General features: G+C 37.2%; 2 protein-coding genes across 7 annotated transcripts; both read left to right on the forward strand.

Annotated features, from left to right (window-relative positions):
* The first annotated feature begins 4,776 nt into the window (after positions 1 to 4,776).
* Positions 4,777 to 47,232, forward strand: MGAT4D (MGAT4 family member D). Of its 5 annotated transcripts, none has more exons than XM_032870001.1 (11): positions 4,777 to 4,925; positions 20,692 to 20,850; positions 22,972 to 23,109; positions 25,988 to 26,121; positions 27,522 to 27,568; positions 33,995 to 34,108; positions 35,816 to 35,891; positions 37,210 to 37,324; positions 40,150 to 40,280; positions 45,595 to 45,702; positions 47,085 to 47,232. In XM_032870001.1, the coding sequence occupies exons 1-11, from the start codon at positions 4,832 to 4,834 to the stop codon at positions 47,148 to 47,150; spliced, it is 1,182 nt and encodes a 393-aa protein (XP_032725892.1). In that variant the 5' UTR covers positions 4,777 to 4,831; the 3' UTR covers positions 47,151 to 47,232. The 5 variants fall into 5 exon arrangements, with proteins under 5 accessions (XP_032725892.1, XP_032726145.1, XP_032725967.1 ...); XM_032870254.1 differs by having other exon boundaries at positions 45,655 to 45,702; XM_032870076.1 differs by having other exon boundaries at positions 40,150 to 40,250.
* A 14,410-nt stretch (positions 47,233 to 61,642) lies between these two features.
* CLGN (calmegin) lies at positions 61,643 to 121,412 on the forward strand. Of its 2 annotated transcripts, none has more exons than XM_032857268.1 (15): positions 61,643 to 61,818; positions 78,389 to 78,474; positions 80,846 to 80,919; positions 81,586 to 81,644; positions 87,593 to 87,734; positions 91,386 to 91,467; positions 92,922 to 93,114; positions 96,456 to 96,645; positions 109,314 to 109,427; positions 109,603 to 109,753; positions 111,562 to 111,777; positions 112,862 to 112,987; positions 118,092 to 118,260; positions 119,306 to 119,406; positions 121,179 to 121,412. In XM_032857268.1, the coding sequence occupies exons 2-15, from the start codon at positions 78,394 to 78,396 to the stop codon at positions 121,257 to 121,259; spliced, it is 1,779 nt and encodes a 592-aa protein (XP_032713159.1). In that variant the 5' UTR covers positions 61,643 to 61,818; positions 78,389 to 78,393; the 3' UTR covers positions 121,260 to 121,412. The 2 variants fall into 2 exon arrangements, with proteins under 2 accessions (XP_032713159.1, XP_032713149.1); XM_032857258.1 differs by having other exon boundaries at positions 61,673 to 61,818; positions 78,322 to 78,474.
* Positions 121,413 to 127,867: the final 6,455 nt, after the last annotated feature.

The following is a 127,867-nucleotide window of genomic DNA, read 5'->3' on the forward strand; positions in this document are numbered from 1 at the left end:
CAGGACATGATCCCAGTGTCCTGGGATCAAGCCCCACGTCGAACTCCCTGCTCAGCTGGGGGCCTGCTTCTCCCTCTCCCCTTACTTGTGCTCTCTCTTTCTCTCTCTCAAATAAATAAATAAAATCTTAAAAGAGAGAGAGTGTCTGATAATAAGAGAATAACACTTATTATAGTGATTTCTCATACAAGCCACATCATGGTTGATGACAGGATCAGGCCTCATATCTGTTGTCCCTGAAAACTAGATTGAAGCAGATTCACATGTTTGGCCTGTAAACTCTGCCAGGAGTTTCTGGAGAAAACCGCGACCCAGGACCCCTGAGCTCCTGCCCCAACGGTAGAAGACTGGTACTATCATCTGGGGTGTGACGTATGAGCCGTGCTGGTTTTTCTGCTGCTTTTCTAGGCACCTGATGTGGTCATCTAGGTGGCCTCCTTGCCCCTTTTGGGGTCACAGCCTTACCCCACTGAATCAAAACTGAACGTGGGCCCAGAACTGTCTAACAAGGTTTCCAGGTGATTCCTTTTTTTTTTTTTTAAGAGTTTATTTATTTGTCAGAGAGAGGGAGAGGGAGAACCCGCACACACAAGCAAGGGGAGCAGCAGGCAGAGGAAGAGGGAGAGGGAAAAGCAGGCTCCCCACTGAGCAGAGAGCCCTAAGGGGGACTCAATCACAAGATCCTGGGATCCTGACCTGAGCCAAAGGCAGACGCTTAACTGACTGAGCTGCCCAGGCATCCCTCCAGGTGATTGTTATTGAAGAGGAATGGCTGTCATAGATGATCTTTGAAAGTTCCTTTCAGTACTGTCATTTTCCATGATGGCACTCAGGTGGGTACAGATGACTTATTTCTAAATAACATGAAACAGACAACAGGGCCAGGACAACTGGCATTTTATCAAGTTATTATCTTTCAGATTCTTTCCACCAGTATATCCCATATATATACAGAACTAGAAACATCCGTCCCCACTGAGTTTATTTTTCTTTGCTCCTAACAGTCGTGAGACCACCATTCAGACCGAAGTTAACTCAAGAAGCCCTGATGGCTCTAAGGCTGGTCATACACCCAGAGAATACTCTCCCCATTCCCATTGTTATTCCCATAAATATTCCTATACATATTGAGCATTATTTGCCCTGGCAATTCTCTACTTCCCATGGTCTGAATGTGCCACTAATTTTAGAAAGCAAATCGCAAAAGGGCAGTCTGACGGTCCTTGAGAACGCTACTGCATTCTTTATCCATTGGATTTCCTGGAGTGGTGTTTATTGTCGGCATGAACCATAAGGAGCTAGCAACTGCGGGTAGTTTGTTAAGAAGATCGCTCAGTTGTACTACAGGCTTGTTTTTCAATCACTACTTTTGATCTGTAAGACACCCTGGAATCCACAAGGGGGAGTAGGATATGGAAATATGTGAGGTACAATATGGAGTAGGATATGGAAATATGTAAGACACAAACTTTCTCTTGTAAGGACTCAAAGCGTGGTAAAAGAAAGAAAATATGTGCATAACAAATAAATATGGTGCACGTCGAGTGTCCTGAGAGAGGACCTAAGTGCTACAAGTTTTCAAAGAGGATAGAGATTTCTGTACACACGGATAGTCAATGAAGTCTTCAGGTAGTGTCCTTTCAGCTGAGTCTTGAACACTTTTGGAAGGTAGGGACATGAACGTGTGCGGTGCATCCATGTTTGAGCAAGAAGGCAGAGCCCAGAACCAGCAGGGGACCATTTGTATCTCCAGTACCTAGTTCAGTGACTGGCACAGAGGAGATATTGAGTGATAATCATGTGTTCTGACTCAAGACAAACCATTGACTGATTATCGTGGGTTTTTTTTAACTTTTTTTTTTTTAATTTCTTTTCAGCGTAACAGAATTCATTGTTTTTGCACCACACCTAGTGCTCCATGCTATGCGTGCCCTCCATAATACCCACCACCTGGCTCCCCCAACCTCCCACCCCCGCCCCTTCAAAACCCTCAGGTTGTTTTTCAGAGTCCATAGTCTCTCATGGTTCACCTCCCCTTCCAATTTCCCTCAACTCCCTTCTCCTCTCCATCTCCCCATGTCCTCCATGTTATTTGTTATGCTCCACAAATAAGTGAAACCATATGATAATTGACTCTCTCTGCTTGACTTATTTCACTCAGCATAATCTCTTCCAGTTATCATGGGTTTTTTAAAAAAAAGATTTGATTTTATTTATTTGACAGACAGAGATCACAAGTAGGCAGAGAGGCAGGCAGAGAGAGAGGGGGAAGCAGGCTCCCTGCTGAGCAGAGATTCCAATGTGGGGCTCAATCCCAGGACTCTGAGATCATGACCTGAGCTGAAGGCAAAGGCTTAACCCACTGAGCCACCCAGGCGCCCCATATCATGGGGTTTTTAAAAGATTTTATTTATTTATTTATTTATTTGAGCTAGAGAGAGCAGGGGGGAAAGGGCAGAGGGAGAGGGAGAATCGGACTTCCCGCTGAGGGGACGCAGGACTCTATCCCAGGACCCCAGGATCATGACCTGAGCCAAAGGCAGATGCTTAACTGACTGAGCCACCCAGGCACCCCTGATTATCAAGATTTTGGTTTTTCCTTTCTTTGGAAAAGAGACAAAAGAAAAAAAATAATTATACAAAATGGAAAAATTAGAAGGCACATGCTGATTTCAAAAACATTAAGATGTGACAGCAAAGTGCTTTTCTGAATCTTGAAAACATGGTATTTGGTGAGTTTGAGTGGAGTAGACCTTGTGAGTACTACATTAGAGGCAAGTACATAGCTGGAATAGGGAGGATAGCTGGAAAGGTAGATGGAATCAGACTATGCAAGGGTCTGGACTTCCCGCCAACACTTTTCACTTTTAACAGAGTTGCTGGAGGATTTTTGAGCAGGCGGTCTGCTCAAAATAATAATAGAGAAAAAATAATTAATGGTAGTTAAATGCCATAAACTATGGGACAGCTCTCCACTGCTTTGTGGGGGGAAAATAATTAGAATTAGTGAGAAAATTAATACTGTTCCTGACGAGAAACAGCAGAGAACTAAAATGTATTGAGTGTTACATAATGACAAGGAATATGCGAATTGGCTTTGAACGCTATTTAACTCAGCAACCTAGAACAGGTATTATTCATGTCATCTTTCTGTTGAAGACCCCTACTTTAAAAAGGATTAAAAACTTTCCCTGTCTACAGCTAGTGGATTCTGACGTTGTTTTTCAACACAAAGCTAAAAGTGTGAAACTGGAGACCAAGTAAAAGGACTGTGAGATACTGAATTTGGAGATTCCTGTGCCAAAGAGCTTCTTCCCCAGGTCAGTCTTTCTCCACCCAGCTCCACGCTCCCCTTCCCCCCAGCACGTCGGAAGGTCTAGTACACTACAGAGAACTTCCTGGCCCTGTGGCTTCCAGAGGAGCTTAGTCAATGGGATGAGGGAGAATAGAGTTGAGGATTGGCTCCCAATCCTGGGATCCGGCCGGGTGACTGCTCAATGGAAGGTCACAACTCCTGCCATCAGCACAGGAGAAAATACAGCTTATAAAGGCATCTTCAGGTTGGCATGTGTTCAAATCTTTTTTCCCTTTCGAGGAGCCAGAAACTAACTCAGCCAGTGGTGTAGTGCTGGTTTGAAGAACACTTTTTACCAGACCCGGCCAGTAAGAAGATTGATCAGTGGGGAGAACCTAAATAGCAAAACACAGTTCAAGGACCCCAAAGAGAGTCTCAATCTACTGATTTTCTTCCTTTCTTTCTTCCTTCCTTTCTTTCTTTCTTTTTTTTTTTTTTAAGATTTTATTTGACAGAGAGATATCGCAAGTAGGCAGAAAGGCAAGGAGAGAAAGGGGGAAGCAGGCTCCCTGCTGAGCAGAGAGCCAGATGCACAGGACTCTGAGATCATGACCTGAGCCAAAGGCAGAGGATTAACCCACTGAGCCACCCATGCACCCCCTGATTTTCTCCTAGTATTTCCCAGGCTTAGTTTTTAAGGGGCTGAGAAATGGATACCTTGAACTTGGCATAGCTTATCAAGTCTCCCTTGCACTACGCATCTTATATATAATTTCTTTCCTTCACAAACGTTGATTCCCCTCTCCTTTCCTGGGGGAGGATGTCTTAAGTATAAAAGATAAAGGGATTAAGCTGAATGATATTGGTCATTTCCCACACAAAAATCTAAGCCCCCTAAGTTATTTGGGCATTTGATGGTTTTCATTTAAAGCTAAAGATACATATTTTTTTTTAGGATCTTTTTACCATATTTTATTTATAGACTTCTCTATGTACACGATTTGTGGAGGAACCACGTCCAGCTCTTTGTCCTGTAGCCAACTGCTCCATTTCACAGTAGCTCTTATTTTTTCAAGATAAAATGAAGAGAACAATAGCAAATTAGAACTACTGTTATCTTGCCTTTAAAAAATTGGGATGCTGGAGGATTTACCGAGATAGTATGTACAAACTGCTTAGCCTAGGGTCTGGCACGGAAGTCACAGCTACAGGAAAATAAAGCAAGCTCCTGAGCATCCACCAGCCACAGGTTAGGCAGTGGAGAGTTTTCCCAAAGTTCATGGCAATGAACTACCAGTGGTCCTAGCAAGAGGTTCGAGATGCTAAGTGCTGAGCCACGGAAGGGGGCACTAAAAAGTCGGCGGTGCCGGGACCCCCAGCGATAGGGGCGGGATGCGGGCAGGGGGCAGGGGGCAGGGGGCGCGGGGGCGCGCGTCCAGAGGCGCAGGCGCGGTGCGCGCGGCTCCTCCGTCGCGGGGGCGCTGCGCGTCGCCTCCACTCGCCCGGCTGCGAGCCGCGGGCAGTCAGGCCAGCTCCATGAGGACCAAGCAGGTGAACGTGCTGATCGCGCTGGCCGCCGTCATGCTCTTCAGCTTCTCCTGCTTCTGCATCTCCAGGATGACTCAAACCAGTAAGCCGCGGGTGGCCTCTCCACCACCGTTGCCGCCCGGAAACTCTGGCTTCGGGTCTGCCGGGTTGCCAGGGCGCTCGGGGCCGGGGGGAGAAAGGGGGGGCGACGTGAGAGCCCGGCGCGGCCGCCCGCTCTCGTAGGAGGTGTTTTGCAGATGCAGCCCCGGCGCCCCGTCAGACCGGCGGTTAGACTGTAACGCGCGTCCTTAGTCTGCTCCGGTGGCCGCGACCCCCGCCGGGCGCACGCGCTAACGGATCGGCCCCCCGGGGCTGGGGGCTCCCGGCGCTGTCCCGCCTCCGCGCGTCCTTTCCCCCCGAAGGTCCGAGGGTCCACTTTGCGCCCAACTTCCCGCCGTCCGCGTCTTGTTCTTCCCCATCCTTTCCAGAAACGTGCCTGTCTGAGTCAAGAGCTCTTTTTACAAAGCCAACACCTTCCCACCTTGGGGTTTCGAGTTCTGTTACTGAGCCACATTTCAAGGCTCCCGAGAGTATTTTTTGCGAGGCCAGAAAGGGGTGCGATGATGGAGACCCATTTAGAGCACGGGTGTGGCTCCTGAACTTTCTCAGAAGAGCCATGCGGCTTGTGTTACTACTTCGTAATACACCGACCTTTTAATTCATCTTGTTTTAGGGTTCCCAGTGTAGCAAACAAACGTAGAGATTGCCCAGGGAAATTTGAACTTTGGAAAAGCAGTGAGTAAACGTTTAGTATAAAAATTGCACAGGCTATATTTGTACCAAAAGACTTACTGTTTATCTGAGTTTCAAATTTAACTAGATTTGCTACATTCTGTCTTTTCAGTTCTACTTGTCCAAGGTCCAGTGTAACATTTTAGCGTCCATGTAGTTGGATTTTGAATTTAAGCTAATTTTAAGTTAATATATTTTAAGCCAGATTTCCAGGATTGTCCTTAGGTTGTTTTAGGTTCAATTTTCATTTTTATTAAACACATTTATGACCCAGGGTTCACACAAAGTGCCCTTGGTGGTAGTGTCCAGGATCGAGTTTGGAAGTGGCTTTAGTCCTCTAATTAATACGAAATTTTGTCGTGTATACACAATATCAACATTCTACTCCATTTGTTTCAAAGGATTAGAAATATATAATAATTTATCTCATTTATACTATTGTTTTTTAATCATTTTATACACTTTCCTCTTCCTGATTTTCTGTAAGAACATTATCCAAATGTGTTTTTATGTATTTTAGGACAACAAACTATTACTATTTTTATAACAAAAAATAAATCGTTACTCAGAATTAGAAAGTAAAATGTAAACTCCCTCCCCCCACCCTTTTTTGGTGCAAAATGGTGGTTTACTAAAGCACGGGAACAGGACCCATGGGTAGAAAGAGCTGCTGCTGTAAACTCCCTTTTAAAGTAACTTTGGAAGGCAGTTTGGATTGGTAATGTCAGAAGGTGTTTTAATAAAACTAATATTATTATATTATTTATTATAAACTGTGGACTTTGTGCTATGACCAGAAAGGAGAAGTTTTGTCCCTTGAAGCATTTATATTCCCATCATTCATATGTTCAAATTGAGAATATGAGATATTGTACTTGAAAATGCACCACTCTTGGAATAACTGATAAAACAGTGTTTTGTGTTTATGTTTCTGTGTAAGCCAGCTCTAAAATAGTTACAAAATCAATCCTGAGATGTTCTTATGTCAACAAAACAGACTTCATTTAGTTTTGGAAGCAGCGATTTTTAGAAGACACCAAAGATAGTTCGAATGGTTTTTAAAATTTGATCCATAACTGTAATTCTTACCAATGAAAACTTGGTTATATTTATTAGAAAGATGGCCAGGGGGTGCCTGGGTGGCTCAGTTGATTAAGTGCCCAGCTCTTGATCTCAGCTCAGATTTTGATCTCAGCCTGGTGAGTTCAAGCCCCATTCTGGGCTCCATGCTGGGCAAGGAGCCTACTTATTAAAAAACAACAACAACAACAAAAACTTGGCCACAACCTAGTGGGCATCTTTCCCCTTTTAAATTTATGTGTGCGTGTAACCTTTTGTTTCTATAAGCTCATAGCGCTAACAGTTCATTAATTTGCTCCATTTGTACATAAGCTCCATGCATAGAATTTTTTTCTTTCTGTTTTTGCCTGCTTGGTTCACTGCTGTGTCCCACATCTGGAAAAATGCCTGATATAATAGGTATGTTAAATATTTGTTGCATGGTTGGATGAATGAGTGAATTAATGATTTTGATAAATACTTCTTCATGTTGTAGGAACTAGGCAACAAAAAATTTTTAAAGCCTTTCAGGGAGCTTACATTCTGATTAAGGGAAATAAACAACAAACATGAATGATATTACTCTATGATGTCAGGTGTTGACAGGGGAGAGAAAGTGCTATTTTAGATAGGATGGTTAAGGAAAGTCATATTAATGCCTATTCCTGAATGAAGTAAGGGAGACTATGGTATGGCTATCTGGGGGAAGAGTTTTCTAGGCAATGAGAAAAGCAGGTGCAAAAGCCCTGTGGTGCAGTCAGCTTGATATGTTTGAGAAAACAGCTAGGAGGCTAATGTGAACAAGGAAGAGTTGTAGAGGGATAAGATCATGGAGACCATAGTAAGAACTATGACTTTTATTCTGAAGAAGATAGGAAGCCATCTACATGATAAGACGGTCAACATCACTAATCATCAGGGAAACATAAATCAAAACCACAGTGAGATACCACCTCACACCTGTTAGGTTGGCTATTTTTGAAAAGACAAGAAATAATGCGTGTTGGTGAAGATGTGGAGAAAAAGAGAAACTTCATGCATTGTTGGTGGGAATGTAAATTGGTGCAGCCACTGGAAAACAGCGTGGAGTTTCCTCAAAAAATTAAAGATGGAACTACTCATATGACTCAGTGATTCCACTTCTGGGTATTTATATGAAGGAAGTGAAAACACTAACTTGAAAAGGCATCTGTACTCCCATGTTTATTGCAGCATTATTTATAATAGCCAAACTGTGGAAGCAACCTATGTGTCCCTCAATGGATGAATGGATAAAGAAGTTATATATATTCTATTATAATAGAATATTATTCTTTTAGTCCCAGGCGTAGCTCTAAGTCAGCAGCGTCCAGAATGCATGTGTGGGCCTTTGAGACAATAATGGAAAGGTCTGGTGGAATTTAAAGTATATCTAGAACAACAATGCATGACAACGATTACAAGATAAGATAGAAGAGGGGTAAATGGGGTTAACTGGTATTAAACCTCTAGCACTGTTGAAAAATGAGAATGTGAGAAATTGTATTAGACTGTAGTAAGTCAAGGATTCACAATGAAATCTCCGGTCTAACTATTAAAATGATGCTAAAATAATGTATAACAATATCACTCATTATAGTTAATACTCCAAAAAGGAAATTAATGTTTTTTTCTGATTGGATATAAAAACAAAACCAAACGTGATGATATTTACAAGAGATACATTTAAATTTTAAAGGTAGAGAAATGTTGGAGGAAGGATGGAAAAGTGTACACCGACAACCTAATCCAAAAGGAAGTTGGTGTAACTATATTAATATCAGCAAAATAGATTCTAAGGCCAAGTGCAACATAAATGTTAGCTTCATTAGCAATCAAAGAAATGCAAATTAAAACATTTCTTTTATAACATTTCATACCATTCAGATTTTTAAATTTAGGAGATAAGACATTTGGTGAGGATGCGGAAGTGCAGGAATTTGCACACACTCCCCTTGGGAATGGGGATTATGCATACATTCAGTAACTTCCATTGTGTGACCTGCACTTCCTATGTCCTAGCAGTTCTGCCGGTCAGGACTGAAACTGGTGTGCAGTGTCACCCAGTGGTTTATGGCCAACTCTTCTTGTCACTGATCAGTACCCACATCATACAGGTTGTTCAATATTTTAGACAACATCCCTACCACCAGATATATACAAGGGAAACTCTTGAATATATTGACCTGGTATGTTCTTGGTAGCATTTTGTATAATTGTTCATCAACAGTAGAAGAGCTAAATGTGTTACCGTATATTCAAACAGTGGAACATTTAACAGTAGTGGAAATGATTGGACTAGAGCTTCACCTATCAGTATGGATAGATTGCAAAAACATACATTAAGAAAAAGAAGCAAGTACAAAAGAATAGATGTAAGTATTACTTATTAATATCTTAAAACAAATATCAATCAGTTTGCACAAGTGGTGAAACTTGAAAGAAAAACAATGGAAGATTAATACAAAATTCAGAATTCTGCTTATCTGGGAGTAAGGAGGAAAGGGAACATGATCTTGGAAGGAAACAGATGGAATATTTAAGGCTAAGGTAGTAGTGGATTCATGGATGTTAATTTTTATTATTGTCTTTCAAACTATTTTATATATGGTTTTCAAAGTCTGAAATATTTCATCATAAGACCTAACGCATAGAGGGATCAATCCAAGGGAATTCAAAGGGTGTTGTTCATAGTGGGATTTGATTATTGCAAAGCATATGTGGAGTGGAATAATCCAAAATATATTGTCTTTTTACCTTCATCTCCTACCAGCTGCCTCAGATAGTCTTTCTATCTGGGTACAAATAAATGAATAATAGATCTGAAGTGGTCTGCCCATTCTTCAACTTCATGCCACTCATTTCCTTCCTTTTGACCCCCCCAGTGAATTACTTGCTTTCCCCTCCATATGCCGTACCATTTCATACTTACGCACTTATGTTGTCATTTTCTTAGTTTGGAATGCCCTTCCCTGCCCTCTGCTGTAGGGCAACATTCTGCACATTCTTCAAGTTCTCAAATATTCCCTCTTCTCTGAAACCTTTTCCCTCGTCCCTCCCCCACTGCTCAGTCTTCCTTACTAGGTAAGCATTTCTGCCTCTCTCTGCCTATAGCACTTGAGGATAACTCCATTTTCACAATTATATTAATTGGTTGTTTAAATACATGCTCCTTCCTCCATCTCTTGTCAGATAATTTAGAGCAGCAACTTGACTATCCATGTTTAGCTGTCATATAGTTCAGTGAAAAACACATGGTGAGTATTAAGTGGCAGAAAGAATGCATACCCCGTGATGCTTCTCATTGCTGGAGGGGTTTGGTGAATGAAATAGTGTGGAAGAGTCAGGTCATGGCCCTATGGATGAGACCTTGTATGTTAAAGCACGTAGTTTGGACTTAATTCAGTAAGCATTCAGGAAATCATTTAAAGTCTTTGAGCAGTGTTTCCAGAAGATTAATTGTAGATTGGAGGTGAGAGACTAATTAAGAGACAATTATAATAGTGCAGCTAGAGGCAGTAATGACCTGAACTATGGTAAAGTCAATGATGAGAAAGATAAAACAATTAAAGAGATCTAGAACAGTGCTTCTCAAATTTTAACGTGTATACCAATCTCCTGTGAATCTTACGAAAGCCCAGATTGTTACTCAGTAGATCTGGGGAGAGGTCTGCGATACTGCATTTCTCTCTTTCTTTCTTTCTTTTTTCTTTTCTTTTCTTTCCTTTTTTTTTTTTTTTTTTGAGAGAGAAAGAAAGCATGCGCACATGTGTGAGCGAGTGGGGAGGAGCAGAGGGAGAGGGAGAGAAAGAATCTCAAGCAGGCTCCATGCTCTGCTTGGAGCCCAATGCAGGGCTTGATTTCACAGCCCTGAGATCATGACGTGAGTCGAAATCAAGAGTCCATGCTTAACCGACTAAGCCACACAGGTGCCCCAAGAGATACTGCATTTCTAATAAGTTCACAGCTACTGCCAAGAGCCTGCTGTCCAATATGGCTGTCCAATATGGTCAGTGCAACTGAGAAAATGAATTTTAACTTTAAATTTTGTTTTAACTAATTTAAACTTAAATTTAAATCTAAAGACAGAAGCAGTGCAAAATATTTCTCCAGTAAGCAAAATTTTATTCTTTGGTAAGAATGCACTGTAATATAAAACATACACGAGATTTAGCATACATAGTATAAAAAAGAATGCAAGCTATTCCATTAGTTATTTTTTATGTTGATTACATGTTGAAAAATATTTCAGATATATTGAATTAAATATTAAATATTAAATATATTCTCCACAATTATTTGATCCTTTTTTACTTTTTTTAAAATGTACTTACTAGAAAATTTAAAATTACAAACGTGGTTTAGATTTTATTTCTACTGGATAGCAGTGCGTTGGACTCCTGCTATGAGAAACAAAGGTCAGTAGTAATTAGGATCTTACCTGACCCCTTGCTATGGGCGGAATTCATATTGGCCCATTGCACACATGGACTGGTGTTTGTTTTCACAATTCCACCACACTTGGCTCAAAACATTAAATTATTGTTTATTTCAAGCCTTTGCAAATAGTTTTATAACATTTCACCCTCACAAAATACCTGAGTGACTATGAAAGTAATGTAAATATTTTAAATAGAATATCATTGAATGGCATAATCAAGTAAAAATGGGTAAGAAGCAGATCTAAGACTAGGGAATATATGCTTTAACTTTTTTGCATGGTTGTTTCTGCAAATACTACTTCCTCTAGAGAAAACTCTTTCTTTCATGTTTACCAAATTGCTCCCTGAGGGACTGACTTAACACAGTGGAAGTGTAGCCATGTTGCATCACCCATGATGTATCAACTTCATGATTCAGTTTGCTGAGAGAGTGTTACCTGAGGAACCTCAATAACATAGGGTTATACTGGTTAAACTATGTCTACTTCTAAAGTTTGTCGACACCTTCAAACAGTATCCACCTTATGAATATTCAAGATTTATCTGGGATAGTGGCAGTTATTTGATTAAAGCACAGTTCAGTTTAAAATTCACTTGGGGCATCTGGTGGCTCAGTGGGTTAAGCATTTGACTCTTGGTTTCCGCTCAGGTCATGATCTCAGGGTTGTGAGATTGAGCCCCGCATGGGCCTCTGTGCTGGGTGTGGAGCCTGCTTGGGATTCTCTCTCTCTCCCTCTTCCTCTGCCCCCGCCCCCACCCCACTTTCACTCTCAAAAAAAGAGTTGTCTCCCTACCCTGTCTCTAAGCCCTGTAGTCCTGCTTTCTCCTGAACCCGCTCCAGCTGGGCTTTCACTTCGCTGACCCCCAGAACCTCTGTCATCAAAGCCCCCAGGGACTGCACACTGCTGTCTCATGGCCTGCACCCTGTCCTCATCCTCCTTGCCCTGTCGGACAGCACTTGACAGTTGATGCCTTTCATCTCCTTGACACATTTTTCTCACTTGGTTTCCAAGGACTTGACACACACCCCAGTGTCCTCCTGCCTTACCAGCTAATCTGTCTTAGCTTCGTTACTGACTTCTTCAACTTATAACTTGGGGTGCCCCAGGATTTAGTCCTTGGGCCTCAACTCTTCTGTGCTCATCCTCATTCTCTTAGTGATCTCCAGCATCTTACCGCAGGTCTCTCTAAATGTCTCTGTCCAGGCCAGGCCAGTTCTCCCCTGAGGCCCACACATGGAGCTGCCTACTGAAATGTGTGATAAACATGTCAAAACTAACATGTCTCAAACCTGACTCCTAATATTCACACCAAAACTTGCTCCCTTCCTCTTCTCCATCTTAGTAAATGGTACTCCTTTCTTCTAGTTGTTCAGAATATCATTGCCTCCTTTTTTTTCATATCCCACATTTGATGTCCGCAAATCCTATCTTCTTTATCTTCAAAATATATCCAGAATTAAACCATTCCTTAGCCACTATCCCACCCACAATCTTTTCTAAGCCACAGACATCTCTTTCTTGTCCCCCTTTCTTCAGTCTTAGTTTCCCCAACTCTGTTTTTCACACAGGAGATAGAAAGATCCTGTTCTGGTAAATCAGATTATGTGATACTACACTTACAGACTTACATTGGTTTCCCATTTTGCTTAAAGTAAAAGCTACAGTACTTATACAAAGGTGGCCTCATAATTTCATCACCTTCTGTTCTCCCTGTCATTCATTTTGCTTCAGCCACACTGGTCTCCATGCTGTTTCTGGAGATAATGGGCACCCTCCTGCCTCAGGACTTTTGCACATGCTCTTCTCTCTGTACCAGAGTTACCTGCAGTCCTTCGTTTGCTTTATTCTTGTCTGTGCTCACATGTTATCTCCTTAGAAAAGCTTTCTTGGATCACCCTGTTCACAATTAAAACCTCCCTCAACCATCAACACTCTTTTTCCCCCACTTTGTATTTTTTGGGTACTTACCATCTTCAAATATATTTCACTTATTAGTGAGTATGTAATTCACTTATTTCTTCTTTTTTTCCAGTCAGTAGGATGTAAGTTCCAAAGGGATCAGGAGTTCTGACTGTTGTGTGCATTGTCATATCCCTGGGACATGTAGCAATATTTAGTTTCATAAGTCTTTGTTGAATGAGGGAATGAATTGTGTGGCCAGGCAGCTGTTCTGGGTGGTGAGATGTAGACGTCCCTGAGAAGAGCATCCCTTCCCAAAGAAAAACTCAGGCTCTGCTTGGAATTGTTAATGAATTCTGAATACTCTGTCACAGTGTTTGAAGAAGGAACAGAAAATTGCTTTTATTCTTGACCAAATGGTGATCTCTCTGCTATAGCCAGGTCTTTCCATCTGTAGAGAATCTGGAGAATTCTTAGTATTGCTCTGTGGGACAGTGATGACCAACACAAATTGCCAACCAGTACCCATGCAGGTTCTGGAGACCAAACTGTCATTGCTCCAGCTGGACCGATTCTGGGGCCCAGAGTAGGAGGCCTTCAAGAAGCTGCTGAGAAAAAATGAATTCAAAGCAGCCAAGTTCTCCATCTTTTCTTACTGAGTGATTTATGTACAGATTAAATTGTGGCTTGGATCCAGCAGTGCCTTTTCACTCTTGTCTGGCCTTTCCCTGGAGGAGGGTTGAGGGAGGAAACCAGAGATCTGGAGCCACCACCCACTCGCTATTGAAGACTAGAGATGTAGGGCCTTGAGTTCTGCTGGCTGTATCATAACAGGCTAGGAACTTTTACAGGGATGGGGCACAACACTCACTGTGGAAGACTGCCAGCAGACTTCATAATGATAGGATTCCCTATAATGGTTAGCCAGCCAGTTGGGTCTTTCCCTAAACCTCCACTGCCCTGTTTCAGCAAGCCCAACTATGCATAAAACCCGAATCTACTTGTTTGTGCATGTGCCCCATGGATGGGGACCCCCTATGGGCAGGATACTCCATATTATATGAAATTGTTGCACTTGAGAGATTCAGTGACACAGAGCTGGAGATGGAGAGGTGTTGTGACAGATCCTAGAGGTGGAGCATGCCACTGGGTGAGGACTGGAGAGATGGAGTCCCCTCCAACCCAAGGGGGAGAGACAGAGCGTCTTGTTAGAGAGCAGTGAAACAGCAGGTTTACTTTCCTCTGTTGTATCCTGGGGTGGATGATCTCTTGAGGTTTGGAAGAGAAATATCAGGATATTACAGTTTATTAGTTGTTTCTTATCTTCATAAGGCAGCTCAGGCAAGACACACGTGTGTTCCAAGCTGGTCTGTGTGAAAGCTGAATGGAACCAGCAAGATGGATGTACAGTGCTGTTAAGAGGGGCCAAGTCTGCCCCTGGCCAGGGATTCAAGACCTCCGGGAACCAGACATTTAGGCACCCTGCTGGATTTCAGACTCTGAACCCTCTGCCCCAGGCAGTGTGAACCAAGGCAGGGAGGAAGGACACAGCAGGAGATGAGACTGGGACAGTTTTTATCACTACATTTTCCTGCTCCATTTTATAAGTGAATCTCACTCTTGCTCTCAAATCTGTAACACCAGCCCTAATCTCTCCCTTGAACTTCAAAGTCACATAGCCAACTGTTTGCCACATATATAGATGTCTCATAAGCATCATCCCTGCTCATTTTCCTGTTTTCCCAACTCAGACTGCAGAAATCTGTAGTCATGTTGGAAACCTAGCAGGGATTCTAATCTCCTCTCTCTAAGTCAGTTCAAAGTCTTTTCAATAAAAGCTCTTGGATATTTTTCATATTTTCCCCTATTTCCTAATCCTTTCTGCCCTGGTTTATTCTTTTATCTTCTTTTGCATGAAACTACTATCACTTTAGGTTCCTGACAGGTGATTTCTCTGGCTTTAGTTTTGCCTTTCTGAAACAATCTTCTGTATGGGCACCAGAATGATCTTCCTGAAAGATGTCGTACCTAATAGTCTTTAGCTACGTTTCTCGATTGAAATACCTGTTCCCATGATAGCCAGTAGTGTTGTTCCAAGATACATAAAGTCACCTGAAAAAAAGTTGGGAGGAGGGAGAATGTGACTTCGTTATCTTTATATTAAAACAACTACCTCTTTTTTTGTGTCAGTACCATGCTGTCTTGGTGATCACAGCTTTGTAGTAAAGCTTGAAATCAGGCAACATGATATGCCCCCAGTTTTGTTTTTTCTTTTTCAACATTTCCTTAGCAATAAGGGGCCCTTCTGGTTCCACACAAATTTTAGGATTATTTGTTCCAGCTCTTTGAAAAATGTCAGTGGAATTTTGATCGGGATGGCATTGAAAGTTTAGATTGCTCTAGGCAGTATAGACATTTTAACAATGTGTATTCTTCTGATCCATGAGTATGGAACGCTCTTCCATCTTTTTGTGTCTTCAGTTTCTTTCATGAGTGTTCTGTAGTTCCTTGAGTATAGATCCTTTACCTCTTCGGTTAGGTTTAGTCCCAGCTATCTTATGGTTCTTGGTGCTATAGCAAATGGAATCGATTCTTTTATTTCCCTTTCTATGTTTTCATTGTTAGTGTATGAGAAAGCAACTGATTTCTGTACATTGATTTTGTATCCTGCCACATTACTGAATTGCTGTATGAGTTCTAGTAGTTTGAGGGTAGAGTCTTTTGGGTTTTCCATATAAAGTATCATGTCATCTGTGAACAGAGAGAGTTTGACTTCTTCTTTGCCAATTTGAATACCTTTTATTTCTTTTTGTTGTCTGATTGCTGTTGCTAAGACTTCTAGTACTACGTCGAACAACAGTGACGAGAGTGGACATCCTTGTCGTGTTCCTGATCTCAAAGGGAATTCTGTCAGCTTTTCCCCATTGAGGATGATATTCGCTGTGGGTAGATTTTAGGAGGTTGAGGAATGTTCCCGCTATTCCTATACTTTGAAGGGCTTAATCAGGAACGGTTGCTCTATCTTGTCAAATCCTTTTTCTACATCAATTGAGAGGACCATGTGGTTCTTCTCTCTTCTCTTATTGATTTGTTCTATCACATTGATTGATTTGCAAATGTTGAACCACCCTTGAATCCCAGGGATAAATCCCACCTGGTCATGGTGGATAATCTTTTTAATGTACTGTTGGATCCTGTTAGCTAAGATCTTGTGGAGAATCTTGGCATCAATATTCATCAGGGATATTGGTCTGAAATTCTCCTTTATGGTGGGGTCTTTGTTTGGGGATTAGGGTAACGCTGGCTTCATAGAAAAAGTCTGGAAGTTTACCTTCTATTTCTATTTTTTTTTTTAAGATTTTATTTGTTTATTTGACAGAAATCACAAGTAGGCAGAGAGGCAGGCAGAGAGAGAGGAGGAAGCAGGCTCCCTGCTGAGCAGAGAGCCTGATGTGGGGCTTGATCCCAGAACCCTGGGATCATGACCTGAGCTGAAGGCAGAGGCTTAATTCACTGAGCCACCCAGGCGCCCCCTGTTTCTATTTTTTGAAACAGCTTCAGGAGAATAGGTATTATTTCTTCTTTGAATGTTTGGTAGAATTCTCCAGGGAATCTGTCAGGTCCTGGGCTCTTGTTTCTTGGGAGGTTTTTGATCACCGCTTCAGTCTCGTTACTAGATATTGGTATATTCAGATTGTCAGTTTCTTCCTGATTCAATTTTGGAAGTTTATAGGTTTCCGGGAGTGCATCCATTTTGTCTAGGTTGCATAACTTATTGGCATGTAACTGTTGATAGAAATTTCTGATGATTGTTTCTATTTCCTTGGTGTTAGTTGTGATCTCTCCCCTTTTCACTCTCTGGAACAGAGTAGAGAGCCCAGATATGGACCTGCAACTCTATGGTCAAATAATCTCCAACAAAGCAGGAAAAAATATACAGTAGAGAAAAGACAGTCTCTTCAATAAATGGTGCTGGAAAAATTGGACAGCTATGTGTAGAAGAATGAAACTCGACCGTTCTCTTACACCGTACACAAAGATAAACTTGAAATGGATGAAAGACCTCAACGTGAAGCAGGAATCTATCAAAATCCTGGAGGAGAACATGGGCAGTAACCTCTTCGACATTGGCCAAGGCAATTTCTTTCAAGACATGTCTCTAAAGGCAAAGGAAACAAAAGCAAAAATAAACTTTTGGGACTTCATCATGATCATAAGCTTCTACACAACAAAGGAAACAGTTAACAAAGAGGTAACCCACGGAATGGGAGAAGATATTCGCAAATGACACTACAGACAAAGGGCTGATATCCAAGATCTATAAAGAACTCCTCAAACTCAACACCCAAAACACAAATAATCACGTCAAAAAAATGGGCAGAAGACATGAACAGACACTTCTCCAGAGAAGACATGCAAATGGCTAACAGACCCGTGAAAAAATGTTCATCATCATTAGTCCTCAGGGAGATTCAAATCAAAACCACGTTGAGATACCACCTTATACCAGTTAGAATGGCCAGAGTCAACAAGACAGTAAACAACGTGTGTTGGAGAGGATGTGGAGAAAGGGGAACCCTCTTACACTGTTGGTGGGAATGCAAGTTGGAGCAGCTACTTTGGAAAACAGTGTGGAGATTCCTTAAGAAATTAAAAATAGAGCTACCCTATGACCTGCCATTGCACTACTGGGTATTTACTCCAAAGATACTGATGTAGTGAAAAGAAGGGCCATCTGTACCCCAGTGTTCATAGCAGCAGTGGGCACAGTTGTCAAACTGGAAAGAACCATGATGACCTTCAATAGACGAATGGATAAAGAAGATATGGTCCATATATACAATGGAGCATTATGTCCCCATCAGAAAGGATGAATACCAACTTTTGTATCAACATGGACGGGACTGGAAGAGATTATGCTGAGTGAAGTAAGTCAAGCAGAGAGAATCAATTATCATATGGTTTCACTTACTTGTGGAGCATAAGTAACACATAACATAACATAACATAACATAACACGGAGGACATCGGGAGATGGAGAGGAGAAGTGAGTTGGGGGAAATTGGAGGGGGAGACAAACCATGAAAGACTGTGGACTCTGAGAAAGAAACTAAAGGTTTGGGAGGGGATGGGGGTGGGGGGTTGTGTGAGCCTGGTGGTGGGTATCATGGAGCACTGGGTGTAGTATATAAACAATAAATCTTGGAACACTGAAAAAAAAATTAAATAAAAAAAAAAAACTACATCTTAACTAGCTTATTGTGGTGATTGTTTCACAACATATGCAAATATCAACTCACTGGCTCGCCGAAACTAATATGTCAACCAAACATCAATTAAAAAAATAAGTAAATGAAAATCCACGAACCCAAAACCAAAACAACAAAAACAACAAATATGTACTGTAGAGTGGGCTGCAAAATTTGCACATATTTTGAAGAAACGTCAGAGAAATTTCATGACTGTGGGGGGGCTATTTCAGGTTATGCCTCCACCCACATCCCTTTTATTCAAATTTACCACAATTAGAGGGTTTTTTTTAGAAAAAAGGTTTAAGAAACACTGGTGTGTAGGGGAGTGTTCAGGCTCTTTAACTAGCGTATCAAAAAGATCAGCAGAACCAGATTTCTCTCTTAACTTCTGAATTTCCCCTGTTGGCCCTTAAATAATGAAGAGCTTCTGGGTGTGTAGCACCATGTTTTTGAAAACCTCCTTGCCTTTCCCTCAGCAGTGCTCCAAACAGAACACCTGTCCTTGCTTCCCTTGACTTTTGAACTCAAGCTCCTCCCAACCCCCCACTCCCAGAGTTCTCCCCTCAGGCAGCACATTCTCCAGATTCCTCCTCTGACCTCCTGCTCTCCCCTCCCAAGCTGTCTGGATCCCATCCTCTGGGCACACTATTATCACTAGAAGTCAGGGCTAGCTGCCTTGTTTTATCGTGCCCATATTTCCTTCACAGAGACATCTTTCATTTTGTTCTCCTAGAAGGGCCATTTTCAAGTGCTCACTTGGACTTTCTTTCAGAAGGGAAGAGAGTCATCTGAATGGTGAGATGGGTCAGACCTGACTTCTGTGGGCCACACTGACAGGAAGGCAGAATGGCTTCCTTGAAAAGACAACTCGGGCCATCTCTGGGTTCTTTCGCTCATAAAAGTTCTTACGGACTCCCTCCAAGAAGGGCCAGCTCTCTCCACTTTTCCTCCAAAATAGTAAGCACATGTGGCAAGTCATCCCTTTTGTGGCTATAGCCTCACTGTGGTCCACTTGCTCTTTCAGTAATGGGCTGGGAGTGAGTTAACTTGGGCAGGGAAATAGGACATCCCACTGTGCTTGGCAATATAGCCATTGTCAGACAGCCCAGATAAAACTGACAGCTTCTGTTTGGGTCTGGTGTTATCTATGTATTCCTAATTAGTTAAATCCCAAGGAGAAGGAAATCTGTAACATCCAAAATATCACAATGATTTAAATTACCAGTTAAGTTAGTTCTACCAATTAGCCTATAAACTTCTGGAAGGCAAGACTACTATATCTTTCTTTATTGATGTACTTCCCTCAGTACAGAGTACTTGGCAGATAAAAGGTGCAGAATTATTTTATCTGTTAATTTTTTTCTGATTATAGAAGCAATGTAACATTCTAGAACAAAAGAATTCTGTAAAAATAGGAAATAAAAAGTGATCCAACAAACTAAAGATTATATATTAACAGAATATAAACTTGTATGCTTACTCTTTTTTACTATCTGTATATATGTTGTTTTACCAGAAAGAGAGATGATTTTATACATAGTTTTGTTTTTAAAAAACAATTTTTTGCAACATTAAATATTCTTCTCTAAGCTAATTTTCATAGCTGTATGGTATTACATTGGCAAATGAATAAAAAGTAGCCCTTTGATAAATAATATTTATCAGACATTTGTCAAGTGTTTTTTGTGTGTGTGTGTGCTTTGCCACATGGCTTATGTGCATTACTGTATCACTTCTTCCCAACTCTGGGACAGGAATTTTTATATATCCATTTATACATGAAGGAACAGAGGCTAATGAACATAAAATAGCTTGTCCAAGGTCACACAAGTATTAAGTGGTGAAACTGGGATTCAATTACACTTGATTTAAAACGAGAGCCTCTGTAACTTTTAAAAGGATATTCTGTAATTTATTTAGCATATATCCATTGTTGAGCATTTAGGCTGTTTCTGATTTTCTTGTAGTGATTAGTAATGCTGCTGCCTATGTTAGACGTCCTTAGAGCCAAATCTGGGTATATATTTTTGGTTTTGTGCTTCAAATAAATTCTTAAAAGTGAATTTTTGGTCTCAATTGTTTTTTCTAATTACAAATCTAGCATGTGCACAAAATGGAAAATTTGGAATATATAAAAAAAGCACAAAGTAATAAAGGAAAAACCACTTACAATAATTCCACCTTCCAGATAGTACTGTTTTAAATCTCACTTTCTCTCTAGCTTCTTCTTATGTGTATCATATACACACATTTATCCATAAACTATGTACATGTATATGTACACACAAATATAGTGTTATAGTTACATTGAATTGTATATCTTACCTTTTTTGTTATATGTTATAGAAAATGGTATGATATCGTTGCTATGTATATAAATGTATACACATATGTTTTCTTTGCAGGTAATCAATTAATTAATTGTAGAAACCATATTTTGGAGTTTAAGGAAAAAATGCTACGTTTAAAAAACAAAACTGAAAGAAATCGCCAAGAGCTGATCAAAGCCTTGAGTAAAATGAAGTATGAAATGACACAGAGAAAAAATATGTCCATAAACTTAGGTTTGTGTTGCTTTTGTTTTTACGTGTGGTGGTTTGTTTGTTGGTTTTGTGTTTTGTGTTTGGGAATTAAGATTTTGTGCTTTCTGATTTTAGGACACTTCTCCCCAACAAATATAACTAAATTAGTACTTGTTCTTTTATTGTGAGGCATACAAAAATCAGGTAAGAGATATCACTGATATACTTCCTCTCCTCTCTAGCTCAGAAATGGTCTTCCTGTGTTTTCCGTGTGACCTGCACCACCATCATGACCCATACACTAGATGGGCCGGAACCCTGAGTGTCCCTTTGACTCCTGCCCCTCCCCCCGCCTCCTGTCACATATGCCCACTTCAGTCAGTTCACAATCCTGAGTATCTCACAAATCTGTGCACATTTTCCCATCACCATCTCTGCTAGTCATGTCTCCTTCATGCCTCATCTGAATGACTGCTAACATACTTCTCTGTTTTTTCTCTTTCCCCAGAATTGTCCCTGCTTATTTCCACTGTAACCAAAGGGAAGGTTCACTGTCCTGTGTATCATCCTGCAGTGGCTCCCATTTCTCCAGGGTAAAAGTCCTGCCTCTGTTTCCCCTTTTGTAGTCAGGTAGTCCTCACTCTTAATCCCTTGCAACCACTAATCTATTCTCTGTTCTTAGAGTTTTCCCTTTCCCAGAATGCCATACGAATGCAATCATACAGTGTGCAATCCTTGGAGACTGACTTCTTTCACTTAGCAAAGATTCACTGAAGTTGTTATGGGACCAAATTTTTGTTGCCTTTATATTGCTGAGTAAACTATGATTACATGGATGTACAGTGGATACAGTTTGACTATCCTTTTACCAACAGGTGGTTTTCATTTTTTTGGCAATTACAAGTACGTGTTGCTGTAAACATTCATATACAGGTTTTTTGTGAAGAGAATTTTCTTAAAATTTTTTTTTCTTAAAAAAATTTCCTTGGGGTGCCTGGGTGGCTCAGTGGGTTAAAGCCTCTGCCTTCAGCTTGAGTCATGGTCCCAGGGTCCTGGGATTGAGCCCCGCATCGCATCGGGCTCTATGCTCAGTGGGGAGCCTGCTTCCTCCTCTCTCTCTCTCCCTGCCTCTCTGCCTACTTGTGATCTCTGTCAAATAAATAAATAAAATCTTAAAAAAAAATTTTTCCTTAAAAAATACATGTATATTATCCTGAATACATATCAAATGGATATGTGATTTGGAAATGCTTTCTCCCAATTTTGGCTAGTCTTTTCATTCTCCTTACGGTGTCCTTCAGAAAGCAAACATTTTTAATTGTGAAGTTCAATTTATCAATTTTTCTTTTTATATAATGTTTTTGATGTTATCTTTAAGAACACTTTACCTTCTTCAGGGTCATGGAGATTTTCTTTTATGTGTTTTTTAATTTTATACTTTCAGATTTTAAATTTGGGTCTATGAAACTTTCGAATTGATTTTTATAAATGGTGTGAAGTACTGGTCAAGATTCAGTCTTTTTCATTTGAATGTCCAAGTATTCTAGCACCGTTTGTCAAAAAGCCTGTCCTTTCTGCACTGAATTGCCTTTGCACCTTTTCCAGAAATCAATCGATAATATTTATGTAGATCTATCTCTGGATTTTCTATTCTATTCCATCGGTCTATATATCTTTTCTTAATGTAATATCACACTGTCTTGATTACTATATTATGTATTATGAATTAAATAGGGTGTGAGTCTTCTAATTTTGTTCTTCTTTTTCAAAATTTTAGAGGTATATTCAAATGAGTGGTCTAAGTAGAATCATTAAATGTTGAGCTACAAAACAATGTTCAGGATACAAACTATAATGTGATATTAATCAAAATAGCAGATCAGATCAATTATAGCATGTTTCAGTTGCACTTCATTCAGAACTGATAGTTCTGTTAGTCTCTGGTTATGTAGCTCATAGTGCTAGGCTTAAATATTACTTTTTAAATAAATGTGAATCAACAGTATTTGAACTATATTTTGTAGCCATATAATTTTAATAGTTCACATTTAATTGTATGTCTCATATACTGAATATTAAATGTTTATTTCATTATGAAAAATTGTACCAGAGAAAAATCCCTACGGTCATGTACTTAGAAACCCTATTTTTTCTTTCTTTCAGTTGAGAAGAAAATGAATACATTGGGTAAGAGTGAAACAGCATCTAATACATTTGAAATCCTAAAGTTCTTTTTTCCTCATCTAAGGAAAGCAGGCAGAATTTATCCTGATGTAATCATTGGCAAAGAGAAAACAGGTGGTAAGCAAACTTAGAATTAGAAAATCAAATATAGATATTTTGATCTTTGAGGACATGCTTTTAAGTTTTGTTGTCTTTTTTGTTTATTTAATTTTTTAAAGATTTTGTTTATTTATTTATTTGAGAGAGAGCGTGAGAGGGGGAAGGGCAGAGGGAGAAGCAGCCCCCTGCTGAGCAGGGAGCCAGATGCAGAGCTCCATGTGGAGCTCCATCCCAGGACTTCAGGATCATGACCTAAGCTGAAGGCAGTCACTCAACCAACTGAGCCATCCGGGTGTCCCTGTTTATTTAATTTTTAAAATAGGCTCCATGCCCAATGTGGAACTTGAACTAAGAATCCTGAGATCAAGAGCTGAATCCTCTACCAACTGAGCCAGGCAGGCGCCCCTTAAGCTTTTTTTGAACACTTCTCTAATTATTATTGTGCTTGCTTTTAAGTTTTAAAATGTAATCCATTAATATAATGCTCTGATATATAGGCCGCCAGCCTATGTGGCATTAATTTGGACTGTCAGCAATGACCTGGCACAAAAAAATTGACCAACAGATATTTAGACTTGAATTCAAATTCAATTTGAATACAGATGTTTTGAAAAATAGGTCATTATAAGCCACATACACATTTGACTTATATTGAGCATCTGCTAAGTACCGGACAACACTGGTCTCCCTTGGTTTTGATCAATTCATTCTTACCTGGTTATCTTCCTATTTCCCCATCTTTCTGGTGACCAAGGTCAGCAAAAACTTTATAGAAGACGTGATGTTAGCTGATCCTTAAAGCATGAATTTAACATCAGCAGGTATTGAAGAAGAGACAAGCATTTAAGTTAGAAGTAGGGATTTTAGGGCTAGTCCCACAGACCTTGTTTATTCTAATGAGCCAGTCACTCTAGGCCAGCGGCTGCAAATTGCATCCCACTGGCCAAACCTGCTACTTGACAGTAAGATCTGGTTGGAGCCTCGTCAGTATTCATTCTTACTTGTCTGCGGCAGAATGGAGTAGTTGTGACAAAGACTGTATGGCCCGAGAGCCAAAGGTGTTTACTGTCTGGTGCTTTCCAGAAAAAGCTTACTGACCTCTGTCTGATCTATGTGGCTCCTAGGGAATGAGTAGTGCTGTTCCATAGCACATGCCTCTGCCAAGCCTGCTGTGCTGGGATGGGGGTGCCCGCATGTCCTTTAGTATCTGAATTCTCCCTGTGTTCCATAGACGGACTTACTGTGCGTGCTTGCTTGCTTGCTTTTTTTTGTTTTCTCTCATTGTCTCATTTGACCCTCACAACCCACTACAGCAAGACCTATGATTATCTCTATTTTACACCTAAGGAAATTGAGGTTTAGAGATATTAAGGTGCTGCCTGGGATCACACTTGAGTCTTTAACTGCGTCAGATTCCCTCTTGGGAGTATTTTGAATGTGGCGTGTGTGTGTGTGCATAGACATGCATACATGTGTGTGAATATATGAGAAAGTGTGTGCTACCCCAATGCTATAGGTAACAGGAGGAGGAGAGGAAAGACATAGGGAAAAAACCCCAGTATACAGACACTATAAAATACAAGATACCAAGAACACTGTAAGATACGAGATACCAAGAATAAACATAGCCTTAAATAAACATCAGCCAAGATAAGCAGAAGCTCGTTCCAGAGAGTGAAAGGAGGGAGAGATGTTTGTAATCTGGAAGAAGAGCAGAACTCGTTTAGGGGTTTTGGGATGTTGAGGTAACCTAGTTAGCAGAATTGTGTTAAATCCTGGATAATTTTCTGATTCCCATCTATTTCCTGATTTCCATCTATGCTGTATATATTGATTTTCCTTTTGAGGCCCCTTTGGTGGATTTTCATAGGTTCTTGGGAGGATCAGTTTGCCTATAAATCTTCAATACCAGAGGTAATTTAAAAGGAGATTTTTTTCCCCCTGGTAACTGAAAGATCACAGCACATAATATGTTTGTAAATGCACTGAAGCCTGTAGCAAGGCCTACAGGGGAATCTGTGACCAGTCTTATTTGTTCTATATTCTGAGTATATCTCAAGTAATTTCTGCTCTCTACCCGCTATAGCTGTTCTTTCTGAGCTTTCATTTCTTGCGCAGTGTATTGAAATAGACTTGTAAACTGACTAAAGTCAATCCATTCTTCATACCCTCTTCAGAGCTACGTACTAAAATGCATAACGCATAACGTCATGCTCAACCCTTGCTTAAAATCCTTTAGTGGATCCTCAGGACATAGAGGGTGAAGCTAGCTCCTTGCACAATAGACTGTATCTTTCAAATCAGTTTTTGCTACTTCCCCTCCTTTCCAGCAACCCCAAAACACTTAGAGGCCCTATGAATAAGCCAAGTGATTAGCACAAGCTGATCGCTGCCTGCAGTGAACCCGCCACCTCCTACCGACCACAACTAACTTGTCACGTAAGTCCCTTCCCCAGTACGACTTTTCAGCTTAACTGACAACTTCTTTGTGCAGTCCTCCCATGTCCTCAAGTAACCAGCTTCTACCAGACATGGCCCTCATCCTCCTGCATACAATAAACCATTGAGAAGATATTCATATTCAGGAGAATATCTTTATGACCTAAAGATAAACAAAGATTTCTCAACAGGAATCAAAAAAGCACTAACTTTATATAAAGGACAATCCACAGCTACTCCACAGCTAACAATCCACAGATAACTGGCATTTGTTCAGGCAGAAAATGAACTTTGTGATAAAAATTAATAATAGTTTGGGTAATTTTTATAACTTAGTTTTGGACACTACTTATGACCATACAACTAACCCAAATGCAGTAATAAGCATAGCTATTAATGATAAATTGTGTTTTTCTCTATGGTTTGAAATGATGATTCCACACTCTTCTGTCTGCAGTCTCTTTTGCACTGGGTATTTCCACTGTTAACAGAGGAAATCAGAGTTACCTGAAGCAAACACTGAATTCCGTTGTCTCCAGGATGACTCCTTCAGAAGAGAAGGACTCTGTGGTGATCGTCTCTGTCGCAGATGTACGTATGAAAAATAAGTGGTTCTCCTTGTGCCAAGTCTATGGTCTCCAAATACCCTTCCCCCCTGGTAATTGCTGTATCGTTTTGGATTTTTTTTCCTGTGATCTCTCTCTGTCAAATAAAATAAATAAATAAATAAAATATTTAAATGAAATATTTTATAATATTTCAGTGTAGCAAATAGCTGGTGATTCAATTTATGGCTATCTTAAGAACTTTAAGTACTGTCAGAGGTATCTGCATCATGATGGATATTTTAAAATAAGCGGTCTGACTATATACAGTTTAGAGTACTCAGATTTGACAATAGAAATGTTATTCAAAATTTTACAGAATTTCATATTAGGGATGCTTCGGGTCCTGAGGCAATACTGTGTAATGCTAATCACTTTTGTAAAAAAAAAAAAAAAATCTGAGAATGTACTACCAAAAGCTATTTACAAATGAATCTTTTATCTAATCTAGCACAGAATTCGATAAAGAGTAGGCACACAAGGTTTGTTGATGAAAGAAAATTTGGGAATCAAGCTGAGTAATACCATCTGGAAAACTGTGGTATAGTTTTTTTTTTTTTTATAGATTTTATTTATTTGACAGAGAGAGAGAGATCACAAGTAGGCAGAGAGGCAGGCAGAGAGAGAGGGGGAAGCAGGCTTCCCACTGAGCAGAGAGTCCGATGCAGGGCTCGATCCCAGGACCCTGAGATCATGACCTGAGCCGAAGGCAGAGGCTTAACCCACTGAGCCACCCAAGTGCCCCAAACTGTGATATAATTTTGAAGTACATTTATTATCCTATAATACTCATAAAATGAAGACATTTTCAAAAAGAACAGTTCTTAGAAATAAGCCATCCCATTTTTAGGACAAAACTGTTTTAGATACATAGGTTTTTGCATACTAATTTTTTTTTTAAAGATTTTATTTATTTATTTATTTGTCAGAGAGCGAGAGAGAGAGAGAGAGAGAGAGAGAGAGACAGAGGGAGAACACAAGGTGGCAGAGCGGCAGGCAGAGGCAGAGAGAGAAGCAGGCTCCCTACTGAGCAAGGAGCCCGATGCGGGACTCGATCCCAGGACTCTGGGATAATGACCCGAGCCGAAGGCAGCAGCTTAACCAACTGAGCCACCCAGGCGTCCCTTGCATACTAATTTTTAAGTGTAAATAATGTGTAGTGATATTTTGTACTGTGACAAAAGGAAGAATGAAATATTTTCAGTATTCAAATTGGGTCTTTAAGACACGTGGGTATTTTAAATTCTTTTATAGACAGTGGAAAAACAAAAAGTTCTTAGGAAGCAATGCCATTCCCTGCCTAAACTAAACTAATGTGTAGCAACCATATAGTAGCAAAACTATGAGGCGTGCTTAATTTCAGTGAAATATTTTTCTCATTTTTAGGGAAATGAAGATTATTTAAAATCTGTTGTTGACATGATTACAAAAAGGTAAGTAGTGTTTGATAAGTTTGAAAATAGCTGTTCTTTCATTTTTCTGTTTTATTTTTTCTGCCCAATTATATTATTGTATTAGTGATCATATTCCTTCTGATGAGCGTAGCTGTATAGAAAGAACTACTTGGAACTACGGGTCGTTCTAAGCTGTTACAAAGTATAGCTTATAACTTTCCCCAGTTTTGTTGGTTGTCTGCCTGATAAAACCCAGCTTGTGCACGTTATCATCGCTGTATCTATTCTCCACGAAATCTACCTCCTCTGAAAAAAGCCTACTAGATTATTTTTTAAGCACTCTCGTGTTCCTTACTGTATGAAGTCACATTCTCCACTTCTGCTTACAATCTCCTGCCGGATGTAGCCTGGGAGGGGCGAGCACATGATGATGAACCAACATGAAGCTATTTATCAAGCAAGATGCTGTGGAATGGACGCAGCCTTTCAGATCTTTATGTTCAAGTGGTTGATGCAATTGGTAAGGAACAAATCACAGCCAGGAAGCTGGTGTTTGGTGCTGGTATGGAGAGGGCAGCATGAGAACACGTAGACAGGGAAGCCTTCCGCTCTACCTGCAAGATAGAAAGAAAGTAATAATTGAGGCTGAGTCTAAAGCTGTAAGTAGATTCTGTTAAAGCAGATAAAAGGAGAAAGTGAATGCCTGGCAAATAGAATTGCTTGAGAAGGCAGAAAGGCCAAAAAGGAGCCCGCTAGATTTGTGGAAATGGAAGTGTATTGTGGAGTGTGGGTGTTTGGGATTAAGGAAGGAGTATCAGTGGGAGCTCAGTCGGGCTGTGATAAGATCGTGAAGAGCTTGGGTAACAGGCTGAGCATTATGCACTTCATGCTACAGACTAGGGTCGCAAACGCGGCCTTCAAGCAGAATCTGGCCATCAGACAAGTTTGGCTTCGCCAGCAAGGTGTTTCGTTTTGTCTCCTTACCAGATAGCTCAAGGCGGGGGAAGCAAAGTTGTTTTCATCAAAAAAATTCTAGCTAATAACTGCAGAATGAATGGAATTAGAAAATCACCATTTCGAAACAACTGGTTCAGGCATGTCCTTAAGGGACATGTGGACCAGGCCCTTTACCAGGAAGGTGTGCCAGCCAGCCTCCAAACAGGAAACCTTTGGTCATTCAGATAGAGGGAATTCAGCACAGAAAATTGGTCAAGAAAGTGTTGACAAGGGCTGAGAGAACAAAAGAGAAGAAAGGAAGTGGGAGAAGCATAAAGGGTGCTGGGGTTATAGCCCCGCAACCCCCAGCCCCCCACCCCCCATCCCCCACCCCCCATCCCCCACCCCCCATCCCCACAGCCAACGCTGGGCCGCTCCTGCTGCTGCTGCGCTGTGGAAAATGCCCGGATGGCAGCGCTGGCCCGCTGCCGGAGCTGGGCACTCTACCCACTCCATGACCTCCTCCTGCTCCCGTCCTGCTGCTGCTGCAGACTTCCCCCAACCCCAGAGTAGGAAGCAGAACCTCCTCTTTGACTGCCTTCTAATCTCTTGATACTGCCTGCCATCTGCAGAACCTGTCTGGAAGCTGGCTGGCAGGGGGGCCGGGGTTGTGGCCTGCAGAGGCCCTGGCCCTGCAGTCCCGGCAGAGCGGAGTGTGAGAATGGGGCTGAGGCCAGATGCGCAGCCGGCAGCAAGGGCTCGGGTGCCCTCCCCTGAACCTCAGACCAGTCTCAGCATCACTGCCGCTAAGGCAGTCAGACATGCGGTGGCTTCTGTTGTATAGTCAATGAAATCCGCTGTGAAATAGCTAGAGCAGATTATTCCCCCCTGCCCTCCAAGATACAATGTAACAGAACAGAACAGCCTTTTTTTTTTTTTTTTTTCAGTTTCAGAGGCAGAATTTCCCGACCCATCCGTTGCATCTAACACCCATCCATCACGTCCCTCCTTAATGCCCCTCACCCAGTTACCCCATCCCCCTCCTCCCCTGCAGCAACCCTGTTTGTTTCCTCTGACTAGGAGTCTCTTACGGTTTGTCTCCCTCTCTGTTTTCCTCTTATTTTATTTTTCCTTCCCTTTCCCTATATTCATCTTCTTTGTTCTTAAATTCCACATATGAGTGAAATCATATATTTAAGACAGAACAACCTTTAGTATAATCTGAAAGCCAGTGTAGAGTATGCACAGTGAACAGAGGAAGCAATCCGTGGTAACCACTAGGATGCAGGACATTCTATAGGACAGTTGACCCATTTTTGAAAAAAGATAGCTGAGGGAAAAAGAGAAGAACTGAAATGACTGGTGTGGATAATAAGTTTAAAAAAGAAGGAAGAAATAACTGGTTATAATGAGAGGACCTTGATAGTCCCTGGAGCACCCCCTCCCCACCCCCTGTCTTCATCAATTAGTTACTTGTTAGGATAATGGGCTTATTTGAATATCAACTGAATGTTCTGTGATGTTAAAATTCTTAGCCTTGTAAGGTGTGATAATGGCTTGTGATTGTGTAAATAAATGTGCTTTTTTGATTTTGACACTGAAGATTTAAAGGGTGAGAACTGATTATCTAGGATTTGTTTTAAAATACTTCAACAAGAAAAAGGGGGCTGAATGGATGAAACAAGTGTGATTAAAAAAAAGTAATGCTTATTGAAATCAAGTGATCAGGGATTCATTATAGTCCCACTTTTGTGTCTGTGTTAATTTTCATAATAAATTTAAAGATGTAAAGAATTGAATTAGGCTATTCTCAGCAAGCTGGACTGATGGGGAGAGATGTTGAAGCACAGCAGCCTAAAGGAAAACGTGATTGGCAGGGTGGGTCTGGAGATGGGAGCCCCAGGAGTGGCTCTGTACCTGTGCTCTTTCATCGCTCACGGATGGGAGGAAGCTGATGAATAAAGTCTCTGGGGGTTGGGGAGGGGGGAGTTGGATGCAAGGTACACAGGGCAGGAGATTTAGGGGAAAAAGATAGGAACCGGTGAAGGAGTAGGAAAAAATAGTTTGAGAAAGGAGGGTGAAATGAAAGCATTCCCTCCTTAAAGGATTTTCTTTTCTCTGTGAAAGAAAGATAGTATGTTGAGAATGAGTGATTTATTGGCAGTGAACTTGACCTTGAGGATGGTAGTGAAGCCTTGAAGTAGATGATGTGTGTGGAGGGAGATAGAACTGGTAGAGATTAACTAAAACACCCTTGTATGTCTAATTTTACCCCAAAAAGATTTCCCAGGGAAAAAAGTTGTCTCATACTTGAATCCTTAAAATGTTCTCATATTCCAGGGTAGCCTCTCTTGGTTGCTTTATTCTGCATAATAAACCACTGCTTGAAGAAGACACATTAGCCTGAAATGACTTAAATTTATGCTAGTTTGGTGTCCTTATAAGGGAGTCTTAACAGAATCCGTTACAAAGAAGGCAGAGGTTTGCAAACAATTTCTAGGGATATGTTTTGAAATCCTTTGAAGATGACTAAAAAATTACAGTACGTGGTTACTTGTGGAGATCACAAATAAAAATACTACTTGGTGTATAAAAAAACTTATGTTTTGCTATAAAATGTACAGTCAATGTCACTAACTAGAATTTTAGTTAGACTTAATAATCATGTGTACCAGAGAACGATGTTAGATGATTCAAAAAAGAGATTCTCGTGATTATGAGAATGTTAATGTCAATACAGGATAAAGAGTTGGAGTAAAATTGTTTTATTTTTTGTGAGAATAGAATACAACTATAATTTAAAAATAGATCTTATAGAATATGCAATTTTTAAAAAAGATTTTATTTATTTATTTGATAGAGAAATCACAAGCAGGCAGAGCAGTAGGCAGAGAGAGGGGGAAGCTGGCTCCCTGCTGAGCAGAGAACTCACTGAGCCACCCAGGCGCCCCTAGAATATGCAATTTTAAATGAGATTGTATCTAAGTTAATGTAAACTCGTAGCTTTTCATTTCTATACATAAATTTTTATATATTTAACTTAGCCAAAACTCTTTGCTAGGTCTCCTCATTGGGGTTAATGAAAGATTGCTCTGTATTTTATTGGTCTTAAATTTGAGACTGTAATTGTTAAAGGATCCAACTAAGGTTATATATAACCTTCATATAAGGTTATATATATATAAGGTTATATATAACCTTAGATGAAGCTGTATATAACTATTACTTTATTTTACTTTATTAAAACTATACAGCTATAAAGCTTCCACTTTTTTATAATAACAAGGTAGAATCATTCATTTATAATGGCAACAATGTATAGTTATACCATTTTCCCTAGTCACTGGCAGCTAGCAATTCTGGTATCATTATCTCAAGAACTTTTGATGCTATCCATAACCTAATAAGCTAGAAAAGATTTAAAGAATCCTAGAAAGGTGTCCCCACACAGGATTTCAAAGGTCTTGCTTAAGACAGACTGAATAAAACTGAGCCTGGAATCTTTCTCTTTATTAGTAATGGGAAATTATACCATCAAGAAAGAAATTATTTGTAACTTGACTTTTGTTGCCTTGGTACTTTGCCTGAAATTTTCTGGAGGATAAAATCTACTTACAAACATCTGTAATCCAAACTTTTTGTGATTGTATATACTGCAACTTAATGTTATTTTCACTTGCCTCTGCTATTCTAAATTGCTATAAAAAGTTATGCAATTTAACTTTTAAAAAATGTAGATATTATGTTAGTAATTTTTACCGCAAACCAAATAGAAATCCTCATTCTTTTCTTCCATACCAATATTTTCTACTCCTCAAGGAACATACTAAAATGGATTTTTAAAAAACTTTTCTGGGACGCCTTGGTGGCTCAGTCGGTTAAGCAACTGCCTTCAGCTCGGGTCATGATCCCAGGGTCCTGGGATGGAGTCATTGGGCTCCCTGCTCAGCAGGGGGTTCTGCTTCTCCTTTTGCCTGCTGCTTCCCCTGCTTGTGCTCTCTCTCTCTCTGACAAATAAATGAATAAATAAAATCTTTTAAAAAATAAAAAACCTTTCTATTTGATATACCATTAAATCAGAAGAGCCAGTAAGCCTTTCATCCCCTGTACTCACCCATTTACACTCCCACCTAAAAAAATAAATAAGGAAAAAAAAAACAAAACTCTTCCATTGATACATAGAGCCTGGGAAGAATCTATGTATGTAGAAGAATTCTTTCCTTACCCGGGTATGTATTGCTATTCCAGTTTTACAGATGAAGAAACTGAAGGTCAGAGAAAGTAAATGACTTGCTCAAAGTGTGTTAAGTGAAGGATGCAAAATTGGTAGAGACCCTTTTCTGGATCTCACTTTCTCTCTAGCACTGCTAGAGGTTGCTGCTGCTATCCCATGCTCATGATACATACCTATTAGGAAACATCTGGAAACCATTTAAAATGCAAATGAAAGGAATACAATTGTCCACATTCCAATGGCACAAGGAGGCAACAAGACCACATGTTTTGCTGTCTGTAAGTAAACTGAACAACAGAGTAGCAGTGATCAGGCACCCATAGATTCTGAAAGAAGCAGTGAGATGGTGAGGTGATGATATGCAATTTATGTAGTGATTTGTGGACTGAAGAGTCAGAAGCAAGTTCGTACTTTATGGAATTGTTCGAGGTTAATCCAGTGTGAAGACTCAAATTCAACCAGTGTTGTTGAGGGAGAGCTGTTATTTAACTGACACATGGTAACAGATTCATGCATAATAGAATTGTGCAAAGTGAGGACTACTTATTTTGCACATAATAGAGATTCTGCATATAAAACCCCATCTTGCTTTTTCACCTATTAGCATAAAACAAACATTTTCTTGAGACTTTAGCATTTCAATAAATAATGTAATGCCTAAATTTAAATCTCATTTAAAGTCATATTATCTATGTCTAAAGGAGAACCATTTAATGTTCTACCTGGTGTGTCCTGTCCTTTACCTTGATGGTACAAAACGTGTATTACAGGTTTTGTGAGCAATATTTCATGCATTTTAATAATATCCTAGTTGGTCTATAAATATTAACTTTAAAGATTCTGAAAAGCATACATAGTCATCCAATGAGTTGTGGACAAGTCACACTCATTCAGCAGCCATGAGGGTATTCAATAGGACATTTACTAAACTCAAAACTATGCACTTTAAAAAGTCATCTAATGTTCTATGCTAGCTTGTTAGTTCCATTATTTTGAATCTTTTAGAGTACATACCTGATTGTAAACTTGCAAAATTTCAAAGTGCCTACAATTTTTACAAAAGGAAATTAATTTTATATTGTATTTTTTAACTTTGTTAGGTTGCTTACTAATTTGTAAAAGAAATAGACTAAAAAGTATTAGTTTTATCCAAAATGTGGATATCATGTATCAACATGTGAAATAATTCAAATACAAATGTTATGTGGATATGCACAAAGACATTCTTTTTAAATATCTGTTATTTTGGTAAATCAAATATTAAGTTGCAAGCTTCCAATTACTTCTGTTTACAGATTCAAAAGGCAACTAAGGTCTGGATCATTAGAAATCATTTCAATACCTGCCTTTTTTTATCCAAACATATTACACGTCAAGCAGTCAACTGAGGACTCCGGAAGATCAGAGAGGTATGACGTACTACCTTAAATAACCTCATCAGATGTAATGTGGGAACCGGCATCCGATAGATCCCCATCTCAAACCGCAGCCAGCTCCTGTTAGCTGCATCCAGCAGCGTTGAGTCGGTAGCATGAAATCAGCCATGGTAGGAGCATTTACACCACGGAGATGGGCAAAACACAAACCGTGGTTCACCCTCACCCTACTCCCCGAAGAATCAGTTGTTAAAACATTTACCACCAGCATGCCACTGAGTATCTGTGTTCACGTTGTCAGCCAATAATTAGCAAGGGTGTAAGGAAGGGGGAAAGACTGGAGTTATAAATTATTACAGGTACATTCTAGTTCCAGTTTTTTTGTTTGCCGTAGGTCATCCTAGACAGGTAGTTTAGACTTTGTCTTCTTACCTTCCTCTGCTTTCCCTAGTGCATAATAAAATCTACAATATATATTTGGGAAAGTCATTGTAAGAATAAAATATAGTATTTATGAAATAATTTTGAAAAAAGGTCTATACATGTATAAAGGATCACTATTGTTTGATTATAAATGTCATAGGTATTATAAGAAGTGTAATGATTTGGTTCCTCAGAATTACTAGAGTAAAAGAAATGTCAGAATTCAGAAAAAAGTTTGATCCCAGAAAACTTATTAGCTCTGTTTTGTTTAATGGTAATAAATGGTATGTTAGAATCTGGAAATCTCTTAGGGATTTTCCTTTGCTTTAAATTAAGTAGTCAGTTCTTAGAGTCATAAAGCTGGGAGACATTGTAGGTCCTGTTTTTCCTTCTGCTCTTTGTGTCTCCATCATCATTTCTTCTTCTTCTTCTCCTTCTTCTTCTTCTTCTTCTTCTTCTTCTTCTTCTTCTTCTTCTTCTTTTTTTAAACAATCTCTCTCTGCGTTATCCCCCTTGTCTCCATTCCTCTGCCTTGGACTTACTTCAGGCCATCCATGATCTATTTGTTTTCCCTAAGCCTAGCCTAGCCTGGCCTCTCTTCCAGTTCATTCTCCAAGTGTAGCCAGAATACCTTTTTCATAAGAGATCAGGTCCAAAGTTTCCTTCCTGATCTCGTCTCTGCCCACCTCCCCATCAGCAGCTTTTCTGTCCTCTCTCGGTGCTCTGGATCTAAGGTGGCATGCTCTCTCGTGCGTTTCATGTCTTGGCAATACTGGTCCTCCCACTGAATGCCCGGCCTCCCGATCCACCCGTCCCATCTTATTTTACGTCGTCATTGCCAATGTCTCTGTAGAGCACTTACCTAATCATTCTGATTTTATTACTTTTCTGTCTTTTCATACTGGATTATGAAACTCAGAAGGGCAAAACTGCATCGTGTCTTGCTCTTTGTATGTTCAGGAAGTGGCCTAAACCTAGCTTAGTATTAAATTAGAATAGAGTTTCTTCTTTATTTTTATTTGAACAAGACCTAAGGCCAGAGATACTATTAACTTTACTACACAGGTCAGAATTCAACCAAAACTTAAAATAGATAGATTATGCTTCTCCTAGTGTAGTGATGGCAGATAAGGTCCACTGAATAAAGATGGGAAACATTTTAATACAACTTTTCACTGTAACATATTCAATTGCAACTACTGTAGATAGTACTCTATGTTAGCAAAGCGTAAAAAATTGTTTTAATTACTGAAGTGTGCTTATAAATAAAATTATATAATAATGACAAATATTAACAGATTTTATTGCTGTCTTTAGTTGGCGTATCAAACAAGTACTGGATTTTTGTTTTTTGATGCTGTATGCCCAACCCAAGGCCATGTATTATTTACAGGTAAGACCGTGGTGTATGTGTGTATGTGTGTAATATAAAGTGGAAGTATCATGTTCTCCTTCCCTCTTTTGATTCCTTCCTTCCTCATCGTGTTCCTCCACCTTACTTTGTATTCAGGAAATACTTAATATATTTAAGTTCCAAAAGGAAGTTTAGAGTTGATTTTATGTAAGTCTTCTTGCTGGATTTACTGTTAACAAAGGAAATTTTAGTTACCTGAAGCAAACTGTAAAGAAATTCTCAAATTAGGAAAAAAATAGAAATTATGCTCCTTACGTTTCTCTTCCCACAAATTTCTTACATTAGGCAGATGTATTTTGAGCACTTTACAGCGTGTCAGACAGTGTGTATGCTTACCATTGGTTCCCTACATAGGCTCGCATTGTATGTTCAACCCAGTGCTACAGTGCCTTTCAGCATTTCTGAAATAAAGCAATTATATGTAGATTGAATTCCCTGAATTCTGGTGTATTGTTAAATAATAGTGTTATGTTTCCCAGCAGTGAGTGTACTCCTTACTATGTGTGACAATATGTAGTTGTAAGAAGAGTTTGCAAGACATCATTGGAGAAGAGAGAATGTTAGAAAAATGCCCAAAGCAGGGTCCTCTCTTTTATTGGAAGAAAAAAAAAATCTTTTGATTCCTAGTTAGTGGAATGTAACAGAAACACGAGATCCAGCCAGTGAATTCTTCCCAATTTTACAACAATGCAGTTCTCCTCTTTTTTGCTCTGGTCATATGCTTGAGGACTTTCACATTTTTCTGAATCATTTAGGAGGCTTTTTTTAGTGCATAGATTACACATAATATATATCAGATTTAAAAGAAAGGAAAATTCTAGTTTTCCTTTCCCCCTTTCTTAGGGAGAACTATTCTTAGGCTTATGTGCACCATCATTCTACCCAGCTGGTGGTGGATGAGAGTGCCGGTTCCCTTTTGTCATCTCTTGGCGATAGGACTTGGCACCTGTCATTTTGAACATAAAGCTAGTTGGCCTTAAATTAGAAACGGAAGTATTTGTAAGGATGAAAATGGATTCAGGTAAGCCATTTTTTTTTTTTTTCCAGTGAGGATTTAGATTGAGTGTTCCATATTATTATTTAGGAAAGAAACCTATCATCTCTGGTCTCAGAATCCGAAAGTGAAAACTAACAGTAGAAACCCTCAGCAACTTGAACTAAAAATAAAATTAACCTCATAAAAACATTTTCTTTAGTGTATGCTGTTGAAAGTATTTTCAATTCTCAAATGAATGCAACTTAGTCAATGGAAGTATCAAAGTTACTAATGACTTTTTGTTTGTTTTTTTTTTTCCAGCTAGAAGATGATATCATAGCTAAAAAGACATACTTTACAAAAATCACAGATTTTGTGCATAATATCACTTCAAAAAATTGGTTTTATATTGAGTTTTCAATTCTTGGATTCATAGGTAAACAATATATCTATTTTTAAGCACACAGGAATCTTAAAAGTTCTTAAGAACTTATCAGTTTGGGATGCCTGGGTGGCTCAGTTGGCTAAGCGACTGCCTTTAGCTCAGGTCATGAACTTGGAGTCCTGGGATCAAGTTCTACATTGGGCTCCCTGCTCAGTGAGGAGTCTACTTCTCCCTCTGACCCTCCCCCTTCTCGTGCTCTCTTTCTCTCATTCTTTCTCTCAAATAAATAAATAAAATCTTAAAAAACTTATCAGTTTGTTAATAAGTGGAAAGGAATGGCATGATTTCTATAAAGATACTTTTTAAGATAAGATCAAATTCAAGTATCTGAATTTCAGAAAATGTATTTTCAAACCAATTTTTTCCTAGATGGACAATATAGATTAGCAGGTTGACATATACATATATGTTATAAAAATGTAGGAAAGATACCACTTGCTAAGTGCTTGCTGAGAGTCTGCAAGTTCAGTGACTAAGGCGTACTTCTCGATTTTATGTAGAAAAATAGTTTCAGTTTACATAGAAACTCAAAGAATTAAAGTTCCAGAGAACGGAATTCTAACTTAGGACTCCTGTACTCTAAATTCCTTGTCACTTCCGGTATGCCAAAGCTGACCTACCTAGAAAAGTATAAAAATATGTGAATCGGACACCGAGGAGTTCCTAAAATTGTGCCCATGATGTGATTTTTAAAAACATTTCTTCTATGAATTTTCTTTTGCTTCCTTCCACTCTCTCCACTCTTCCTTCTACACTTTTCCTTTTATTTGAACTTTGAGGTAGCAAGTCGAATGACCTTACTCATTTCATGGTGCACGTCATCGTTTCTTCATGCAGGAGCCTTCTCTTATTTTATTCTTTTGCTTTAGGCCCAGTCCCTACTCCCACTTCCTCCCACCCCCCCCCCCAACAGGTTTGTGCTCTACTGTGTTCAAAGAATACATACAAATATGCATGCATTCCTGTCAATACTTGGTGTTTATCACGTTTGTACCTGCTTAAAGTTTACAAAAACAGGTGATGTGATAAGCTTATTCATGCCCCTTACATTTTTGTCCTTGAAACTAGATTTTAAAACTGCCGACATGTCGATTTATGCCCGTTTATTGTTCCTCCTGCTGTTGCATAAGCCCTACATAATAATCCATTTAATATATCCAGCCTCAGAGTGGTTGACCTTGATTGCTTCTAACTCTGCTGCCACAAAGAAATGAAGTGGCATATATGTCCCCAGGAGCAGAACCACAGAGAGTGAATGTAGCAGTGTCTCTACGTAGCCAGATTGCTTTGCAGATTGACTGTACTGTTTATACCCCCCTAAACAGTGTGTAGGAAGGAGTTCCTGCTTCCCCATATGCTTGACAGTATTTGATTCTTTCTGTTACTTACTTTTTTTTTTTTTTTTTTTTTTTTTGCCACTGGGAGGAGTGTAAAGCATTTCTCTGACTGCTCGTGAAATCTGCTATTCATATATTTACTTGATCACCACCTTTCCCATACTTTTTTGTTAAGTGTTGTAGAATCCAATTTTAAGACCTTATTTTGCTCAGCTTTGATTTAAATAAGAAGAATTATAGGTAGCAGTAATACCTGGTGAGCTTGAAGAGGAAGTAAGCTTATTGATACATTGCTTTGTGAACTATAAATTCCTTTTTATCTTTTTCACCAAAGTCAGGTGTGAGAAGTTGGAGAATATTCACATTCTGATCACAGGAGCACATTGAACAGGAGCACTATATATGTAAAGCTGAAGTCTTATTTAAGCTTAAGTTTATAAGGGCTTTGTTTTCTGTTGTTATAATAATAATTTTCTTACTCAATATTACCAAAACTATGAGTTTGCTAAGCAGAATTTTATAGCATACTGACAGCAGATAAGGAAAATACAAATACTGAATCAACTATTTCTATCATTAAAACTTGGTCACCGTATATACTGGTGCCAAAAAAAATTAAAATACAACTATACATTTCACTAAGTAACCCATACAGACTTAGCTCCTAGTGAAAAAAACCGAAGCATGCTTACTTCCTACCAGCATGTTTATTAAATGGTTAGAGTTTTTTATACTATTTACTTTAAAGTGAAAATTTACCTAATTTTATACCTTCAACTTAATTTTAAAATTAAATTAATTTTAAAATTAAAGATGTAGTATATTAGAAAAAAAGCAATTAAACCTAATATCGTACTTTAAAAGATAGCAAATCTTGAGGAATCACAAATGTGAAATAGAAATAAAATTCATATAAAATGATGCTCAAATACTGAAATAATACAGTATTCTAATCAAAATTAAGTGTTAAACATAAAAAAATCTGGTAGATTGATAGAGCTCTACAAAAGTCTAGATAAAAGTCTGATAGAGTTCTACAAAATTCTTACAAAAGTTGTAAATCAGTTTCTGTAAAATTAAGTAAAAGATTAAATCTCCTATAGTTTTCATGTTATTTATATATCTTTTATTATTATGTATATATCTTTCATTTGATTTAGAAAATTGATCTCACTGGTTATCAAAATTACCTAAGAGTATTCACTGTACTAAACCTGCTTCACACTTCTTGCCCAGAAATGGTAATCATTAATACTTAAGTAGATGTATTATTTTGTTTTATTATCCTTCAACTTCCCTAATACTTCAAGCTTTATTTATTTTGAAGGAATATGATATATTTAATCTTTAATGATTTGGGGGGTATTTTCTCATGTTAATAGAATGAACAACTGTATATCAGTGTTATTTTATGATATATTGTTATTTGGATTTATAAACACTCAAGAGTTATTTGATTTGTTTACTTTTTCTCCATAGGAAAGCTGTTTAAATCTGAGGACTTAACTGACTTTGTACGTTTCTTTTTAATGTTCTACAAAGATAAGCCCATAGACTTGCTCTTGGGGGACATTTTTCAGGTAAAGATGTGTAACCCAGGAGAAACTCCTGTGAGTATTTCTTTACTTTGTAAATGCAAAATATTTTAGGAAAATACTATCTGTCTAATGTAATTCCCTAAAATTTGTTCACCAAACTAAACCTTGATGAATGCATTAATTTTTTGACTTCCGGTATCCAGAACTTTTACTGACATTTATATGTACTTAATGAAGTAATGAAAGGCTACAAATGTAGTGAAAAGTAGAAAAAAGGAGACAAAAAAAAAAAAAACCCAAACAAGTAACAAAATGATGGATGTAAATCCAAATATGTTGATATTTAAATTAAATATAAATGACCAAAATATCACCAATTAAGAGAGAATTCATCAGAATGGATTTAAAAACACTATGCAATTACTTGCTGTCCATATTCAGTTCAAATATAATGATATACATAGGTTAAAAGTAAAAGGTATAAAAAAGAAATACCTGCAGACACTAATCAAAGAAAATCTGTAGTAGCTATATTAATATCAAAGTATACTTTGGTGCAAAAAAACCCAAAAAATTTGACCAGGGATCAAGAAAGATACTACATACTGGTAAAAGGGTCAAATCACCAAGGAGATATGACTATCATAGAAGTGTGTATACATTTAACAACAGAAACTCAAAATACATTAAGCAAAAGATGACAGAACTAAAGGAAAAAATAGATGAGTCTGCAGTTATAGTTGGAGACTTCAACACTCCTCTTTCAGTAAGCAGCAGAGCTGGTAGGTAGAAAACCAGCAAAGAGATAAAAGAATTGAACATCATCTATCTTCTGGACTTAATTGCTATTTTATTTTAAAGGTTTTATTTATTTATTTGACAGAGAGAAAGAGAAAGTGCATGTGCACAAGCAATGGGAGTGGCAAGCAGAGGGAGAGGGAGAAACAGGGCTCAGGCTCAGTCCCGCACCTTGGGATCATGAACTGAGCTGAAGGCTGATGCTTAACCTGCCGAGCCCCTTAATTGATGTTTTAAAAACACTATGTCCAACAGCAATACAAATCATATTCTTTTAAAGTATGTATAGAACATTCACCAAAGTAAACATGTCTTGCATCATAAAACAAAGCTGACAAATATAAGATGAAATCACACACACAAAAAAATGAAACTAAAATTTGACCACAGTGGAATAAAATTAGAAATTGGTAACAGAAAAATAACTGAAAAATCCACAAGGATGTGGAATTTAAACAATACACTCCTGAATAAACCAGAGTGAAAGAGAAAGTCTCTAAAGGAAAATTAGAAAATACTTTGAATTAAATGAAATGAAAATACAACCTATCAAAATTTGTGAGATGCAGCTAAAGCACTACTTATGGAGAAATTTATCTTAGAAGAAACCATTATCTTAGAAGAGAAGAAGATCTCACATTAGTAATTTCAGCTTCCACTTTAAGTCACTAGAAAAAGAAGAGTGAAATAAACCGAAATCAAGAAGAAGAAAGAGAATAATAGCTACGAGGGCAGAAAGAAATGAAACTGAAAACATAAAGGCAGTAGAGAAAATTAATAAAACCAAAATCTTGTTCTTTGAAAAGAGTAAGAAAATGGATAAATTTCTAATAAAACTGACAAAGAAAACCCCAAAACATAAATTATCAATATTAAAATGAAAGAGAGAATATCATGGTATATATGTAGATGTGTGTGTATCTAAATCTAACAAAATATGTAGGTTTATCTATATGCTGAAAACTTTACAATGCTGATGAAAGGAAGAGACATACCATGATCATGGATTGGAGGTTCAGTATAGTAAATATGAAAATGCTTCCTAAATTGATTTATGGACTTAACATAATTCCAGTCAAAATCCCAGCAGGATTTTTTATGGTAGTTGTAGACAAGGTAATTCTAACATTTTTAAGAAAAAGGAAAGGAACTAATTTAGCTAAAATGATTTTGAAAAAAAAAGAATAAAGTCGGAGGCATCACAGAACTCAATTTCAAATTTTATGATAAAGCTACAGTAAGCAAGACAAACATTTATAGTAAAGAGGTAAACAAACAGACCCATGGAACTAAACAGATAATTCAAAAATAGGTCCACAAAATATGGCCAGCTGATATTTGACAAAGGAGCATATGCAATTCAATGGAGAAAGAATAGTCTTCTCAACAAATATATATTGGATTAATTGAAGTTGTGTTTGTGAGTATGTGTGTGTGTATGTGTGTATGATCTCAACCCAAACATCACACTTGATACAAACATTATTTCAAAATACATCATCTATCTAAATATGAAACATAAACTATAAAACTTTTAGAAGAAAGTGTAGAAAAATATCTTCAGGCTCCAGGACAAGGAGAAGAGTTCTTTGGCATGACACTAAAACCATGATCCATTTTTTTTTTCATTGCTAAATTGGATTTTACCCAAATTAAATCTTTTGTACTGTAGATTTTACTGTTTGAGGATAAGGCACCATAGACTAGGAAGAAATATTTGTAAATTCCATATACAGCAAGGATTTATATTCAGAATATATATAAAATTCTTAAAACTTAACAACAGTGAAACAACCCAATTAAAAAAAAGGCACAAGACTTGGGGCGCCTGGGTGGCTCAGTGGGTTAAGCCTCTGCCTTTGGCTCAGGTCATGATCTCAGGGTTCTGGCATCGAGCCTCACATTGGGCGCTCTGCTTGGCGGGGAGCCTGCTTCCCCCTCTCTCTCTCTGCCTGCCTGTCTACTTGTGATCTCTCTCTCTGTCAAATAAATAAATAAAATCTTAAAAAAAAATAGGCACAGACTTGAATAGACACTAGAAAGGCAGTTTTTCCCTTACTGTAATAAGTAATGAACTCAGTTTTTCTTTATCAACATGTTATTTGGGAGGGTATTTTGGGAAGCCAGCATTTGATAATACCATCTCATTGATATTTCTATTAATAACTTAACAAATGTTAGAATTTCTATTTCCTAAAGTTCAACTCCTCAATTAATTTTATCTGAGTATAGTTTCAAATTAAATTAACCCAGGATTATATAATTAAATTACAGTTTCAAAAACAGTCATTTAATGTAATATTTTCCTACATGTGAGTACCAAATAGAAATGCTTTAAGTAAGTTTTCTGTTCAAAAAATAAAACAAAAAAAGCAATCTACTGAATGGGAGAAGATATTTACAAATCTGATAAGGGGTTACATATATCTGATACGAGGTTCATATCCTAAATATATAAAGAACTTATACACCTCAACACACACACACACACACACACAAATCTAATTTGAAAAAATGGGCAGATAACCTGAGTAGATCTTTTTCCAAGGAAGCCATACAGATAGGAGTGCTCAGCCAGTTAAATGTCTGCCTTTGGTTCAAGTCATGATCTCAGGGCCCTACAATCAAGACCCACATCAGGCTCTCTGCTCAGCAGGGAGTCTGCTTCTCCCTCTCCCTCTATGTGAACGCTCTCTCAATCTCTCTCTCTCTTAAATAAATAAATAGCCATACAGATGGCCAACAGATACATGAAAAGATGTTCAACATGACTCATCATCAGGGAAATGAAAATCAGAACCACAATGAAATAGCACTTCACACTGGTCAGAATGGCCAAAATAAAAAACACAAGAAATAACAAGTGATGGCAAGGATGTAAAGAGAGAAAAACAACAACAACAACAACAAAAACACCCTGTATGCTGCTGGTGGGAATGTAAATTGGTCCATCCACTATGGAAAACATGGAGGTTCCTCAAAAAATTAAAAATAGAATTGCCATATGATCAAATAATTCCACACTAGATATTTACCCAGAGAAAACCAATACTAATTAGAAAAGATACATGCACCCCTATGTTTTTGCAGCATTTTTTACACTAGCCAAATTATGGAAGCAGCCCAAGAGTCCATCCATAGAGGAATGGATAAGGAAGATGTGATATATATACCCAATGGAATATTATTCAGCCACAAAAAGTGAAATCTTAACATTTGCAACAACATAGATGGAACTAGAGAGTATAATGTTAAGTGAAAAAAAAATCAGAAAAAGACAAATATGATATGATTTCACATATGTGCAATTTAAGAAACAAAACAAATGAGCAAAGGAAAAAAGGAGACAAACCAAGAAATAAACTCTTTGTGTGGGTGGGGGAGGATCAGAGGGAAAGGGAAAAGGAGAGACAGAATCTTAAGCAGGCTCCATGCCCAGCGTGCAGACTTGACTTCACAACCCTGAGATCATGACCTGACTGAAATCAAGAGTCAGACACTTCACTGACTGAACCACCCAGGTGCCCCAAGAAATAGATTGAACTATAGAGAACAAACCGGAGATTACCAAAGGGAGGTAGATGGGATGAGTGAAATAAGTGAAGGGAAGTAAGAGTGCAATTACCATGATGAGCACCGAGTAATGTATAGAATTGTTGAATCACTACATTGTACCCCTGAAACTAATATGATTCTGTATGTTAACTATACTGGAATAAAAATTATGTTAATTTTACTGGAAAATGGCATCTGGGTGGTTCAGTCAGTTGAGCATCTGACTATTGATTTGGGCTTGGGTCGTGATTGCAGGATCATGAGATCCAGCCCTGTTTCTGGCTCTATGCTTAGTGGGGAGCCTGCTTGAGATTTTGTCTCTCCCTCTCTCTGTGCCCCTCCCCACTGGGTGTTTACTCTCCCTAGCATGCATGCACACACACTCTCTCTCAAATAAATCTTTTTTAAAAAATTGAGTATATAAGCTTGAGATGTATTTTTATGAATTTTCTGTGTATACAGTATATAAAATAATTATCAAAAATCATAATTTCAGATGTTTTCTTCTAATAGGAAAGGTGTCACAGGTCATCTTTCTTTTTATTTTAATGAGAATTACCAAATCTTTTTTCATAAAATATAATATTGGTTCTTCATTTTAATCATGTGTTTTTATACTTAAGAAGAAATTAAAGAAGATATAGCTCAGTTTAGGAATTAATGACTATGGAAAGAGAAAGAATAATGTAGTCTGAGAGAAATAGAAAAATATGAAAAAATTTCATCTATGTTATTGAAATAAAAAGAAGGGAGCAGAAGATTATAGTTGTTACAACAGTAGCCTGATTTTCTAAGGCAGAGTTCAGGAAAATACATGCTTTAACTAAAACCTTTTTATATCTCAACTTGTGTTTTATTATCCTTATGAAGGAAAAGCTAAGAAATAAAGTTTAATGTAATTTTTAAATATCAAAATAAAAACCTAATATAATACAAAAACTAATATAATACAAAATTCTGCCATCCATAAATGCAATCAAAAGAAGTATTTGGGTTGTTACAGAAGATTGTTGTTTCTCTTATTTTTCCCTAGGAAAAATGTGCAGAACGGAATAAGCAAATTCGTATTCGATATAAGCCTTCTCTTTTCCAGCATGTGGGTATAGAGTCATCACTCACTGGCGAAGAACAAGATTCCAAAGTAAGATTTTGAAATGTATCTTGAGTAATATACAATGTCTCATGAACTTATAAAATATTGTTTAGGAAAGGAGAAATGAAAACTTGAGACTAAAATATGGTTGTTTAAACATAATTCATCTTATGATAACTGTATGTTGGGCAGAGCAATTTTCTTTTCAAGACCCAACTTATCTGTCATGGTAAGAAAAATCTAGCCTATGTAAACTTCTTAGTTTTACTGTTACCAGCTATGCAATGCAAGTAATTGACAAACATGTTTTAAAAATCATAATAAAAGTCACCATCTTAGTCTAATATTTAAAGTTATAGAATATTTCTGAGTAAAATGCTCCTATTATTGAACTGAAATGTATCAATATTCTTCTTTAAGATTACTGAGATCAACAAAATAATCAACAAAAATTCAAACAAAAATTGTTTGATTTTTTAATCATTCTTTAATTTGCCATCTTTTTTGGAAGCAATGTTATTTGTAATTGACTTAACATGTTGGTAGGGCAGAAGCAGCAAAGACTTCAGAGTCAAAACAACTAGGTTTTAGTAATGGTGGCTTATGTACATGATATTGGGCAAGCCCTAACACTCTGTGCTTTTTTCATCTCTAAGAGAAGTTTAAATTAGATGATCTTTAGGATGTTTCCCACCTTTGTAATCTCTCCCTTCTTAGTTTCTTCACACGACAAAGCAAGTGATAGCTTTAACCCTTTGTCGGTTAAGATGAGAGAAATGCACATACACATACTCCCATCATTTCATTCATTTTTTTATGACCTGCCCTCTTTCCACCTTTTCTACTCCTTATCTCTATGTGTTTATTGCACTGCACTCTTTGGAACGCTGTCTGAAACATAGTGTGGATTCAGTAAATGTTAGCTGTTAGCAGTTAGGCAAAGTGAAATTCTAGATTAAAAGTGTTCATTAAGCAAAACAAACAAGCTCCAGGAATAATGAAAATTTAACTGTTATGAATGTTCATACAACAAATAACACCATGAAAATAAATAAAACATAGACACAGGTGATGTAGAAAGAAACTGTCTATGCCATTCTGTTTGTTGGTGCTGTTATAATGGGACTCTTTTTTTTTTCTTCTATTATATTTTTTGTTGGATAAGCTATTTTAACCTTACCTTTTGTAAATTCACAACAGACTAGAATATTTATCTAATCATTCATAGTTTGATATTATAATCTAGCTTTTTTTCTTTTTTATACCTCACCTCATGTGAAATAGAAATAAATAACAATTTAATGATATGTCAAATGTGATCGTATATTTTCAAAATCTATATTATTTTAATTGTCAAAATTATTTAATTATATATATTAATTATTTAATTATATTATTTTAAAATTTTCTAACAGGATATTTATTATTAGGAGCTTCATAATTCAAATACCTTCTTTAAAAATGATGAACATCATTCTTTGGAAAAAATGGCATAATAAGGATTAGTCTTAGCTCTCAACTTACTTCATAGTGGATAAGAGACTATATCATATAAAAAATTTTAAGCCTTTGATAATATAGTAAATATAAAATAGTAAGTATAAAAATTGATGTATAAAAAATTATCAGATATTTGTTTTAGTAAGTATGAAACTGATATATAGAAAATTATCAGGTATTTGTTGGCCTTAATTTATAATCGTGTTTTGTGTATTTTAAAATCATTTACAGATAACTTTCTGATATACTAATATTTGTTTTAGAAGAATGAATAAGTATTTTCTTTTCCTTTTTTATCATATACTGTAGACATACAATGAATTTGGAGGCAATAGATTTGAGTTTGAAGCCTCATTTTTTTTTAAGATTTTTATCTATTTGAGAGAGAGAAAGCGCGCACATGCAAGCAAGGGGTGAAGGAGGGGGAGGGGCAGAGGGAGAGGCAGACTCCCTGCTGAGCAAGGAGCCCAATGCTGGGCTCATCCCAGGACCCTGGGATCATAACCTGAGCTGAAGACAGACACTTAACCAACTGAGCCACCAAGCACCCCTGAAGGCTCATTCTTATCAATAGTTGTAACAATATGGATGAATCTCTAAAGTTGTATTATGCTAAATGAAAAAAGATGCGAAAGACTATATACTGTATGATTCAATTTGTATGGAATGCTAGAAACGGCAGATCCTGATATCTCATTATGATTTTAATTTGCATTTCTTTAATGACCAATGATGTTAAGCATCATTGCTAGTTGCTTGTGTGTGTACATATATAAAATACATAGATTTTTACAAAATGTAGATTTTAATGAAATGTATGTATATGTTCTGTGAAGTGTCTTATTGAGTATTTGACCATTTAAAAAATGGGTTGTTCATCTGTTTATTTTTGAATTGTTATAATTCCATATATAGTCTGACCGCAAGTCTCATCTTATGGCTTTCTCTTTCATTTTTTAAATTTTGTTTTCTTTCAATGAATGAAAGATTTTAACTTTGATAGAGTTCACTCCACCCAAACTCCACTCTGTCCATATAGTTATGTCAGTGGTTAGCTCAGTATTCAGTGATTTTATGAGAGTATAAATGCTGTTTACACTTAAACTACATAATATCCTTTATTTTTCCTTTATTATACAACTTTTTTTGGAGGTTTTTTTTTAAGATTTTATTTATTTATTTGAGAGAGAATGAGAGAGAGAGAGAGAGAGAGCATGAGAAGAGGGAGAAGCGGACTCCCTGCCAAGCAGGGAGCTTGATGCGGGACTCAATGCTGAGACTCCAGGATCATGACCTGAGCCGAAGGCAGTTGCCCAACCAACGGAGTCACCGAGCCGCCTCTTCTTTTGGAGTTTTAAATTGATTTTATTTCAATGTACTTATCACTAATTCACCCTTAGATTCCCTGTGAATTATCTAAATCTGTTCTTGGTATATTCAAACATTTTAAAATCATGGATAAATGTTGAATATCGTCAAGTGCTTTCTGCATTCCTACTCCTTCTTAATCTTGAAAAATACCTCTCCTTCAGCCTTCTGACCAGTTCTAGAAGATATCTTAAGAAACTGGGGGTTGATTTTCCTGTTTTCTATATCCCAAATCTGTATCATACTTGGTCTACTTGTTTGTTTAGTAAAGCACACCCTCCAGTAATTTCTTGAGAAAGACTGTGTAGGAAGTGAATTCTTGGAGAAGTAAAACATCTTGAAATTACTACAGTCTGTCAAACTTAATTGTTAGGTTGGCTAGGCAAAGAAATCTGAATTCTGATTCTTGAAGGTATTCAAGAGTGTAACCAATGAAAAGTAATTAAAGCCACTTTAATTCCTGTTTCTTGGTATAAGAACAATTTTCCCATCTGTAAACCTTTAATATTTGTCTTGTATTTAAGGTTTTACAATTTCATGATGATAGGTCTATTTGTATTGATTGTGATTCATATTTGGTAGAGCTTTTTAAAGTGAAAACTCATGTTTGGATTCTGGAAAATATTTGCAAATTATTTTATTGATAAATTTTCTCCTCTATTTTCTATGTTCTTTTTAAGGATCCCTATTTTGACTGTTGGATTCCTTGGATTGATGTTCTCTCTCTCTCTCTCCCCTTTCCCCTTTCTCCCTCCTGTTATCTTTCTTTTTGCTTCACTTTCTGAAAGTTTTTGTAAATTTCATCTTAAATCCTTTTTATTAGTGCTTTTTTGGGGGGGAGGGCAGTTTTCGTTGATTGATTGATTATTGTTTTTGTTATTATAGCTTTAATGTCTAAGAACCCCTTTTGTGCTCCTAATGCCATTGTCCCCTCTTTCAACACTCAGTTCTTATTTTATGATTGAAATACTTCCACTTAACCCTCTGAGGATTTTAATAGTTTTTTTTTAAGATTTTTAAAAATTTCTTCTTCCTGCATAGTTTCTATTTCCTCCAAGTTGTTTTTTGTTGTTGGTGGTCTCTGTTCTTCAAGTTGCTGAAGGTTTTCCTCATGTATGTAGTGATATAGATTGAACGTTCAAATGGAGAAAGCTGGTTGGAGGCTCTGAGCACATGGCAGAACCTGTCAGTTTCACCGTCGAGGTCGGAGTGGCTAGGCTCTTTCCCAGAGAATCACCTGTGTTAGTGCCTCCCAGTCTTGCTGCATGGGCTAGTCAATTTGCTAGAGAATCGGGGAGACAAGTGGGCAAAGATAGCTGGGCTTTTGGTGTTCACTTTGTCAATATTTACTTATTTATTCTGCTTTCTTCTCCTCCTCCTCCTCCTCCTCCTCCTTCTTCTTCTTCTTCTTTTTTTTTTTTTTTAAGATCTATTTATTTATTTATGGGCAGGGAGGCACAGAGGGAGACTGGGAGAGAGAATTTCAAGCAGACTCCCTGGCAAGCGTGGAGCCGGATGCGGGACTAGATCTCGCAACCCTGAAAACACGACCCTGAGATCATGACCTGAGCCAAAATCAAGACTTGGACACTTAACGGACTGAGCCACTCAGGTGCCCCTATTTGTCCCATTTATCGTTATTATCCTTACCCTGGTTTGAGTCTAGATACATACCCTATGTTTGCCTTTTCAGAGAATTATCCTTCGAGAGTGAAGAAAAGATCATCACCTGGCTCCGAGGATATTTAGAGCTTTACCCACCACTGCGACTTGCAAACCATCCTCTTAGTTCTACCCCCTCTTCACCTCCGTTTCTAGCAGTAGGGGGGGTTCTGCCCTTGGGAATGTGCTTCTCTGCTCCCTACTGGCAGCTTGGGACACAGCTCTCTCACACCTCCATTTGGTTGCCATTGTCTGCTTTGCCATTCTGTCTGTAAGGTCATGCATCTTCAGCTGGCCCTTATGGTTAAGTGTGATTTCTAGAAAGAGTGAAAGTAAATACTTGCATCTGATTCATCATCTTTATGGGGCACCCCGCTGGTTCATTCTTGAACTTTCACTTTTTGGCTCATTTGGTTTTTAACTTCCAAAAATAAAATCTTAATTTCCAGGATTTCCAGTTGATTCTTTTTATATACACAATATCCTTCCTAGCATTCAGAGAAAATTAATTTACACTTAAACAGAAGTATAATAGTATATGTGTAATTCATTATTTTAACTGCTTCTTATACTTATTGTCTGTTGTTAATTCTACATCATTGCTGTCCTCCTCTCCACTTTGCTTCTCACAGTAAAATTGGGGGAGTACACCTCACAGAATGTCTTTCCCTCACAGAGTGCTATGTTAGGTTGTCAGTGAGAGGTACTCTCAGTAGACCTGGAAAACAGTCGCCAAGAGGGCAAGAGATGCCTGCTGTAGACAGGAATTTGAGTTCACACTTGCTGCCTGGCCAGCTGAGATCCCTGGTGGCTTCTCCTGGCTTCCAGGGTTCTCATAATGGCCCGATATACTGCTGAGGATTTCCAGTTTCCACAAGTGGCTTCTTGACATTTGCTCCCGTAACTCTTCTAAGAGTTGAGTTCACCTCTAGTTCATTCTAGCTGCATGAAGCAGATTTCTTTCTTCCAAATACCTCAAGTGGCATCTGTTTCTTTGACTGAACTCAGATTCTTGGGATCTGCTGCTACTTGTGTTTCACATACCCTCAAACTTAAGTTTTGTTTCTTACTTATTGAAACTCTTTGTTGTTTTGTCTGTGAATGTTGAGTCTGTTTTCCGTAGACTTTTTCCAGTATTTATGGGAGGAATGGGCAGTCCAGGGCTCACTCTGTACAGAAGCTTTTCTTCTGAGTAGAGAAGACCCATTCTTTTTGGGTCTGGTTTTCTTCTTCACAAACACCTGTACTCTGTGCCCTACTGGGCAATGATCATTTGATGTCTGCTGCTCGGCATAAGCATGTATGTTCCAACTGTAACTCTGCAACTATTTCCAGTGCCCCTGCCTGTAATCACTGTAATCCCTGTAATCACCAGCTCTGAGCTTGGGTCATCCTTAGAGCCACGCTCACCTTTCTACTAGCTGGCTCCTATGTGGTTTGGAATTTGAATTCTTCCCCTTCTAACCCAGCCTCATCTGCTTCCCATTTAACATTCCGTCTGCATGGTTTGTATGGATGGGAGTGGGTTCATGCTGAATTACCTTTTGACACTTCAATAGTAAAAGGGGCATATAATATATAATCAAAAGTATGCATTATTTATACACATACCACTTCAAGGACATGTGGCACCATTTCCATGAAGATAAACCTGCATTCTATGTGTTTCAGTTAGACCTGCATCATATTAAAAGGTGTTTTTCTTTTTTAATAGGACTGAGATGGACAAAAGCTTGAAGAAGGTAGCTCAACTGGTAAATTTCCCGGGAGCCTTTATCTGTTGTGCTCTCAGTCACCTGTCTTTCTCTTTTACTCGCTCCTTTCAGAATGTCTCCCTTTGTTCCTTCAAGAACAAGAAGACCACCACCACCACCTCATAGTTTCCCTCCCACATTAGGAATTTGAAATGCCTTCAGCATCCTCCATTGCAACCACATTTCCCTCTCCAAAACAGTTTCAGGGAAATAATGAGCTGTCTATTTGCTAAGAATTCTAGATATTTAAAATTAGATGTTTCCAAACTGAGGAAAGAGTTGGAGAATAGATTACCCCTTTTACTTTCCAAGGCTGTATTTCAAAATGGAATAAAATTTAATCATATAAAATTTTTAGCTTTGTTTATATTTTTCAAGCAATATGCCCAGATATAGCTAAAAGTGAATAAAAAGGAGCTTATAACAAGAAGCAACAACCCCTTGTACTTCCCCAGCCTTATCTCATTCACCAGAGGCAATGACATTTCATCATTTCTGGTTTAAATGCCTCTGATAATTTTCTTTATATTACTAAATAGTATGCTTATGCTACGAGTTTTTATTTATCCACATTATTTTTCCTGCAGTACAGATGCATATTTAGCTCAGATACTTGTTCACTTTTATTATGTCTTAGTCAGTGTCAGCTGCTATGACAGAAATACCACAGACTGGGTGGCTTACACAACAAGAATTTCTCACAGTTCCAGGGATTTGAAATCCCAAGATCAGGGGGCTGCCAACATGGGGGATTTTGATGAGAGCCCACCTCCTGGTTGTCAGTAGGATATAGTCAGTAGACAGTTGTCTTCTGACTTTATCCTCACATGGCCAAGAGTAGAGAAAACTCTAGTCTCTTTATCCCCTTATAAAGGCACTAAACTCATTCATGAACCCTCTGGAACTAATTATCTCTCAAAGCCCCCATTTCCAAATACACTGAAGAATTAGGCTTCAGCATATGAATTTGAGGAAGGGGACACAAAATTCAGTTGGTAACATGTTAATAACTTTAATTATTTTGCCCCTTTTCTAAGTTCTCTTTTCTGAAAGAATAATCAAATATTAAACTTACTGAATTGATCTCCTATGTGTCATAGCTTTTATTCTTTATTTTAAAAAAGATTTTATTTATCTTTTTGAGAGAAAGAAAGCACATGAGAGAGAGCTAGAGAGAGCATGAACAGGGGAAGAAGCAGAGGGAGAAACATATTCCCCATGGAACAGGAAGTCAGAGGTGGGGCTCCGGGCACTATCCCAGCACTCTGGGATCATAACCCGGCTGAGCCACACAGGTGCCCCTTTCTACTATTTCTGTCACTTGTTTTTTCTATGTACTAGATGGGTTCCTTGACTGATTTTTCTTATGAATGTTTTATTTTTATTTTGTTCCTTTTTTTCCTACCATCTATTTGTTTTGTTGGTACAATTTTCCTCAAATCTCAGAGAATTAGATCCTTTCATGAAAGATTTTAAAAGTTCTCCTCTGTATTCTGAATGAGCTGTTTTTTGTTTTTTGTTTTTTTAGATCAATCTCCCTTTCTGTTTTGATCTGTCTCTGTTAGGTTGCACTCTTTCCTCAAATACTTAGTGATTCTTGATGGTCTGGTGGTAATACGAGTCATTTATTTCCTCTTCCTCCTCTCCCCTCCCCTGACACTGCATTCATCTTCATATTTCTTTATAAAATTGAAAGGAATGAGATTTCCTGAAAGTTTTTGGTAACTGGGTAGAATTTGTCGGCTTATAAACTCTGTTTTACAGTATGTGCATGGCTAGGTTGTGATTGTTTTGTGTTGGAGTTTTTGTGGGGTTTTTTCCTGTTTTGTTTTCCCAGTGGTTTGAGAGAAGGGGCAACAACATGCCAAAATATAGAGCTTTGTACTGCCTGAGCTAGTACATCCAGGCAGCACATTCACTTTCCTCAGAGAAGACTCTATGTGAGTTGCCTGGGGTGGAAAGCCCTTGCTGCTCTTGGGGACTGTGGGTGCTCCTCCCACAGACCCACTTCCTTCTCCAGGGCTAGCCCTAGTTTGGCTCCCATCTTTCATCAAATTTGCTGTCTCCATTCTAGCCCCATTCCTGGTGCCGAGGTCACAGATTTCTTGGCTCCACCCATCAGTCCCCAATTTTCCATCAGAATTATGTCTCGTTAATTTAATTAAATGTCTCTTCAGCTGAGAGCCCCTTTCATTCTTTACATTGTTTGGAGTTACATCTTTTCAGCTCACTTACTATCATTTCAGTGGGGTCTGGCTGTCCATCACCTAGAACCAAGAGTTTGGATATTATATTTCAACTTTCTTCCATTTTAAATTTTATGAAGTAAAATAAAATTCACATTCATGACCCCAGTGAAATAAATGTCACCCTCTTTTCTTTTTAAGATTTTATTTATTTATTTGACAGAGGGAGACACAGCGAGAGAGGGAACACAAGCAGTGGGAGAGGGAGAAGCAAGCTTCCTGCTGAGCAGGGAGTCTATGCGGGGCTCGATCCCAGGACCCTGAGTTCATGACCAAGGTGAAGGCAGATGCTTAACCCACCGAACCACCCAGGCACCCCTCCCCTCCTTTCTTTAACTATGTCCAACATATCAACAAGTGTTGCTATGCTTTCCATAATATTCATTTCATTACCTCTTTAAAAAATTTGTATGTAAAATTTGTTCCTTAACCAGTTAAATTATATATTACACTTCTCATAAAACTTTAAAATGTAAGGTAAATTTTCTATAGCTCATTAAGGAGAAAAATAGTTTGGTTTATTCCTATTCATCCAGCTCGTAGCTCAAAAATAATAATTCAATAAACAAAAAATTTTTCTTAGTGATAAATTTCCTAGGGTTTTAGTTTTTTAAAAATTTGCCTATGTCATTCGTTTAAATTTTCGTTATCATTTCATGTTCTTAATCTATAATAAATATAAAAGAAATTTATTTTAGAAACAACTGAAATATTTCTGTATGAATAATTTCTAAAAACTCAGATAAGACACTTAAAGTTTTGGGGCACGTGAAGGTCATAGTCAGTTAAGCATCTGACTCTTGGTCCCAGCTCAGGTCATCATCTCAGGGTCCTGGGATGGAGCACCCCCAACTCTCTCTTTCTCCCTCTTTAATATAAGTAAATCCTGATAAAGATACTTGAAGTTTTTCTGTTTATAAGCAACAAAATAGTGTGTTTCTATAATTTTCTAGTGCTTCATCCTATCTGAAAAGTTATTTTTGTTTTACTGGCGTGTACTGATCAAGGGGCAAAGTGTTTCAAGGAGTTAGAAGTAGGATTACCAGATAAAATACAGGATACCCCACTTAACCTTGAATTTAGTTGAACAATGACTTTTTTTTTTTTTTGTATCTATGTATGACCCGTTCTTTTTTTTGCTGTTGCTACATTCGGTATGCCTAGTTGCAGGTGATGAAAAGAAAGGAAGTAGATAGATATTTCCCATCAAAATGCTCTAACTGAATTGAGTTTATGGTTTTGACTTTTATTGAAGAATGATGTATGGCATATTTGCATTTTCTTCAAACAGTTATTTCAAGTTTTATGTTTCTTTTCTATGTAAAATACATGTGACGACGTTCTCTTAGAATTTGGAGCTAGAGAGGCAACTGGGTGGCTCCGTCGATTTAAGCATCTGCCTTTGGCTCAGGTCATGATCCCAGGGTCCTGGGATCAAACCCTGTGTCAGGCTCTCTGCTCAGCAGGGAATCTGCTTCTCCCTCCCTCTCTGCCCCTGCTTGTGCTCTCTCTCTCTGTCAAGTAAATTTAAAAAAAAAAATTTTTAAAGAATTTGGAGCTTTAAAAAAGATATTCTTTCCCAAAGAATTGTCATGATTTCTTTTGCCCGTTGTGGGTATTTTGTTCCTTTTGACTAATAAGAAGTTCAAAACTAATTTCATGTGAAATGTAGTACTCATATTCAGTTCTAATTTTATATTTAGGATTTTCTTTCATATATTAGTGTTAAAAGATATTATGTCTTAGTTATACTAAATCTTTTCAGTATTTATATTTTAAATTATAAACATTAAAATCAAGTGAATGTTTAAAAATATCTGTACCTTATTTATAACAGTTGGTTGGCTTTAATGATAATCCAACAATATGGATTTCCCAGGTATCCCAGTGATAGAAATCTACTTTCAGTAATTTTAACACCAGGACAATATTAATAATACATCTTAAGAATCATGTATTTTTGCCAGTGTAAAACTATCTTCTCTATTTACAAAGGGAAAGTTTGTTAAAAGGACAGAATAATGAAAGAACATCATTCTCAAAAATCTTCATGAAAATAATGCCATCTTTGTGAATGTTATTTCTGCATGTTACAGGTTTTTTGTTTTTATTTCAGAAAATATGAAGACAATAAGCATAACAGGAAAAAAACCCTGTAATACCTGGGAACCTCAGATAACCTTGCTTTCTCATGGCCTCCTTCAGAAATTATAATAATGAAAATGCATAATTGTATAGAAGAGGAGAAAACAGTAAACTACTAGAATTGAAAGTACTAAACTACCTCTTACATCAAGAAAAATTAAAATATTTATGATGCTTGTACTATTACTATTATAATTTAATTTAAAAATAGTAAAAGGGAAGTTTTTGAAATTAAGAAATGTATTTTGTTAACTTAGTGATGTTGTCACATAATCTCATTAAATATCTACAAGTTTAGAAAATTGCCATTGCCACAGACAAGTTCTGTGTATATTGGAGTATGTTCTTATCCATTTTGTTAGGACATCTAAAGAAATAGAAAGCACAATTTAAGCACAATTTTAATGCTTAAATATTTAATGATATCTTCTTTTAAATAAATTCATTTAAAACTATAAACTTACCCCAAAGTGCCATTTGAATTACCAACCTCTTGATATTTAGGTATTCTGATAGTCATTCAGTTCTAAAGATTTATAATTTCTCTTATTATTACCTTTTTAGCTCTGGGGTTAGTTGGTAGTTTTGTGGTTTTTTTTCTTTCAAATGTATTGGTTTTTGCCATCTTTTACTGTTGATTTCTTATTTAATTACATTGATATTAGTGGATTTTATCTGTGTGATGATTTGAGAATTGTTATGAATTGTACACCCCTTTTCAAATATGTTGCATTCATTTGTTTTTTATAAATGTTAGTTTTGTGCTTTAAAAATGTCTTTTTAAAATATTCCTATTTATTGGGTAAAGGACTCTCTTATGTGAGGCTTTTTAATTTACATTTTCAGGTTCTTTTAATTCTAATGAATTTTTGTCTGTTTGAATGATCTATCAGTTTCTTAGAGAAGTCTATTAAACTCCCCTATTCTTCTTGTTATTCTATTGGGTTTTATTGTATTTGTTTTGAGAAATAATAAGAGATGTTTCTTCTTTCTCCTGATTCTTCAATAAAATATGAAAATCATAATTTATACTGCTAATGTATTAACTGTTCTTGACTGCCAAAACTTTACATATTTACCTCAGTCTAAACTGTGTCACATACCAACATATAAGGAGTATATGAAAGCTGAACCATTCACATGTGTCTATTTCATTCTCCCCTTTCAGAAGAGAAGCAGCAATATGTCAAGTATATTTCAGTAAAGCTGAGGGGTAGCAATAGCAAATGTGACTGCACTCTTGGGTAAATAGGAGTTAACCCTCTACCAGCATAAGTGGGTAACAATATCTTGGGGTTTGTTGTATACTTTTATGGACCTTCCACTCTGTGGCAGAGTTGCAGCAATTATGAACAAATAATGGGAGCTAAACCTGGGCAGACATTTTCCCATGAAAACTAATTATGTTTTTCTCCTTAATTACCTTTTTCCCTCCTAGTTACATTTTAGATGCTATGTTACTAATACTATTATCATTATATTAGTATTACATTATTAATAATATTAATATTATTACTCATATTAATTGCCAGTCATAGGCAATGAATTATGAGGAAGTTTATATGAGCTGATAGGTTTGTGTTTTGCCAGTATTAGTTTTCTTTCTAGAAGCCCAGATAAAATGAAGATTTTTTAGGAGGGTTCCGTTTACTGAAATTATTATGAATAGAGACAGAAGGCATAAACCAATGAATTTTGATGAAGAAATAGAGAAAGCTGTTGAGAAATAACAAGCACAAAGAGACATTAAGCCTAGATGATTACACAAGGGAATTTAGCTAAACTTTGCGAAACCAGATAGTCCCAGTGTTTTAAAATTGTTTGAGTATAGCAAATAATTGAAAAGTTACCAACTCTTTTAGTGGTGGAAGTATAAACATGAATACCTGGTCCTGATAATGATAGCACCAAAAAAAAAAAAAAAGAAAGAAAAAGAAAACCACAGACCTATATGATGCAAAAATCTTAAATGCAGTATTAGAGATAAATTCCTAAGCCACATTAAGAGAACAACACACCATGACCTGGTTTTTTGATACCAAGTGGATAAGGATCTGGATAGGATTCTTACTGATAGGTCTCAGGAGAAAAATCATCTGATTACCTCCGCAGAAAAATGCAACACTTATTTTCTATAAGAATATTAAAGAAAATTATAATGAATGGATACTTCCTTAACATTATAAAATTAAGGGCCAGATAACCACATATGAACAATATGTGTACTAAAAATTATTTGTTCATATGAAATTAGAATCTCATTGAGTGTCCTGTATCTTAATTTGCTAAATCTGATAGTTCTAGATACAATATATATATCTCAGTTCTAAAAATAGTTATTTAATGGGGAAACACTGGAGGCATTTCTACTAGCATCAGAAACAGAGCAAATGAACCCCACTATCTCCATGACTGTTACATTGTTCTGGCTAGGTTAGCCAATGAAATTTGAAAAAAAAGAGTTATAGGCATGAGAATTGGAAAAAAGCAAAGTTCTATTTGAAGATAGGATGATAGTGTATGTGGAAAAACTCAGGGGACTTAATTACAAAACTAATTAAAATAATTCAGTAAGATACTGGGATATAAGTTTAGCAGTCAAAAGTGAGTAACTTCTCAAAAGTGATAATTAACCCTTAGAATATATTAGGAATGGGAAAAACCTCTTTTATAATATCAGTGAAAAAGACATTTAGGAATAAATCTAAGAAGAAATGTACAAAACCAAGAAACTTTTGGAAATGATAGAAATAGTCTATATTTTAATTGCAGAAGTGGTTTCAGAGGTATGTACACTTGTCAAAACTCATCAAATTGTAAGCTTTAAATGAATGGTATTTAGTGTATGTGAATCTCAGTGAAGTTGATCTAAAGATAAATGTGCAAAATCTACACAAAGAAAGCTACAAATCACTCCTAAAGATGCAAGACACTCAGGCAAATAGAAAGGCTTCTTTCTTCTCAGATAGGACATCTCATCAAAATTTTAGTTCTTCATAAGGTAACTTACAATCTTATTGTGATCCCAGTAAATATGCCAACAATCTTTTTCTGCTGGAGGTCGGCATATTGATACTAAGATTCATATGGAAAAAAAAAATCCAAGAATATCTGGAGAAGTACTGAAAAGGAAGAGCCAGGAGGGGATCTAGAACAACCAGACAGTAAAACATTTTTCAAAGCCTTTATAATTAAAACACTGTGGCACTTTGTACCAGCATTTGGGTAGACAAATCACTGAAATAGAGTAGAAAGTCCAAAAATAGACTCAAGTACATATGGATATTTAGTAAATAAAGTAAATAAAGGCAGTATCTTAAATCGCTGGGCAAAGAGATACTCTGATAAATGATATCAGGACAACTGGGTAGGCTTTTGGAGAAATAAAAGACTCACATGCCCCACAAAAACTTCAAATGAGTCAGAAATAATTAAAATTATACAAGGATTAAAAGAAGATATAGGTGAATCACTCTACAACCTGGGAGTAGAGAAAGGTATTTTTTTAAGATTTTATTTATTTGACAGCGAGAGAGACCACAAGCAGGAAGTGAGAGAAGCAGGAGAAGCAGACTCCCCGCTGAGCAGGGAGCCTGATGGAGGGCTCAATCCCAGGATCCTGGGATCAGGACCTGAGCAGAAGGCAGATACTTAACCAACTGAGCCACTCAGGCTCCCCTAGGGAAAGGTATGCTAACTATAACTCAAAATCTGGATGCAATAAAAAGAAAACATTGCCTTTAAATATAAAAATTTATTCAGCCTCACTTAGAAGTAAAAATTAAAACTACATTGAGATCTCAAAAATTGCTCCATCAGGTTGACAAAAATTCAAAAGCTTAACTGTACATTCTTTTGGGTGAGGTTATGTGGAAATAAACATTCTCATACACTGTTGATGAGGACACCAAATGATAGAACCAAATGATAGGGGATTTGGTAATATATAAGAAAACTACATAGTATTTACAACCACAGTGAGAAGCACCTGGGTGGCTTGATGGGTTGAGCCACAGACTCCTGATCTCTGCTCAGGTCATGATCTTAGGTCTTGAGATCCAGCCCCATGTTGGCTGGGCACTCAGCAGGGAGTCAGCTTGAGATTCTCTCCTTCTCCCTCTGCCCCTTCCTCTCATTGCCCTCTCTCTTACTCTTTTCTTTTTTTTTAAGATTTTATTTATTTATTTATTTATTTATTTATTTATTTATTTATTTGACAAACAGAGATCACAAGTAGGCAGAAAGGCAGGCAGAGAGAGAGGAGAGAGGAGGAAGCAGGCTCCCTGCTGAGCAGAGAGCCCGATGTGGGGCCTGATCCTAGGACCCTGCTATCATGACCTGAGCTGAAGGCAGAGGCTTTAATCCACTGAGCCACCCAGGCACCCCGCCCTCTCTCTTACTCTTAAAAAAAAAAAAAAAAAGTGGAACCACAATGAGACGTCATTGATTGACCTCTGGAAGGATTAAGACTGGCCATACCAAGCAATAGTGAAAAGTAGCATAACTGGAACTCTCATACATGGCGGCTGAGAACATAAACAGCTCAGCATTTTCTTAAACAGTTAAACATATGCCTACCATACATCTCAGCTATTCAAATTCTGTCCAGATTTACTGTAAAATATTAGTGAGAGCTGCACGGCAAACCATCAATGGGGCCAAGAAGCTTGTGATTCAATCCTATCTTTACACTGTATTTTTGGTGTGTTGTTTACAAGTAGAGGCTCTGAGAGAAACAGGCCTGGATTTGAACCCTATTTGTTGATCAAAGTTTCAGACAAGTAATTATCTTTAGTTCCTTCACCTGGGTTGCTGTGATGGTTAAATGAAATAATGGATGTAAATCCCCTAAAGTATAGTGAGCACAATAAATGTTACCAATTCTTACTGGTAGTATTTAGGAAAGAAAGCAATTATGTTAACATTCTATAGATCTTTATCATACACACACCCACACGAAGTAAGAAGCCTCCTTGCAGACCACAATGACTTCTCATCTCTTAACATATAGAACTCTAGGAAAGGCCTGGGGTACTAACTGGACACTGTTCAAAACGTGGTTTATATAAAACTCAGGACCCACTTCTGTGCAATAGCAGGCAGAACCCCTCTGAATGCAAAGAAGACAGCCGCTCCTAGGGAGGAGAAAGTCTTCAGGCTAATGAGGAATGCGTCCCATGCCAGTCCAGGAGCCCGGTCCATACCACAACTGGGTGGCAGAGCTGGCGCGAGCCCGAAGACGCGCCTTAGGGCTGGCTGGGCCGCTCAGCGCAAGCCTCGCCCAGCAGCGCCCCTCCGCGGCGGTTGAGCCTCTGGGTGCACGCGCCTCCCGCCGCCGCCTCCTCCCAGCCTGCGGCCGCACGCGCATGCGCGGTTAGCAGTCGCTGCTGGGCGGCCGCCGGCGGGACTGGTCTGGGGAAGCGCGGGGACCAAGTGGCAGCGATTCGGACATCTGAGCTGCCACTGCCGAAAACGGGCCCGCAAGACAGGTGCGTGGGCAGTGGGCCCCTTGCCTGCTGCCCTTTCTGCTCGGGCTAGGGTGAGGAATGGGAGTCATTGATTCTACGCCCAGGGCGGGGATTCCTGGGCCGCTCCCCTTTTTTTGGCGACCCTCCAGGCTGAACAGGTTGGGGCCAGGTGAGGGGCTGGCTGTGGAGTTCGGGGTTGCAGGTGCCCCGAGCTAGGTTCTTGGGTGGGCTCTCCTGGCCTCTGGAGGAGGAGAGCCAGCCACGGGCGGCAGAAGTGGATGCCACGCCGGGTCGGTTGGGTCCTCCCGAACTGCTGCGTCCACCTGCTGCGCTGAGGCTGGGGCGCAGAGAAGACGGGTGCTGTCTCCATCCCGGCCTGTCCCCGGGGGCTTGAGCGGCCCCAGGGAGCCGAGTCCGTTATTCCAGCGGTTACCATTTCAGCCCCGTTCCAAGCTCGAGCGCAGGTGCGCGCTCAGGAGGGATGTACGGAGGGCGGGGGCGTGTCTGGGCGCCGCTCACCCTACCCGCTAGTTTTCACGAAAACGTGAACAAAACCAAAAAAGGCGCAGTTTACGCAGTCTCTGCCTCTGTAAAGGCGAAGAGACCCAACCCTCTTAGCGCGGGGACTTGTAATTCCTGGCCACTCCCTAGATGCACTGCCTGGAGCCGGGTGTGCGCCACCAGGGAGGGAGCGGGAGGGTTGGGTTGAATCCAGTGAAGCCCTAATTACTATAGACTCATTATCGCCCAAAGCCTGTTTACGATCAATCAGACGCTTTAGCTGATTTTATTTATAGCATCGCCCAAGCAACAAAGAGACATTTGCTTGATTTAAAAGCAAGTGGCAACAAAGCACAGAAGGGGGAGAGAGAAAGTGGCCGTGGGAAGGAGTCTCAAATTAGGAAAAAAGTTTGAAATTCTGATTCATAAAAGCCATCAAAACCCTGATCTAGTCTTAAGACTTCGCTTGCTTTAAAATTTTTACAACACTGTAGGTCTTTTAATCACTCTAGGTAGCCTTCCCTTGGTAATGGTAAATTGGCCTCTTTTCACTTTACATTTCTGCCTTCATGTTTCATTGGTTGGATCTTCCAATACCATTTAGACCTATCCCCAAAGCCTTAGAGCAAGATAATCTATATTATCTAGTTGATACAGTTAATTATTGTATATGAATAAGTATGTTGATGGATGTCTAGAAATTGAACAGTGTTATAAGTTAGCTTTACTGCTTTTCAGTGCCTAGTAAGTTTTAGTGCTCTTAAGTAGAAAGCTAGAATTGTCCATTTTAATGGACCTTTTAAATCATCTAGTTTGACCCTTTCAGTTGACAAATGAAAAATAAGCCCTAGGCAGTTTTAACCTCTTGCCTTTTCAATAATAGAACTACGAACTTGGTGTGAATGTGCCAAGTTCAGTGTATTTTCTATTATATCATTCTGTAGTTGAGTTCCTCCGAAAGCTGCAGGACAACTAAAACTTTAAAAATAGTGATTTTTTAAACTCTACCTTTGAGACGTACCAGTTTTGGGTGAGTCCTCAATCAGCCACTGAAAATGATCAGCAGAAAGGCACCTCAGTTATAAGATACAGCATACAGAAGAGTATTAATGTATTACATACATAGGTGAGTGTTGAAGGGAGCGAAAGAAATGTCTTAAAAGGACAGATTTTATGCTGAGAACTGCTGTACATTTTTATAAACAGTAAGATAAGACTTGTTTTAGAAAACTCATGCTAGAGAGAAGGTGGAAGAAAGATTTAGAGATTGGCCAGACTGAAAGTGAAGAGGCAAAGTGGGAGTTTGCTAATCTACTTCAGAAATGATAGATTCCTAAATCAGGTTGTGGCTTGGGGATAGAACAAGACATTTAAGAAATGCCCAAGTGTGTTCAGCCACCAGTGACGTAGAGGATCCATGAGAAAGAATAGTCTTAAGATAATGGCCAAGTGACTTGACTGGTTTAGTTGACTAGAGGTACAGTTAAGGGAGGAGGAACATTCAGTAGATAGAGAAGCAGGTTTGGGAAGAAAGACTAAGTTCAAATTAGCAGAAACTTTGGGACATCCTTGAAGATGGGATAGTTATTTGAAATTATGGAGTGACTTTTGAGCTGTGGATAAGATTTGGGAGTCCTTGGCTATCTTTTATAGGTAGAGGCCAAGAGTTTATGTCATGTAAGAAGAGAGCCTGGGGACAGAAACCTAAGGAATAGCAACATTTACAGAAGATTGGAGAAAGTGTCTGTGTCCAAGGCTGAGAAAAGGAAGAGAGTTAAGAATCAGGAATGGTGACAAGAAAACCAAGGGAGGAGATGATTCCAAGAAGGAGGCAGTCAGGAGGAGCAGTAGTCAATAGAACTGAAAAATGTTATCGTACTTGTCAATGAAGACTTCGTTTGTAGTAACAGTTTCAAAGAAGCTATAATCAAGGAGCCCAGGAATGATAAAAGTATTATTGTCATTGTTGCCATAACTAATTACTACAAATGTAGCATCTTAAAGTAATACCAGTTTATTTTCTCTAGTTCAGTAGGTCAGAAGTCTGACACAGGTCTCACTGAGCTAACATCGGTGTGTCAGCTGGGTATCATTCCTTACTAGAAGCTCTGAGGAAATTCTGTTTCCTTGCTCATTCAGGTTGGTGGCAGAGTTCAGTTTCTTGTGGTTGTAGGACTGAGGTTCCTGTTTCCTTGTTGACTGCCAGCTGAGGGCTGTTTTCAGCCTCTGGAGACCTTAATTCCATCTTTAAAGCCCCTTTTGATGTGTGAGGTAACATTCACAAGGCCCAAGGATTAGGGTGCAAATATCTTTAGGGAATCAGTATTCTGTCTACCATAGGACATTAGAAGTATTAACAATTAAAAACATTCTTTCTAGGGGCACCTGTGTGGCTCAGTGGGTTAAGCCTCTGCCTTCAGCTCAGGTCATGATCTCAGGGTTCTGGGATCGAGCCCCACATCAGGCTCTCTGCTCAGTAGGGAGCCTGCTTTCCCCTCTCTCTCTGCCTGCCTCTCTGTCTACTTGTGATCTCTCTCTCTCTCTCTCTCTCTGTGTCAAATATATAAAATCTTTAAAAATAACATTCTTTTTAGCTTTTGTTAGGGAGAGGAGATACCTAGAGACATTTATGTTATCCAATATGTGATCGTTATAGTTCCAGTAGTAAGCCAGTTATTTTCTTAAATATCCTGAAATTTATGTAACTCTAAAATTTTAAAGGATCATAGTAATGTATTACCATGAGCTTGCTTGTGTTTGTATTTTTATATAACCTAAAACTGCTTTAAAATCTTTGCTAGAAAGATTTTAAAAGCCATTTAAACTAACTATATGTAGTTATAGTACATAAGCCTATATACATATGTACATAAGTCATAGTTTGGATACACATAAAAATATGGCTTTTCACATATAAAACCTACAGAAACTGGAATGTATGTCTGAAGGATGGAATGTAAAAAATTTAACCTTATATTTTATAGACCTAGAACTTTAATCCCATTTGGTGGGAATTAAATAATTAAACCTCCTAACCTTAGAGCCTTGATAAAAGGAATGTATAACCTAAAACTTGACCTAACGTTGAGTTTCCCCCTCTGTTTAGCAGCACTCTGTATTCTTGAGTAAGAACACACTTTCGTTGTGTATAAACGGGATGCCAATACCTTCACCACAGAGTGCTGCAAAGATTGGGATCAGTATGTTTGAAAATAATGTGTACGCGAAGACGGTACTGCTCATTCTTCCTGCCCCATTCTTCCCCTTTCAGTTCCTTCATCACATGCTGGTTGCTTTGTTCTTGCCTAGGGAAATCACTCCTTTCTCTCCTTTGCATCACACTTGACTCTTAAAGAAAACAAAAAACAAAACAAAAAAACTTTTTAAAAGATTTTATGTATTTATTTGAGAGAGGAGAGTACAAGCAGGGGGAGCAGCAGAGGCAGAGGGAGAAGCAGGCTCCCTGTTGAGCAAGGAACCTGATGCAGGGCTGGCCTGGGATCCTGACCTGAGCCAAAGGCAGACGCTTAACCGACTAAGCCACCCAGGTGCCCCTTTAAAAAAAATATTTTTTTAAGATTTTATTTATTTATTTATTTATTTAGAGAGCGTGGGGGCAGGAACAGAAGGAGAGGGAGAGATAGAGAATCTCAAACCAACTCCACACCGAGCAGGGGATCCAGACTGGCCACTGGACAAATCTCAGGACCCTGAGATCAAGACCTGAGCTAAAATCAGGAGTCCGATGGTAACTGACTGAACCACCCGGGCGCCCCTGCATCATACTTTAAATGTAACTTTCTCGAGCAGGCTTCCTCTGACCTTTCCCCTACCATGTAAATTCAGTTCCCCAACTACCAATTTTAGAACGAACTTACTTTCCTGTCATTTACTGTGGTTTACATATTATACCTGGGTTAATTTTTCAATGTCGGCTTTCCATCTTAGACTGTAAGCTCTTTGAGATCAAGAGCTATATGTGTTTTGCTAATTACTGTAACTGACACAATTCCTGACACATAATTGGCAATCAAATATTTGTTAAATGAACTTGTGAATGATGAATGTTAATATCAACTGGCTGACCTCCCCTGAATTTCTGGACACATCAGCCATCACGAAATTAACAGATCTGTTGTGCAGCTCGTTCTGAAGCATGCTAGTTTCTTTGGTGAGAAAATAGCTGCATTTCAAATGGAGTCTTGCAGCGTCTTTGGAAGAAGGCTGCCTTCTAAGATGCCACTGTTTCCTGCCTCTCCATGTTGGATCTCCCATGATCCTTCAAAGTGAATTTTCTGTGTGCTACATGAATTTTCTATTTGCTACTTGGAAAACTCCAAGAATGCCCTCTAATTTTGGTGAGAATTGTCCCATTTTATTTTTGTGATATGGTAACACAAAACCTTTTAATCTGATTTTTCTGTTTACTATCTTTTCTAGCAAATTATGAATTGGGTTATTAAAATGCAGTCTGGAGCAAAATTCTCAAGTAACTCATAATAAGACATGTTTCTTCATAGATGTAGAGTAGAATTAAAAAATATGATTAATTTCCCCCATACTAAATTAGATCATAAAATACAAACTTTCTAGACCATTATCTCTCTTCTCTATAGAAAAGTTTTATTATGTTACTTTTATCAATGTTCTAACAAACCTTAGAGGGCCCGTGTCATAAGTGTTTACATAACGATTTTTCTCTCAAACCAGTAGTTACAGACATCTATTATGTAAGGATTTAGTCCATAAATTTTTCCAGCAGTTAATTCTAAAAAAAACATTTTTTTCTTTAAGGATCTTGTAGACTTTTTTGGACAGTGAGAACCCCCCCTCATTTTATTCCTGGCTTCCCTCTAAGTGCATAGAAACCCTTTCACTAAATGTATTGCTGTTCTGTTGCCTCAACAAAAAACTCTTCCCAGCTGGTTGCTTCGTAACATCTTTTCCCCTTTTTTCCCCTCTCACTTAGGAACTCATTTGTTCATTTGTTCATTCATTCATTCATTCATTCCATTCATTCTGTGAATGCGTATCTGTTCTTACTCATCATGTGCTGGCCCTCTTGGGTGCTGTGAATACAGAAATGAGAAGGAGTTCCCATCCTCAACAGGCTTATATTTTTGTCTATGTTGTGTTTTGCATGATGCCTTCAGCTATTCTTTTGGAACTCTGAGGAGGTAGTATAAATCATAAATACATAAGTAAATATATCATTCTAATGTTTACATCAATATAATTTTGAAAATGACCTTAGTATATAATTCAAATAATATTCTTATATCCAGGATTTCAGCTCTGTTCCTCTCATTCATCTCAGAACTTCAGTAGTTTCTCACTTTACAGGATCAGAGCCAGGCTCCTTGGACTGTTTTGTAGTACTGTGGTATCTGAACTGCCAGGAAGTTGTATTTTCAATTATTATTTCTGCTGTTATGGTTCTTTTTCTACTTTTTGCTATATTGCTTGAGGTCTTTTCATTGTTTCTAGGTTTTTCTGATTTAGGAAGAAAATACCTGGTCTTGGTCAAAAGTATGTATTAGTTAAGGTAATGCTCAAATACATAGGAAACAAAACTATCCCAAAGACCCAGCACAGTTTCTGGCTGCTGGCCTTCTGGAGGAGTGGGTGGCTGTGGCGGTTAATTGTACGTGTCTGCTTGACCAAACCACGAGGTGCCCAGATACTCAGGCATTCTTCTGGGTGTATCTGTTAGGGTGTCTGGGGATGAGGCAAACATTTGAATGATAGGCTGAGTAATGCACATTGCCTTCCCCGGGGTGGGTAGCCTTCATCTGATCAGCTGAAAATCTGAACTAAACAGAAAGGCTGACCTTCCAGTGAAGAAGAGGGAATTCCTCCACCCAGGCTGTCAGAGCTGGCACTTCCATCTTTTCCTGTCTTTGGACTCGAGCTGAAACATTGGCTGTGTTTGGGTCTTGAGCCTGCTGGCTTTTGGACTGGAAGTTATACCAGTGACTTTCCTGGCTCTCAGGCCTTCAAACTCAGACTATACCTGCATCATTGGCTTTGCTGGGTCCCACCTAACTCCAAAGAAAATATAGTCCAGTCATGTCCCCTGGAAAAAGAGAAAAAAGCTTGGTGATCAGCCATCAGTCTCACACTTTATTATCCTGCGATTGCCTTTCCTTTTAGGGCTCCAGCCACCTTTGATGTGGGAGTGAGCATTACTTCAGTACCAGTAAGTGAGCTGCACTTTATAATTTGTGATTGCGGGCTCACAGTGGAGATTGAAGAGGGCTTTTAGGTGGTGTTGGTGAAACTCTTTGAGATAGATTGGGCTGCTTGGCCTTTTTTTCAGATGTCAGTGAGAATGGTATCTCATACTTGGACAAAGTTACCTACACTTTAATTTGTTATTGAATCAGCCCAGAAGCAGTGCAGAGAACATACACGAGATCAAAGATGCAGGAAAATGGATGCACTTCTCTAGTGCCTCCCTTCTTCCTCAGGCACGGATGATATTTGGTGATTTCAGCAATCTGTATAGAGTAAGGAATGCACAGAAAGCTTAGAATCCTGGACATGCTAGCTTGTTTATTGTAAGCAGGGAAGTGGGGGTGGGGGTTTGGCATTAGCATTAAATGTTCTACCTTATACCATATAAATGAAAGCTTGCTGTATTGAATATTCATAACTTAGGACAACTATTTTTCTTATTTTTTAAAGATTTAACTTATTTATTTGACAGATAGAGACAGCAAGAGAGGGAACACAGGCAGGGGGAGTGGGAGAGGGAAAAGCAGGCCTCCTGCCAAGCAGAGAGCCCAATGTGGGGTTCGATCCCAGGACCCTGGGATCATGACCTGAGCTGAAGGCAGATGCTTAATGACCAAGCCACCCAGGCGCCCCAGGACAACTATTTAAATCATAAAGAAACAGAAGACTTGAACAATAATATATACCAATTGGACCAAGTAGATGTATTGTATAGAACATTCCATCTAACAACAGAGAGAAAACTTAATACCAGCCAATTGAAATAAATATTAATAACAATCTTCCTCCAGCTCATCCAAAAAACTGAAGAGCCAGGAATACTTTCAAAGTCATTCAATGAGAGTAGTATTACCCAGATACCAAAGCCAGGCAAAGGCACTACACGAAAAGTACAGACAATATCACTGATGAATATTGATTCAAATGCATTATTTTTCTTAAGTGCACATGGACTATTTTGTAGGGTAGACCATATGTTAGGCCAAAAAACAAATTTAATACATTTTTAAAAACTGAAATCATACAAAGTGTTTTTTTTCAATTATAATATAATAAAATGAGCAATGAGTAGCAGAAGGAAAACAGAAAAATCCACAAATATGTGGAACATAAAGAAACACTCCTAAATAGACAAAAGGCCAAAAAGGAAATCACAAGGAAATTAGAAAATATCTTGAGATAAATGAAAACAGAAATGCAACATACCAAAACTTAATGGGATACAGTATGTCTTGTTAAGAGGGATGTGTATAGCTCTCATTTACATTAAAAAATTAAAATCTCAAATTTGCAACTTAACTTTGTACCTTAAGGAACTAGAAAAACCAAAGCTAGCAGAAGGAAGGAAATAATAAAGATTCAGTGAGAGATAAATGGAATAGAGAGTAGATAAACAATAGAGAAAATCATTGAAACCAGGAGTTAGTTTTTCAAAAAGATCAACAAAAGTAACTAACCTTTAGCTACATTGAGTAAGAAAAAAAAAAAAGACTCAACCAAAATCTAAAGTGGAAAAGGGTACATTATACCATTATACCTGATTCTATAGATATAAAAAGGACTGTACGAAAATACTATGGACAATTGTATGCCAACAACTGGGTAATCTAGATGAAATGGGTGAATTCCTAGAACATACAATCTATTCATTATTTCATGATGAAACAGGAAATCTGAACAGACCTAGAACTAGTAAGAAGAGTGAATCAGTAATCAAACATCTCCCAACAAATAAAATCCAACAGTGATATTGTATTCTTTATTTTGATTTGCCTCTAGCTACTCAAGTTGACTGCTTAACCCATTACTTTTAAGTATTGTGTTAACAGCGGCCCACAAGTTTCTTCATATGGTTTTTTCATCTCAGTTATGTTCAGTGATTCTGATTGTGATTTCTTTGTTAAGCCTTGATTATTTGAGTGTGATTTTTTAGAAATTATAAATTCATGGCACCTTTAAATGATCTTTTTTATTGTTGGTCATTTAATTATATATGATCAGAGGGAAAAAAAAAAACCCACAAGAGTGAATGGCTTAACTAATAAGGTCTACCAAACATTGAAAGAAAAAGTAATACCAATCTTCCTCTAGTTCTTTTGACTAATTAAAGCAGAGGAAGACTTTTTGAAACTCATTCTGTGATGGTGGTGTTTTTCTGATACCAAAGCCAGGCAAAGAAACTACAAGAGAACTACAGACCAATATCCTTACTGAATATTGATGCAAAAATCCTTAACAAAATACTAGCAAACAGAATTCAGCAGCACATTAGAAAGATTATACAGTAGGGCACCTGGGTGCCTCAGTCACTTAAGTGTCTGCCTTTTGATTTCGGCCCAGGTCATCTTCACAGGGTTGTGAGATTGAGCCCTGTGTAGGGCTCCATGTTCAGAGGGGAGTCTGCTTGAGATTCTCTCTCTACCTCTTCCCCTGTCCCTCCCCTTGCTTGCATTCTCTCTCTCCCTAATAAATAAATCTTTAAAAAAAAAAAAAGGTTATACACCATGAACAAGTGGGATTTATTCCTGGCATGCTAGGATGATTCAACATATGAAAATCAGTCAGTGCAATATAACACATTTCCAAAATAGAGGGGAAAAACCGTGATTATCTCAGTTGATGCAGTACTAGCATTTGACAAGATTCAACACAGATTTATGATAAAGACACAACAAGCTGTGAATACATACAAAGAAACAACCTCAATATAATAAAGGTCATATATGAAAAGCCAACAGCTAACACCATACTCAGTGATGAAAGGCTGAAAACGTTTTCTCTAAGAACTAGGAAAAAACAAGTATTCCTGGTTTTTTTGTCGCTTCTGTTCAACATAGTATTGGAAGTCCTAGCAGGAGCAATTAGGCAAGAAAAAGAAATAAAATTGAAAAGGAAGAAATAAAATTTCTTCATGGATAACATGATATTATATGTAGACAAAACCTAAAAGCTCTACCAGAAAAACATGTTAGAGCTAATAAAAGAAGGGTGGTTGCCAGGGGTTTGAGAGAGGGAAAATTAGAGAGTTGTTTTTTAATGGTATAGATTTTAGTTTTACAAGATGAAAAGAGTTCTGGAGATTGGTTGTACAACAGTGTAAATGTACTTAGCGCTACTGAATTGAATGATTAAAATTGTTTTAAATGGTAACTTTTATGTTGTAAATTCTACCACAATTAAAAAAAAATTCTTTAACTATACAAATTAGTTGCTTGTGTTTTGTAGTTTCACCTCATTGTCAGCCTCTCAATGCAACAATACAGACCTGGCCATATTTTACCACCTCCTTTAAGAAATAATAAAGTGACAAACCTCACAATTTTGTTTGGAGCTTAATGACATATTGGCACCATAGTGTGATAACTTCCAAGTAATACTATGACCTTCATGATTTAATTCTTAGTTGTCAGCTTGTCCATCACTGATAATTATAGAGCACTCAGGAATTAAGCAGAAACTATTAGGTCTGTATTTCTGATTCTCATTTAAAAGTAATAAATACCAGCAGTGACCTTGAACTACATCATTTTTAAATGAAGACTACTATCTGTAGAACTGTATTGCCTATAGAGAGATTTGTGACCACTAGCAGTTTATTTTTAAGTATTTCATTTTTGTAGTAAGGTAATATGGTCATTTCTGGGTAAATATCTTCCTAGCTTAATACTAATAACCTAAATCTGAGAAATTTCCAAGAGGTTCAAAGTATGTGCCATTACCATTTTTGTAATCTCTGTTGCTCTATCAAAAAGCATCTGATAATGCAGTGGGGTCAGATTAAACAGTAGCGTGGTATACTGAGGTACAGTTCTAGATTTTGATCTTGTTTCACATTTCCAACCCATGTGACTTTGACCAAGTTTTTAAATCTGTTTTCAATTTGTAGATTGGAAGTAGTAATGCCTTCTTACTCATGTCCTGGGCTGCAGAGATTAATTTAGCTCATCCCTTTATGCAAATCCATGATTATAGTCATAGAACCTTAGAGACAATATTCAGACTTTTAAGATAAAAGACTTTCTAAACTTTTTTCCTGAAGCTTTGTTAACTATTTCTGAAGGAAAGTTAGGAAGAACTGTAATATAGAAAACAGAATGGGATTGTTCTGGATGAAGTAAGAATAGGGTTCCATTAGAGTACTGCCTGCTTGGTGTTCCCTAAACTTTCCCAGCAGCCCCATACACCAGAAGTCAAAAAAAGCACTTAGAATATATTTTTTCAACAAATTAATTATTAAGAAACTAAAGTCTGTGTTCATTTTGAAGCAGAAGATATGGGCCACAAGTGGTATCGTTATTACTGCTATTGTTTTATGCATTTCTGTTTTACTTAAATGTTATTTATTGATAGTGAGTCAAGCAAAACACTTTACTACGTTATAGAAATTGTGAGAAGCTTTTAAAACTTGAGAACCGAAGCTTTTAGAATTATTAACAATTCATAAGCAATTTGCAAATACAGTCATTCCTGTGCCAATAGTAAAAAAATTTTTAAATAAACCTACCTATGGTTATTGAGTCAAATTGATCTCTTTAAATTTACTTTCTATCTCACTTACACCTCTTTTTTATGATTCAGGGAGCTCAAACTCTCCTAACAAATAACAGCATACATCAATTTTTGTGTTGTCTTTGTCAATAAAAATGGTGGTATTAACATACTTTATAATATAGAATATTCCAATTATGGCAGATCAGTTGATTTTAAAAAATGCATTTTTTCAAAGTAAACCTCAGTGTTATAGTCAGTGTCCCACAGAAGAAACCAAGGCTAACTTGATTTATTGATTTAACTTGATATATTCATATAAAGTTTTGATTTCATTAGGAAGGGTTCTATCACAGATCAGTGAAACCAGGAGCTGGTTCTTTGAAAAGATCAACAAAATTGATAAGCCTCTAGCAAGACTTAACCAAAAAAAAAAAAAAAAAAAGAGAGAGAGAGAGAGAGAGAGAAGAAAGAGAGAGAGAGAGAGAAGGGACCTAAATAAACAAAATTACCAATGAAAGAGGAGAGAAAACAACTGATACAAATAATTGTAACAGAATATTATAAAAAGTCTGTAAGCAAACCACCTGGACATCTTAGAAGAAATGGATAAATTCCTAGAAATGTGTAACCTAGCAAAATTAAAGCAGGAAGAAATAGAAAATTTGAACAGACCAATTACCAGCAATGAAATCGAATCAGCAATCAAAAAACTCTGAACAAACAAAAGTATAGGACCAGACAGCTTCACAGGCAAATTCTGCCAAACATTGAAAAAAGAATTAAGGGGCGCCTGGGTGGCTCAGTGGGTTGGAGCCTCTGCCTTCGGCTCAGGTCATGATCCCAGGATCCTGGGATCGAGCCCCACATCAGGCTCTCTGCTCAGTCGGGAGCCTGCTTCCTCCTCTCTCCCTGCCTGCCTCTCTGCCTACTTGTGATCTCTGTCAAATAAATAAATAAAATATTTTTTAAAAAAGAAAAAAATTAACACCCATTCTTCTAAAACTATTCCACAAAATACAACAGGAAGGAAAACTTCCAAATTCATTCTATGAAGCCAGTATCATCCTGATACCAAAAATGGATAAAAACATCACAAAAAAAGAGAATTATAGGCCAACATCTCTCATGAATATAGACGCAAAAATCCTCAACAAAATATTAGCAAACTGAATCCAACAATATATTTTAAAAAAATCATATACCGCAATCAAGTGAGATTTATTCCCGGGATGCAAGATGGTTTAATATTCATAAAACAATCAACATGTTATGTCACATCAGTAAAAGAAAGGATAAAAACCATATGACCCTTTCAATATATGTAGAAAAAATATCTGAAGAAGTACAACATTTATTCATAGTAAAAAAGAAAAAGAAAAACCTCTGCAAAGTAGGTCTAGAAAGGAACAAAATAATAAAGGCCTTAAATGAAAACCAACAACCAACACAATACTCAATGGTGAAAAACAGAGCTTTCCTCCTAAGGTCAGGAACAAAGCAAGGATATCTACTCTTAACCACTTGTATTCAATAGAATACTGGAAGCCCTAGCCACAGCAATTAGATGACATAAAGAAATAAAAGGTCCAAACTGGTAAGAAGTAAAACTCACTATTTGCAGATGAGATAATATTATATATTGAAAACCCTAAAGACTCCCCCCAAAAAGTACAAGAACTGATAAATGAATTCAATAAAATTGCAGGACAACAGAAATCTGTTGCGTTCCTATATACTAATAATGAAGCAGCAGAAAGTGAAACTAAGAAAACAGTCCCAAAACAATTGTACCCAAAACAACAAAATATCTAGGGATAAACTTAACCAAAGAGGTGAAAGACCTCTACTTTGAAAACCATAAAACACTGATGAAAGAAATTCAAGATGACACAAAGGAATGGAAAAACATTTCCATGCTCATGGATTGGAAGAACAAATATTGTTAAAATGTCTATCTACTTAAAGCAATCTACACATTTACACAATCCCTATTGAAATACCAACAACAATTTTCATAGAACTAGAACAAAAACAATCCTAAAACCTGTGTGGAATCAGAAAAGACCTCTAATAGTCAAAGCAATCTTAGGGGAAAAAAAACAAACTGGAGGTATCACAATTCCAGACTTCAAGTGATATTACAAAGTGGTAGTAATTAAAACAGTATGGTATTGGCATTAAAATAGATACACAGAACAATGGGATAGAACAGAAAACCTGCAATTACATGATCAAGTAACCTTCAACAAAGGAGGAATGAATATACAATGGGAAAAAAGTCTTCAACAAATGGTATTGGGAAAACTGTACAGCCACATGCAAGAGAATGAAACTGGACCACTTTCTTATACCATACACAAAAACAAACTCAAAATGGATTAAAGACCTAAATGTGAGCCCTGAAACTATAAAAATTCTTGAAGTGAGCAGAGTCAGTAATCTCTCTGACATCAGCTGTAGCAACATTTTGTCTCCTGAGGCAAGGGAAATAAAAGCAAAAATAAACTGTTAGGACTACATCAAAATAAAAGGTTTCTGCACAGTGAAGGAAATAATCAACAAAACTAATAGGAAACCTAATGAATGGGAGAAGATATTTGCAAATGGCATACCTGATAAAGGGTTAGTATCCAAAATATATAAAGAACTGATATAACTCAACACCCAAAACCCAAATAATCCAGTTAAAAATGGGCAAAAGACTTGAACAGACATTTCTCCAAAGAAGACATAGAGATGGCCAACAGACACAGAAAAAGATGCTCAATATCACTCATCATCAAGGAAATGCAAATCAAAACTACAATATCACCTCATACCAGTCAGAATGGCTAACATCAAAACATAAGAAGCAATAAATGTCGACAAGGATGTGGAGTAAAAAAACCCTCTTGCACTATTGTTGGGAATGCAAATTGGTGCAGTCATTGTAGAAAACAGTGTGGAGGCTCTTCAAAAAATTAAAATAGGCTGCCCTATGATCCTGGAATTGCATTACTGGGTATATACCCCAAACTACAAGAACACTAATTCGAGGGCTGTATGTGCCCCTATGGTTATTGTGGCATTATTTACAATAGCTAAACCATGGAAGCTGTCCAAGTGTCCATTGATGGATGAATGGATAAAGTTGTGGTATATAATGGTAGACACACACACACACACACACACACACCGGAATATTAGCCATAAAAAAAGAATGAAATCTTGCTATTTGCAACAACACGGAACTAGGGAGTATTATGCTGAGCAAAATAAGTCAAGAGAAACACAAATACCATATGATCTCACTCCTATGTAGCATTTAAGAAACAAAACAAAAGAACAAAGGGAAAAAAGAGAGAAACAAACCAAGTAGCAAATTCTTAACTATAGAGAACAAACTGATGGTTACCAGAGGGGAGGTGGGTGGGTAAATGGGGGTTTTGACATTGGAGATTAAAAAAAAAAAAAGAAGAGTTCTAATCATTCGGGCTAACTATGTGGAAGAAAGCTTTTTATAATCTGACCATTTCTTTTCTAAAAACAGCTTTATTAATACATTGTACACCTTCAGGTCCACTTGTTTAATGTGTGGAAGCGAATGGGTTTTAATACATTTACAGAGTTATATAACATTACCATATCCAGTTTTAGGAAATCTTCATTACCCCTTAATCCTTTCTTCCCACTCCTTTCCCTAGGCACTCACTAAATCTATTTTCTATTTCTATGGATTTGCCTCTATCTTTTCAATAGGATCATGCAACATGTGGTGTTTTATCCCTGGCCTCTCTCCCTCAGCATGTTTTTTGAGATTCATCTATCTTATATCTGTACTCCATTCTGTTTTATTGGTAAATAATATTTTATTGTTTAGATAGCTCACATTTTGTTTAACCATTAGTTGATGGACATGTGGGTTGTTTCTACTTTTTGGTTATTATGAAAAATGTTTCTTGAAACATCTATATTTAAGTTTTGGGGCAGATACCTACTGGTGGAATTGCTAGGTTATAGAGTAGTTCTATTTTTAACATTTTGAAGAACTGCCATATGATCTTACAAAACTTGCATCATTTTACCTTCCTGCCAGCGAGGCATAAAGATACCAATTTCTCTACATCCTCCCAGCACTTGTTAATGTCTCCTTTTGATTATAGCCATTCTGGTGGATATAAATTGCTTATCTCATAAATCCAGTATTTCTTAAGCAGACCCAGCTATCGATATTTTCTGGAAGATGTAAGAGTTTTCTCTAAGAATTTACTTTTTTGAAAATATTGTCAAGTTGATGGTAACTGAAAAAAAAAAAAATAATAGAGCTGTACTGTGGGTCATCTGGATCACTCGCCCACCATATAACCAAGGCCTGCCACATTCTTTCAGTGTCCACATTTACTTTGCATTTGAAAGGCCATTGGCACCAAAAAATAAAACTTGAATTTTAATATGTTAATGGGAAGAGAGCAAGACATAAATCATATATTTCTGCCAAGAGGCAGGCAAATTCTCTTTGGTTTCTAATGCTACAATAAGGAATGGACACTTAGCACTATTTAAATGGAGACATGGTGAGATTCTTGAGTCATCCAAGTATTATGATAAATGTAAAAGAATGTTAATCCAACTTAGTCAACCTGATTGCAGTTCTGATTGTTCTTTTAGCTGTGATTTGATTCATGAAAAGACTGTCACATTAAATTGTGATAAAATTATTTTTCTTTAGGTTTATTTTTGGTGTTTATATGTAGATATACTTTGATTTCATAATTGTGAAACTCGGGTTGTATGTTTATATATACTTAAGCAATATTGTAATTAAAAAAATAAACATTTGAGAATCATGATCCTTATTTCTTTCTTTTAAAGGGGTCCACGCTTTTTTTTTTAAAGATTTTATTTATTTGAGAGAGAGAGTGTGTGTGCAGAGGAGGCCAGGAAGGGAGGGAGAGAGAGAGAGGGGCAAGTGGATTCCTTGCTGAGCAGAGCGCTGGGTGGGGCTGGATCTCAGGACCCTGAGATCATGACCTGAGCCGAAACCAATAGGCAGCCGCTTGACCTTGACCGACTGAGCCATCCAGGTGTTGCTTGGCCCTTTGTTAATAGAGGCAGGTGGGTAGCTCTAGAATCTGTGTCCTGTGGAATTTGATGTTTGTGTTTTTATTTGTTCAAAGTGTAATATACATAATTTTGCCAATGATTTGTTTTAAAAGCCATCTTAGAATAAAGGTGGTATTAAAGAGAAATTATTTCTTTGTAAGTGTACTTATTTTTCACAACTTTTATTTTCACTGATAACTTTTAACTTCACAGGTAATCGGTATGCATTTCCAAAGCTTTTGGCCATGTTTGGCACTTCTGTTCATCTCAGTTAATGCAGAATATATGGATGATGGTGTTGAGATGGAAGATTTTAATGAAAATTCAGAAGAGATTGATGTTAATGAAGATGAACTCTCCTCAGAGGTAAGGGTATTGTGAAATGAGTTGTAAGTTATCCCTTTACAGGATACAGAGGAGCGCGAACCCTTAAGATTCATTTCAGTTCTGACAGTATTCATTTTGTAAATGAATAGAAAACACTGTTTTTTCCCCCAAATTTCTTGCTGTGTTTTAAAGTGCCCATGTATTACAGAAATTTATGCATTGTTCCTAGCACAGTTTTATTACAATGTAAATATGGGGAAGGTTTTTACTGTCAGAATAGGAATTTGTCACTGCTGAAGAGGACTGATGGATTTCTATCTGAAAGGTTTCCAATCTCACTTCTGACATAGCCAGCCCTCTTCAGAAAGGACATAAGGTAGTATAATTTGCAGTTCTCCTAGAAGCAAAGCAAGTAGTTTTACTTATTTCTCTGAGGAAAGGAAATGCTAACTAAGAGAATGAATCAGAAAGGGGAGTGATCATGAGGCACCTGTGTCTTGGCTCATCCGGGTTAAGATGTGGTTTGAGGTGATGACTAACACGAGTCTGAAGAACCCTGCAGAGATTCTTGTACACCCTGACAGTCCAGAAGAACTTGTACAGTGAAGACCATTCATAGATAATATTGGGACCATCGGAAAATTTTTCAGAAATCTTTTTGATGGTAAGAATGGATCGATTCTCTTGTGCTAGCAGCTGCTTAAATGGCCAAGGACCATGGCATTTAGCTGTTACAGACTTCTTTGCCTCACCTACTTGGAGAGTTTGTTAGATTGTAAACTCCACAAGGACGTTTCTTTTACAACCTAGTTTATGCAATCTGCAGAAAGTAAGTAATCAGAGAGCTGCTGATTGACTTAGGTACAGCTCCTACAAGGGTCATTGGAAGGTTAATACTTCAAAGAAATTGGGAGATAACATAACACTTTCACTGCCTTTGGTGACATTTGTAAAAATGAAGTGGAATCTTTTTTTTTTTAATTTTTATTTATTTTTTTAATTTCTTTTCAGTGTTTCAGAATTCATTGTTTATGCACCACACCCAGTGCTCCATGCAATCCGTGCCCTCCTTAATACCCACCACCAGGCTCACCCAACCTCCCACTCCCCTCCCCTCCAAAACCCTCAGTTTGTTTTTCAGAGACCACAGTCTCTCATGGTTTGTCTCCGCCTCCAATTTCCCCCAACTCCCTTCTCCTTTCCATCTCCCCATGTTCTCTGTGCTATTCCTTATGCTCCACAAATAAGCGAAACCATATGATAATTGACTCTCTCTGCTTGACTTATTTCACTCAGCGTAATCCTCCAGTCCCGTCCATGTTGATACAAAAGTTGGGTATTTAGAATCTTGACCCTTCAGTAATTACGTGGAATTGTGTTTGATTATTGATTTCTACCCTGTTAAATAGACGGGAAATGTACTCTCAGGTTGGGGTAGAGATAGTGAATGGAAAAAGTCCTTCTGCATCCTTTTCCCTGAAGGTTGAGAAAACAAATCTCATACAGATAGAATCACAGAGATTGATTCAGAAAGGACCCAAATTGATCTATTACTTTAGGCAAACTTATTCATTCTTCATCAGTTCAAATTATCTCTTTATAATTTGTCAGTGAGTTAATCTTTTAAATTGTTTTGTTGGTACGTTCTGTATAGCACAGCAGTTAAGTATATGAGCTTGGAGGCAGGCAGCCTGAGCTCCTGTGATGTCCTGTAACTATCTAAATGTGCGGCAGTGGATGTAACTTGGGTGCAATAATAGTACTTTGCTCAGAGACGTCTTATGAGGATTAAAGGAACCACCGTATCCCCACCACCAATATCATTACCATCATTGCAGCCGCTTACTCTCTTACAGGGCCCTTGAAACCGGGCTTTGCAGATAATTGCTTTGCAGTGCTTTCTCTATTGAGTCTTTTTCTGCTCTGGGTTCCTAATCTCTCCAAAAGGTATCCTCATCCTCTATCATATAACAGTGGAATTTATGAGTTACTTTTAAACTAGTCTATATGCTCACTAAGTTTTTCATCTTATACAAGTTGGATCATGGTATTTCCTCTCTTTCTAATGATTTGTGTTCCCAAATATTGTCACCTATTAAGTTCCTTTCAAGGCCATGTCAGCTCTATCATGAGGCCTTCTCTAATAGAATTTTTTCCCATCCTTCCTGTGTTAGAAGGAATCAGTATGTTCTCTGTCTGCACTTATACAGTATTTTTTTTTTTCTGGCATTGTATCTCTGATACTGTCTTGTATCTTACTGCACTAAGATATAAAGTTTTGAGGCCATGTCACCTTTTATTTATTTTACTTATATGTGCATTACATACCAGGTTCTTAACTAGTGAGATTATTTAATTAAAATATTTGCAAAGATGAATAACCTTAGATTTTAAAAAATCTATTTTCTAGATTAAATATAAGACACCTCAACCTATAGGAGAAGTATATTTTACAGAAACTTTTGATAGTGGAAGGTTGGCTGGGTGAGTATTCATTCAAGAGAATGTTTTCTTTGATTTAAATAACATTTTTGAAGTTACTGGTTATTGGTCTGTGAAAATTACCTCTACTACAAAACTGTAAAAAAATGTTAAAGTACTTTATTTGGCAGTGTAACCGGTACCATAATGCATTTTTGTTATCGATAGAAATGTTTAACCTGAAGGGTTACTCATTTATACAAAGAAAATAATACAAATAAATTACGAATAGAAAGTAAAAATTTATAACATTTCCTCATCCCTAAAGATAGATATTATTAATCTAATTTCAGATAACAAATTCAAATTAGTGTTCCATCCTAAATATTGGTAAAAAAAAAGTTACTATTTACTGATTATTATATACCAGACACTGTCCTAAGTAGGTAGGTAAGTACTATCTTTATCTCCATTTTACAGGTGAGGACACTGAGGCATAGTATATCTTACATACGATCATACAACTAGTAAATTGTGGATTCCAAGTATGAGTTAACTCTAACCTTGCAGGATTCTATATGGGCATCTTTATTTAGCCTCTAAGCATTTATTTTTTAATGAGAAGTGACTGTTGGATGATCTTTTGTTGTATTTCTAATATACATTATGTCTATAAATTGCTGGTTTTTAGTTTTAATGATACGTATTTGCTTTTATCTTTGTTTACAGGTGGGTCTTATCAAAAGCAAAGAAAGATGATACAGATGCGGAGATTTCTATATATGATGGTAAAATATTTATTTAAATATTCAATAAAACCAAAATGACCCGAGTTCTCTAGCTTTACAAATTATAGTTCTATTAAATGTAGATAAGGTATATGGGGTCTGGAGCCCCATAATGCTTCACAAAAGAATGTTCAGTTTTTTGTCTCCTTTTAATATTTCTGGAAGTCCCTGGGTGATCCGTGCTTAAGCTGCCATCTGGTTTCCTAACTCTGGAAGAGTTGAATTTTTACTCCCCTGCATATAGTCATTGCATGTCCAGCAGCAGTATTTCCCGGGTTCCTGCCGTTCTCTGTTGTCTCTCCTCAAGCAGGGCACACCTACATTGAGTTGTAGCTGAGGGCAAGGTTCTCCTTGCCACTGCAGAACAGGGGGAAATTTATGAGAACTACAAGATCTGTGGCTCCTTCTGGAGCCACATCTTCCAGCCCTACATCCACTGTCATTGGGTCTCTGCTAGCATTATCTTCAGGCTTAGCCATAGAAAGAAATGTCCTGTATGCAGGGGTCATCTTTTCTTCCCTAACAGGACTTTTTTGGAGCATGATGAAAGAATTTCTTCCTCCTTCTAGTCTAAAATCAGCCTTCTCCTTTGTTGTACCCTAAAGCAAGATCAGCCTCTTCTCAAGGTGACTTCGTGGGGGTTATCTCTCTGAGAGGTCCTCATACCATAAGGATGTGACCTTACATGAAGACTCTAACAGGCTGTTACATGAGAACAATGACAAGAACAGTACATGAGATAATAGCATGTGTGGGATGTCAGCTGTCTACTTCCTTCTCCTAGTTTATTTTAGTGTGAGATGAAAATTGTGCCTGCATGTCTTCCTTTGCAGCATTCTCCATCCCAGCAACTCCTCTGGGTTTGTATGTGCTTACACTCTCCATAAAGAACTCTACCATATGCACAGATCAAACAATATTGCATTTGTTCTCTAAATCCATTTAGGGAAAAGAATAATTTCACCCACAGAAGCAGGAAGCCTGCTGGGATGTAACACAACCTAAAATACACCCACAGAAATACACATTATTAAACAGAATGCTTTACTTAAAACATCTATGTTTAGGGCATCTGGCTGGCTCAGTCACAAGAGCAAGTGACTCTTGACCTCAGGGGTGTGCATTCGGGCCCCACGTTGGGTGTAGAGATTACTTAAAAATAAAAATAAATTTAAAAACTATGTTTACATTAGTTTTTTCTAAGAATTTCAGGTAGATATTTGTTTCACATTTGTAATTTTAGAAGAATCCATTGATGGAGTTGCCTAAAATTGAGATATTGTCTATCTTACAAGTGAGTTTCAATCTCTATTTCTTGTTGGGCAGAAGTGGCTTTTAATGTTTAAATGAATTAAACATTAAAACATAAACAAGTTAAAAATCAACAAGCAAGCAAAAAACCAAACTTCTTAGCAGTCAAGTTTGGTCTATAATCTCATTAAACATACATATCCATGAAAATAATTTTCTCATATATTAGATTTAGTGTAGTTTCTCAATGGCTTTTAGCAACAACTCGAGAGCAACTTTGAAAAACACAGAATCTGTTCAAGTTCTAGATCCTGAAAATGGTATTTTGGATATTGATAGTAGTAGCATTGCTTACAAAGTGGTTGAGATTAGTAGTTAAGATTAATATTCGATTCTTTTGCAGGAATATTTATTATTCACAGTAGTTAATGGCAGCTTGTATCAAGTACCACTTGAATAAAGCTCATTCTGAGCTTGTCAGGAGTAGACAAACCTAAGAAATATGTCCTGGGATATAGAGTTCCCATTTGGAGTAGACTTACTTAAAGTTTTCAAATTAGGTATATATATTGAATAAATACTAATTATTTAAAAGATCAGCTTTCAGGATATAAAACCATGTGAAATCCTTTCAAAATGTTATTTACACCAGAATTTGGGCACCTGGGTGGCTCAGTTGGTTAAGCATCTGACTCTTGGTTTCCACTCAGGTGGAGATCTCAGTGTCGTGAGATGGCTCTGCTGTCAGCATGGATGGGGGCTTGGGAGTCTCTGCCCCTCCTCTGCCACTGACCCCCACTCCCAGAGTGTGCTCTCTCTCTGTCTCTCTCTAAAATAAATAAACAAAATCTTAAAAAACTTTTATTTACCCCAGAATTTATATTCACTGATATTGTCTAGAATTTGGCTAAATGAAAGTTATTTATTTGGGATTCGGAAAAACTTCTTGTCATTGAGCAATAATTTCCCTGTCACAAGTTTTCTAAAATTAAAGTGCTAGATGGTACCTTTTTCATAGCTGAGTAATACATGTGCATAATTGCAAGGGAAAAGGGACAAGTTTAAAAAATTCTTTACAATAAATATCCTGAAAATCCTAAAGATAAAGTTATTTCTTAAAAGAAGACCTTTTATTTTGGTGAAACCATGGATAGTAGTGATAATACAATTTATCATCAGCGTGAGAGAAGAAATATCAAATGAATTCATGTTTTTTAGAGAAGTATGGTATAACCAAATTAGGGAAAGAACAAGGAATAGAAACCTGTGAGCCTTTAAAAATGAATTTTATAAAGTGCAATAAATTCTGCACAATGATAGACCAAAAAATACTTCTCCGTGATTTATGACTGTTCAGGTTCTTGCTCTATTGGTTTTGTTTTTCTTTTTTTTTTTAGAAGGAAAAAAAGTAATATGAAGGACATTAGTGATTCATAAGTGCTTGTTAATAAGTATTTCAAGTTGGTATGATACTAGAAAACAGTTTTTGTGGGACGCCTGGGTGGCTCAGTTGGTTGGGCGGCTGCCTTCGGCTCAGGTCATGATCCCAGCGTCCTGGGATCGAGTCCCGCATCGGGCTCCTTGCTCGGCGGGGAGCCTGCTTCTCCCTCTGCCTCTGTCTGCCTGTGCTCGCTCGCTCTCTCTCCCTCTGTCTCTGACAGATAAATAAATAAAATCTTTAAAAAAAAAATAAAAAAAAAAAAAGAAAACAGTTTTTGCTAACGCGAGTTCACTGGAATAGGCGATACCTATAATTCTCAAAACTAGAATATTTTATGCAAATTAATATGAGTTGCTTATTCTCTATTCTAAAAAGAAGAAAGAAGAATCCAACACACAACTTTCGGGCTACAGGTAGCCCATCTAACTTTATAACATTTGTAGCCCATAATCTAATTTCAGGAGTTTTCTGATCTTAAACATGGAAAACCCCAGCCCAGAGAGGAGCTAACTCAGCTTTGCCATATTAGAGCTTAGTGCTTATCCAGTGCTGGGTGCATTTTTGGTGGAAAGTTCTGAGGGCTAATTGGCCTAGCCTGAGAAGGGTGACCTTAATTTATGTTCATTAGGCATATAGTTTTCAAAATAAAATTTAAATCCCTATGATAACTTTTTAAAATTTATTTTTTATTATTTTATTTAAGTAATTTCTACACCCAATGCAGGCCTCAAACTAATGACCCCAAGATCAAAAGTCACATGCTCTCCCAACTCAGCCAGCCAGGTATGGTACCATATATTTAAAAGCAAATTGACTGGGAGCGCCTGAGTTGCTCAGTGGGTACAAGCCTCTGCCTCGGGGAGCCTGCTTCCCTTCCTCCTCTCTGCCTGCCTCTCTGCCTACCTGTGATCTCTGTCTGTCAAATAAATAAATAAAGTCTTTAAAAAAAATAAAAAATAAAAGTAAATTGACTGATGCAAACTGTTTATTTTGTGTTAAGGATGCTCTTTATCTCATGTAATTTTAAAATATCTAATTTTTAAAATACAGTATTGATACAGCCATGCAACAAACCACATTTTGTAATCTCATTGATTAAAAAGTCAGAGAAGTATAATTTTAGCTGAGAAAATGAAACCATTCTTGGATAGGAGAAAAAAAGAGCAGGCATGCATACAGTTGCAGATATTATTCCTTATTTTAAAATTTTGTTTTATTTTCCCAAATCAATGTTTTTTAAACTTAAATTCAGTTAATTAATGTATAATATTATTTGTTTCAGGGGTATGAGTCTATGATTCGTCAGTCTTATATAATATCCAGTGCTTATTACAACACATACCCTCCCCAATGTCCTTCAGCCAGTTATCCTATTTTTCTACCCCCAACCCCTCCAGCAACCCTCAGTTTGTTTCCGATGATTAGGAGTCTCTTATAGTTTGTCTCCCTCTCCGGTTTTGTCTTGTTTCATTTTTTCCTCTCTTCCCCTATGATCCTCTGCCTTGTTTCTTCAATTCTACATATGAGTGAAATCATATAGTTGTCTTTCTCTGATTGACTTCTTTTGCTTAGCATAATACCCTCTAGTTCCATCCATGTCATTGCAAATGTCAAGTGTTTTTTGTTTTTTTTTTTTGGTGGCTGAGTAGAAGTCCATTGTGTGTGTGCATATATACATCTTCTTTATCCATTCATCTGTTGATGGACATCTGGGCTCTTTCCATAGTTTGGCTATTGTGGACATTGCTGCTATAAACATTGGAGTGCACGTGCCCCTTCAGATCACTACATTTGTATCTTTAGGGTAAATACCCAGTAGTGCAACTGCTGGCTCACAGGGTAGCTCTATTTTCAACTTTTTGAGGAACCTCCATACTGTTTTCCACAGTGGCTGCACCAGCTTGCATTCCCACCAACAGTGTAAAAGGTTCCCCTTTCTCCCCATTTTCACCAACATCTGTCACTTCCTGACTTGTTAATTTTAGCTATTCTGACTGGTGTGAAGTGGTATCTCATTGTGATTTGGTTTTGTATTTCCCAAATGCCGAATGATGTGGGGCATTTTTTCTTGTCTGTTGGCCATTTGGATGTCTTCTTTGGTGAAATGTCTATTCATGTCTTCTGCCCATTTCTTGATTGGATGATTTGTTCTTTGGGTGTTGAGTTTGACAAATTCTTTATGGATTTTGGATACTAGCCCTTTATGTGATATGTCATTTGGAAATATCTCCTCCCATTCTGTCAGTTGTCTTTTGGTTTTGTTGACTGTTTCCTTTTCTGTGCCAGAGATTTTATCTTGATGAAGTCCCCCAATAGTTCATTTTTGCCTTTGTTTCCCTTGCCTCTGGAGACGTGTCTAGCAAGAAGTTGCTGTGGCTGAGGTCACAGAACTTGTGTTCTCCTCTAGGATTTTAATGGATTCCTGTCTCACATTTAGGTCTCATCCATTTTGAGTCTATTTTTGTGTGTGGTGTAAGGAAATGGCCCAATTTCATTCTTCTGCATGTGGCTGTCCAAGTTTCCCAACACCATTTGTTGAAGAGACTGTCTTGTATTCCATTGGATATTCTTTCTTGTTTTGTCCGATATTCTTTGACTGTAGAGTTGAGGGTCCATTTCTGGGTTCTCTATTCCGTTCTACTGATCTATGTGTCTGTATTTGTGCCAGTACCATACTATCTTGATTACAGCTTTGTAATAGAACTTGAAGTCCGGAATTGTAATGCTTCCAACTCTGGTTTTCTTTTTTAACATTCCTTTGGCTATTCTGGGTCTTTTGTGGTTCCATACAAATTTTAGGATTCTTTGTCCCAGCTCTGTGAAAAAGTTGATGGTATTTTGACAGGAATTGCATTGAATATATAGATTGCTCTAGTTGGCATAGACATTTTCACAGTATTTGTTCTTCCAGCCCAAGAGCGTGGAATGTTTTTCCATTTCTTTGTGTCTTCCTCAGTTTCTTTCATGGGTGTTCTAGTTTTCCGAGTACAGATCTGTTGTATCTTTGGTTAGGTTTATTCCTCAGTATCTTATGGTTTTGATTGGAGTTGTAAATGGGATCGACTCTTTAATTTCTCCCTCTTCTGTCTCATTGTTGGTGTATAGAAATGCAACTGATTTCTGTGCATTGATTTAAAATTTTGTTTTATTTTTCCCAAATCAGCCTTTTTGAAAAAATCTTACGGGTCACTGCTGGTAAATAATCTGTAAGTCAGTGTTTTGGGTTTTAGTTTAATTGCTTTGCTTTATATTTTAGGAAGATGGGAAATAGAAGAATTGAAAGAGAACCGAGTGCCCGGTGACAGAGGTCTGGTACTGAAATCTAGAGCAAAGCATCATGCAATAGCTGCTGTATTAGCAAAACCCTTCATTTTTGCTGATAAACCCTTGATCGTTCAGTAAGTTTTACTACGTTTTTCAGTACTTTTTCTGAAATTTGTGTTAGTTTTGTATGATTTGGCTTCTGAATATAGCTATAATGGGTATAAAATGGGCATAAAAATCCAGATTTCCTTTTTGGTTTCACTTACTTAAATACATAATGTATTTATACACACAGATACTCTGAGGTTTTGAGGGAAAGCCAGGTTGATTTAAAAACTATATATATATAGTAATATAAAAAGATTCTGCCACCATAGAGTGTAGAATACATACTGAAATCACCATTTTTATTTTAACTCTTTTCTTAAAATTCCTTGCTCTGAGGATATTAACATCCGTGTATTCAGAATGGAACCATAAATGTTGCTGTTAAACCAGTTATAAGATTTAAAAGAAACATATTTTAAAAAGGGTATGCATATATAGATCAGTGTCTTTCCACCTTTTATTTTTTAATTTCTTAAAATTTAAATTCAATTTAATTAACATATAGTGTATTATTAGTTTCAGAGGCACATGTTTACACAGACAATGCTTCCCTTCCCTCCCACACAGCGTGCCATAAACTAGTTTTAGTATGATATTGCTTACAGGTATACCATCATAAAATCAGGTAGAAATTTTTCAAGATTCACCTACATAAAATGGATATAAAGCAAAATAGATGTGTACAAGTACACTTAAAAGCCTGATAAAATTCAAATTAAAAACAAAGAAAAGGAAATGCATAAATATCATTTTCTCCCTTCTGTTAGAAGATTTGGCTGTCCAAAGTTAATGACAACATAAAGAAATATTAACTGTAAAGTATATCACTCTAGAACCACTTCAGTTTTTTTTGTTACCGTGTTAAACATGTTCCTACGTAGGATAACTACAGTGTCATTTTGTGTTTTAGAAATTTTTTAAAATATGGCATTTGGTGTATTTGTCTTCATTTTTCACTTGTGTTGCTTTGGCTTAGTTGCACTGTCATGTCAATAAATTTAAAATTTTAAATAATGTCAAGGAATATATAACTATTAACAAATTAAAAATATTTTTACAAGTACTTATTGGCACTAATATTTGAGCTTGATAGTATTTGTTGTGATTCAGGATTTGGCTTTTCTTTTTTCTTGAAAGTTTGAAAGTAATCCTATTTTTCTGTTGAAACTTATTTGAATATAATATCACTTTCTATTTTGATCCTTTGTGGCTTAAATGATAGGGCAAAGAAAAATAATAGAAAGTGTATTTTCAGAGTAAAATGAATAAAATTTAGTGGTTTAGAAGGTATAAATCACTACTAGGCAAGTAAGCAAAAGATAGAAGCAAAGATTGGATAATAAGTCTTGAAGAATTATTAAGTAATTGGAAATTACGTCCTGAAAAAAAGAAAAGGAAAGCCAAGAAGAATTGAATAGCATTCTTTGATATGCTTTGATATGCTTAAAACAACTCAAAGGAGAGTAAATGTCTTCTCTTAATATTGCAACAATGAAATGGGATAAATAAATTTTATATTAAGTACTATAAATACAATGGATTCACAATATAAATTTACTCTCAAGTTGCTTTTCCCAAATGGTGTATGTGTTAATATGCATTTTGTGGTCATACAAGTTTAAGAAATGAAGCATGTACTTACTGTAGACATAAGGAAACATATTTGCTTGCCCATTTAGACTTGGAGAAAGAAGTTCTACATGCAAAAACCCGTTTCTGACTTCAGTACTGTGTCTTCCAGACATATTTCACCACAGAATTTCCCCCCACCCAACAATAATTACTGCTTCATAGGAGAGTGTGGGAAATGATACTCTCAGGAAATAGGGTTGCCAAGTATCTTCCATGTCCTCCTCTTACCTGTGACTAAGGAAGAGCAGCAGTTGGGTTATGAGACACACATTCAGTGATCTCTAATCCACTATGAGTTGTTTACGTTAGGCACAACTTAATGATTTGAAAACTCTGCACGTTTGCAATGGGAGAAATAGACATAATGATTAGGTCTAGGCATATTATCACCACAAGGCTATGTTCATATTTATAGGGACAATTTACATCATTTTTTTTCAGATCTTACTTTTCACAGAACCCTTTGTCCATTGATCACCTAAAATAAAACTATCATTTTATTTTACCTAAAATAATTAATATTTATCTTTAATTCACACTGTGCACCATTTCCTTTACATTACAGTCTATAAAAACATGTTCCATAAGAAAACATTTCTTTGTTGGCTAGTGCTTAAAATAAAAATAGTGACAAGGCTTTGAGGAATACAAACTGTCCTTTATTTAAAAAATGGGGAAAAAAAAAACAAAAACAACCAAACCCTTTCTTTTGATCATAACAGAAGCTAACATTTTGGACATCTGTCCGTTGCTGTGCATTGCTGTGCATGGTATTATTTAAGCATCTCGACCGTTTGAGGTCCTGGAGCTTGAATAATTTGACTTTACCCTTGGTGTCACTAGAGTAGTGGCAGAATCAAGAATAAATCTCAGGTCTCTGTGGCTCCAAAGCACATGCTGGTAAACCCCGTTGTATGCTTCTTGAGAAACCAAGCAGAGTAGAAATTAGGAGGAAAGATCATCATAGTCTGGCAACTCAGACAATCACTACAGTAAAATCACATTTTACTGTATTTCCTTTGTTCTCTTCAGTGTAAAATATATACACTAATTGGGTTCAAACTGTCAGAGTTTTGTATGCTATTTTTTTGTTGTTTTTACCTTTGTTATCACTGAAGTTTGTTTTTTTTTTTTTAGAAAAATTTTAAACTGCAGTCCTTTCTTAAAATGATCACTGGTTCCTGTTACGTCTCTGGTTTTTATTTCTTTTAATTCATGAAACTGAATCACAACCATTTTGATTTTTACTGTTTTTCACTCTAAGGGCTATTTCATTGATTATTTCATATGTAATCAATAATTTATCAAGAATTTCTCCTAAATACTGCTCGATATGTCTATATCTATTGCCTAAACAAGACAATTTCCTTTATAAAAACAAAACAACAAGAAAATCTTCTGCTGAAAATTACACAGTGTTGCAAATCTATGAAAAAGCTCTCATATCAGTTCACGCCTTCAGTTGTTTTTCTGTATTTCCTGGCTGTTAAGGTCTGAGATACTTCACGTTATTGACTGAGATTATAAAATCTCTTTGCTGGAGGTATTTAATTAAATGTACCAGTTATTTAATATGGTTTAGGTATAGTTGAATTAAAGTACAAATTAATGAACTTGATATATCTAAGCTCTATCAGCAATTTCTTAGAAATCTGTTGCTGTAGCTATGGTCTTCATAATCTTCATTTTTTAGTTTATAAAGAAATATGTATAATGTATGCTTTATCTGAATTTGAAATTTCCTATTATAGTTTTAAAGTATCTTATCCTTAATTCAGTAAGTTTTGATGGGAAAACTTATTTCAACAAGTTGGTTGGCTTTTCTATAGTTGATTATAATCATTCTACTTTGCATGTTTTAAGGATGTGCCTAGACAAAGCATTTCTGCTTATTCCCTGTATGTCATGGATATGCTTTATAAGAGCTTTTGGTGATGTAAAACATTTGTGTTTAAATGAACTGAGAGTAATACATTCAATCTTAAAGAGCAATTAGTAATTTTTTTTTATTTATCAGCAGTATGATTCTTTTTCCCTTCATTTAGATATGAAGTAAATTTTCAAGATGGTATTGATTGTGGAGGTGCATACATTAAACTCCTAGCAGACACTGATGATTTGAATCTGGTATGATATTTTAATGTTTAAGAAAACCTTATTAAAGTTAATATCTTAAAGGAGTAAATGAGAAAACTGAAATTTTTATTTTCAACTGAAATCAGAAAGAACCTTAACAATCTTTAACCAGCCTGAGTGTGTATAGCTTTCAGAGTGTGCCTTCAAATTTCATACACAGCTGTGTTACTTGATGGTATCAGTTTTATAATCTTTAGCAACATAATAAAGTTTGCCATGTCTATACATAAAAAATAACATGGTGCTTATAAATGTCATTAAAAGATCAGCTCAGAATTACTTTCTTTACAAATTAACAATCATAAGTTTGTTCGGAGAAGTAAAATAACAGCAAAGCAAAACAAACAAACAAACAAACAAACAAAGTAAAACAAAATCACCAAAGAACCAAATAAAAAAGGTGGGCCAGTTCAGGAATTGGGAGTCCGCCAGAAATAACGTGGTTAAAAATGTTTTGAGAAAGAAGTAAGTGTATCAGGTTGGAAACACTTGTAGCATTCTCCTGCCTGGGCTGTGTCAGGGCTTCTGCATATAACAGAAGATAAAGGAGACCTCGGTGACATCTTTGTCAGACTGCATGGCTGTGCATAGGCTGTGAGACGTGGATTAAAGGATTCGTGTTGTTATTCTTAGAATTAGTTAAAGGGGAGCCCATTGGTAGTGTATGTTAGAGCTCTTGTTTTGGGTATTATAAGGTGACCATCACTCAAAGGTATAATGACATAATAAACTTAAATGCTAGGTATTTTGCTAAACATGTAATCTGATTAATTTAGCTAATCCTCAGAGAAACCTTGTAAAATAGGTACTATTATTATTTCCATATCTGAAAGGTAGCAAAACAGGACTACACCAAGGCTAAGAAATTTATTCAGGGCCACATACAGCTGCCTAAGGGCAGTGGTAGGATTTGAACCCCGGGATCTGACAACAGATCCCATGCTTTTAGCGAATAGGCGATGCCAAATAAAGACAAATTACTAGTAGAAAAACAGGGAGCATGTCTCTATGTCTGTGTTTGTGTCTGAATCTCTCTTCGCTCTGTGCTCAGGAAGGTCGTTTTCTGGTGTCCTCTTGAATAATAGTAATGAGTAATCATTTTAGTCTTAAAGTCATGAGTATGCTTTTCTCTGTGCTTAAGTTTCTTAACAAAATATTAATAGTACAGATTTATATAAAGTAATCAAAGTTTATTATGATGTTGGTAAGGTGGTTTCAGCTTCTCTCCTACATCTTCAGGAGGAGAGTAGCATATGCATTTTTAAAAAATCTTTTTGAGAGAAAAATTGTCTTTTTTCTGCATCCTTTATTTTCAAGTGTGTCAAATAATTCTTTGGTGATTTAGCATTTAATACATTTTTATAACCTCTACCCAACTGGATAGAATAGAAAAATTCATTAAATACTCTGATTCTGGACTAATCCCAACACATCTCTCTTTGAAGGAAAACTTTTATGATAAAACATCCTATACCATTATGTTTGGACCAGATAAATGTGGAGAAGATTATAAACTTCATTTTATCTTCAGACATAAACATCCTAAAACTGGAGTTTTTGAAGAGAAACATGCCAAACCTCCAGATGTAGACCTTAAAAAGTTCTTTACAGACAGGAAGACTCATCTTTATACCCTTGGTATATCCTTTTAATTGATTCATTAATTCAGAACTATTTACTGACTACTGATATTTTCATGGCAGGTGCTTTGGGAGAAACAAACATGGATCCTACCTCCCCGTAAGGAGCTTATCTTTTCAGGCTAATTTTCATGCATGTAGTGCAGAAAATACCCAATACTCTTACTTTCTAGTAAGTGCTATATGCAAGGTGCAGATGAGATAAGAGTTAAAAGGCAACATTCCTCCTAGTTTGGAGACTCAAAGAAAACTCAGTAAAGGAGATTGTATATTAACTAGTCTCGAAGTGTAGATAGAACATGGAAAATAGGAGAAGAGGAGGATATTTTAGGTGCTCTGACATTAGTGGTGCTGTAAGAACAGGAGACTGGGAAATAAGATTAAAGAGGAAGGAGTCCTTGATGGCAAGCTCAGAAGCTTAGACTTTACAGGCAGTTGTGATTATTGTTAGACCCGACCTCATGGTGGTTGTGGCACATACTTGCGCTTTGAAAGATGAGGTCTTGAGCAACCGTTGTATTAACATATATAGCTTTACTTTAGAACATGGGTGTTTCCGTAGACATTGAGTGGGAGGAACATTACAAGGGATTGTTTCTCCCCTTCCCAAGTATGTACGGTTATGGTGCTTTGATGTGTCCGTGATTATTTAAAATCACAGCGTGTCAGAACCCGACAGGACAATTCTCTCGAGTTCTAAGGTATTTCAGTTTCCTTTCCAAAGACTGTGGCTGCAGAAACATTCATGTTGTCTGCCAGGGCAGTGACCAGTTTTATTTTTAATGTGAGCATTGATGATAATAAAGAGCTTTTTTTGAAATTGGAAAATAGATCTGGATGTTTTGGGGAACATAATCTGTAGAGATAATGAGAAATTATAACTAGAACAGGGCAAATGAATTTCATTAGACTTTGTACAAACTTGGTGAAAAGCCACTTAGCATAATATTACCAAAGACCGTAAGTTTATGTGTTTTGAAACCACAATGACATTTTCAAGGATTATCCAAAGAAAATAATCCAGAAGAAAAAGAGCTATGTGTAAAAATACACTGTAAATTTAAAGCAACCTGAATGTTACAGTAGGAATGTTGTATACAATACAAAAATGGTAACTCTGGAAGTGTTTAGCCATAGGGGAAAATGTTTATAATATTAAAATGTCAAAAGAAGGGTGCCTGGGTGGCTCAGTTGGTTGAGCGACCGCCTTCGACTCAGGTGATGATCCCAGAGTATCAGGATCGAGTTCCACATTGGGCTCCCAGCTCCACAGGGAGTCTGCTTCTCCCTCTGACCTTCTCCTTGCTCATGCTCTCCCTCACTGTCTCTCTCTCAAATAAATAAATAAAATCTTTTAAAAAAATATCAAAAGATAATGAGATTCAGGTTGGAGGTGCATCATCATGGGGGCCATTAGACAAATTATGCGAATAGAAAGACTAGAAAAAAAGAACTAATTTTCATTAGTCGCCAGGGACCTACTGTACTCTGTGCTTGATCGTTTGTTTAGAACCATCATGTGAGGTGAGCAGTTTCTCTTTATTTTACCTTAACTTAGGTTAAGCAACTTGCTCTAGGAAATAAAAGTAACTAGAATTGAATTTCAAGTCTAACTCATAAACGTTTGTGTTCTTACTACTACATACAAAAACTTTGTCGTACTAGGATTATTGAGTGACTTTTTAAAAACTTTTCTGCACTACTGTTGTATTTTTACAACATCATTTTGTAGTTGTTCTAAGAACCATATAGAGTACCTTAAAATGCTTTATAATCCAAGGCCTGTTACTGTAAATTCATTTTAAATATTTAGTATAGTTTTAGACAAAGATATTTTTCCACATATGAGTATTTGTCACATGCTTTTTTGTTTTAACTGTAATTTCTAAAAATTTCAGTTGCAAATTTTATTCAGCACATTGTTTTCAAGATTTTTATTGAGAAATACCTTTTTTGAATTGGGAAGAATCTAGTACTTTTTTACACTTAAGATCTTAGCTCTGCCTAAATCTTGACTTTTTCCTTTGCATGGTAATACAGTTTTATAATCTCAGCTGTAATAGAGGAAGAAATATTGGAGGAAAAGAGGAGGGATGGGGCGCCTGGGTGGCTCAGTGGGTTAAGCCTCTGCCTTCAGCTCAGGTCGTGATCCCAGGGTCCTGGGATCAAGCCCTGCATCGGGCTCTCTGCTCCATGGGGAGCCTGCTTCTTCCTCCTCTCTCTGCCTGCCTCTTTGCCTACTTGTGATCTCTGTCTGTCAAATTAAAAAAAGAGAGAGAGAGAGAGAAGGGAGAAAATGGTGTTTGCATTATTTGAGTTTGCGTATGGATTGTAGTTTTTGATTTTGCTATAAGTAACTTGGTACTATTGTGACTGAAACCTCTGGAGATTGTTTTTGCTTCAGAACCATTTCTTCAGAAAGTGGTAGCCCACTGACTAAGTCAGGATGATCCCAACATTTGTTGACAGTTCCTACTTCCCTAGCTTATTGAAAGCAAATGTTAGGCATCATTTTCATCTACCATTCTTTCCAAAGACATACAGTTTACCCAGTGACCCCCCAAGTTTACAGAAGGAGGCAAGAACTTTTATTTTGTCATTACAATGGAAGGCGGGGTTCATTATGAAACTTTTGGCTTGGGAACTTTTAGAGAGCTGGAATTCACCTCCAAACAGACCTAAGTTTAAGCTTGTATATTTTCAATCAACCTTAAGATATTTTACACTACAATGTATGAATCATTGAATTTGAAGTGCCGGTGAACTTTAAAATTTTCTAGGAAGTGGTAGTCATGTATGAGTGTGAATTTCCTGATTTTGGTGACTAGATTGGGGTTTATATAGGAGAATGTCTTCGTTTGTAGGAAACAGACATTAAAACACACAGGGATGATGTGCATGAGGTCAGTAACTTACTCTCAAGTGGTTCATGAGAAAAGTTCTTTGTAGTACATTTACAAATTTTGAAGTTTGAGATAGTTTCAAAAAAGTTATTTGAAATACTGAAGAAGATTGGAATGCATTCTGTAATTATAAAACAGTGAAGCTGACTGGTTGTGAGGGTCCCAAACTGAGCGAGCTATTGGATATTCTTTATTTGAGAAGTAATGGAGCATTTCATTAACTTAATTTACTTAAGACAAAATTTTATCTTTGGTTTTAGAAAACATTCTACCTAGTGATCTTAGCATATTTTGATTTTTAATGCATTGTAATTCCTCGATTTCTGGTTGAGAAAAAAATTTACCCATGAAATATAGGGTGGCTTTCTTATTTAGAAGATTATCTTTAAAATGTCAGTCATTATGATAAGTGTAATATATTTAAATTGGTCTTTAGTGATGAATCCAGATGACACATTTGAAGTATTAATTGATCAAATAGTTGTAAACCAAGGAAGCCTACTAGAAGATGTGGTTCCTCCTATCAATCCTCCCAAAGAAATTGAAGATCCCAGTGATAAAAAGCCTGATGAATGGGATGAAAGAGCTAAAATCCCTGATCCTTCTGCTGTCAAACCAGAAGACTGGTAAGTAAAGAATTCAGTAGCAAAGATTAGTTGGTGTAATTCAGTAATGAGATATTCCATGTAAGTGAAGTTTACAACCAGTAAAGCATTCTCTTTTAAACATTAAAATTACTTATTTTGACTATTTTGGGTGAAATACTTTCCTAAAATAGATTTTGTAGGAGTACTTGGGTAGCTCAGTCAGTTAAGCATCTGAATCTAGATTTTGGCTCAGGTCATGATCTCAGGGTTGTGAGATTGAGCTCCCTGTCCAGCTGCGCCCTGGGCATGGGTCCTGCATTAGATTCTGTCTCTCCCTCTCTCTTTGCCCTTCCCCTCCAAAGAAAACCAAAATAGATTTCGTAAATCCTTGCTTTTTTTTTTTTTTTTTTTGGGGGGGAATTGTGAAGCTTTTTTTTTTTTTTATAATTTTATTTTTTATAAACATATATATATATATATATTTTTCCCCCAGGGGTACAGGTCTGTGAATCTCCACGTTTACAAACTTCACAGCACTCACCATAGCACATACCCTACCCAATGTCCATAACCCCCCCCCAACCCCCCTCTGCCCAGCAACCCTCAGTTTGTTTTGTGAGATTAAGAGTCACTTATGGTTTGTCTCCCTCCCAATCCCAACTTGTTTCATTTACTCTTCTCCTACCACATTAACCCCCCATGTAAATCCTTGCTTTTTAAGTATCTTAATTTTCATTTTAATTAATTTTTAATTTTCTTACCTTTTTCAGTATTTTTTTTTTGTTTCCAATGCTGTGTGTTGTGTGTGTGTAGAGGGTGGAATTCCATGACTCTAAAGCACCAACACTTTAATTTTAATTCTAGTTTAATCTTTATCATATATGTTTGTGTATATTTTATATAGTTAGTCTTTTCAGTTAATGATTACTGGGCTTACAATAGCCATATGTTTAGTGTTTGGGCACATAGAACTATATGTCTAAAATAAATGAACTAGTCCATATGAAAATTATACTTTGATAAATCTTATAGAAAACATGCAATTAGAATCCAGCAAATAGAAAAAGGACAATATTTCCTAACCAGGTGGACTGCAAGGTTAGTTTAATATTGAAAATCAATCAATATAATACACCATACTAAGAAATGTTTTGAACTTCATCCATATTTGTGATTATATCAGTAGTTAGTCTTGTTTTAGGGATTTATTATAATTTGTTTATCCAGTCACACATTGATGAAAGTTTTGGTTGTTTCCTGTTTGGGGCAATTTTGAATAAAGCCATTATAAACACTTGTGGACAGGGCTTTGTGTGACATAATTTTCCCTTTTTCTTGGGTAAATACCTAGGAGAGGGATTGTTGGATTATATAGTAAGTATATGTTTAAATTTCTAAGAAACTGTCAAAATTTTCCAAAAGGATATACCATTTTGCATCCGCACCAATATTAAGTAAGAATTATAGCTCTTATACATGTACAGCATTTGGTCTTACCTGTTTTTTACTGAGATGTAATTGACATATAACATTGTATCAGTTTAGGTGTACAACATAATGGCTTGATATATGTGTAAATTCAAAAATCATGAGCACATTAAGTAATTAACATCCATTACCACACAGGTACAAATTTGTGTGTGTGTGTGTGTGTGTGTCTGCACGCGTGTGTGTGATGGGAAATTTTAAGGTCTACTCTCTTAGCAACTTTCAAATACACAATACAGGATTATTAACTGTAGTCATATGGTGTACTTTCATTCCCAGGACTTAACTCATTTTATAGCTAGAAGTTTGTATTTGATCTGTTTATTATTGTTTTTCTTTGGCTATTCTAAAAGGTTTGTAGTGATATCTAATGTAGTTTTAGTTTGCATTTCCCTGATAACTAATCATGTTGAGCCACTTTTCACTCACTTGCCATTCATATCATTTCTTTGATCCAGTATCTTTTCAATTTTTTTGTCTTAATTGGGTCATTTTTTATATCGAGTTATGGAAGTTCTTTATATTCTGGATACATGTATTTTACTAGTTACATTTTGCTCTATAACAAATTATCCCAAAACCTAGCAGCTTGAGGCATTATCTCACAGTTTCTGTGATTCAGGAATCTGAGAACAGCTTAGCTGGGTCTTCTGGCTCTGGGTTTCTCACAGGCTACAGTTAAGATGTCAGCTGAAACTGTGGTCATCTAAAAGGCTTAACTGGGAGTGGATCCAGTTTCAACCCCACCACGTGTGTTTTGGCAGCGTTCCATTTGTTGAGGGGCTGACTTGTCATCGTTGGACTGAGAGCCTCAATTCCTTGCTGGATGTTGACCAGAGTCGTTCTCCCTTGGTTCCTTGCAATCTAGACCTCTCCACAGAGAGAGACTCAGTTCCTTGCTGGATGTTGGCCAAAGTCCTCCCTTGGTTTCTTGTAGTCGAGGCCTCTCCATAGTGTAGCTCACAATATAGTAGCTCCCTTCAAGGAAGTAAAAGTGAGGGAAGAGAGAGTGTGGAGAAGATGGAAGTCACAGTTCATAGTGGGTTAACAGTGTTCTCCAGAAACCCATATCTACTCAGAACCTATGATTATGAGTTTGTTTGGAATTAGGATCTTTGCTGATATAATTAAGATGAGGTCATACTGAATTAGGATGGGCCCTACATCCAATGTGACTGGTGTTCTTAGAAGAAGAGGGACAATTGGACAGATATGCATAAGGAGAACACCATGTGACAACTAAGGCAGAAATTGAAGTGATGCATCTCCGAGCCAGCGGATGGCAAGTATTGCCAGCACCACTAGAAGTTAAGGAGAAGCAAAGAAGGATCCTCCCCCAGAGCCTTGAGCCCTCTCAGAACTTTGACTTCTGATCTCCGGAGTTCTGTCATTTTAAGGCTGTAGCTTGTGGTACTTTGTAGTTTGTAGTTATAGCACCTCAGGAAACTAATAGATGGCCTTTTATAACTCAGTCTTGGAAGTAACATCACATCAGTAATTTCTGTTCATTAGTAGCATGTTCTTAGGTCCAACCTACACTCAAGGAGAGGGGAGCACATGTGGGCATGAGTACCGGGAGGCAGGGATTATTGGAACCTATTTCAGAAGCAGCCTGCTTCAGTCCGAGATGACTGCAGTCCTGGCACATTCCTTGACTCCAGCCTGTCAGAGACCCTAAGCAGAGGACGCAGGAAGGGGTACCCAGATTCAGAAACCACAGTAATAAACATTATTTTAAGCCCCAAAATTTTGTGTTTATACAGCAATAGTCAATTAATACGGATACGCATCATGCAGATATTTCCTCTCACTCTGAGGATGGTCCTAATTTTCTTAATAGAGAACAGAGTTTTAAATTTTCGTGAAGTTCAGTTTGTCAATATTTGTCTTTGATGATTCATGACTTTAGTGTCTTACCTAAGGAATCTTTGCCCAAATGAATGCCACAAAGATTTGCACTTTTTTCTAGACAAGTCACTAAAACTCTGTTCTAAGTTAACTGTATGTAGTGTGAGATCTAAAACAAGATTACTTTTTAAAAATATGGATGTCTAATTGTTTCAACACCTCTTGTCATCATGTCTGTAATGATCTGTACTGATGAGCCTTCTTTCATTTCTAACATGGTAATTTGCATTTTTTCTTAATGTATCTAACTAGAGGTTTATCAATTAAAATTTTTTTTAAGATTCTATTTATTTCTTTGAGAGAGTGGGAGAGCAAGTGAGAGAGCACCAGGAGGACCAGCAGAGGGTGAATGAGAAGCAGACACCCCGCTGAGCAGGGACCCTGGATGCGGGGCTCTATCCCAGGACCCGGGGATCATGATCTGAGCTGAAGGCAGCTCCTTAACCCACTGAGCAACCCAGACACCCTGAAGTTTATTAATTTTATTGATCTTTCAGAAGAACTGGCTTTTGTTTTAGTTTTTCCCCTCTATTGACCTTTTTAAGATTTTGTTACTTCTTCTTACCTTGAAGCAAATTATTGCTTATTTTTATTTATTTATATTTTTTTTGGCCTTATTAAGTTAGAAAATCTCTCCTGGTAGAAGTAGCTGTACATTTTCTCTAAACACTGCTTTGACTATGTTTCACAAATATATGTTACTTACAAGAACATTCAGTTCATGTTGTGTTCTAATTTCATTAGTGATGTTTTTCTTTGATCCATGTGTTTTTAAATGTGTTGCTTCGGTGGCAATTATTTGGGATTTCCCAGATATAATTTTCATTTTGACTCCCAACTTTTAATGCTATTGTCAGAAAATTTACAAATGTCAATTACATCAGTGTGGTTGAATGCATCTATATATTTATTGGTTTTCAGTCTGTTCTCTCACTGAGAGAAGAATATTAAAATCTCTAACTACAATGATGGAATTGTCCGTATCTCCTTTGAGTTCTGTTAATTTTTGCTTCATGTATTTTGAAGATCTGTTACTATATCTATTTGCAGTATTTCATGACCTCTTGAGGAACTGACTGCTTTATTATTATAGAATAATGTCCTTCTTTTTTGTTGTTTTTGTTTGTTTTGTTTTGTTTTTAATTTGGTGAAAGAACATTTACTGCTGCTGGTTACATGATCAATATGTTTCTTGAAGGAAATTTGGGGAACGAATAATATCCTTCTTTATAAACTCTTGTAATACTCTGTCTTAACATCTGCTTTAGTCTCATACTGAGTCAACAGTCCTGCTTTCTTTTAAATCATGTTTCCATTGAATATTATTTTCCATTATTTACCTGTAACCTATATATGCCTTTATTTTTTAAATTGATTTTCTTGTAGGCAACCTGTATATGGTCTTGTCTTTTAAGTGGAGTGTTTTAAACCATCTACATTTAATGTAATTATTATTATGGTTGGATAAATTGTACTTGTTTTCTTCCTACTTGTTTTCTGTTTGTCCCATATATTCTGTACTTTAGAAAATATTTTTCCTGAATTCTTTTAGATTGAGTTATTTTGTTTTATTTTATTTTTTTAATTTTTAAATTTTTAAATAAACATATAATGTATTTTTATCCCCAGGGGTACAGGTCTGTGAATCGCCAGGTTTACACATTTCACAGCACAAATCATAGCACATATCCTCCCCAATGTCCATATCCCCACCACCCTCTCCTGTACCCCCCTCCCCACAGCAACCCTCAGTCTGTTTTTTGAGATTGAGTCTTTTCTGGTTTGTCTCCCTCCCGATCCCATCTTGTTTCATTTTTTCTTTTCCTACTCCCCAAACCCCCCACATTGCATCTCCACTTCCTCATATCAGGGAGATCATATGATAGTTGTCTTTCTCTGATTGACTTATTTCGCTAAGCATAATATGCTCTAGTTCCATCCACATCGTCACAAATGGCAAGATTTCATTTCTTTTGATGGCTGCATAGTATTCCATTGTGTATCTATACCACATCTTTATCCATTCATCTGTTGATGGACATCTAGGTTCTTTCCATAGTTTGACTATTGTGGACATTGCTGCTATAAACATTTGGGTGCACATGTCCCTTCGGATCACTACATTTGTATCTTTAGGGTAAATACCCAGTAGTGCAATTGCTGGGTCATAGGGTAGCTCTATTTTCAGTTTTTTGAGGAACCTCCATGCTGTTTTCCAGAGTGGTTGCATGAGCTTGCATTCCCACCAACAGTGTAGGAGGGTTCCCCTCTCTCCGCATCCTCACCCACATCTGTCATTTCTTGACTTGTTAATTTTAGCCATTCTGACTGGTGTGAGGTGGTATCTCATTGTGGTTTTGATTTGTATTTCCCTGATGCCAAGTGATGTGGAGCATTTTTTCATGTGCCCTCTGGATGTCTTCTTTGCAGAAATATCTGTTCATGTCCTCTGCCCATTTCTTGATTGGATTATTTGTTCTTTCTGTGTTGAGTTTACTAAGCTCTTTATAGATTTTGGATACTAGCCCTTTACCTGATATGTCGTTTGCAAATATCTTCTCCCATTCTGTCAGTTGTCTTTTGGTTTTGTCGACTGTTTCCTTTGCTGTGCAAAAGCTTTTGATCTTGATGAAATCCCAATAGTTCATTTTTGCCCTTGCTTCTGTTGCCTTTGGCGGTGTTCCTAGGAAGAAGTTGCTGCGGTTGAGGTCAAAGAGGTTGCTGCCTGTGTTCTCCTCAAGGATTTTGATGGATTCCTTTCTCACATTGAGGTCCTTCATCCATTTTAAGTTTATTTTCGTGTGTGGTGTAAGGAAATAGTCCAATTTCATTTTTCTGCATGTGGCTGTCCAATGTTCCCAGGACCATTTGTTGAAGAGACTGTCTTTTTTCCATTGGACATTCCTTTCTGCTTTGTCGAAGATTAGTTGACCATAGAGTTGAGAGTCTATTTCTGGGCTCTCAATTCTGTTCCATTGATCTATGTGTCTGTTTTTGTGCCAGTACCATACTGTCTTGATGATGACAGCTTTGTAATAGAGCTTGAAGTCTGGAATTGTGATGCCACCAATTTTGGCTTTCTTTTTCAATATTCCTTTGGCTATTCAAGGTCTTCTCTGGTTCCATATAAATTTTAGGATTATTTGTTCTATTTCTTTGAAAAAAATGGATGGGATTTTGATAGGGATTGCATTAAATGTGTAGATTGCTTTAGGTAGCATAGACATTTTCACAATATTTATCCTTCCAATCCATGAGCATGGAACATTTTTCCATTTCTTTGTGTCTTCCTCCATTTCTTTCATGAGTACTTTATAGTTTTCTGAGTATAGATTCTTTGCCTCTTTGGTTAGGTTTATTCCTAGGTATCTTATGGTTTTGTGTGCAATGTAAATGGAATTGACTCCTTAATTTCTCTTTCTTCTGTCTTGTTGTTAGCGTAAAAAAATGCAGGTGATTTCTGTGCATTGACTTTATATCCTGACACTTTACTGAATTCCTGTACAAGTTCTAGCAGTTTTGGAGTGGAGCCTTTTGGGTTTTCCACATATAGTATCATATCATCTGCAAAGAGTGATAGTTTGTCTTCTTCTTTGCTGATTTGGATGCCTTCAATTTCTTTTTGTTGTCTGATTGCTGAGGCTAGGACTTCTAGTACTATGTTGAATAGCAGTGGTGATAACAGACATCCCTGCCGTGTTCCTGACCTTAGTGGAAAAGCTTTCAGTTTTTCTCCATTGAGAATGACATTTGCAGTAGGTTTTTCATAGATGGCTTTGATAATATTGAGGTATGTGTCCTCTATCCCTACACTTTGAAGAGTTTTAATCAGGAAGGGATGCTGCACTTTGTCAAATGCTTTTTCAGCATCTACTGAGAGTATCATATGGTTCTTGTTCTCTCTTTTATTAATGTGTTGTATCACATTGATTGATTTGTGGATGTTGAACCAACCTTGCAGCCCTGGAATAAATCCCACTTGGTCGTGGTGAATAATCCTTTTAATGTACTGTTGGATCCTCTTGGCCAGTATTTTGGTGAGAATTTTCGCATCTGTGTTCATCAAGGATATTGGTCTGTAATTCTCTTTTTTGATGGGATTCTTGTCTGGTTTTGGGATCAAGGTGATGCTGGCCTCATAAAATGTGTTTGGAAGTTTTCCTTCCATTTCTATTTTTTGGAACAGTTTCAGGAGAATAGGAATTAATTCTTCTTTAAATGTTTGGTAGAATTCCCCTGGGAAGCTATCTGGCCCTGACTTTTGTTTGTTTGGAGATTTTTGTTGACTGTTTCTATCTCCTTACTGGTTATGGGTCTGTTCAGGTTTTCTATTTCTTCCTGGTTCAGTTCTGGTAGTTTATATGTCTCTAGAAATGTATCCATTTCTTCCAGATTGTTGAATTTGCCATAGAGTTGCTCATAGTATGTTCTTATAATTGTTTGTATTTCTTTGGTGTTGGTTGTGATCGCTCCTCTTTCTTTCATGATTTTATTTATTTGGGTCCTTTCTCTTTTCTTTTTGGTAAGTCTGGCCAGGGGGTTGTCAATCTTATTAATTCTTTCAAAGAACCAGCTCCTAGTTTCGTTGATTTGTTCTATTGTTTTTTTTTTTTTTTTTTTTTTGGTTTCTATTTCATTGATTTCTGCTCTTATCTTTATGATTTCTCTTCTCCTGCTGGGTTTAGGCTTTCTTTGTTGTTCTTTCTCCAACTCCTTTAGGTGTAGGGTTAGGTTGTGTATTTGAGACCTTTCTTGTTTCTTGAGAAAGGCTTGTACCACTATATATTTTCCTCTCAGGACTGCCTTTGTTGTGTCCCACAGATTTTGAACCATTGTGTTTTCATTATCATTTGTTTCCATGAATTTTTTCAATTCTTCTTTAATTTCCTGGTTGACCCATTCATGTTTTTAGAAGGATGCTGTTTAGTCTCCACGTATTTGGGTTCTTTCCAAATTTCCTCTTGTGATTGAGTTCTAGCTTCAGAGCATTGTGGTCTGAAAATACGCAGGGAATGATCCCAATCTTTTGATACCGGTTGAGACCTGATTTAGGACCCAGGATGTGGTCTATTCTGGAGAAAGTTCCATGTGCACTAGAGAAAAATGTGTATTCTGTTGTTTTGGGATGGAATGTTCTGAATATATCTGTGATGTCCATCTGTTCTAGTGTGTCATTTAAGGCCTTTATTTCCTTGTTGACCTTCTGCTTAGATGATCTGTCCATTTCAGTGAGGGGAGTGTTAAAGTTCCCTACTATTATTGTATTATTGTCAATGTATTTATTTGATTTTGTTATTAATTGGTTTATAAAGTTGGCTGCTCCCATGTTAGGGGCATAGATATTTAAAATTGTTAGGTCTTCTTGTTGGACAGACCCTTTGAGTATGACATAGTGTCCTTCCTCATCTCTTATTATAGTCTTTGGCTTAAAATCTAATTGATCTGATATAAGGATTGCCACCCCAGCTTTCTTCTGATGTCCATTAGCATGGTACATTGTTTTCCACCCTCTCACTTTAAGTCTGGAGGTGTCTTCAGGTCTAAAATGAGTTTCTTGTAGGCAGCATACTGATGGGTTTTGTTTTTTTATCCATTCTGATACCCTGTGTCTTTTGATTGGGGCATTTAGCCCATTAACATTCAGGGTAACTATCGAGAGATATGAATTTAGTGCCATTGTATTGCCTGTAAGGTGACTGTTACTGTATATTATCTCTGTTTCTTTCTGATCTACTATTTTTAGGGTCTCTCTTTGCTTAGAGGACCCCTTTCAATATTTCCTGCAGAGCTGGTTTGGTGTTTGCAAATTCTTTCAGTTTTTGTTTGTCCTGGAAGCTTTTTATCTCTCCTTCTATTTTCAATGATAGCCTAGCTGGATATAGTATTCTTGGCTGCATGTTTTTCTCATTTAGTGCTCTGAATATATCATGTCAGTTCTTTCTGGCCTGCCAGGTCTCTGTGGATAAGTCTGTTGCCAATCTAATGTTTTTACACTTGTATGTTACAGACTTCTTTTCCTGGGCTGCTTTCAGGATTTTCTCTTTGTTGCTAAGACTTGTAAATTTTACTATTAGGTGACGGGGTGTGGACCTATTTTTATTGATTTTAGGGGTGTTCTTTGCATCTCCTGGATTTTGATGTTTGTTCCCTTTGCCATACTGGGGAAATTCTATACAATAATTCTCTCCAATATACCTTCTGCTCCCCTCTCTCTTTCTTCTTCTTCTGGAATCCCAATTATTCTAATGTTGTGTCGTCTTATGGTGTCACTTATCTCTCGAATTCTCTCCTCGTGGTCCAGTATTTGTTTGTCTCTCTTTTGCTTAGCTTCTTTATTCTCTGTCATTTGGTCTTCTATGTCACTAATTCTTTCTTCTGCCTCATTTATCCTAGCAGTAAGAGCTTCCATTTTTTATTGCACCTCATTAACAGCTTTTTTTATTTCAACATGGTTAGATTTTAGTTCTTTTATTTCTCCAGAAAGGGCTTTTATCTCTCCGGAGAGGGTTTCTCTAATATCTTCCATACCTTTTTCGAGTCCGGCTAGAACCTTGAGAATCGTCATTCTGAACTCTAGATCTGTCATATTACCAATGTCCATATTGATTAGGTCCCCAGCCTTTGGTACTGCCTATTGTTCTTTTTTTCGTGATGAGTTTTTCTGCCTTCTCATTTTGTCCAGATAAGATTTGCTTTCTCCTCCTCTAGAATTCCACTGTTCTCCTTGGTGAGTGAAGTTGGTCTTGGCTGGGTTTCTTGTTGATCTTCTGGGGGAGGGGCCTGTTGTAGTGATTCTCAAGTGTCTTTGCTGGAGGCGGAATTGCCCCGCCCTTATCAGGGGCCAGGCTAAGTAATCCGCTTGGGTTTGCTTTCAGGAGTTTTTGTTCCCTTGTTTTATTTTAGTCTTTTATTTTTTCTTTCCTATTGACATATTACCTTTTCCTCTGTGGTTTATTGTTTTAGTGTTGCTCTAGGGTTTACAATATGCATCTCTTAACTTATTTCAGTCTACTCTCATTTTACTACTTTATGTCTACTTTAATCTTAAAGGGTCTTATATTTTCCTCCTTCCATCCTTTGTGCTATTATCATACATTTAATTCCTCTATCTATACTATGAAGGTCACACATATTTATTCTTCAGTCAGCATCTTTTAATCTGACAGTTATTAGGAGAAAGTTCTATTATTTAGTTATCTTTTCTGACACTCTTCTTTTGTGTAGTTAAAGATTTTAATCTGTTATTATTTTCCTTTTTTTGTTTAAAGATTTTATTTACTTATTTTACACACAGAGAAAGAGAGAGAGAGAGAAGGGAGAGCATAATCAAAGGGAGTGGCAGGCAGAAGGAAAGGGACATGCAGCTTCCCTGCTGAGCAGGGAGCCCGATATGGGTCTCGTTGTGGGGCTCGATGTGGGGCTCAATGTGGGGCTCGATCCCAAGGACCCTGGGATCATGACCCACACTGAAGGCAGACGCTTAACAACTGAGCCACCCAGGTGCCCCTATTTTCCTTCTTCTGATAAACTTCTCTTAACATATTGTGGTACATGTCTGCTGTCACAGAATCCTCTTAAATTGTAATTATCTGAAAATTTATTTTTTAAAAGATTTTATTTATTTACTTGACAGAGAGAGAGAGAGATCACAAGTAAGCAGAGCAGCAGGCAAGAGAGAGAGGGGGAAGCAGGCTCCCTGCTGAGCAGAGAGCTCGATGCGGGGCTCCATCCCAGGACCCTGAGATCATGACCTGAGCTGAAGGCAGATTCTTAACCCATTGAACCACCCAGGCGCCCTGAAAATTTATTTTACCTTAATTTTTGAAGGATGTTTTCCCTATGAATTATAGGTTTATGATTATTTTAAAACAATCATTTCTTGAGTTGTCTTGAGTCTTGTATTGTTTCTGTTCTCATCCTTTTACTTCTTTATCTAATATGTAATTTTGTACTGTTTGTTTTTAAGATTCTTTGTTACTATTTTCAGCAGTTTGGTTTTGCTGTACCTTGGGGGTGTGTGTGTGTTTGCCTTGCTTTTGACTTTTGGGGATGTGGCTGTATAGTTTGTATCGAATTTGGGTAATATTTGGCCATTATTTCTTTGAATATATGTGCCTTCCCATCTCTTTTCTTGGGACACCATGTAAATGTATGTTAGACTGCTTTATATTGTTTCACAGGTCGCTGAGGATCAATTCATTTCTTAAACCAATTTTTTTCTCTCTGCTTCATTTTGGAAAATGTCTACTCCTATTTCTTCAAGTTCTTGTTTGTTTGTAAAAGTTGGGCTTACTACCTACTCAGAAATAGAGTAGGTATTACTGGACAACCAAAAGTATTTACTTGTTAACTCTCTTATAGATAAAGAGAGATTCTGATTAGTAATAAAAATGTCTTTGCTTTCAAGCAAATAGTATGATAGGGAAGCAGCTTTGACAAGGTAGGAAGAACAGTATGGTTTTTAAAAAATTGTCATTTATTAATATATAACTTTCATGAATTCATACTTACAAAGGGAGGACAACATCTCTCCTTGTGGATTTTCTTATGTTGTTTCATGTTTGTCTATCCATGAAAAGTAAGGCTGAGAAGTAAGTTTGCCTTTAAATGAGAGAAACTGCTTATAATAAACCTCTTCTGATTGGTGATACATATTAGAATTTGTTTTATAAACTGCTAAAAGAAATACTTCCTTAAATTTTAAATTCTAGTTACTCTGAGCTCAGACAGACTGGGTAACATTGATGTCAGGCAAGTACAAGTCTTTACATATAGATAGTTGATTATTTGAGTTTATTTTGTTACTTTGGTTTGTTTAAAAAATCATAATGTAACCTCTTGTTTAAAATTTCAATTTTTCTATAAAGATGAAAATTAAAATTAGTAGTTCTATTCAGTACTTACTATAATTATATACTCTAGAATTTGTTTTCTAAGTGTTATTTTCAAATGAAAATACAAAATTACTAGAATTAAATATGGAGACAAAAAATAATATTGAAGTAGGGAAGACATTTTCAAACATGACATAAAATTGAGAATCATAAAAGAAATATCAGTAAATTTCAACTACATGAAAATAAAATTATTTGAATATATACAATTGTGTGTGTATGCATGGAGCACACCGGGGAATATATACAAGAAAGTGACAAGTTAGCAGAAGATTTTGGTAGATGAGAGATGGAGGTGGTAGTAGGTCCAAAGACAGAGGGTAGGAAATGACTTTTGGTGTCTTACGAATTTTGTAACATACTCATTTTTAAACTTTTTGAATAATTAATGCTTGGCACAAAATACTGTCTTTATAGGGATGAAAGTGAACCTGCCCAAATAGAAGATTTAAGTGTTGTTAAACCTGATGGCTGGCTTGATGATGAACCAAAATTTATTCCAGATCCTAATGCTGAAAAACCGGATGACTGGTAAACATTCTTCATCTTCACATGTTAATTTCATACATTACTTACTTGCTTTTTGTTACTAGTTCATATGACTGACAGAGACTTGAGGTCGCTGTACTTGAGGTCACTGTAAATGTGTAGATACACATTTTCATCTGTGGAACTTTTATGCTGAAATTTTTTCTGATTTCCTAAGGAATGAAGACATGGATGGAGAATGGGAGGCACCTCGTATTTCTAATCCAGCATGTCGAATTGGGTGTGGTGAGTGGACACCTCCGCTGATAGATAACCCCAAATACAAAGGAGTGTGGAGACCACCGATGATAGATAATCCTAACTACCAGGTAAAAACCACTTGTTCCAATTCCACAGTACGGTTTAAAATGCTGTGATACTTCCATTATATATCTAGTTACTGATAACGCTATATTAACTTTTAGAAATTTGATTTGTGATAGTATGTATTAACTATCTTAAGAAGTCAAGGAAAATAGACTCCAACTAATTTATATTTAAAAAGTAAAGTATTCTTGGGGCACCTGGCTGGCTTGGTCCATAAAGTATGTGACTTTTGATGTCTGCATTCTAAGTGCAAGCCCCCCATTGAGCATAGAGTTTACTTAAAAAAAAATAGTAAAATATTCTTTATGTAATTTTCTGGGGGGATAATATTAAGCACTAAAGATCAATCACTACACACTGTATTTTTCCCTGGTAGTTGATGATTACTCTGAAATCAAGTTCTATTTTAGAATTAAACATAAGAAATGAGCTCTGTGCAGGAGACCTCACACTGTACATTTTAGTAATTGATGCCTGTGTTTAATTAATATGCTTCTTATTTTCTGGTGTTATTAAACTTTGGATTTTTTAAAATATGAATTAGGTATCTTTTGAGTATACCTAGATTTTGGGGTAGAAATCTCTATGTTATCCTTTTAACCCTCTAGCTTTATCTAATTATTCTTTAACATTTTCTAATATTTATTATAGGGATGCAGTTACATATTCCATTTGTTTACTATAGCTTTTTCTTCTTAGCATTTATCATAGACTCAGTACTTTGGTAACTTCTTTGTTGAATGTCTGCCTCCCTCATTACTTTAAATTTAATTGAGGAATCATGTCTCTGTTGATCATCACTCGGTCCCTAGCATCTGGCGTAGTGCCTGGTACAGAATAGACATATATGATGGAGGAGTGAGTGAGTAATCATATTGTCGAATTTTTTTATTTGGTTGAGTTTAATCAGTCAATCAGGAACTTTTACGTTGAATTTTTTTCTGAGGTTCAACCATGACTGATAATTGATGCCCCTCATGGGTATATATTAAAAGGAGTGGCTTCCCATCTGCCTGTAGTTCAGGTCATGATCTCAGGGTCCTGAGATTGAGCCCTGCATCAGGCTCCCTGTTCAGTGAAGGGTCTGCTTCTCCTTCTCCCTTTGCCCCTCCCTGGTACTTGTGTGTGTTCTCTCTCTCTCTCTCAAATAAATAAATAAAATCTATAAAAAAGTACCTTATAAAAATTTTTTTAAAAACAAAACAAGTGGCTTCATATTTACCATACAGTGATCTCTCTGATTTGTGTAATTTTGATGACTTCCTGCTTGGAATAACTTTACTGAGTATAAAAAAACTTGTCTAAAATAGTATCGCTTACTTGTGAAATTTAATTACTCAAGTTTCTGTGTGTGTTGGATTTTCCCTTTGCCTGTTTTTGCAGTTTATTCATAGAGAACATTGTGTATAGAATGAGAAGAACCAAGTTCTTATTTCCAACGACTTGCTAATGAGTTAGTATCTGTTAACGTTTTCTTTTTTCTCCAATTAGTACTGCTGATTTCATTCAACAGCAATGACTTTCTACTTTATTTATTTGTTTGTTTATTGAGAGAGTGAGAGCGAGACAGAAGGGCCAGAGGGAAAGGGAGAGAGATTGCCAAGGAGGCTCCATGCCCAGCATGGAGCCCAACATGGGGCTCATCTCACGACTCTGAGATCATGATCTGAGCCAAAATCAAGAGTTGGACACTTAACTGAGCCACCCAGGAGCCCCATTGACAACAGTGACTTCTTCAATAGCATTTATAATGAGATTATTTTATTTGAAAATGTCTTTAAATTATTTTTTCTTTATTATTTTTTTCCAGGGAATCTGGAGTCCTCGAAAAATTCCTAATCCAGATTATTTTGAAGATGATCATCCATTTCTTCTGACTTCTTTCCGCGCTCTTGGTTTAGAGCTTTGGTCTATGACCTCTGATATCTACTTTGATAATTTTATTATCTGTTCGGAAAAGGAAATAGCAGATCGCTGGGCTGCAGATGGTTGGGGAGTGAAGATAATGGTAGCAAATGCTAACGAGGTACAGTATTTACCATAGAGTAGTCATAGGATTTCGTCCTGGTTATAGGTTATACAAATGGCCCTTAAAAGGTAAAGTATATGCAATAATTACTAAATGTACTTAAATAAATTTGCTGATAAAATATTTAGCCTTTCTATATTATGACACGACTTCATCATGAACTGTATCATGGACTATATATATTCGTATGTCTTCATTAAATTATGATAGCATAATGGGATTTAATTACCTATTTATAATTTATATTTATATTTATATTTATAAATTGCTATTTATAAGGAGACTACTTAATATCCTGATCACCTTGTCAATTCACGGCCTAGTGGTTACAGTGATATAAATATTATTCTTTATTTAAAAAATTTTTCATTTAGAGGAGTACAGAGGATTTTAAAATTTATTATTATTAAATTGTGTTCCAGTATTTTTTTACTCAAATCTTAACACTGTTTAGAAATATTAAGCTAAATATTTTGACACAATGCATCTTGGAGAGTGTATTTTTAAAATCAATTTCTGTAAAGAAAAATACCTTATATTTGATTTCTTTGGACATTAGCAAAAGCCATCAAAAGAGTAGGTAAAGGGGTTTTCATTTTGAGACTTTTTAAATTTAGACACTTAATGATTTTAGATTCTATTTTAATGAGAGAAACAGTTTCCTCACTGAAGGTTGTGTGTGAAATTTCTTAATAAAAAAATGAAAACCATAATTTCCAGGTTGATCTTATTAATAAGTTCTTTAAAAGTACAGAACCAGAATGAATTATTGAGCATTGTATACTTATAAATGAAGGAGATAATATATCCATAAAGAGTAGTTCTATCCTTAAGCTTACCAAAAAAATAAAGTTTTCATAATTCTTGCTGATAGATGTATTTTCTATTACTACTTGATAGATGCTAGTGGAGTTTAAACTGTAGTGTATAAGATGAGAAAATAGAATATTTTAGCCTACAAGTTCATCACTCCTTAATATACAACACCTGTGTAAAATAAGTTGGTGATTTGTAGGTGGTATTTCCCAGTTAATGTTTATAAAATCTGAATTTCATTTTCATGCTCATTTCCTCTATATAGCCTGGTATATTTAAACAGTTAATGGCAGCTGCTGAAGAGCGCCCATGGCTTTGGTTCGTTTATTTTGTGACAGCAGGGCTTCCAATAGCATTAATTGCTTCATTTTGTTGGCCAAGAAAAGTCAAGGTAAAGAAATTGAATTTCCTTCAACTTAAAATAAATCTCTCAGTGTTTAGGTGTTCTATTGAGCAATGATTCTTTTTTTTTTAACTTAAAGTCAGTTAATGAACATATAATATATTATTAGTTTCCGAGGTAGAGGTCAGTGACTCCTCAGTCTTATAGAACACCCAGTGCGCTTTACATCGTGTGCCCTTCTTTAATGTCCATCAGCAGTTACCCCATCCCTCCGCCTCCCACCCCTCCAGCAACCCTCAGTTTGTTTCTGATGATTAAGAATCTCTTACAGTTTGTCTCCCTCTCTGGTTTTGTCTTGTTTCATTTTTTTCCTCTCTTCCCCTATGATCCTCTGCCTTGTTTTTTTAATTCTACATATGATAATTGTCTTTCTCTGATTGACTTATTTTGCTTAGCATAATATCCTCCAGTTCCATCCATTTCACTGAAAATGGCAAGATTTCATTTTTTTTAATGTCTGAATAGTATTCCATTTTGTGTGTGTGTGTGTGTATGTGTATGTATATATGTGTGTATGTATGTATATATGTATGTGTGTGTGTGTGTATGTATGTATGTATGTGTATATATATATACACCACATCTTCTTTATCCATTTACCTGTTGGTGGATATATGGGCTCTTTCCATAGTTTGGCTGTTTTGGACACTGGGGCTGTAAATGATGGGGCACAGGTGCCCCTTCAGATCACTGTATTTGTATCTATAGGGTAAATGCCCAATAGTGCAACTGCTGGCTCACAGGGTAGCTCTATTTTCAACTTTTTGAGGAACCTCCATACTGTTTTCCAAAGTGGCTGCACCAGCTTGCATTCCCACCAACAGTGTAAAAGGTTCCCCTTTCTCCCCATCCTCACCAACATCTGTCACTTCCTGGCTTGTTAATTTTAGCTATTCTGACTGGTGTGAGGTGGTATCTCATTGTGGTTTGGATTTGTATTTCCCAGATACTGAGTGATGTTGGGCGTTTTTTCTTGTCTATTGGCCATTTGGATGTCTTCTTTGGTGAAATGTCTATTCATGTCTTCTGCCCATTTCTTGATTGGCTGATTTGTTCTTTGGGTGTTGAGTTTGACAAATTCTTTATAGATTTTGGATACTAGCCCTTTATATGATAGGTCATTTGCAAATATCTCTTCCCATTCTGTCAGTTGTCTTTTGGTTTTGTCAACTGTTTCCTTTGCTGTGCCAAAAATTTTATCTTGATGAAGTCCCCCAATAGTTCATTTTTGCCTTTGTTTCCCTTGCCTCTGGAGACGTGTCTAGCAAGAAGTTGCTGTGGCTGAGGTCACAGAACTTGTGTTCTCCTCTAGGATTTTAATGGATTCCTGTCTCACATTTAGGTCTCATCCATTTTGAGTCTATTTTTGTGTGTGGTGTAAGGAAATGGCCCAATTTCATTCTTCTGCATGTGGCTGTCCCAAGTTTCCCAATACCATTTGTTGAAGAGACTGTCTTGTATTCCATTGGATATTCTTTCTTGTTTTGTCCAATATTCTTTGACCGTAGAGTTGAGGGTCCATTTCTGGGTTCTCTATTCCGTTCTACTGATCGATGTGTCTGTATTTGTGCCAGTACCATACTATCTTGATTACAGCTTTGTAATAGAACTTGAAGTCCGGAATTGTAATGCTTCCAACTCTGGTTTTCTTTTTTAACATTCCTTTGGCTATTCTGGGTCTTTTGTGGTTCCATACAAATTTTAGGATTCTTTGTCCCAGCTCTGTGAAAAAGTTGATGGTATTTTGACAGGAATTGCATTGAATGTATAGATTGCTCTAGTTGGCATAGACATTTTCACAGTATTTGTTCTTCCAGCCCAAGAGCGTGGAATGTTTTTCCATTTCTTTGTGTCTTCCTCAGTTTCTTTCATGGGTGTTCTAGTTTTCCGAGTACAGATCTGTTGTATCTTTGGTTAGGTTTATTCCTCAGTATCTTATGGTTTTGATTGGAGTTGTAAATGGGATCTACTCCTTAATTTCTCTTTCTTCTGTCTCATTGTTAGTGTGTAGAAATGTAACTGATATCTATGCATTGATTTTATATCCTGCCACTTTGCTGAATTCCTATATGAGTTCTAGCAATTTGGGGGTAGAGTCTTTTGGATTTTCCACATAGAGTATCACGTCATCTGTGAAGGGTGAGAGTTTGAGTTCTTTGTTGATTCAGATGCCTTTTATTTCTTTTTGTTGTTTGACTGCTGGAGGCTAGGACTTCTAGTACTGTGTTGAATAGCAGTGGTGATAGCGGACATCCCTTCCATGTTCTAACCTTAGGGGAAAAGCTCTCGGTTTTTCCCCCACTGAGAATGATATTCACTGTGGGCTTTTCATATATGGCTTTTATGATATTGAGGTGTGTTCCCTCTATCGCTACACTGTAAAGAGTTTTAATCAAGAAAGGATGCTGCACTTTGTCAAATGCTTTTTATGCATCTATTGAGAGGTTCATAGCGTTCTTGTCCTTTCTTCCATTAATGCAATGTATCACATTTATTGATTTGTGGATGTTAAACCACTCTTGGCGGCCCATGAATAAATCCCACTTGGTCGTGGTGAATAATCCTTTTAATGTACTGTTGGATCCTATTGGTTAGTATTTTGGTGAGAATTTTTGCATCCACGTTCATCAGGGATATTTGTCTGTAGCTCTTCTTTTTGGTGGGGTCTTTGTCTGTTTTGGGGATCGAGGTAATGCTGGCCTTAGAAAATGAGTTTGGAAGTGTTCCTTCTATTTTTATTTTTGAAATGGCTTCGAAGGAGTAGGTATTAATTCCTTAAATGTTTGGTAGAATTCCCCATGAAAGCCATCTGGCTCTGAGCTCTTGTTTGGTGGGAGATTTTTGATTACTGCTTTAATTTCTTGCTGGTTATTGGCCTGTTCAAGTTTTCTGTTTCTTCCTATTTCCTTTTTGATACTTTATATATCTCTGGGAATGTATCAATTTCTTCCAGATTGCTTATTTTTTGGCATATAATTGCTCATAATATGTTCTTAAAATTGTTTGTATTTCTTTGGTGTTGTTTGTGATCTCTCCTCTTTCATTCATAATTTTATTTATTGGGGGCCTTTCTCTTTTTGGCAAGTCTGGCCAGGGGCATATTAATTTTTTGTTTAATTTTAAAAATCTTACTTATTTCTTTAATTTATTTGAGACAGAGAGAATGAGTGAGAGAGAGAGCATGAGTGGGGTGGAGGGACAGGGAGAAGCAGACTCCCTGCTGAGCAGGAAGCCCAACCTGAGGCTCAATCTCATGACCCTGGGATCATGACCAGAGTTGAAGGCAGATGCTTAATAGACTGAATCACCCAAGTGCCCCAATCTTACTAATTCTTTCAAAGAACCAGCTCCTAGATTCATTGATCCTTTCTACAGTTCTTTTGGTTTCTAATCCATTGATTTCTACTCTGATCTTTATTAATTTTCTTCTCATTCTGGGTTTTGGCTTTATTTGCTATTCTTCCTCCAGCTCCTTTAGGTGTAAGGTAAGGTTGTGTATTTGAGACCTTTCTTGTTTTTTGAGAAAGGCTTGTAGTGCTTTATACTTCCCTCTTACGGCCACCTTTGCTGCATCCCAAAGGTTTTAAACATTTGTGTTTTCATTTTCATTTGTTTCCATGAATTTTTTAAAACCCTTTTTTAATTTCCTGGTTGGCCCATTTATTCTTTAGTAGGATGTTCTTTAGCCTCCATGTATTTGAGTTATTTCCAAATTTCCTCTTGTGATTGAGTTCTCAAAGCATTGTGGTCTCATAATATGCAGGGAATAATCTCAGTCTTTTGGTACTGGTTGAGACCTGATTTGTGACCCAGTATGTGATCTAGTCTGGAGAATGTTCCATGTGCTGTCAAGAAGAATGTGTATTGCTTTAGGATGGAATTCTCTGAATATATCTGTGAAGTCCATCTGGTACAGTGTGTAATTCAAAGTCCTTGTTTCCTTGTTGATTTTCTGCTTAGATGATCTGTCCACTGCAGTGAGGGGGGATGTTAAATTCCGCTACGATTATTGTATTATTATTGATGTGTTTCTTTGATTTTGTTATTAATTGGCTTATATAATTGGCTACTCCCATGTTAAGTGCATAAACATATACAATTGTTAGATCTTCTTGTTGGCTATACCCTTTAATTATGATATAGTGTCCTTCTTTATCTCTTATTACAGTCTTCAGTTCAAAATCTAATTTGTCGGGATGCCTGGGTGGCTCAGTTGGTTAAGTGTTTGCCTTCCGCTCAGGTCATGATCTCAGGGTCCTGGGAATGAGCCCCACAGTGGGCTCCCTGCTTAGTGGGGAGCCTACTTCTCCCTCTCCCTCTTCTGCTGCTCCTGCTTGGGCTTTCTCTCTCTCTCTCTCTCTCTCTCTCTCTGTCAAATAAATAAAATCTTTTTAAAAAATAAAATCTAATTTGTCTGTTATAAGGATTGCCACCCCAGCTTCTTTTGATGTCCATTGGCATGAAAATTGGTTTTCCACCCCCTCACTTTCAATCTGGAGGGGTCTTTGAGTCTAAAATAGTCTCTTGCAGATAGCATATGGATGGATCTTGCTTTTTTAATCCAATATGATACCCTCTGTCTTTTGATGGAGGCATTGAGCCCATTTACATTCAGAATAACTATTGAAAGATATGAATTTAGTGCCATTGCATTACCTGTGAAGTCACTGTTTCTGTATATTGTCTCTGTTTCTTTCTGGTTTATGTTACTTTTGGGCTCGCTCTCCACTCAAAAGGTCCCTTTAAATATTTCTTGTAGGGCTGGTTTGGTGATCACAAATTCTTTTACTTTTTGTTTGTCCTGGAAGCTTTTTATCTCTTCTTCTATTTTGAAAGACATCCTAGCTGGATAAAGTATTCTTAGCTGCATATTTTTCTCATTTAGCACCCTGAATATATCATGTCAGTCTTATCTGGCCTGCCAGGTCTCTGTGGACAGGTTTGAGTGAGTGATTCTTAAAAGTGATAAGCTAAATTTCCTATGAGTTCTTACTGCTGATTCAATGTGTTTATATCAGTTATTGCCAAAAAATTTTTTTTAAAAAATAGAACTTTGTTTTTACTAAAAATAGTTTTTATTAAACTACCACAGAAAAAATACGAAGATTCAGAGTATAAAAAAACTGACATATGTAAACCACAAACAAAAGGAGCACTAGAGCAAGAAGTGAAGGAAAAGAAAGCTGCCTTGGAGAAACCAGTAGACTTGGAAGAAGAAGAAAAGCAAAGTGATGGTGAAACTCTTGAAACTCCTGAGAAAGGTAGGATTATGATAGGTAGGTAGGTAGGTAGGTAGCCAAAGGTAGGATAGTGATAGTGAGTTACAATGGGGACCCTGAGCCAAATTCGTAAAAAGGGAAGATTATCTGGTAAACACTAGCTATTACACTTATTGTCAAATATCTACCATCTGAATCACTGTGAGCCTGCGACTGTGGCAGAGAGGAGTAATGGCCCCTGCCTGGGTGCTGTACCCTGAGCAGCCATCCTGCTTACAGTTCTTGTTTTCTATGAAGAGAGAGATTTAAGAGCAAGTATGCATCCCACATGTTGTAGCTGTTTTGAAGGGGCTTTTCTTGCCTCCAAGAATGTAGCTGAGATGGGAGGCACAGAGAGAACAGCCTCTATAGGAGAGAAATAGGTTTAAGGCAGTAAATGGTGGCCACAAAATTAACACCAAGTCTTTTAGTGGCTGTTGTTCCTCAGATAGTTTAACATGTCGAATGAATAATTTAATGGCCCAAAAGGACTGCTGAATCATATGCCCCCTTCACACCCTATGCTATACTCCTAAAAATGCTCAAACTGAAGAACTAAGACTTTTTGGTGGGTCTCCATTGAGATCTGTTTACACTCATCTAGGTAGCAATAAAACTGTCGCTATTTGCCAGGTGTCTCAAGACAGGCTCCAGACCGAGCCCCTTACAATTTATGTCTTGAGCACTGTTTTTAACTTAATAGTTGATGAAACAGTTGACTTAAAAATCATACCCTCCAAAAAATACACACGTACATTTACATACGTATACGTATACGTATGTGTTCATATATATACATATATATATTTGCCTTTTATATTACATGTAAACTGAGTGCTTAAGAACTTCTTAAACCTGTCTCTTCCCTCAAATATGATTTATTTATAAAATGTTGTAAAATAATATTTGCAATTAATTTTTTAGAATTTTCTCATGATAGAAATTGCCTTTAAATATCAGAATTTAAATAAATCCCCTTGTATTTAATACTTCTCAGTAGCAAAATTCTAACTCAAGTCTTTGCCTATAATAAAAATCTGTATTCTAGAAGAGGAAGGTGAACCTGGAGAAAAGAGTGAAGAAGAAATTGAAATCATAGAAGGACAAGAAGAGGGTAATAAATCAAATAAGTCTGGATCAGAGGATGAGGTAAACAAGTCTTTAACAGAAAATAAACTAGATTTTATGTACGATTGTTACCCATAAAAATTATCTTAATGAAACTGTCTGGTTTACAGGGAATCTTTTCAAGGTCCTACTGTACAAAATTTGGCCATATTTCTCTAAGCTTTCATAAGAGCCTCCATATTGTTTTTAAAATGTATTCATAAAGAATGTACGAAAATGCTATAATTTATATCCTCTTAATGCCTGATAAGAAAAAGTATATAGTAAGCCTGGGGTTTACAAAATAGAGCTGCATCTGTAAAAAATTATGTCTTTATCGTTAGTCTGTTGAAAATCGTAATAAACAGACCATTTGAATATTTAAAAGGTAATTTTCTTTATTACAAGACAATTTTCTTTAGACCCATTATAAAAACATTCTCATGGTCTGAATAATTTATTGTCACATTTTGTAATATTTCATTCATTGGGTAGTTGAGTAGTATCTGTCTGATAGGGTGTTTTTTCTTAAATCTTTAATAAACTGGTTTTCCCATTTACTTGATATGTCTACCCCTTTCTGCATCCTGATATATAACAGAACTTTCTATAGTGCCTCTTTTTAGTCAGTTATTCTGGAATCAGAAACCATCCAGAATATGATTCAGAACCAGAGCTTTCTCTTTTTACCCAACATGTACCAAAGGCCTGTTTTCTCTACCTGCTGGCCCTTAGGAGCTGCATGACCTCAAGGCAGTCCCGGTCCTTAGCGCCCTCAGTACTCAGTGCTGGGCAGGGGAATATCACTGTTTTGCCTGGCCTCTGCATATGATGATGTAAACTTGCTGTTTTATCTCTTTGAAGAAATCTCTCACATAAATGTGTTTTATTGTTATTGTTTGTTTTCTAAAGCCTTTTCGATACATATACTTAGTTACTGGTCTTAATTGCCTGTGAGTTCTTAAAGGGGTTTTGGGGGCACATTAGTATGAATATACATATTACAGAAAGCCAGGTGAAAGATAATTTCTTCCAGGACAGTTTTAAACAGTCATCATTTACCTGTCACTCTCTTAATAACGGTACTTGTAATCATTCAGTCAGATTTATGTCTAGTTATATTTTGCTTCATAAAACATTTTGTGTACCTTGAAAAATATTTTAATTCTTTGTCTTTTAGTCTTCTTCTATATCAGGGGGCTAAAATAAGCCAACTTGTGTATAGTGTGACCTTGAAAATAATTATAACTTTTGTATAATACCATTTAATACCTTCATTATTTTATTTTGTGACATAAGTTTAATTTACATATGAGTGCTTATTGGATAAGGAAAAAAAAAAAAAAACCCAGACTATAAATTTGATGTTTCCCTTCCCTTTCTCCTAATTTTCTTAAACTACTGTGTCAGAAGTTCTGAAAATGTCTCTGTAAATCTAGCTCAGCAATTCATTACTTGTAAAACTACTGCGATGAAGTTAGTGCATAATATCCCACAATGAAAAGACCATATAGCCTCTAATTAGCTATGACATTGAGATTAAATTCCAAATGAGAAAATAATTGAGTCGTTAGCAGTATTCCTTGTCAGAGGTGTGTCTGAATCAGCCGAGTTATTCTAAAAATGTAATCATAACGAAGGGTGAACAAATTAAAACACATTAACTTACGTACACATTTTTGACCAGCTTCATGAATTAAAGAACACATATAAAGTAGCACTTTTTAGAACATGTATTTTAGAGACTAAGAAATATGTTATTGACTATTTACCCATTGTGTGAAAATAAGCATTTGCATCATTCTTTCTTCTAGATGAAAGAAGCGGATGAGAGCACGGGATCTGGAGACGGGCCAGTGAAGTCAGTACGCAAGAGAAGAGTACGAAAGGAATAAACTATATCCAAGTATTTTTAATTCCTGAGCGAGATATTTGGCATTCTAACATCAGTGGGCCAGAGCCGAACTTGAGTCATTCTGCACATGTTTCTAATATCTAGCAATGTTATTCTTCCGGACATTTATTTTAGTCTTTCTTTTCAGGAAAAAAAAAACAAAAAAACAAACAAAAAAAAACTTTGAAGTTACCTGGTCTTTGAATTTAGAATAAAAAAGAGTGGCACGTTACTTATCGGATTTAAGAGATTAATATCATTAGAAGTTACCGAGTTTTAAAAGTTGGAGAAAGTTTTGGTTTGTACAGAGCAAAATTGGAAAATCAGTCACTGGAATTTCCTCTTAAACAGCTATAGGACAATATAACAGGTAGTTCTCTAATAAGAATGAGTCCGTGTTCTGTTGTACAGAGCTAAACACAATAAAGTTTCTGTATGGTTGTTTGATTCTATCCACAATTGAAAGTGTTGTACGCGGCCCCCATTTGCCTAGTTGTGTCAAATTAGAGTCAGGGTCTGTTGTTCACTTAAATTATAGATTCCTTTAAAGAGGTGCTTTGTTGACAAGTCAACAAAACAGAGATGTCTTAAGTGTCATTCAGAGAATCACTGGCTAATAGTGCAGCATATTTTACATTTGAATACAAAGATAATAGGTTCATCAAAATATAATAGTTACCGATGCTTTCTAAGCCTTTATAATTGTTTTATGCTAGAATGGCTTACCCAACTCAGGAGATTGCTTATGCATACATTGCTCTTGGAAATAAAATTTAAACATTTTTTTTTCTTTAAGTTACACCTTCTTTAATGGGTAAATTATTGAAGGAGGAGCTTTAATTTATTTTCCTTTTTTCTGGTCATTAAGAGATTCTAATCGCAAGTAGATATCAGTCATCATGCTTTGTATTTTTATCTTACTTTTTTTCCTGTCAAATTCAAACCCATTTTAAGTCTCTAGTTTTAAAGCTGCCTCTAAGGTGGAAAGTAGATACTGCTCCTTTTTTTATAGTAGTGACCAGAAATCACAGAACTACATTAGAGTGGAGCTGTGTCATTCCTTTTAAAATATTTTAAGAACTTTTTATGTTTGGGTAGTAGGCCTTTTGGAAGGGGATCCAAATCTTTGAGACCACGGATCGACCTTAATACTAACTATTGAGGGAACTTTATACTAGTTGGGTAATATTTTTGGATTTCTTCATGTACATATATACCCCAACCCGGGCAAACTCCATCTAACTCAGTTCTCACATGGCCCGCCCCCCAGGGGTATCGTTAGAGCGCACATATGCGGAAAATGAGACTTTCGCTTCTCTTTTTACTAAAGTTAAGCCAAACAGCCAGTAATACTATTCGCTCCTTATCTCAGAGAGTGAATTGAAAATAAGTGCTTTATTCTCATTGCTGTGTACGGACTTTCATAAACTGGTGGTGGAAGAAAATCTTAATCGTTAACCATATTTTGTGTTTACTTAATGCTAACCGAACTTGACACATCTTGCAAGGATTCCCTTTCTTGCTTTATAATTGGGACATCCCAATGAACTAGACATACTGAGTGATTCTAGAGGAGAATGTTTCTGAAAGCAAGCTACTTCAGGAGAGAAATCCTTGATTTTATGGAAACCTTCTTGCCTGACAAGTGTCTTGTATGTGAACATTTTTTCCTAAAGATTTATTAAAGCTTTTTTTACTTTCTTGGTTGCAGATTCATTTAAAATCGAGGGTTTGGTTAAACTCCCATGAGCTTGCAGTGGTAGAATCTTAGCAACCTGTTTGTCCAGCTCACTGCTCCTTCCTGTGGGGTAGCCACCGTGGATGTGTCATGGCTGATAGGTTTAACCAAAACGTAAACTTTTGTATAAATATGTGTGCTAGATCCATGCAGGCGATAAAGCCTAGAGTCTTCCTTTTACCACCCTTTTCTGACTTTGTTTAAAATGACTAATATTTTAGTTTTTTCTCTAATAAAGGAGAAAAATAAGTGTATTTTGCTTTTCTTTATTTTAGTTGGCCTTTATAGAGGCTTTTCAACTTGGCCAGGTTAATGTAGCTTCCTTTTTCTTCAGTATCATTTTAAGATAGCCTCACTTCCATTCACCATTTCTCTAGGAAGACAATTACTAGGGTTAGTAGCATTTTTGAAGAGTCAGGCCACATTTGCAAGGGAGACAGGATGCAACTGCTTATGTGTTACAATTAACCACTAGCAGTGAATTTATTGTACGTTAGAAATTTAGAACAGTAATCCAGAAATGGTTTTGTATAGCATTGTGACTGTGTTTGGACTTCAGCAGGACTTGGGGATGAACTATCACATGGCTCATTTCAGATAACTATTTCAGTCTCATGTAAATGAATAATAGCATTTCTACATAAATGTTAATAATCTCATCCCAAATTTTAGCGCCCACGCATTCCCATAGTATGCCAGCTGTGAGGAGTTTTGGAAAGAAAATCCTTAATCTGGCCTGTTAGATGACAAAAGCTGATGAGAGAGAAATTGTATTTGAGAATGCATTCGGAGTTTGTCTCTGGAAATGCATGGGAGGAGCAATGGGAGTGTTAGGGAAGGTAGGCAATAGGATGATTGGATCTTTTAACTCCCAGCATAGTATCTTCCCACATAGTTGGTGTTTGTTCAGTGAGTACTGTTGTGCCCGAGTTTTCGCGTCTGAGAGACCACCAAAGAGCCGACACCGATGTAATCACACAAGGGTTTATTTGACAAGCTTAAGCTTGGGTCCAAGTGTACCCGACGCAGCGGAGTAGGGACTTGGACCCTGAGGTGACAGGCTTATGCTTGGGCCCAAGTATACCCGACGCGGCAGAGTAAGGACTTGGACCCTAAACCAGACTACAGTCAGAGTTTTTAAAGGCAGAGTAGGGGTGGACTCAGCGGTGGGTGAGGACAAAGGGGGTATTCAGAAGGGCTGTCAGGGTAAAGAAGACTGTCAGGATATTGGAGGCTTGGTTATTATCAAGCCAAGGCAGTTTTTCCTTCAAATGAGGCACTAACATGAAGACAGTTGGGAGTTTCCTGGTGGAATGTCACATTCCTCCTATCAAGCGTCCTTGTTAGTGAGATTTAGCACCGGGGCATTTGTAAACCGAGGGAGACTCCTGTCTTGCAGGATTGTGATTTCTGCAAGTTAACTATTTGTTCACAAATACTACCGAGGGGAGGGGAGCGGGTGCAGAGGGGGTGCAAGGTGCCAGCTTTTGCTTTGTCAAGGTGGCTGTACTTATGTCAGGGCTAGACTCGAGGTGGGTACAGCCTTGTTTTTCTTGGCCTCCACAAGTACACCTTTATGTTCTTTGGAAAACTTGGGAATATTCTCAAGTTTTTAAAAACTTCAACACTTGGTAAGCCATCTATAAATAATATATAAAATCTAAAACACAGTAAATACATTATACAAGTGATTATAACATAAGACTTTGGCTTCTGTCATCCCTCCTCCCCATCCATCTCCATAATAATAAGGTAAATTGAATCCTAAGGCCAACCTAAAGTTCTTATTATGGTAACTTTGTGTTTAAACGGCATGAAGTCTCTATGATTTAAGAGAAATAAACTGCAGTTTTGTTTTTCAGCTAGAGTAGCTGAAAGACTGTTTAGTCATTCTCTCTGCCAATTCTCAAATTTGAATGTAATCACATTTTCTGCTCTTTCATGATTTGCTAGTGGTCTTAACTAAAGTAATCTCTTGGTCTTCACTGGTAATTTTGTTTCAGCGCTGAAGAAATACCTGTGGACAACCACTAGAGGGTGTTAACTCCAGAGGGAAAAACGGGGGAAAATGACAAAAGGTTTTACTTTCTTCAGAAACTTGATAGTTTTGCTTTGCTCTGGACCACAAAGTTAATTTTGGATTCTGTAATTCACCTCTCATTTTTCTTTTGGAAGAAGGACACACTCAAAGAGGAAGAGTATTGGACAGGTTTAGAAATGTGACCTTATAAACTGGTGGCGGGTCCATGCTTAGATGATTTTGGTAACTTTTCTGCAAAAATTTTTGTTGCAAAAAAAAAAAAATCTGTGAAAAGCTAAAGTGCGTTTGACACAAAAATTTGGCAGCCAAACCTGACCTCCCTGACAGGACTTTATCATACTTAGTATTAAATTCACATATTTGTTACAAAAATGTTAATGTATTTGATTACATTAGATGTAATCAAACCATAGTTTTGATTACATGCCCCAAACAATAGTCAAATATTTTATGTAATCTGAAAAATTCCAAATTCTAAAACATCTGGGTTCCCCGAATTCCAGATAAGGGATTGTGATCTCTAGCTAATCTACTATAAATAAAGTCCAAAGGGAATATAAAGAGGACAAATTCTGGATGGAATGCTATTATCAGTATTGAGGGAAGTCCTACTAGGGGAGAGGTGGCTGAGGAAAGAGATGTGCTGATTTTCCTGTCAATCGTCTTTCCACCAGCATTGAGAGCTAGAAGTGTTAAAAAATTATTCTGACGCTTGTTAAAACAGTGAGGAAGACTTTATTCTAGCTACTACAATTGGTGCCAAAGACTATCACAGTAGAGGAGAGATAGTTCGCTCAACCCCAAATTCAGCAAAGACAGCTGGGATTTAAAGTCAGTGAGCAAAATCAGGAGTGAGGGAAAATTAATAGGGGGACATCAAGGGTAGAGGGATGCTTGCTAAACTGATTTAACCCCGAAAACCACAGTGATCAGATGCTGAGGGTGGGGAAATTCTCTCTAAACTGACTTAACAGGATTCTTTCGAAAACTGGCATAGTCAGGCCGGAGACAGGGTGTATGATGAGGTCCAGTCGAAAAGAAGGCTCGGAAGAGCCTGGTTCAAGTTTGGTCCCAGAGAGATTCTGTCTCAGAAGCTGGACACAGTCCCTGTGCATACTGTTGACCATCTATCTCTATTTCCAATATAGAAATTGATAATCTGAAGTGAGATACTGTCATAAGGAAAACAAAACATATAGCATCGGTTTACCATTCACATGACAAGCAGGTGGGACTTGTATTTCAGGTAACATTTTGTCACCTACTGAGTTGACAGCTCCATGGGTAACAGTTGGAAAAGTCAGGATGTGAAATGAATTGCCTGGTCCTTGATGTTTTTGGCAAGGCATCACAAGAAAGAATTGACCAGTCTCCCAAGTGGAGATGGAATAGAGAAGCATCAGATATTAGGAACCTCAGAGGATTAGAGAATCCCAAGTGTTTCTGTACCCTTCTGTACCAAAAAAGGTCTAAGGCTGTTTCTTTTTGAGGTGTGGGAGGCTGAGGGGGACACCCAGCAAGACCTCTTTGTCACTTGGTAAGCCAAACAAAGGGCTCCATCCCTGCCTTAAGGACCTCGGTGTTAGCATTCCCGATGCAGTCTTATTTTCAGTTGGTCACAAGGTAGCTTCCACTAAAGAGGCAGGGTCCTGTGATGAAGAAAGCATACTTTGAGAATTGGTCTAGAAAAGTGCTTGTGATTCCTAACAGGTGGAACTAGAAACAGAGTTTTTGAGCGAATTTTACTGCCAAAAAAATGTGAGCTTGGCCTTAAAACAATAGGCACCAAACTCATGCCAGCAGTAAGTGCACTATTTTCACAATTCTCATAGAGGGCACGTTCCCAGCCTCTATTTCAGACAAGAACTTTCCAGAGTGGAAGCCACTGAGGGTAATGAACAAGTGAGTCCCCTGACAGAGAGCAGAATCAGGGTCTGATCAAGGTTGTTTTGGGGGGTTTTGTTTTGTTTTTTGTTTTGTTTTGTCAGAGACAGCACAAACAGGGGAGCATCAGGCAGAGGGAGAAGTAGGCTCCCTGCTGAGCAAGGAGGCCAATGCGGGACTGAATCCCAGGACTCTGGAATCACGACCTGAGCCAACAGGCAGACTCTTGCTCTTAACCAACTGAACCGCCCAGGTGTCCCAAGGAACTTGTTTATCATCAAGGACACACTTCTCAGGGTTTCCCAGAAATATCCCCACAGTTGCTTTGAATCAATACATGTTTCCCTTTATTCCATTTTCCAAGTTGAGGGTTTTTATTTGGGTTTCCTGTCCTTACCACACTGTTCTAAATGGGCAGAGGTGAGGGTGAGAGCAAATAATTTGCCCATCAGTTTAGACGTCAGACTATTAAAAGCTACATCCACAACTGATGGACCTTGATGGAGATCCTGGATTCTTGAGTTTCATCAGTAGGAGGGGTTGAGTATGTTCTGTGCATGGGAAGGCTGTGCACAGAGACTTAATAGCAAGAGAAGAATGCAGTGGCTGCTAGTTGGTACCCAGATCCTCCATGTGCTTTTATGGTAAGAGAGTTGTAGCTGGAATATGGCTTCCAGCCAAAGACTACATTTCTCAGCTCCTGCAATCTAGATGTAACTAAGTCTCCACGCCACTGGAATGTAAGAAATGCCATTTCCAGGCAGGCCTAACCCTTAAAACCTTGCATATGTGTCTCATGCAGTTTCTCTGTAAATTAGAATAGTGATTAGAGTAATTTGAAGCCATTGTCGAAAATGGCAGAGCTACCCTCAAGTTCCTGAATCATTATGTGAAACAAAGCCTGACAGCCTGAAATGCTTAACCTCAAAACCCTTAGCTGGGAAAT

Source organism: Lontra canadensis, unplaced genomic scaffold (genome assembly GCF_010015895.1).
Source record: "Lontra canadensis isolate GAN:19392208 unplaced genomic scaffold, GSC_riverotter_1.0 scaffold1, whole genome shotgun sequence".
Taxonomy (NCBI): domain Eukaryota; kingdom Metazoa; phylum Chordata; class Mammalia; order Carnivora; family Mustelidae; genus Lontra; species Lontra canadensis.

Bases quoted from the DNA above. Each gene is read 5' to 3' on its own strand.
- MGAT4D (XM_032870001.1), top strand. From the start codon at position 4,832: ATGAGGACCAAGCAGGTGAACGTGCTGATCGCGCTGGCCGCCGTCATG. The intron at 26,122-27,521 runs GTACGTATGAAA...TCTCATTTTTAG, and splicing joins TGATCGTCTCTGTCGCAGAT to GGAAATGAAGATTATTTAAA. The intron at 35,892-37,209 runs GTAAGACCGTGG...TTTTTTTTCCAG, and splicing joins AGGCCATGTATTATTTACAG to CTAGAAGATGATATCATAGC.
- CLGN (XM_032857258.1), top strand. From the start codon at position 78,331: ATGCATTTCCAAAGCTTTTGGCCATGTTTGGCACTTCTGTTCATCTCA. The intron at 80,920-81,585 runs GTGAGTATTCAT...CTTTGTTTACAG, and splicing joins GATAGTGGAAGGTTGGCTGG to GTGGGTCTTATCAAAAGCAA. The intron at 109,754-111,561 runs GTAAAAACCACT...ATTTTTTTCCAG, and splicing joins TAGATAATCCTAACTACCAG to GGAATCTGGAGTCCTCGAAA.